General features: G+C 41.2%; 4 protein-coding genes across 14 annotated transcripts in view; 1 reads left to right on the top strand and 3 right to left on the bottom strand.

Annotated features, from left to right (window-relative positions):
* Window positions 1–205: 205 nt before the first annotated feature.
* On the bottom strand, window positions 206–75,965 carry LOC138203197 (microtubule cross-linking factor 1). Of its 11 annotated transcripts, XR_011178702.1 has the most exons (18): window positions 74,502–75,964; window positions 68,180–68,404; window positions 67,312–67,470; window positions 37,932–37,991; window positions 35,595–36,983; window positions 30,893–31,039; window positions 27,949–28,050; window positions 26,915–27,139; window positions 24,542–24,712; window positions 20,975–21,142; window positions 16,188–16,460; window positions 12,738–13,079; window positions 10,828–10,907; window positions 8,757–10,335; window positions 8,527–8,551; window positions 6,497–6,563; window positions 6,196–6,253; window positions 1,588–1,617 (listed from the first exon to the last, which is right to left on the bottom strand). XR_011178702.1 is itself a non-coding variant. In XM_069157921.1 (16 exons), the coding sequence occupies exons 1-15, from the start codon at window positions 75,342–75,344 to the stop codon at window positions 6,215–6,217; spliced, it is 5,802 nt and encodes a 1,933-aa protein (XP_069014022.1). In that variant the 5' UTR covers window positions 75,345–75,964; the 3' UTR covers window positions 1,526–1,617; window positions 6,196–6,214. The 11 variants fall into 11 exon arrangements, 4 of the variants coding, with proteins under 4 accessions (XP_069014021.1, XP_069014022.1, XP_069014025.1 ...); XR_011178700.1 differs by lacking the exon at window positions 6,497–6,563 and having other exon boundaries at window positions 1,587–1,617; window positions 8,472–8,551; XR_011178699.1 differs by having other exon boundaries at window positions 6,497–8,551.
* A 210-nt stretch (window positions 75,966–76,175) lies between these two features.
* Window positions 76,176–86,034, bottom strand: rab12 (RAB12, member RAS oncogene family). The gene is made up of 6 exons (XM_069157925.1): window positions 85,648–86,034; window positions 84,388–84,448; window positions 80,834–80,972; window positions 80,249–80,338; window positions 79,762–79,866; window positions 76,176–78,494 (listed from the first exon to the last, which is right to left on the bottom strand). The coding sequence occupies exons 1-6, from the start codon at window positions 85,874–85,876 to the stop codon at window positions 78,387–78,389; spliced, it is 732 nt and encodes a 243-aa protein (XP_069014026.1). The 5' UTR covers window positions 85,877–86,034; the 3' UTR covers window positions 76,176–78,386.
* A 1,274-nt stretch (window positions 86,035–87,308) lies between these two features.
* Window positions 87,309–92,410, top strand: napgb (N-ethylmaleimide-sensitive factor attachment protein, gamma b). Its single transcript, XM_069157926.1, has 12 exons — window positions 87,309–87,479; window positions 87,721–87,788; window positions 87,940–88,024; window positions 88,382–88,399; window positions 88,493–88,523; window positions 88,626–88,735; window positions 88,879–88,945; window positions 89,044–89,114; window positions 89,393–89,471; window positions 89,877–89,956; window positions 90,188–90,317; window positions 91,440–92,410. Exons 1-12 carry the CDS (start codon window positions 87,424–87,426, stop codon window positions 91,575–91,577), a joined length of 933 nt encoding a protein of 310 aa, XP_069014027.1. The 5' UTR covers window positions 87,309–87,423; the 3' UTR covers window positions 91,578–92,410.
* Window positions 92,411–94,062: 1,652 nt separating this feature from the next.
* The window catches only part of LOC138203200 (piezo-type mechanosensitive ion channel component 2), a 76,318-nt gene continuing 26,201 nt past the window's right edge, over window positions 94,063–144,179 (bottom strand). Inside the window, exons 8-54 of the mRNA XM_069157927.1 lie at window positions 141,707–141,881; window positions 138,067–138,186; window positions 136,748–136,783; window positions 135,961–136,078; window positions 135,131–135,300; window positions 134,369–134,599; window positions 133,578–133,698; window positions 133,043–133,236; window positions 132,423–132,571; window positions 131,727–131,900; window positions 128,158–128,444; window positions 124,924–125,084; window positions 124,181–124,357; window positions 123,778–123,897; window positions 122,779–122,979; window positions 122,490–122,694; window positions 121,342–121,443; window positions 120,598–120,763; window positions 117,079–117,322; window positions 116,715–116,832; window positions 115,780–115,936; window positions 115,193–115,282; window positions 113,833–113,969; window positions 113,526–113,594; window positions 112,231–112,334; window positions 111,459–111,557; window positions 110,875–110,995; window positions 110,691–110,771; window positions 110,055–110,221; window positions 109,760–109,968; window positions 108,864–109,037; window positions 107,256–107,915; window positions 105,863–106,121; window positions 105,287–105,466; window positions 104,013–104,322; window positions 103,544–103,676; window positions 102,718–102,865; window positions 102,410–102,621; window positions 101,847–102,005; window positions 100,921–101,068; window positions 100,250–100,438; window positions 99,761–99,853; window positions 98,686–98,855; window positions 97,827–97,946; window positions 96,983–97,062; window positions 96,547–96,760; window positions 94,063–95,961 (exon numbers count right to left, since the gene is read on the bottom strand). Coding sequence (XP_069014028.1) covers window positions 95,709–95,961; window positions 96,547–96,760; window positions 96,983–97,062; window positions 97,827–97,946; window positions 98,686–98,855; window positions 99,761–99,853; window positions 100,250–100,438; window positions 100,921–101,068; window positions 101,847–102,005; window positions 102,410–102,621; window positions 102,718–102,865; window positions 103,544–103,676; window positions 104,013–104,322; window positions 105,287–105,466; window positions 105,863–106,121; window positions 107,256–107,915; window positions 108,864–109,037; window positions 109,760–109,968; window positions 110,055–110,221; window positions 110,691–110,771; window positions 110,875–110,995; window positions 111,459–111,557; window positions 112,231–112,334; window positions 113,526–113,594; window positions 113,833–113,969; window positions 115,193–115,282; window positions 115,780–115,936; window positions 116,715–116,832; window positions 117,079–117,322; window positions 120,598–120,763; window positions 121,342–121,443; window positions 122,490–122,694; window positions 122,779–122,979; window positions 123,778–123,897; window positions 124,181–124,357; window positions 124,924–125,084; window positions 128,158–128,444; window positions 131,727–131,900; window positions 132,423–132,571; window positions 133,043–133,236; window positions 133,578–133,698; window positions 134,369–134,599; window positions 135,131–135,300; window positions 135,961–136,078; window positions 136,748–136,783; window positions 138,067–138,186; window positions 141,707–141,881 — 8,005 coding nt within the window. The 3' untranslated portion in view covers window positions 94,063–95,708. The remainder of the gene's footprint in view (window positions 95,962–96,546; window positions 96,761–96,982; window positions 97,063–97,826; window positions 97,947–98,685; window positions 98,856–99,760; window positions 99,854–100,249; window positions 100,439–100,920; window positions 101,069–101,846; window positions 102,006–102,409; window positions 102,622–102,717; window positions 102,866–103,543; window positions 103,677–104,012; window positions 104,323–105,286; window positions 105,467–105,862; window positions 106,122–107,255; window positions 107,916–108,863; window positions 109,038–109,759; window positions 109,969–110,054; window positions 110,222–110,690; window positions 110,772–110,874; window positions 110,996–111,458; window positions 111,558–112,230; window positions 112,335–113,525; window positions 113,595–113,832; window positions 113,970–115,192; window positions 115,283–115,779; window positions 115,937–116,714; window positions 116,833–117,078; window positions 117,323–120,597; window positions 120,764–121,341; window positions 121,444–122,489; window positions 122,695–122,778; window positions 122,980–123,777; window positions 123,898–124,180; window positions 124,358–124,923; window positions 125,085–128,157; window positions 128,445–131,726; window positions 131,901–132,422; window positions 132,572–133,042; window positions 133,237–133,577; window positions 133,699–134,368; window positions 134,600–135,130; window positions 135,301–135,960; window positions 136,079–136,747; window positions 136,784–138,066; window positions 138,187–141,706; window positions 141,882–144,179) is intronic.

A 144,179-nucleotide genomic window follows, 5' to 3' on the forward strand; every position in this document is an offset into this window, starting at 1 on the left:
CTGACCCACTGTAATCCTGTGGTCCGCACTGTAATCCCCCCCCCACCCCACCCCACGCACACGCACACGCACACGCACACGCACATACGGTCCAGGATCAGTGTCAGCCAAGAACCCAAACTCAGGTCTAATGAAAGAGATAGATTATCTATCCTTTATCACGGAGAGATAGATACGAAACATGAAACAGCAGAGGAGTAGGAGGTCTTGTAAATACACATTCATGTTTATTTTACCATTTACTATTTACATAAGACTATAGATCATTAGATTTTTTTTTTGACATAGACTTTTCATTTAAAACATTCATTTTTTTTTTTCCCCCCCACAATCCCTTTTTTTTTTCTTGTCAAAAGAAAAAAGTTGTTCATATCCAATAGTAACAACTGTACAAAGACAGCCCGGTAGGTACAATAATTTACTTAAAAACTGGTCTTATTTTAGTCAAAGCAAATCATGTGACAACAACAAAAAAAAAACAACAGCTCAGGAGTTCCCGTCGCGATGACTTTTCTGTTTTCCAACAGCTGAGCCGAGCGACCACAAAAAAAAAAAAGACTAGAGCTCGTATGTACATGCACTAAAGTGCTAGTGTTCAAAAGGCATGCAAATATTTGACCGATATTTGTACAACTGCCTTCCAATTAATGCATAAGGTTATTGTCACCCATCTTTTACACGTCTACAGAGCCAAACATTCATCCCAACGTAAAAATAAATATGGACATTAGCATCAGAAATGACATCATGTGTCTCCGCTTCGGACCCGATGAAGCAGAAGGTTTTGTTGTTGTTGTTTGCTTGTTTTGTCTTTCTTCTCCTTGAAACTAAATAGAAAAAAAGTTACGCTTAAAAGGCTGGTTAAAAAAAAAAAAAAGGACGCTCTCATTAAAAAAAAAAGAAAAGAAATTGGCATGAACCTACACAGGACAGAACAAAGAAGAGAAATCTGTGTAAAAAAAAAAACAACTAAAATAAATGTAAACAGATGAAAAAAAAAAAAAAGGTGTAAACTTCATACAAATGCAGCAGCTGACCAACAGTTTTCACCTGAAAGAAGGTTGAGATTTGTGGCTTAGAGAGATATACATGTATTAAATACATATATATACACACAGGTGGGGTGATCAGGAACTCAAGTGTACAGGCACCTCTTATGGAAATGTAGTTTTTAGGTCTTTTTTTTTTTTTGTATTGGTTTTACAGTACATTCCAGGTTCTTCTAGAAGAGGTTCTGGTTCCTCAATGGTCAGCTGGTGCTACTGGGTGGATCCCATTCCCCCCCCCCCTCGCCCCGGCTCCGTCTTGTTGGAGTCTCTGGATGTGGAGGGGTAGGGAGGGGGGGGAGTTTCTGAGGTACTGGGTCTTTTTTAGGCTGAGGTGGAGGAGGGTGAGAGGAGGTAAAAGACGACCTCACGCCGGCTCCTCGTCCTCCAGGATGGTCCTCCGGTGTCCCGGCGGCGGGAAGGTGAACCTCCTCTTCGATCCCTCGCTCCACTTGGGGGAGGAGGAGGGAGAGCGGGCAGCCCAGCGCGACGGGGGTCGACGGTTGGCCGGGCGGGCCGGTCTCAGGAAGCAGGAGTCCAGGGGCGGAGCCACCGGAGAGCGAGGCAGATCCTGCCAATGACAAGGAGCCGTCAGAGAGAGGGGAGGAGCAGAGAGGCGCGTGAAGCGGTTCACCGCCGAAGAAAACAGGAAGTGGACAGATTCAAGATGAGAAACATGAATGAAAGTGAAAGGAAAGTGAGCAGCGCGCAGATGTACAGATGATGTGCAGAAAAAAACCAACAGTGATGATTGTTGTTTCAGGGCAACAGTTCCCTTTTATGCAAATCTGATTTTAAAATAGAGGAGTGGCAGTTTATTAGGTACGCCTAATTGTATCAGAACAAAAGAGGAAGCAGATTATTCAGCTTGATCTCATTCCCAGAGCGTCAAACACTGATGTTCGTGTCAAACCCGTTAAAGAGATAAAACACAAGGTGGCGTCGGGACCGTTTCGATCTGGGCTGCAGAGGAGGTCATGTGACGCAGCACAAAGATGGATAAAGTCCACGTAAGGATGCGGCTGGGAGCGGTCGCAATAGACGCAGGATTATCATCGTGGAAACCAACGTTTGTGTCCGCGAGAAAGCAAGAGTCAACGTGGATTTCTTTTAAGTCGTGCAAGTAAACTACTTGCGTTAAATTCCTTATTTTAACACAAACCACGTGGTTTTCAGTGCCTAAATGTGAGACACCTTCATATGAGACATTAGCAGGCTGTGATTAAACAACAGTATTTGGCACCCTGGGATGGCAACAGGTTGATTACTTCTTTGTCAACTGCTGTTTCCAAAGTCTTGAATTTCATTGACTATATCACAACATTAGAATTAGGACCTGATTCACAATGTTAAAGTCAATGAAATGCTGTGGACACATTGGTTACAGGAGTTTAGACGTCTTGAGAAACATTAACTTTTCACTGTTAAATAGCCTAATTTGAGTTTACAAGGGCTGCGTCAGAAAAGTGCTGACTCAACTAACTCAACTCTAAAGTTGGGAAACACCTTCAAATCGAAGTTGCACCAACACAACCATATTAAGAGTTGATGAAAGTTGCAACAGCCGTGATTGTTTTTACACCCAATGACCTAAAGATGCACACCTGTTTCCACGATCACTGGTTTGAGTGAACACTGCAAGCCAAACACCACGTTACTTCAAGTGACGCAATCTAAACTGTTTTTCTGTTATTTGTGTAACTTTTACTGGTTAACTCGCAAAAAAACAAGACTAAAATACACGTTATATGTGATATTAGAGCTCCCTGAAAAAGGTTGGGAACAAAAATTAAACCAAATTCTTTTCTGGGAGCCTTTTCAGAGAGCGTTGATATATCTGACTTGGTGCTTAATAATACAGATGTAGCTCGAAAATAGAGAAACATGGATGTCTCAAGTTACACAAAGTCCAGTATTCAAAGTGATTAAATCCAAATTGTTTGGGTGTAATTGTGAATTTGCAATGCACAGTATTTTAAACCTTACACGGGAAGCCTTATATGTGGAAATGTTTACAGCTGAAATATCACTTCTTCTTTTTTTTGCCACTGAGCAGTCAGAGGACACTGGAGATGTCAGATGAAGGACAAAAGTGTTCTCCTTTATGTCCATGACTGAGATGTTTCATGCAGAATAATGCATAGAGGGGTTTATAAATCAATGAATGCATATTTCTTCTGTAGTCCGGGCGATGATTAGCTACAGAGCTTTATGCATTTGTCACCTGGATGAAAACAGGAAGTGAGGGAAAAGAAAAGGGTGATAGGAAGAGAAAAAAAAAAAAGTGAGTGAGTTTGCGTCCCGCCTCATAATGATGTCAAGAGTGTGATTGAGTGCAGGATCACACCACTGGGTTGATTTATAAATAGCTCATCTCCAGGCGTTACAATTTCAGAAGAAGGATGGGGGTCATCAAGACCGCCAAGCAACAATCTAGTTCTGCTAAAAATACAAGGCAGTCAAGCTGCGGTGGTGTGAGAGGATGAACTGGAGGAAAAATAATTCAGATGGATGGGATGGACGGATGCACCGGTGAGAGATGTGTTTCACAATCTGCAAGAAGTCCCGATAAACTGGTCGGAAAAACAAGTCACAAAGATGGACGGGCGGCGGCGGCGTCGAACAGACGTCACCACCGATACATCGTTTGTTAATGAATAAAACGGATGGATCGTCTCCACACAGGAAACACAGCCAAGTCGTTTAATGGACGGCTTGTGGGTTAATACAAGATCTTCTAAGTGAGATCACACAACAGGTCATGCACCAGTAATGTGTACAGGAAGTCAGTGTACAGGAGTGGCTACAGAAAACAGCCACGTGAACAACTTCACATCAACCACGACCTTTCAGTAGAAGCTTCGGCCTTAAAAGGAAAAATCCACCTTAAAACATTTTGACACTGTTGTGAAAAGCAGAGGTAAAAATGACAGTTTTTGCTTATGTGCTTTTGAATTTCTCCGTGGTCTGTTGACGGAGACACGGAGGCTGATTGCATTTCAAAATCCTCCCAAACGTTGTTCACAGTTGTGAAGCTGCTACTGACCGAATTCAAGGATGTTTTTCAGGTGAAAATTTCAAAAAAATGCCAAGAGCTTTGGGTGTGAACCCACCTTGGATTTACAGGAAAATACAGCAATACTTAAGAAAAAGACTAAAATGTCTATTTATTTAAGATTCTCACCACTGTCCAGAAAAATGGTAAATGATGCGCTCACAGGTAAATGGGTTTACTCTAAAGCTTGAATTTAGGCTATTCAACCTGATATCACGCCAAAGTTTGTAATGCACCGTCAGTCCACTAGGGGATATCGTGTCCGTTTCATGTCGCCTAGCAGCGAAAAGTAAAGTGCCTTCAGTTTAGGCACCAAAAAACATGTGGTTAGGTTCAGGAAAAGATCATAGTTTGCATTAAAATAACTCATTTTACATACGTAGCATTAGGTAAGTTAGTTAACGTACATTAAATAAGTTAAATACAGTTTGTTATATATGTAAGTAACTTTTTGTTAGTCCACTTTGACGACTGATTTTTCATGGACGCGTACACCTGTCATCCTGGACTTTTCACGTCCAACGAGGCAAAACAGGGCGCTGACACGGTACCCTCTAGTGGCCTGATGGGTGTATTACACGCTTTGGCGTGATACCGGGCTGGTAGGCTATATATACTTCTGGCAACAAATCCATAACACAAGGTTCTGGCAGATTTTCTAAAAATGTTTCTAATGCAATTTGAGAATCAGAAATTACTCATTGAATTAATAAACCTAATTTCTCTCACTTCTTCGCCAAACACCTCCCGGGATGTTCAGTACGACATGGTGAGAAAATAAACTTTTGAAAGCGTTTAAAAGCGTATCCGAAAGGGGGATTTTTCCTTTAATCATGCAAATGTACCAGAATAATCAGTTAATTTCCACCAAAGATCACAAATGACCAAGAGAGGTGCACAGGAAGTGATGAGTGTTAGCAGCCGTCTTCATCGGTTAATCTTTTGGAGGACTTTGTTAGTGTGACAGGAAATGTGAGGGCGAACTGTAAGAAGAGGAAAGAAAGCACTGTATGGAAAAATAAGTGAAAAAATAAAATAAGTGAAACATCACAAGAAAACAACACAGTCCAGTCGTAAACATGGGAACGTAAAGAGGAGGACCTGGTAGAAACACAGTGTTAGAATAATCCAGGAATGCTGAACGCAACAGACAATCAACCTGTGAATGTGTGAAACGTCCCAAAAGAGTCGTCTTTTTTTTGTGTCATGTTCACTGGTACACATTTTGGTTCAAAATGCAACACAACCAGTGATCAAGACACAATCTGATGAGTAAATTCGCTTTAAAGGACCATACCAGGATTTATCCCATTGATAACAAATTGTACATATTTTAAGTTACCGCCAAACTCGTTCCACTTTTTCCTGTAGGTATGACAATCAACTTATTGAAACTTGCTTTAGATGCATACGTCAGTTAATGTTTAAGTTTTTAGTCACAGTTATGCTGCCACAGGACCTCTTTCTGATTTTAAGTGTTCCCTGCAGTAGTTTTGATTTTGTTTTAAATGAGTGCTAAATTTGACACAAACTTAAGAATCTTTGCTCCATGAAAAGTTATCAAAACAACTACAGCTCTCAGTGGCGATGGATCTCACTGACAGATGTAGCATAATAAATCTCTCACCTCGTGCAAGTCTCTTTGAAGTTGATTTTCACACCGCACAGGTGGAAAACTGAAGTCAAATCGAATAATCTAGAAGTGTCTGGTATGGTTTTGAAAAGTATTTGATGCGATTGATGGTTAATAGCATGCAAAATAAAATACCAGTATGGTCCTTTAAAAAAAAAACAACTAAAAAAAACACAGATGATCTACCAAAAAAACGGAGCATGCACGCATTAACACGAAGAAACAGATGCATGGCCGTCGCACAACTTTCGACATCCACTCCGATGGCTTCACACACTGTCACTCTGCTGTCCTGTGAAGCATGCATTAATGAGGAGGGGGAGGTGGGGGGGGGGGGAGGTCTGCGGGGCGTGAAGTGAGAGGTCCGTGTGGTTGGTGAACCCACCGCCAAAGGTCGTAGAGGAAGAGGAAGAGGAGGAGGAGGAGCAGGAGGAGGAGGAGGAGGAGGAAGAGGAACTTACATCGCGGAGACAAGCAGAGTTAGAGTCCCCAAGGAGTTGTTAGTATGACAGTGTGGTTCTGGATCAGAGCACAGCGGACAGGGAGGAGAGGAGAGGGGGGGAGAGGAGGAGGAGGAGGAGGAGGAAAGATAGAGCGGGAAATGTTAATTGGTCAAATCGAGCAAAGGGGGGGAAAAGTAGATACATGATAAGTTTGGCATATCGAAGGCAGAAATAAGGTCTGTGGACCACACAGACGGCGGCAAACACATCACCCATTCACTTTAGACCCGGACACATCAGAAGGGGAGCGGAAGCTCACCTTCACGTAGGTGCTCACAGGCTGCTCAGGCGGTTTCAGAGACAATCTTAACATTCAATACGAAAGGCTGCAAATACACAGACATCAGTATGATGAAGTACCTTGATCTGACAGGTATATAATCCAATACAGTGCCGAGGAGATCAGCAAAAGATACATCAGCAATAACTTAATCATCAATTACTGCTTATTCAAGAGTCAAATGAAAAGCGATACTTCTCGTATCTGTTTGTTCAGCGTGACCCTGGAGGCAGCAGACGCTTAAGCTTATCTTAGCACAGGCGGGGAGCAGCTCATTCATTTGGCACCATCGTAGCTGCGGTTGCCCGGTAACCATCGGGCCGTCACCCACAATGCAACTTCACCACTCGTAGTGCGGAGATGGCTCTGGGGTAATGCTGCGTTCAAATGGAACTCGTGAGCTTGGCTAAATGAGGCGACGTGGACGTGGGGTGGGTGGGGTGGGTGGGTGGTGGTGGTGGTGGTAACGTAATGCAGGAAATGCAAAGGCACAGAAAGAAAAGATGGCAATTTTGGGGAGATCAACGTTTTCCTCAGACGTAGGCTATTATCTAAGTTATGAAGACAAACTCCACATGACTAAAATAAAAATTCCACCGCAAAATTAATTTGCATAAACGTCAGCCAGCACGTCACGACCCGTGAACTCAAGGCCAACAGAAAATGTTGAGCTCCGTCGCGGCGAATGCCACAAAAGGGAGCCGTTCATATGAACTCTTCTCGTGTACGCGGTAAATACGACCCCATTAAAACGCAGCATTCGTCTGGATCAGTGGGAGTGCCGCTCCGCCTCAGATTGGTTGTTACATTGTGGGCGGGATTCGGTTCGGGAACCAGCTGATTGTTATTTTAACAAGCAATCACAGCAGCGTAAATCTATCATGTAATCTATCCAATTTTAAGACACAAAAGGCTGCACATGACCTTTTTTTTTTTTCTTTTTTTTTTACATGTAGTCGTACTCCCTCACCTGTACGCCGATTTTGATGTGTAAAAGTGGTGCACTTCCCTTTAAAATGCAAATAATCCTCAAGTGTGATACCCATAATACTGTGAATTCGCCTTTAACTGGTATCTTGATTGAATTTCCAGAAAAAGTGGCAAATTAAAATGTTTTTAATGGGGGTCTTCTGTGATATTTCCCCATTCAAAACACACAGAGAAACAGTAAAATGTGAATTATATATCCACTTCGATACTATAATATGCACATATTGTGTGCTTATGTAAGAGATCAACAATCCATTATTTTTGCTTTGTTGAAGCTCCACTAACGGTCATAAAACTCTAATCTTCATCTGTCTGCTCTGAACATCAGCAGCTGGTGAAACCTTGATGTTAGTGGGTAAAATAATCAGCATATGTGGGATTACGTTGCACACTGCAGAGATATAATTTCAACCATACCATTTGTCTGGTGTACATTGTTTTAATGTACATCTTAATTACAGCAAATATCTACTTTTCTGAGGCTTACGGAGAGCCAAGTATGAGGCCTGTCGGTAGTGACAGGTAATTATTTCATTTTTAAACATGACCAGAAGACGGTTTTCTGTCTGTCATTTATTTTTCCCACAGGTCAGCTGAACGGGTGGTGAATAAAACGGTCCGATCGACATGTCAGAAGGCTAATTTCATGTTTTTGGTTTTTTGTTTGGGTATCTGGAAGATCAAATTGCTCCAAAAACTGGAACCACTTCAAATTCTGGTTGAATATTTAATCGGAGGCTGCTGATAATGATTAATGCTGCAACTCTGCAACGGCGATCCCACTTAGATCGTAGCTGCGAGATCATTAATTTCACTTCTCCGGGTTATCAGACACATCAATCAGATTTCAGTCGGGCTTTCAGTGACAGTTAGAGCACAGAAGTAAAAGCCAGACTACAAGGACGTCACCACAGCAGAGAAGAAAATACAGAAGAAGAAGAAACCTTAAGGAGTGTCTACATACAGCAACGGAAGAAAAGTTCAGTACTGCTGAGGAGGGTTGAATTTTTTAACATTACCATCGCATCAGTCAGAGCTTTCGATCTGAGAAAAAAAGCAGGAACATTTTTAGTGATTGTGATCAGATGATTTTTTTTTTTTTTTTTTTTTTTCTCTGATTAAACACAGAAGTTTGTCTTCAACCATTACAACGGAAATCCAATGTCAAAAAATATCAGTGTGTCATAAAACATGGGCCCCGGATCAAATGAGTGATGAAGCGATGAATCCAGTGCGTCTGTGTATTTACCTCGATACATCCAGACTGTCCTCTGTCTGAGTCGGCCTGCCTGCTGCTGTCTCTGCTGTCTCTGCTGTGGCTGCTCTGTCCTCCGGCCTGCAGCCTCCTCTCCTCCCTAAAGTTCTGCTCTTGCAGCTTCTTATTGAGGATGCGCGCTGTGTTTTCGGCCAGCGTGTAGCCCGGCGGGGCTGACAAGTCCTGCCGTGTGCTCACCACCTCCGGGTTTTTGTCCCCCTGCGTCTCCACGATCAGCTGCACGGGGCTGGGCGAGCGCCCGCGAGCGGTCCGCAGGCACTCCTGCGCGTTCCTGGGGTCCGCGGCAAGAGCGCCGTGGGCGGGGCTGGGCTCGGTGGTGGCGGGCGGCGTGGGCCGAGAGCGGCTGGGGGACTTGTTGAACTTCTGCATGGACTCGTGGCCGACGGGGGTGTGGTCGATGATGTTGAAGAGGCTGGAGAGGCCGTCGTTGATGGTGGTGTGGACGGGGCTGTCGCGGGTGGTGGTTGATCGGGCCCACGCCGACTCGCTGTTCCCTTTCTGGGGTGTGGTGGGGGTCGGGGCGCGGCTGTTATTGGGCAGCTCGGTCTTACTGGACGTGGACAGTTTGCGCTGGAGTTTAGGAGAGCCGTACTTCGGTGAACAGCAGGGTCGCTCGAACTTGCTCTGGACCACCGGAGAGTACTGGACCTTCCTCAGGCTGCGTGACGGGGAGGAGATGGGCGTGCCGCCTCCTTTCGGGGTGAGGCAGCGGTGAGGGCTGCTGGTCAGGTTCCTCAGCAGGTCCGTCTGCAGGCCCACGCTGATGGTCTGGGTGGTCTGAGTGCCACGCGTGGTGAACCCGTTGGTCTGGCAGGCGGTGTCCCGGACCACGGGCCCCGGCGGAGAGCGGATGGCGTTCCTCACGGAGATGGCCACCTCCTTCATGTCGTCGCTCATGTTTCTGGAGAGCTGCAGCTCCAGAGAGGAGGCGTAGCCCACCGTGGGGCAGATAGGAGGACTCGGAGAAGTCCTCAGCCCCCCACCCTCCAGAAGGCAGGGCCACCGCGCGCTGTTGAACACCTCGTCCGGCCCGCCGGCTCCCACCCCGCCCTCCCCTCCACCCCTGGCTTTGGTCCCCTTGGCGTACAGAATGTCCGGGTCTTGGGCAGTAGTGAGCTCAGCTGCCCCGGATCGGGTGGGGCTGTGGAGGAGGTGTACCCCGTAGTGTTCCACTCCCACCGCCGCTGCTTCGTTGCCCCTCAGCGGGGACTTGTGGCAGTGCTCGGGGCTGCTGATGGTGCTGGTGGTCAGGGTGGCGCTGGTGGTGAGGAACCAGGAGTTGGCTGGCTGGAATGGACCGGGACCGGGCTCCCCTTCCCGGGCCTCGGTGGGTTTGTCCGTCCACACTTCCCGGACCGGACCAGGGCCGGAGGAGGACGACGGGAAGTCCCAGCCCTTGTTGTTGAACTCCTCGATGTACTTGAGGTCATCCGGGGAAAGTGGAGGGGTGACGTCATCTTGGTCTGGATCGCCGTGACGCGTTTTGTCGGGGAGGAACGGCGAGCTGTCCATCAACCGCTGGAAGTCGCTCATGGAGCACACCGACTTGGCTCTGGACAGGACACACACACACACACACACATACAATGTTATCATTAACCTCACATCACAACTTCCCAACCCGATCATGATCTCGTCTCTTTTGTATTCCCACTGCAGGAAACAGTAATCAAAATTCTGGCTGTATATCTTTTTTTGTAAAACAACTCGATGCTTTTCAATGTTTTAAAACTGTCTGAATTATTCAAGCGAACAGCGAGCTGGATCTCTTCCTTTCCAAAAAAGAAACCCTCACAGTAAAATCACTGTGGGGAAACTCCCTGTCATATCTAGTCACACTTAACAGAATCAACTGTCAATCTCCCGGGTGACCGATGTGTAAGTATGAGCAACAGAAATGCAGCAGGAGGCCGGATAATCTGCAGCTGGTCGGACCGGCTCTCTGCAATAAATTTACTGTTAACATCTATTAAAATGCAGCACCGTTTTTTAATTTTTTTTTTTTTTTAACTCTGTTTGACTTGACACTTTCAGGAGAGGTTACCTGAGAAGACTCCCGCCCTCCCTCATCTCGTCCTCCGGGTACGCAGGATCACCTTCTCTCTCTGAGATCTCGTTCAGAGCCTGAAACACAACAGACAGAATATTAAAACATGGAGATGGGTTCGGTGTAAAAAGAAAGAAATATGTCGCTTATTCTAACCTGAATGTCTGAAAAATAAATGGTGGCATTTTGGCTCACCTCAGCACCACAATGTAGTTGAATAAAGTTACATTTACACACAACATCAGACCATACGGCTTATTTTGGATTTTAAGACACTGATTAATAAATCTGTGCGACCTATTTTTGTGCCTCAGATTTTTATTTACTTTTAAATATATCTCCTTAAATCATCAAATTTCATCAAACGTCAATTTATTCTGGTAATGCAAAAGCAATTGAGACTAAATTAGCCATATATACAGAATACCGCATATACAATCAGCGACGATGATATTTTTCCAGGCTGAAATTAAAACATAAAGTGAGGAGTAAGTACCAAAGGGTTTATTTTTGATTAAAATTTGCATTTAGATGAACTTCCATTAGGAAGAAGAGTATCTATTACTCAGTTTTTCCCCACAGTGGAGCTGTTTGGACACAAACAACACAAGCTCATTTGGAGAAGTTTTATGGTTGTTTTTTATGCTTCTTTGGACCTGTGAGTCCCTTTGGAGTTCGAGTTAGGGAAGGTGAGATGGAAAGAAAAAAAGAGTTTACGGTCCAAACACAGGAGTGCTGAGATGTGTCGGGGTTTAAAACGCTGTTTTTACGTTATGGAGTAGTTTAAAAACCTGCAACAAATGAAACCGCCCTTAGTTATCAACCAATAAATCAATTATTAACTAAAAATTTTTACCACTAATCATCAACAGCCGTGTTAGTAGCTTTGAACTGAAACACGGTGGTCCTCTGAGATAAATACAAACATCAGTGTGCAATCATGCTCACTATGACAACGCATCCATTTTCAACAAGTATATCTTCTTTATATACAGCTGCTATTTTGAGTCCATAAGCGCGTTCACACTGACGAGTTTGGAAACATGCCGTAAACTAGAAGTGCCCGGGATGGTGTTCTCAATTCGGTGAAAAAGTTAAGTGTGAAACGTTGGATGCATTTCACTCTCAGTGAGCCATCGATGCAGCGAAAGTGACTGATTTTCAAACAGCTGAAATTGGCGCCTGATGCAGTTGCAGCCGTTGCAGCGAGTGCAATATACAAACATCTGCACCAAAGTGTTGTATTTTTCACCATCCTTTTGTTCGATAGACGACATCCGTAAATTGGTTGTTTGCAATGACAACACGTTCAGTTTTTGGTCAAACGAGCAAACAAAGCCAGCAGATACTGTATGTCGGCGGGTGATGAAATCAAATGTTGCGATCGTCTTTTCCTGTTTATTTTGAGACAACATTGCCCCCTCGAAAATCCACACACTAAGCCAGTAAGTGTACTGCCGTTGTGTGCTACATGGAAGTGTACGAAAGGAAGTCAATGTTTACCATTTTTAACATCTCAGATTAGAGTGTTAAGCATGCCAACATTTGCGAATTGACACTAAACGTAAAGATGAGACTGATGGAAATGTTAGTTGAATTCACTTATAAATATAAAGTATTAGATCAACTGAGATGTTGATTCACGATAGCTCTAGTTAGTACAATTTCATGTCGAGACGTCCTTTAAAACTAAAACTGTCAGTTTCATGGCGGTGCTTGAGTAACAGTCAGCGCACTAAAATCATTCATCCTCTGGGAACCATGAACATCTGAACATTTCAGCTCTACCCGGAACCAAGTTTGTATTTTGATCACCGTTAAATCTTCATATTGCTGTTCAAAGCTCATATTGTGCTGGCGTCATGTGTTAATTTACAAACGAAGCTGACGTGACTTGAGGGTTTTACCTCCTTCATGCAGGGGAACCTCTTCTCACTCTCCAGTCTGCAGGGCGGGGGGACCTCCAGGCCGCTGAGGGGGTCCAGAGACAGCGCGTCCAGGAACAGGCTCTCCGTCGGGCCTTTCAGCCTCATGGCGGCGCCCTGCTCATCCAGCATGGCCTCCGAGTCGGAGTGGGAGCACGTGGGGTGGTGCGGGACGGGAGCGGACGTACAGGGGGACCGGGGGCCCCGGGGCGACCGCGGGACGCTGCAGGGGCTGTCCTGAGGTGAGAACACTCCTCTGTGGGCCGAGCTGCCGTCGGTGACGTCGACGGTCTCGCCCCGCCGCGTGTTCAGCTCTCTCTGCATCTGAATTAAGAAACACACAAAGAGTCTGAGAGCTTAATGTCTCCCGGAAGAAAGACAGTAAACAAACATAGTAAAACTCTAATCAACAAACCCTTTCAGTCCCGTTGTATTAAAGTTTAGACGGATGACGCATCTGAACAAGGTGAAAGATGTTTATGTCGCCGTCTGAAAGGTTTAAAATGAAAGAAATATGTCTCTTTCATTGAATTTGTGTAACTGCAGCAGATATTTTATGCAATTTTTTTTGACGACTGATGTTATGGGTATATTCATAATTCATAAACTGAATGCTCTGGTCTCATTCATTTAATATCGGACAGTTTTATAATACTTTTTAGATTTTACTTTTTTTTTTTATACTGCACTTAGGAAGTTAGATATCACATCAGGTTATTTCTGGGTGGAATATTTTACACAAATTTTACAGGCAATTCTTTTACGGTTATATCTCGTTGAGTTTTGATCCTGTGACATCTGTTTCATTGTTGTTGCTGCCTGAGTGAGGCAGGACACTGTTAAAAACAAGATCTTTAATTTCAACACAACACTGACGATTAAGTCGAGGTTAAATCAAAAACTAATTTAACGAAATTGCTTGACATGTTGGAGAATAATTTCAAATTTAAACCTATTGAGCTTCCAAATAGCTTAGCTGAGACCTAAGACTGGCAAAACAGGAGAACCAGCTGGTCTAATTTAGCCCGAAGGAAAAAAAAATTAAAAAAAATCATCTGACTTCCAGTCTTTATGCTAAACTAAGCTAATTGGCTTCAGGCATTAGCTTCATATTTACTTTACAGACAAGAGAGTGGTATCAATCATCTCAAAATATTTGACAACTACTTGTATAATTTCTGTGAAAAGACAAGTTTATATATCTATAAATGATTCTCTTTCAGTGAACAAACTGTACATTTGTAAGTTTTAACCTCCTAATTACAAACGGCGTACACGACAAAGCGACTAAATCTACAAACTTTTGGTATCTACCAGTTGAATTTCTAAAATATCAGAGCCTGACTGACTTTTGAGAAAGATAATGGAGAGTTTGCAAAGTCCTGTAATTTACTATTAGCCAATAATAACAGTGATTTTCTTTGAATAAGCACGTTTTTTTTTTTTTTAGCCTTAAAACTAGTTTCCTTATCAGAGTGACCTTCATGTTTGCTGAGTGGGATATTTTAAGATTGAAAAATAAACTAACATCGTTCCTAATTACCTCAAACATACTGAGCGTTTGCATATCTTATAATACTGTAATTGGTTGTTATTTTTTGCACATATTCAGCAGTACCAATATGTTTGCAATGAGCCAAAATTGGCCCCCGTACTGTCGCGGTCACTTCATTAGTGTGACTCTATAAAACATGGAAAACCCCTTATATGGTCCTTTACAGTTAAGGTGCCAATTTCCTGTTAAGAAGGGGAACCTTTTGGCATATATATTAACAGCTTGCTTTCCGTTAATTTATCAGACTTTCAGTGTATCCTTTCACTCAGTAATCCTCATGCAACATTTGGGGTTAATCTCTGTGTTCCAGACTTGAAGGTGAAAGAAAACCGGCCACATTACTCATTAATTTTCACCCTGCAAGCCCGAGCGGGTTCAGCTGATGACCTGCGCTTTACAGTTTGCTGCAACATTGCTGAATAATGCATCTCTGCCTCCTGCTCTGTATCTCCATTCAGCGGTGCATCAGCATTTTTTTTTTTTTTTTTTTCTGAGGCAGAAAACGTGAGCTGTATTCAGAGCTGTATTCCTGCGCCTCCTGCCCTCGTATGATAATACTCTCACACTAGTCTCATACTAATCAACGCCCGGTCCTCCTTCCTGCCCTGAACCTCAGACACAAACGAGGTGCAACGCTGCAACTCTTCTAATTAAATCTCACAAAGGACATCAATTATTCAGTGATGCTCTGTATTTATTGTATCTGGTACCAAAGAATAGAGAAGATAAACATCCTGAGTGTTTTTATCTCCGTTTCTTTCTACTGCATCTATTCAAAAATTGTAAAAACACGACCAGAGGGCAACACTAAAGATCATGTTTTATTATTCTATATTTCGTTAAGTATCTTTGTGATTTAATACTTCACTGTTTGTCTTTAAAACATGAAAATATATCTCCCAGTAACTCCTCATTACTCTCTCGCCTTCACTTCTCTCCGCTGTCCTCGGGTTTCTTTTGCAAGAGACATGTTGAGCTCACAGAATTTACCCGATTAAATAAAGATCATATATTGCTGTTTTTTCCTGGTCTCTCCTGCAAAAGAGGTTTTCAACCGTAATGGGACTTACATAGTTAATAAAAGTTTTAAAAGGTCCTGTCATCTCTCGGTACTCTCATCTATATTAAAGCATTAATTAAAAAACAGTCAAATTACTCAGTTGTCAAAACATTGTGATTGTGGCAATAAAACAATTGTTTTTCCAACAAACATGTGAAAAACCTGTTTCTAGTTCCTCAAATGTGAGGATATGAAGCTTTTCTCTGTTTTATACATTTTATATTTTGGTTATAAATTGAATATTTTGGTTTTCGCACCATCGATCCGATTCAAATTTATTACTATTTCTTGTCTTTTTAAAGCTTTAACAGTTTATTTGTTCATTTAAAAATATAATTAACACAATAACTGACCCCCATATATATCTTTTTTTAGAAGCTGTAACTCAAAATCCTTGGCATTTTAGTTCGATGAATGGCAGAATGATTGCTTGATCATCAACAGTGTTATGAGAGAAACTTCATTCCTGAAACTCAAAAGTAAAATGCCCTCAAGGTTGCATCTAGTAGCTGTTCCTGAGCTTTCAGTGCTATTAAAGGCCTCGATCCTTCTCAAGAGGCGGATTTGTTGTTGTCACGGAAAAAATAAATTCTCAAATTTCGTCTGAGGGCCTCTCGACCTTGTTGGTTTTAAAGTTGAGGTTTAAAGTTTATTCTCAACGTTGGAATAAGATCACAAAGAAAGGATGATGGGAAAACTCCAGAACAGCTCCTAAAAGACCGAAAAGTGTGATATTTTAATTTTTTTTTTATTTTCTTCTACTCCTTCCCTCTCTAATTTTCTACCACGACTCTTCTGTCTCTGTCTCTCCTCTCACCCTCTCCATCTTGCGGTGGAGCTCCCTCATGCTGCCGTCCCACTCCTGTCGCTCCCGGTCGAAGCGGTCCAGGAGCTCGGTCCTCTCGCGGCCCCACCTCCTCTCGCCGTGCTGCAGCTTCCAGCGGAGGTCCAGCGACGTGTTGTGGCTCTCGGACAGCAGACGCCGGTTCTCCTCGCGCTCCTGCTTCTGGGCCCACTCGGGGTCTCCGCCGGGCTCCCCTTCGCCTCCCTGCGCCTCGGCTCGCGCCGTCCCGTGTGCCTCCTCCTCCAGCTGTAAGACACAGGAATGATAGTTGGGCTCAGTCCTTTACGCTGTGTGAAATATTACAAAGGGAAGTAGAATAAATACCAGAGAAGAAGAGGAGGAGGAACGTTTCCTGTTAAATGTTAAAAATGTATAGATCTATATTTCATTTGCCTTTATTATATTGGTGTGAAGGCAAAGCGTATATACAACCAAAGCTAATTGGCATAATGATGAAAGGATGTGATTTCTTTTGTAATTTCAGTGAAACATTGCTTAATGTTACAGACATAAAATGAGCCTCAACCAATTTTATTTTATCAGAATTTTGTTGTTGTTGTCTCCCCCTCCTACAGTTCAATATGTTTTTAAAGTTTAAAAGTGATGAAAGACACGGTTCCACAAAGTTTTGAACAAGTACACAAACAATCTTTTTCCCTTTTTTCTTCATTTTCTTTGTTGAAATCTTAATGTTGATTTTTTTTTTTTTTTTTTTGTATCCGTATTTCTGTGTTTGGGTTCAATAAAAATGAAAACAGAAGTGTAGCCAAGTGCTCAACCGTCACAAAATAATGAATCAGTGTCAAAGCAGACGGGAGAAATGACTAAGACAAATCTGGAGAAGAAAAATAAAACGCTTGTTTGATCAAAATGTTTGAAAGAGACAACGATTAAATGGCTCACTGATCAGTGTCATTTTACTGAATGTCACAGATGCAATCGTTCATTAAAAATAAGCCAGCAGTGTCTCTGATATCATAAGTTTAGGATGAATGAACGAATGACCGATTTTATTTACAAAATGTTCATGTTCACAAAGTGACTTTGGGTCTGGTAATACCGTGCTAAAATTTTTGCAGCACGTTTCAGAAGAGTACAAAAAAACCCCCGAGATATCTTTTTTTTTTATTGGTGAATAGTTGGAATTTTACCGTTTTAAGTTTTTACACTGAGCTAGTTATCAAACACATTTGCTGCACAGATACCAGTCGTCTTCTAGACTAACGCAAGAAAGTGATTAAATGTATTTCTAAAAATGTTCAAACTTTTTCCTTAACGACCTTTAATCTCCTTTCGGGAAAAAAAAAAAAGGGGGAAACTGGATGTTAAGTGGAAATTTCAAACCAAGCCAAACAAACGAGAAGGTATCACAGTGCGCCGGAGGCTGTTTTGCAACCGACAGAGACGGACAGTTAAAACTTGATTGAGGGCTGCTTTTCTGAATTTGTATTTCAAACCGCACGCTGGCGGGAGGGCGTGAACCGAGCATTCAGACGTTCCGCAGAAATCTTCAAAGCTGCGGAGCAACGAGAGGGGAGACACTTTCTCTTCTCTGCAGCACAGAGCTTTGTAATCCTCAGACAGGCTTTGATTTCACAACACAATGGCACAAACCGGAGTCTGCGGGGACTGAAGCGGAGTGAGGAGTGAGGAGCGAGTCAAGTCCGTCATCTAAAGCCAGCTTACAGAACTCTTTCACACATGTTTGTCCTGTGTACGTTTTTATCGGGTTTTTAAGAGGTCTAATTAAACACTAAAGAGGATAACATGTACATTAACGGCTGCTGAGTGAAAGCTGGGAGTCGAGATCCGAGGCTTTCAAAAATATAGACAGTAATTTAGGAGGGAGCCGGTGACCAACCGGAGCATGAAACATGAGGCAGCCTGAGCTAAACGACATTAATATCCGGTAATAGTGACCTGAAATATAATCACTACTTATGTCCACATATAGATACTCAGGTGAGGGTAATTTTCAATTCTGCTCTGCTCCACTGGGCTGAATAATATTCATGAATAAAAATCACAAATCTAAAGTTTTAATCAGGACGAAGCACTGCGGAGCAAGTAAAGAACTCAACATGGTGTTATCGGAGGAAACTAAGTACATTAGTTCTCACTGCAGCCCTCTGCGACCTCTGCTCCGTGGGAGGATTGAACCTTGTTGGAGCTTTACAGATTAAAAGCACGAGAGTTAAAAAAGATAATCTTCCTCCTCTAACTCAGACCTCTTAATTGGTTCCCAAAGTAGTTTCCTTTTTTTTATCAGATGAAGCTGAGAAGAGACGTTGCCGGGTTCAAATTTGATCTCCAAACACAGAAAGGACATTGATTGTAAGTTGAGTTTTTTTTCTACATTTGTCGGCTGCCTGTCTTGATCACAGCAGACAATTAAGCACAAAAGACTCATTAAAACAACTTTAATTCACTATCGCTCCTTCCCACACTGTTGTAGCTTTACAAATGTTTCCTCTCAATGCAGACTTTGGTAATGATCATTCTGTGTGAAATTCAAAAACAAACCAAAAGTCAAGTGCAAGGTAGACTTGGGGTTTCATTTCGCCTACTGTCAGTATAATAAGGATCCTCACAAGTGGCAAGCAGCTGCAATGTCACTTATTGGTTTGCGAACTGACCTTTTACAGCCTTGAGTCTGGAATTTTGATTTTTTTTTTTTGGAGCCACAAGTGACCATATACGGACAAACTCGGGAGGAGCGATGGGTGGATCTGACTGAGAACTCAAGAAGTAATGTTAAAAAAAACCTGACTGCATCCCTGGCATGTCAAATCAAACCAGGCACACCCACAATTAGCACATGGCTCTCTATGAAGCATTATATTTAATTATTAATTTTCAGAAGGACTACCAGAACACTGACCAGAAGCAGTGAATTTAGCGAATGAAATCATAATGACTTGTGGTAAAAGTGTATTGAAATGTATTTTTCACGAGAAAAGTTGATGATTTTTTAATGGATGTTTATTGGGGCCAAATGTTTTTGGAGCCAGACCCTAGTAGCCCTCAGTGGTATTGCACATTATGACCCTTCTGCATTGGCTTCTCGTTTCATACCAGAAAACTACAGCTATTTTTATATGCAATGGTTCATCATAACAAATACTGTTTACCTGCAATGAAATTCATTTAACTTTACCCACTTTTTAAATTTAAACCTGCAATAACTTATAGTTCTGGCCATCAGAGACAAGCCTTGAACACAATATTAACATATAATCACTATTTGAGCAAAAAAAAAACCAGTTATGCAACAGCATTATTGTTCACTTGGAGCCACCGGGCAAATAATAGTCCAATAATCCCTCTTTTACCTCCATTTTTGGTCTCCACCAACTCCTCAAGGGACATAGCTGGCTCATTAGCTGCTAAATGCTCCACTATGTTGGCCAGCTGGTGCGAAGCAGCTTGAGTACAGGAGGTTTAAAAGTTTCCGGCTGCTTTAAAGCCACTAAGTGTAACATAAATATAGTCCGCTTTGATGGCTACATGACTACAAGTCAAAAAGACTGCTGCAGTTGGCAACGGACTCAGGTAACCCCCCCCCCACTCCCAATAAATCCAGCCTCATTCACTCAGGTATAAGGGCTGGAAGCAACACATAAACACTGTTCCAGTTTTCACAGGGATGTCTCATTTTTCCACAAACATAACTTGTGTCATTAGAATAATTTAAAAGACATGTTATACCTTAAGAGTTGTTTCCATTAGTGAATAAATAAGCTGTGATTCTTCACCTTTAAAACCTGCTGAGGTAATCTTCAGACAGACAACACTGCTGCTGCTTTGGCACAGAGCAGCCGTGCTACCACAGAGGCTTCTGGGAAAAGAAGCAGCATCAAATCTGGCACAACTTTCGCTGCAACGTCATCCTTCAAGTGCAAATTCCTGGTAGATTAATTAGTAAAAAAGGGTCGTTTTACCGCTTCACAATTGAAGATTAAACAATTGCTTTACAGAGTTGTAAAATCACATTTAACAGGTTTTTGGTGTCTGATTAGCCTTCAAACTCTTTGATCTTCTACTCAAACAGGCATTTCTGTACTCAGATTTTATTCAGTTCATTTAATTTGTTTTTAACGGTGTGCTGTTTTTGGTATGATTATATTAAAAATATAATTTTTCTGTCCATTTTTGTGTCCCCCAATGTTGTAAATACTATTTTAGAGGCCACAAAACGACTATCAGTTTTCATGTAACCATATCAGTGGAGTGAGAGGTAGTTTGTTCCCAATCTACGATGTATTTACACTCCCATTAGAAACATTAGACAGCGCTTCTTCACTTCAGTAAGAAATGCTCAGAGGCACATCAAACAATGAGGCACAATGCTGAATTAATTAGTTTCCACAATGACAGAACATATCTGTTATTCGGTGGCAAGCAAGTGATTCTTCATTATTTTCTTGGATGCTGTTCTTCCTTTTTAAAATTTCATTGTTGAGGTGATTATGAATTGATTTCTGTCCATTGTTTGTCAGATGTGACGGGGATTAAGACACTATTTAGGGCTGTTATTCATATAATAGCTGCACTTTCAAAACGTCATCTAAAATGACAGGTCTAAAAACAAGAAGATTTGTTTTCCGACTTGTTACCGTTTTGCCCCGAGTGGGATTTCACCCCTGAAAGAGGCAACATGTTTACTGTCGTCTTCCCTGCTTACTGAAAGTCCCACTTGTTTTTCTGCGCCAGATTGTGTCCTGTCCCTTTAAAGGTGGGCGCTGAGACGCCATCTGTACCTGGGCGACCTGGCACTTCATCTCTGCCCACTTGACCTCCCAGGCGGCTTTATCATCGGCGTAGGACTGCTGCAGTTGGCATCGCCGCGTCTCCTCCTCCCGCAGCTCCTCTCGAAACTCCTCCAGCAGCGTCCGCAGGGCCTGCAGCACCCGCCGGTTCTCAGCAAACTGCACACAGAAGGAATCGGACAAAACAATCAGCAAAAAAACCACCAAAAAAAACCACACATACACACACACACACGGAGAAAATGCGATTCAGTTCAACAAGTTTGTTCCTTATCTCGAGAACTGTGATGGGCTTGGCTTTCGTTTTGATCTGCCCGTGTCCTTTGCTTCTCTTTAAAGCACTTCGGGATGAACCTGCTTTGTAAGTGCTTTATAAACCAATTTTACTTGAACGTCTTCATCCCGTTTCCCATCTTGTCTATTGCTCTGCTGTGTTATCGTTGTCCCCCTCACGACCTCTACCTGGAAAGAACTGAAATATGCACACAGAGCTGGGTGTAAATATGAGCTTGAACTCATTACATCATTCATGTTTGATCATTTTAAATTTCTTTGGAACTTTAGAGTCATGCGGTTATTAAAGCTGCAAGAAAAACGTCTATCTTTTCTGGGATCTGGATTTGGATTCGTGAGGTTTAAGACTACATGAGCAGTGAGGCCCGGTCGAGCAGGCAACAGCAGGGTTTTCCAGGAGCTGGCTGCTGCTCAACAGAGGTGCGTGCCGAACTGTTCGCCTCCGGTGGTCCTGCTGTGGAGCGTGTGAAGGTCTTGGAAGAAAGCAGTGAGGCACAGAAGAAGTCTGTGATCACCTCGAGATGTCACCGCAGGACGACCGGCCCTCAGCCGAGAACACGACATGAGCTCAGGTGCTAAAAGGCCAGAGCACGTCGGGCTAGTTTTTAGTATATAATAGAAACATGTGCAACTCGATTGGATTTTTTTTTTTTTTGTTCACGAAGGCATACGCCACCACGAAGATTTTAAAACACCCTGCAAAGATGGAGACTCCCTTTTGAAAGGAATATAAGTAGTGGGCCTTCCAGCTTGACACCATTAATGTAGCTTGGTAGCTACTTAGCATACAAGCGAAATAATATTATTTAAAAGGTAATGTAGAGTTTTCTTGTGAGAAAAGGTACGTTTATATCCTGCGTTTCTCACCAAAACCCTTTCCGCAGCCTAACAAACGTGTTGAATGTCTTTCCTTGCTCCTGAAGCATTTAAAAAGCAATGTTTTTGAATATTTTGAAACCTGCATTGTTTACCTCCATAATTCTTCTTCAGTGTAAAATCTTTGTATATCAGGTAACAGCAGGGATTGTGCACATGAATGGCATTCAAAAAAACACCAGCTCTAGTTTAGAGGCCACAGTGGTAGTATAATAAAACCTGACATGCATGATGTGGGATTTGGAAAGAAACCCGAGTACACGGAGGATCCCACCCATGTTTCAGAGGAAACACTGAAACGCCCTGGTCTGACTCAAACTCCATTTCCACGGCAACTCGTAAATATTTCAAAGAGTGCTGTGATGTCAGCGGGGAAGGTTCCCTCCAGCAAAAGTGATGAAAATTCACACCCGCTGTGAGAAACACATCTCATCTGTATTGACACTACTTATACATACTTAATCACCTCAGCAGTATCATCCATCGGCAGTATCAGACGGCATTAATCAGGATTTCTCCCTCAACAATGTGGCATCCTGCCTGAACTCTTTCCAACTCTTCACTGCAAACTCTGAACAACCTCTTTACAGCTTATTATATTATTTTCTCTTAAAACGTATCACCTGCACTGGCTTTGCTCTGTTGTAGTAGCTGTGTGTACAAATGCTTACTAAAGCAAGTCTGTATTTTCTGCTTTTATGTTTAAAGCTGAAGGCACGTTTTTTCAAACTAGAAAACAGCTCCCAGAGTACAGTAACGATGTCAGATCACGGTACAAACCAGGTTTATGATGTTGGGGGAAAAATCAAAACAAAAGACAAAGTAGAGCACTTAAGGCTGCTTAATAATGCATCCCACCCAAAATGCTTACATACTTCCTTGACTTTAATCGAGGAGGTGAAGTGGTCGACTGAGGCTCTGAAAGCAGGTCTCAATACACAATATGTCCGGATAAAATCCCCAGAAAATGCAGCTCCCGAGTCTCTTTGTTTTTTGTTTGAACAAGAAGCCGAAAACTGGGTGTACTGAAAATAATTACTGCCTCCAACCAGTTATGTGGGTCAAAACTCTCATCTGCATACAGTGCCAACCACCTCCAGTGAATCGCTGCCAAATATTCAGTTGTGCACAATGAAAAAAAAAATGGGGTAAAAAAAAAAAAAAAGGGTTGCAGCGGTAAGTGTCCAAACTCACTTAGTACACCAGTTCACGAGACAAAACATAACTTCCTTTTGTAACCATAGTATACAAGTTTTCCTTTTGCTATTATTAAAGTGTCTTTTCAATGTAGTTGTGATTCTATGCCATTTCTTTTTTTTTTTTTATTGATTTGTCGTTTCTGGAAACTGTTTGGAAAAGGTCGAGCACTTTTAAAAACTCACTTGGCAGACGACGACGATGAGTCATCTAGCATCGGTTCATTGCGACAAATCAGGTCAACAAACCAAATGATGACGTAGGAGAACGCTGACGGACAAGCTGCAGTCTCAGGATAGATATTTCTCTTTCAAACCAGTGACCAGGGTCGGACCAGGGTTGTTTAACCAGAGTTCAACCCGACAACACGACTTAATCTCTGTGTCACCGAGTGGTCACCGACAGTGACATCATCTATTGGTTTGTGAACTGCTTGTCTTGAGTTAAATTTGCATCCTGTATCATTCAACAATGAATCTCAACCTCGTTAGCTACTTAAAGAAAAATATTTCAAAATTATGATTGACTGAGTCCGCTGTTTTGAAGATTTACATGTTAAATATTACTGGTCCTGGGATGTCTGAGGCTCCACCAACACCAGGATTAAAATTTAGAAACTCTACTTTTTTCAACCACAAATCACAGAATTTATAGGTTTTTTTAATTATGTTAAATGTGAGCGAGCCAAAGACTGGGGAAGGAGGTGTAAAACTAAATCCTTGGACCTCCTGGCAATTATGCCACATTTTAAATTTAAGGATTAATTTATGATTTAGAAACTGGTAGCAAAGAAATGAGGCATCTGCTTCTGAAAACCTCTTAAAAATGTGAAGAAGGTGCGGACTGGATTATCCCACAGATCTGGAAATGATCAGTGTTGCTTTTGTGTTTCTTTTTGTAATATTTTATGCAACATTAAAAAAAAAAAAGAATGTATAATTTAATTAACACAATGTAAATGAACCGTTTTAAAGTACAAAAAAAATCCGTACATTTTTAATTGTTGTAAAGTTATATGCAGATTTTCAAGTACAAGTTTCAGGTTCACAGAAATCCGCCTGAAAGTTTCTAAATCCCCACACACCTGATCAATTCAAATCTATTTTTACATTTGCAACTAAAAGTTTTATGTAGCTCAATTAAATTTAAGTCATTTAAAAGCCAGTAAAGGAGCTGTAAATGTTGCAGTACCTGTCTCTGATGCTGCAGGTGTCGGTCAGGTGACAGCAGAGGGATGATGTATCCGGCGTCGGGGACGTCCCCCGGAGCCGGTGGTAAACACAGTCTGTCATCTTGCTCCGACTCCCCCTCCGCCTGCTCCATTATCACTCCCAGCTCTGGGAAGCCCTCCAACTTGTCAAACTTGAACAGATGAAACAGCCATGAAAATCCATGTTTTAATTCATGCACTCATTTTCTTTTTTTTCTTTTCTGTACCAACACTTTCTGTTTCAGGCTCACAGTCACTGAGCCTTTCCCAGCAGTGCATCTGTGAGTCCATAAGGAAGGACATTAAAACGCCACTGTTCACTATTCTCATTTTATTTTCCTATTTCTAAATGTGGGACATGGAAAAAAGGTTCTGTTGGGATTCAAGGTCGAGTCAGAGAAGTGCGGTAAACCTCCAGCGCGGCACAAGCTGGCCTCTCACTGCTGCACCATCTGTATGCATAAACCAGCTCTCACGGTAGAATGCTGCATAAATAAAACTGATGAGTCAGCATAGAGAAATTCAATTCAGCTGAATCTACAGTTGAGATATATATTACAAATATTTATCTCATGATAAAATAAAATCTACAGTGTAAATAAATGTTTTATATTTTGTTATATATTGTGCTACAGGTATCAGGTATTATGTTTATGGCAACCACAAACGTAGTTTTCCTTATTAACGGAAGGAACCTGGTGAACAATGTGACAGTGAATACAGAAACTAAATCTCCGTCAGCAGACAATTCTAACAAGAAGAGTTCCCAGCTGCTCAGTGATCTGTGGGGAATTCAGTAATTGTTTATTATTGGAAGAAAACAAAACTGGAAAAAACACAACGCGCACAAATTCTGAGTTTAATCAACCGGAGGCCTGAGAAGATGAGAAGAATAAATGGAACATCGACAGCTGAATCGACAAGCCAGACAGCAAATGGAGTCGTTCAATCAGGCGGGCGACCAATTAACCGTCCGTCCGGCAGGTAGCCGAGTCCACGAGGGACGAACACACCTGCTCAAAGTGGAACAGGACTGCGGTGACTCAAGATGAGTCACTTGTTTGTTTCCATTTTCATTATTTCATCCTTAATGATCAACTCAAACCACAAATTGCCGCAGCTCACTGGTGGTTCAAAGGCTAATGTATGTGGCGTATCTTCAACTTTCATGTTTTTAAGGCTCATAATTCAGATACTGGGTGTTATTCTGGCATTTTGATTCATAGTCAACACAACCATAATTCTCACTGGGTAATGAGACTATTGGCAAGACCCGAGAAAGATAAAAGATTTTTTTTTTCTCTGTTGGTGAAGTTCTGATGTTCGTTCTCTCTCTGATCTTCAAATTCATACATCATCACATCTGGCCAATCTTCTGTTTGCTCATTGTCTCGAGAAAGATGAGCCAAAAACGTTAAGAACAACACACAGATGAAGTGAATAATATTATCTCTTAACGACACGGCACGTTAAAGAGAGAGAGATGCTGTATTATTAGTTAGATGAGCTCCATGAGGTGTAAAAACCTGAACAACTTTCACAAGGAACAAATCCATTCATCGAAATAAATAGCTTGAAGTATCTCTGAAATGTTGATGCTTCTTGTCGGCAGGAGTTCCTAGCAACAAACCGTGAACTGGAGAAGCTCCATGTGCACCTTACAAGACTTAATGGATCTGCTGCTGACGTATTAGTGCCACAGGACACCTTCAGAGGTCTGAGGTCTGCAGGTCGGAGTTGATTTGGCAGCACATGAAGGTCTAACAGTATATTAGGCAGTGAGTGATCGTAACACTTTGGCTCATTCGTGTGTATATCTCATGTCCTCGTGGACTAATATAGAAATGCTTCTCGAATGATTCTTGTTTCTAAAGTCTTTCTCTGTTGACACCGATGCTTATAAATAATACTATTTTTCATCAACAGCGCTCTCCTTACGGAAATGCTTGTTTTAATTGTTGCGACGTGATTAAAAAGTTACATTTATTCATGCGATGTGACAATATTTTCAGGATCATGTTGCTTTTTAAGTGGTTTTAAGAAAACACCTGTAAGTTCTTCTTTATTTAAAGCTTGTATTCTCTGTCTCGGTATCTGTTCGAGTTTTATAATTGTGTAGAAAGATATCTGATATAAACCAATAACAAAAGTACAATAATTGTAATATGGCCTTTGACATTTAGAAACAAAATTCCAGTGTCTAATCACTATTTCGACATAAAAATCTGAGTATAAGCCAGCTCTGAAGATATTAGTCTCATCTTTCCTACGATACAAAAACTGAAATTAAAAACCTGCAGTATGTCAATAATGACGCGGTAAACACGCCTCTACGACAGACATGTCGGACTCACCTCTGGGTGCGTCGCCTCGTCTCCGCCGTCGTCCTTGCTGCCGAGCCTCCAGTGCATGAGGATCCACCTGAGCTTCATGTAGAAGATGACGGTGTTGCGTCTGAAGAGGCGGACCTCCTGTTGCAGCGTGGCCCTCTCCTGAACCCAGGGCACGTCGTGACTCTGAAGGCCCTGCAGCTCCAGACCTTCACGTTGGGCCTCCAGACGCAGACGCTCGTCCTCCTGCTGCAGAAAAAAAAAGAAAAAAAGATTCACGCAGTCAAAAAAAAAAAAAAAAAAAAAAGGTTTAATTCAAAACTATAATATTGTATTGATCTATTTGCGGCTTGGCTTACAGTAAGTGTGATGTATCAAGTCATTTTTACCTGAATTTTGGATATTCTGCCCCACACAATTTTTGAGTAGGTTTATTGGTTTTATCTATCATAGTTTTAAAAATCAACATTTTTACAAGTTTTTTTGTTTTTTTTATCCAAAAAGGTCAGAAAATTTAAAACAATTTCCACTAGAATATAAAATAGCCAAAGCTGAGATATTCCATGTTCAAAAGTATTTAGTTTAATGAGATATAACGGAGAAAATAATGAAAATATTCACATTAAAAGCACAAACCAGGATCTTTTTCTCATTTTAGATTTAAAAAAAAATGACTTAATCAACCTACTTTTTCAGCTCTAAATGATACTGAATGACAGACAGCTTCGATTTTAAACATCTACTCACGCTCTCATGTTTTTTTACTTTTTAATTTTGATTAGAGGGATTTTGAAAGATCACGTTTACTTCGGTGAAGTCAAGTGGGCATGTTGCAATTACAAAAAAGGGGGTATTTAAGACATTGCAGTTGTCAGATTGAAGACAGCATCACGTCAATCTTCGTCGAAAACTAAATACAGGTAAGAAAGTTCAAACTGAAACTGTCTTCCTTAATTATGTGAAAACTTTAGCAAAGACAGCAGAGCAGCTGAAGTGTGACACAGCTGCTCTTGTTCTCGTGTTCACCATCTGAAAGTGTTCAAACTACGTCACTGTACCTGAGGCAGAGAGACGACGGGCTCTCGTTCCCCCGCCACCGCTCTCATCCTTCGATCGTGATCCAGACGAAACTGGATGTCAGAAGCAGGCGCGTCCCGGAGCTGAACCCACAACAGCACAGCACACAGTTACTCAACCAGCTCCTTGAATAAGCTCACATTCATATCTCAGGATCATTCTGCTTTTTCAAAGCTACATTTGGAAGTCAAACAGGGATTCGTGGGCGAGATTATTCCATTTGATAATATTTGTTCTTTTGGATTTCCACTGCAAAACAAAACAAAACAAAAATCACTGCAGAGAGCAAAAAACAAAACAAAAAAACCTCAAATGAGATCTGAGTTTCACACAAGTAAGAAATATTACAGCTTCTTCTGCACCAACTCGAGAAATGATTATAATTTAATGCTGCACAGTTCAGACTGGGGATCATTTATTTATTTAAGAAGCATCAAACCTCAAAGATCAAATGTTGAACTAATTCATTAACTCATCAGCTACCTTTTCTGAATCACCAAAAAGTTGCTTTAACAGGATTGTGAAGGGAAACCGTGACGCTGTCCCTTTATAAATGCAGTATGAATGGAGCTCCCCTACTTCGATCACCAAAATAAATCTTTGTAAACAAAATGTTCTCTTGTCTTAAATGCACTTAAAGAAAAGTAATACTGAAATCGTATCTGCCAAATAGAGCAGCTGCAACAGGAGCTGTGAGGTTTGTTTTACTACAGGTGGAAGAGAGAATAAATGCTCTTAGGGAAATGAGATGCTCATGTTTATGGTTTTGGATGTAATGATCGGCTTTCAGTCTTTAAATTGTTTTTTTTAAGACCGCCCCTGTTTCTCCTTCTAAAAAAATACCCTAAAAGTGCAGACTCGGACAATTTGGAAATTGCAGGAGTTGATAATGCGATTTCTTTTCCGTCTCCTGTGCCGGGACTTTACTGTATACCATCCAACAGTAAGTTGAGCTGCTCAGTGTGTGCTGACCCTGGATCAACCTCCCTGTCAGCCCAATGTCAAATGCAAATCACCCGGGCTGACGGTGCAGCGCTAATCCTGCCACATCCAGAGCTGTTTTCCCCGTTCGTTCACTTCACCTCGCAGATTACGCAGCGGCAGAAAAGCACAGGGGCAAAAAAAAGAAATCCACACGGATGTGCTATAACTGTAACTGTAATAGTTATGTGTCACATCGGCGCTGCCAGTACTCTGCATTACATAACAGCGGGCAATTTCTCTATGAACACAAGCATGAGGCAGCGATTATGAATCACAGCGATTACACGGCCGGTTTATTAAACAGCCGAGTCACTGAAGGATTTAACAGATCTGAGATGATGTGCGCTGGTGGCACTCGCCTCTCTGATTTTTCTCATTGTGCGTGCGTGTGTGTGTGTGTGTGTGTGTGTGTGTGTGTGTAAAGTGTATTGTGACTCTTCTGCGTGAGCTATGTAAGCATTACATATGTTAAATTTGAGTCGAGTCATGAAAGTCCACCTGGTAGTGATGAACCGGTGCCAGAGGGCACCGCTGTGTGCCGACTCAGCTCTGATGCCGACTCAGCTCTGATGCGCTGAATGCACACATAGATCCGAACAAGTCACGTCAGTGTACCGGCGCTGCACACGGCTGCTGCTACTGCTGCTGCTGCTTCACGCCGTATTAATATGGCAAGAAAACTTCCCACCACCAGCAGATCTCAGGACAAAACATACGGCCGGGATATTTGGTGCGATGAAGGAGCTAAAATATTAGAGCTCCTTTTAACCTTTCAAGCGCAACTACTACTACTTGTTTTCTTCAAAGAAGCAAATCCATCACAAACGGATCCAGGGCCGTATGATACAACTTTAAAAAGGAAATGTTAAATCAAAAGGAGATAAAAAAAATAAAAAATAAAAAAAAAAAAGGAAAAAAAGGAGAAAAAAAAAGAAAGAAAATAAACAGTAGCTGTGAAAGTGGATTTTAGTGTGAAAGTAAAGTGAATGACGTGAAATCGTGTTCATCTCAAAAGTGACTGTGGCTGGAGTGTCACTAGACATGCTGGACTGAGTGAGCAGCCTTCTGATCAGAACAAACTTGATCTCCTGTAATTCAAAATTTAAAGTTACATATTTGTGTGGCAATGGGAGAAGTCATCTCGAGGCACCAACATCATTTTCCGACTTGAAATTTAAACATATATGTGCATGAGAAGTCGATTTATTTGAGACTTTTTTTTGTCTCCACATTTGACCTGTACCGGAAAAGTTGCTTCACGAGTGAGAAACTTTACTCAACTCCAAACCTCAACTCCAGATTACTGATTCATGTCTTTCAACTTCCTGACTGCATTAAAAAAAAAAAAAAAAGAATATTTATATTTTTTATGAGTTGGCATGCTCAGATCATTTCCAATGTGGAGGTTTTGGTTCAGATACTGCCACCGTGAAGCAAATGAGGTTTCACCTGGAGGAAATAGTTCCTTTTTCAGTGTCAAAATTCGAATTAGTTAAGTCCCAAAGAAAATCCTGGCTTCTTTTAAACCTTAACTAAAAACACAGTAAGTATACACATTTTCCCACTAGTGGGAAAAATATGTATGAGCAGATATCTTGAGAATTGGAATTGGTATCTGCAGAGAAAACGACTGGATTGATGCATTCAAATTCATCAATATGTCTCTGCGCTGTTTGCGAGTTGGTTTTCAGAGTGTTTATTCAATCGGCAGAGCTGTATTTAACAGCCGCTCACCCTGAGAGGTAAATGGTTTGTTGCTCTGCACAGAAGAAATCGACTGCATTTATGGTCTGAATCAGTCAGTTAGGGAGGAATTGTATGAAAAACAGTTTCCAGGTTAAAAAAAATAAATAAAATAAAATAAAAAGTCCAGATTTTATGCTTTAAAACTTGTCAGAAGGCCCGTTATCGTGGTGGAAGGGAGATGGAGGAGGCACTGACCTCTGCTCTTAAAGCCAGGGGCCTGTGGTACCTAGTGAGTCCTGTGGCTCCCCTGCTCTGGGCCTGGCCCCCACCCTGGCTCTGGCTCTGGGGCTCCACGCCTCGCTCCTGTCCTAGACGCCACTCCAGCTCATCCCTCTGACCGGACTGTGAGTGACGCGGGGCGGGGGAGGGAGGGGGGAGGGAAAGGAGGGAGGGGGAAGGGAGGGAAAGGGGGTTGTGGACGGTGGGTGTCGGGGATTTAGGAGGGGATGGGTGACAGGTGCAGGGTACAGGGGTGAAGGTGGTGGTGGTGGTGGTAGTTGGTGGCGGTGGGGGTCATATTGGGGAGGAGATGTGTGAGGTGGAATCGGGGACAAAAAAACAGACAGAAGACAACAAACAGGGTGAGGGAATAGGAAAGAAAGCGGGCGGGGGGAGGGGGAGTGGGGTGAGGATGGGGACAAAATTAAAAACATAAAATGGGTAAAGAATAAAAGCAGAGGGGGGGGAAATCAACTAACAAACTACACGGTGTGGAGAAGAACAAACGGACTAGAGTAGGAAGAAAAGCGCAAAGAGGAAGACCAACTTAAAGATGACGGCGTATGAGAGAGATGAGAAGAGAACGAGAATGAGGATGAACAAAATCATGGGCTGAAACATCTGGCGGGAACACAAAGAGGAACAAAGAGAGGGAGTCGGGGGGAGGGAAAAGAATGCAAAACACTTGTTATGAAGCGCATGCAATGAGGGATACATGAGTCCAAACCAACAGCTGAGAGATACCAAAACTGCAGAGCGAGAGCTAGCACGCCGAAGAGTTTCCAACACATGCCCGTGCACAGCCGTGTGTGTTGTAGAAGCAGTAAACTGAGGAAAAGTTGCATCTTAAGGCCTGTACGATGCACATCGTTTTCAGACAACACAGCATTTAAAATACACTGGAGGCATTTCGAGGCTTCTTGTCCAGCTTTAAGGTAGCGACATGCTCGCTGCCCCCCTTCGTAGCAGTGAGCGCTTTTATCTCCGGAAGTGAGGATTGATTCCTAAATAGCAGTTTAGTTTTACTAAAGGACGTGCAGCATTCACCGAAGGAAAACAAATGTGGGATATTTTCTCGTAGTTTTGAGCTCCATTTTGAAAATATGACTCCAAATTATGCCTTTAATTTGTACTTATTTCCATCTCAGTGATCTGTATTTTTTTTTTTTTTTTTAATTTTACCTGTTGATCTGAAATTTTGACCAATAACATCAAAAAGAGTACAAAACAAAACCTCACAAGAATTTAATTTCTTCAAGAGCTAAATTATGAGAAAATGTTGTCATCACAACTAGTAAATATTTCAAAGTAATTATGAGGTGAAAATGTAGAAATAATGCCCAAAAAAACTATCCTATAATTATCATGAGAAGTTATTATTTTGCATTTAAAAAACTTAAATCTCACAATTACAATGTCTGCATCTTTGTATATTGACTGTTTTGCTTTCCGAATAATTGCAGTAATAATATTTCATATTTATAAGTGTTACAGATATTATAAAAATATATATATATATACATATATATATATATATATATATATATATTGTAATTATGCTAAACTACGAGTTTGGGAAATATAATACTAACAAAATATCTCCAATTCTGATTAAAGAAAATGGAGATGCAAATAGAGTTAAAAATTGAAAAAAGAAAAAAAGCACCTCTCGTTTACGACTTATTTGTAGATAAGATGTAAATTTTCTCACTAATTTTGAGTGAGTTTCTTATCAAAATTATGAGATGCAAAACTCTTTGAAGCAAGAAAAAAAGTTTTGGAATTTTTTTTTTACAAAATAATTCACAGAAATAAATTAAATGAAGTAATGTGATAATTTCATGAAAATACCTTTTTTTTCTTCCCTCTGATGAATGCATTTCTGTACGTATCGTGTTTAATTACATCACCTGTATTCCCTGCTTCTTGCTGCTGCAGTCATCATTTCTGCTCTGCTGTCTATTACATTTTAATACCGGGCGATTCTCCAGCTTTCTCGAAGGACGAAGGTTTTTCTTTTTTTTATTCGAGGGTTTTATTGCTTTGAAACACGTGTGAGTTGTTAGTACAGTGGTTAGCTGTGACTAAACCACCCAGCTTCACCCAGACTAACCAGCGAGTCCTACAGGCAAGGAGGAGCAAAGCAGAAACAGGTCATTGGACAGAATGAGCATGGAGGCAGCTTCAGTCTATTATCTCTACAAAGCAGAGTGAGGTCTTCGAGGGAGAAATGTTTGCTTTATTCCATACGACGGTCGGGCTGATTAGAAAAGACATCCGAGATGTCTGTCTGATCATGCGGCGCGGAGATAATGAACCTGCTTTGCAGAGTACACAGTATGTTGACATGTTGACTTAAACTAAGCTGCAATAAAACAAGGACAGAAAGCAGGATGCCAGTTCCTCCACAGGCCGTCCACACAGCGCCATGCAACTCTGTTTCACACTCTTTGTTTTGTTGCACGCAGCTTATTTTAGTCCGTGCACACATTTTTATGCTTCGTCTCCTTGGCAACACCATGGAGTAACCAATCCCACGTGTTATCTGTGTGTGTGTGTGTGTGTGTGTGTGTGTGTGTGTGTGTGTGTGTGTGTGTGTGTGTGTGTGTGTGTCATGGTATGTTGCGCAAACATAACAGCTCCACCGTTTACGTGTCATAGTGAGTCATACAGATGACAGCATGGTGTAGCCGAGCTGCAGAGAGGAGAGTACTGACTGAACTGCATCATGCGATAGTTGACGGCGTCGAGAGAGTCGAGCCAAAATGGAAGAAGCCGCTAGAACACCTGTTGTACTTACTCCATTCATACCAAGCACCCTTTTCAAGCACTCTCTCTTAGGCCAGGCACCCTCCCCGTGGAAGCAGGGCGGCGAGTGCAGGGGAGAGAGGGAGGCAGGCAGGCGGGCGGGGGCTGCTGGCGATGAGGATGTGCATGGAGATGTGGATGTGAAAGGCGGCAGCGGCAGGAAGCGATGGTGGCGGTGGTGGCAGCGGGGTCTGGGGCGTTGGTGCCAGTGTGGTAGAGCTGGGTGGCTTATGGTGGAGTGGGGCGGGGGAGGGGGGCGGGATCCGATACTGCATAGCGCTAAAAGGTCTGGCGGTCTATCAGATCTCCTCCTGAGGCTTCGGGTTCGGATTTATTCAAGTCTATCTAACGTGTTTTATGACAGCGAAGCCCCGGCTGGTTGACCGGTACGGCGCCGGGAAAATTCTGCATCGGAAAAAGTAGCATCGCTATGAACACGTGCGGGAACTCTCCTGACACTAAACGTTTAAAATCCTAAAATTCAGAAGATCGATATAACTGAATATGAAGATGAATCAAGTTTTAGCCCTCTTTCTCCAGACTCTGTCCTCCCCGAGGTCACCTTGGCTCACCTGCGTTACCGTTCATCAGGTGTATCGTCCCCACCTGCTGTCGTGTGACTCCACTGTTAGAAATGGGGGATAAAGCCCACAGTACTCGCTCTGTGCAAAAGTGCATTTTTTGCTGAGTTAATATGACGGTAACACAGTTAGGTTTGTAACTTTGACCTGGAGAAATGTATTACTTCACCGCGTATGAAATAGATCTTAACTTCCAAGAATATGAAGCTGCATATTAGCTTTGCACGGATTTAAAGGCGTCTTCCACGAGTATCTATATTGATGCAGCAGAATCCGAGATTTGGTATCCAACACCTTCTTTCTTTATCTACATGACTCACAATGCAACAACACCTCCAACAGTTCTCTCAGATTCCTGTGTGTTGTATTAGTGGTGCCTAAAGAAGCCTCAAGCAGAGATGAGGAGCAGGCGTAAGAGGCAGTGGTACTCCCCAACACCTGTAAACAGACTTTGAAGTATAAAATCATAAACTGTTTTTTTTTTTGTTTTTTGCACAGAACAAGCAAAAACCTTTTCTAGATTTCTTACAGTGACGTCGCACAACAGCGAGTATAAAAAGGAGGAAGGATTACTTTGACCCACGACTCTCTCAACATGCACATTTGCATGTGAACATTACATAAAGATAGACTTGAAAAAATCCGAACCACGTTTGCCTACAATCAAATGAGTTTGCCATTGACAGGCGCGGCTGTGCAGTGTGTGTTCTGCTAAAGATGTACGGCGCTGCCACTGTCCTTAATTAGAGCTGTTTTAGTTTTTTTTTGCACACGCTGCTGAATTAGGCTCCCGTTTAGTTTATTTAGGCTTTAAATAGTCTGCTAATGACTGCACACGTAGGGACATTCAATTCAAACCTTAATGAATTCTCACATTTACAAATACAGCACCGGGTTTACGCAGGACGATCTTTATGGCTGGACTCTAATTTGGCCTACTGCTGTTTTAAAGTTATGAAGCTAAGATATTTTATTGTTTTCAGCCTTTCCGTGATGCTAAACGATATTGTCCGGACGGGTGCGATGTTTTTAAGGCCTTAGGTAAACATTTTCAGAGAGCACTTTGTTTGCAGTGGTCTTGAGAAATCCTATAAGTTAAGACTTTTCTCTGTCACGGCTAACTGGCAGCCAGATCTTCTCCCTTATAGTACTTTTCTTTTTGCAAAAAAAACCAAACAAACAAAAAAAAAAGCCACAGAAAGAAAACGACTAAATGCACCAAAAGATGTCACCTCACAGCAAACAAAAGGTAGAGAGAAGGTCACAGGAAGTGCGTTTGTTCAACTTACCTGGAAGTCCGTCACCAGGTCTCTTCCAAAGGTGCCAATGGGAGAGTCGCGGGACATGGAGGTGACCGTGGACAGGAAACTGCTGGACTCTGTGAGGTTTGGCATGGGTGATAGATCATCTGTCCTTTCTCTGAGACCCTCCCCTATATGGTCCAGCTTCTCCACAAATATGTGCAGCTCAGTGCGGAAAGCCTTCATGCGAGTGTTGATGGTGTCCAGAACTTGAGTGTCTGGTTTGGATCCGGGCGCCGCGCCGCCTTCCAGGCTCTCTCCCGTCGTCACCAGCAGCCGGCCCTCGAAGATCAGACTGTCGGTGTCCGTGATCAGACGGTCCACCGTCTTCCCGAGTCTCTCTGCCTCTCGCTTCACGTTGGAGAACGATTCCCGCTCTTCCCTCCTGCGGTTGGCGAGTTCGGTGGCGCTGAGCTCGCTGCCGTCCGAGGGTTTGATGCTTCCGAACCCTGAGGTGGTCGTGGTTTTCTCAAACAGGTCTTCGGAGTCACTCTCGCCTCCGATGGGGCCCTCCCTCTTGGGTTGGAGGAGAATAAGTTGCCCAGCCTCCTCTTCCTCGGCGGCTTCTCGCCGGCCTGCGTCGCTCTCGGCGTCGCTGTCTCTTGGGCTGCCGGTGCGGAGGCCGAGGTGTGCGGCCAGGTCGCAGCGCTGGACGTTGGACATGAGGACACGGTTCTCGTACTGCAGCTTCATCACCTTCCCGCTGAGCTCGTTGATTTGCATTCTTGCTGATTTGAGCTCCTCCATCATCATCATCCCGCTGCTGGAGCCGTTACCGCTGCCCCCATTTCCAGGTTTAAACAACCCGCCCTCGCTGCCTTCCTCACCGACAGGCCCGGAGCTGCTCGGCCCAAACTTGAAGCGATTGAGTTCGGACGTCAGCTGCCTGTTGTGGTCCTCGATCTCCGAGATGGAGCGACGCAGCAGCTCGGCCTCCTCTTCGACAAACTGGAGATGGCGACGAAGCTCGCTGGCCGACTCCAGCGCGTCACCTCCGTACGGCGACGAGGGCATGCTGGAGAAAGGTTCCCGCCCGAAGCAGTCCCTTTCGTACTGACAGCGAATATCTTCGTTTTCCGCCCGTAGGCTGCGGTTCTCCACCTCCAACTCCACGATCTTCCTCCCCAGAATATTTGCCTCTTCTTCCACCAGCTTGAGGCGTAGTCGCAGCTCAGCCTCTCGAGTCGTATGAGGGCCGCCACCGGAGCACTCGGTGAGAGGAAGGGGGCTGTCCACGTCCCCGTAAACTGATTTGTACTTCTGCAGCTCCTGCTCCAGCTCGTCCTTCTCCCGGCCCAGCTTCGCCATCTTTTTCCTCATCAGGCCGGACTCCTCCTTGGAAAACTGGAGCTGGCACCTGAGGTCGGCACTGTCCTCCTAGTAAGGCGACATGGAGGAGCATAAATATTTAATATTTTTGTTACTGTCAAAAAAACAAAAGTCAATATCCCAGCACTTTTTAGACTCCACTTGCCTGTGTGTGGCTCTCAGCCCATTTGTCCATATTGAGAACAAGACACTGATACAAAATGTAGTTAAGCTTTTAAAATATCTTCCGGAAACATTTGATCACTCGGTTTTTGAGCAAGTACTCCTCAAACAGGAGGGAACAGTGCATTTGTTGGTGTTGGTGTGTATGGGATTCACTCAAGCAAATCCCATGTCCATTGTAATCAATGAATTGAAGTGCTTCTTACGGTTTTTGGACAACAATAGTAATGCACAGTATACACGAGTAAATCAATCTCTTTAATGCTCCTTTGTGGAAAGCAGAACCTGAAATCAAGGCCCCTTTTCACTGCCATCAATCAAGTAGCCCAGTGAACTTACTTGCGATGTAGTGATTGTGGCGATTCTCTCTGACCAATCAGTGGTCTGCAATGTTTTCGTGTTTTCATATTGGCTCAGTTCGCTGAGAACCTCGACCAAAAATATATCAGGTACCATGAACAACTTTTGTCTGATGGAAAACCAAAAATAGCGAGTTGAAAGAGCCGAGCTGGTAACTGCAGCGGTCAGTCACAATCATGTTTTTATCTACTCATACTTACTGAAAATTCAGTATTATCCAATCACTTGTTAAAATAATAATTTTGAAGAGCTGAAAAAGACAACAAAAACAAAAAAAATCTCTAACAGCTGATGATTTTTTGTTTTTTCCACTTAAAAAATTGCGGTGCATGGCACAAACTAACAATCTGAATCGGTTTCTTTTCATGTGATTATCTTCTAAAAATACAAAACATGACGTAACATCTCATCTCCGGATGCCCGTAACAAAATATACTATGATAATAAGGACAGGGAAATAATATATGTTTTTACCTGACTGGAGGATTTCTTGTCTTTAAACGCTTCCCTGCTTCCTCGTCGCCTCAGCGCAGTCTGTAAAAGAGCAAAGGAGAAGGATGTAAAACAGGCAATCAAAAACAAACTTGGTGAACTATTCTTCATTGCTGCTTCACGGCAGAGCAGCAAAATTAAAACGACCAACTATAATGAAAGCAATAAAAAGGTCTTATATTGAGGATCTCTGCAGTTTGGAGCTGCTATTGATATTTCCATGTATCATGACGATGACAGTGCTTATAATCACAGTAATGATCATAAAATCAGTGCAGGGGAACAAATGTGTTTGCTCACATGTTCGCTAACTCCCGAATGTGAAGCAGACTCTGAAAAAAAAAGGTAGGAAGAACATTAATCTATGTGGATGTCTTACATAACGTCACCAACATCAGGTCAAAGTCTAATAAGAAAATATTTACTGTGAACCAGCCTGCATTTTAATAACTGACATAATAACGGTCAGATTCATGCACACGGTCACGGTAATGGGCTGTATCACAGGCTAACATCTGGTTGCCATGCCGGTCTTAATGCCACTGAATTGACACAATCGAGCTCAGAAAACTTGATGATGAGGATGTTCTGCCGTGTCTTCTGTCGTACGATGCACCAGGGTGCCTCAGATCCCATTCAGAGCTCAGTGCGACAGGCGTCTTATCCCGGCTCAGATTCAGTGACACATGGCGCTTCCACGGCGCTCTGAGGGGAAAAGCATCTGCCCGGCCAGTGGGGAAATCTGTCCTGAGCTAATACCACACTCAGCATCGCACGCAAAGCCTGGATAAAACGGGGGCCTTCTGCACGCCAGCTTAGCCTTACCGACTAATAAAATCATTCATTTTTATCAAGTCTCTTTCTTACATCAGAATGAGATGAGATAGACGAGCACTGAGAGGAAGGAGAGGAGAGAGGAAGAAATCCCCCTCTATAAATGCAGAGTGCAGAGCTTTTTACAGGAACAGATTGCTGCCCCGGCTGAGTTATTTAAAGGTTTTGATGACCAGTGGAGATACAGCCGGCCTCCTTTCTAGGAAGCATTACTTGATATTAATATTCCTGATCTCAGGGTCACAATCAGAGTTCAAGGTACCTCCTGAGGAAGCAACATCCTCCAGTCACTTGTGATAACTGATTATCTTAATAGGGCTGTAACTAATTAATTCAGTCCAATTAATAATTTTTTGATGAGCTGTTTAATTACTGACATACCAAAGAAAGTAAAGAATGCCATACTTTCCAAAAGTCCTTGGTTTCAGCGAACCATTTTAGTTTTCCCCACCAAAACCCCAAGTAACGAACAGAATGAAAAACAAATCCTCAAATCTGAGAAACCAGGACAATATAAATGATAAATGTGTCAGGGTGCTTTCACACCTACCACTTTTTTGTTAAAATATTAAAATAACAGGTGCGAAAGGTGCCTCTGAGCAAAAGACCAGAATTTGGTCAGACCAAAAGGAGGTGGTCTCGATTCTGAAAAAAAACTGAACCATGGTGCAGTTTGTTTGCGGTGTGAAAAGGTTCCGACTTTTCAGACCAAATACAAGAAGTTGAGGAAGGCTGTAGTCACCAATAAAACAATGTAAGAAGAAAATATAATATAATAATAGAGAGGTGTTGAAAAGAATCTGTTCATTCATTCAAGACCGCAGACAAAAATGACATCACACCGGCATCGGACACGCCCATCTACCAACCAATCAATGTCAAGAGACGCAACACACAGATGATGACAGGACGTAAGTATGTCATGCAAACTTCTTCAGTGCGCTCGCAATTACTCCATCATGGATGCAAAACAAAAGATAAATTGTGGATGAATGAAATAAAAAGCACAATCACAATCCCCACTAAATGATCAGGGTTTGATCCCGTCAGTTTGATAACACTTAAAAAGTCTAGAAGAGCCACTAGATTGAGTCATTTTATCCCCAAACCAAGTCACGCACGATAGATGTAAGCTGTAAAAAAAAAACAAATGCAGGGAGTAGTTTGGTTTCCATAAAACTTGTGTATACTGTTTGATAAATGCACTTTTGACATATGCCTTTATGGTTCTAGCCAAGGATGGGTTCTTAAATCTGTTCTTTACATCTTCATATTTTGAATTTTGTGTTTGCTTTAGACAGTTTTATATGTGAATGAACTGCTTGTGTGTTTTTCTCTTCCCTGAAATGGACACTTAAGCGATGAATAAATCCTTTGAATAGAATCTAATTGAATTTTTCTCCAGTGAAGCCCTTCAGTAAGTCGATGAACAGAATATTAATCATTGCTGTTTCAGCTGCTTTTTTTTTTTTTTTTTTTTTTTACTTTGCTGCCATTTTCAATCGGTATGCAGAAAAACTCACTCACTGTATGCACTCTGTTGCCATCCTAAATAGACCAGTAGGACAGTGAATCATTCATAGCCAGACGGATGGAAAGTGTGAGGGGGAACCTGTTTTGCCCGGAGCAGAGACAGACCTTGACTCAGTCGCTGGCTGTGCGACAGGAAGAGAGCGCCCACTTGGAGACGGCACCAAAACATGAACATAACCAAACTGAAGGCCGAGACGCTCACAGAAAAAGACGTCAGACTCATATTTTTAAACTGAACTGAACACTGTACATTGGACATATCTGACTTTACATTTTCTGTTGGTTTTATTTCTTTTAAAACCTGAACTCCTCCTTTCAAAGCTCTCCTCAAAAGTGTGTTTCCTGAATAGTGTTTTCTAACTGTTTCACTCTTTCCTGTCCTCTTCTTGCCTTCACCTTCTCTTTTGAAGTTTCGACCTCCGTGCTGCTGCGCTCAAAAAGAGTAATTTACTCTGAGCTGAATGCAGATTACAATCCTGGTAAACAGAGGGTTTGTTCTGGGCAACCTTGGGCCTTGCTCAGACTGCCAGCCCAAATCCTCTTTTCCAGATTGTATCCAGATTGATTTTTGAAAGTCTGGACGGCAAAACAACACAATGAAATGTGATTTTTGCATATCTTGTATACAATATATATATAATATACTTAATAAGTGAATATATATTCACTTGTGTGAACAAGTGTTTCATGAATAAATGTTGTCATATAAAAAAAAAAATATATGTACAAAACATTTAGAAATATGTCCATACCCCCTCCCCAACACCCTAGTGAACACTGTGAATGTATATCTACTGTATATACTGTATATACTGTGCATTTTATATTTTATATTTATATTTTATAGTTTTTACTGCTATTTTATTGCTTTTCTATTGTTCTATTATTATCTTATTGCTTCTGTATGCTGCTGTAGCGAAAAAATTTCCCCTCGGGGATTAATAAAGTAACTACCTAACCTAACCTAACCTATCAGATACAAAACCACATTTGGAGGCGGTTTGAAATGCGATTCCAGTCAGATGTGTCACTTCAGATCAAATTTTTTTGCGTCACTTCAGATCAAATTTTTTTTCCGTCACACAACGATGATGTCATTTTTTAGAGTAACAGAGTGAGCAGAATCTGTGCTACCACTGGCAGAGCCGGGAGACAACGAGAACAACGGTCCGTGGAGAGACACTGAAATAAGTTATGAGTAAATTAATAAAAATAAGTCTGCTGGCACTTTGCTTCCGCGTTGAAAAGCCGTGTCAGCAGCGTAGCTACGTGTACATCATAACCACAGCAACCCATGCAGATCGGTCGGTGATGTCTGGACACACCAAATCCGATCAGGTCACTTGCAAGTACCAGTGCAGACAGTCTGTCCTTAAGATCTGGTTTGAGAAACAAATCCTGATCAGTTTGAACAAAGCTTCAGACAAGCTTCAGTTACATGATGGGATTGAGACGGATTAGTTCATCCTCAAGTTTAAATGGGAGAATTGAGTGTTTTAGATGTCACAAAAAGTGACAAGTCAGAATGACTGAGGGTGATGACACGCCGTCACTGTTCACGTCATGGGAAACTGCACCTCTGCTCATTTTTTCTATAATCCCTCCATCGACAGTAATTCATACACCCCACTTCAGCCTCACAAACCCTCTCCAGAGATATCTTTCTTTACGAGACACCTCCCACCCTCCGTCTAGCTTCAGCTTTGTGGGTGTGTCAGTATCTTCACCACTTGTGGTTTAATTCCCAGCCGTGGTGACAGAGCTAATCTCTGTGGGGAGACAGTAGATTAAAGAGCATCTTGTGCAAAGCTCCTCACAACTCCAGACTGCCACAGTCAGGGGTCGAGTTTATTGTATGCACAAGTCAATAAGGGAGTCAGAGAAACAACAGCGTGATCAGAGAGAGAGAAATCAGACTCATCCAATTGTTTGTCTGAGGAGTTAACCTGCTAAAACAACTGCAAACACTGACCTTTACGTTCTGGTGACTAGTTATCCAAAAATTCCAGGAAATATCTGTTTGGTGTTCTTCCGATGCTAAAAACGTAGTTAGAGAATTTACAAGAAGCAACTCCTTCGATGTGTTTAAAAATGAAATACAGACTTTTACTGAAAGCTGTTGATCTTTTTCAACCGGAGGCTGAAATTAGTCGATGACGAATATATCCATATCTGTGTGTATGTTGTCAGATATGTGTATCTATATCTATATGAAAAGTTATTTTTATAGAACATAATCCAGAAAAAGATGCTTGCTGTAGTTTGAAAAAAAATTATATTTGCGGGTTGTTTTTATATAAAAGGATAAATCAATAAGTTCAGAGACTGCTCCCGTTGCGCACAAACGATGAACAGCCCCGTGATGTGCGGGGAGCAGGAGAAAGCTATAACCCTAATGAGTAAGTGTTACAATTTCATTGCTTAATTCACCATCAATTCCTGAGTTACACACATTTTTTTATGAGTGCTGGTCTGATGTCATTTCAGACAATAAAGTTGATCGTTAAACTGAAAATATGCACATGTCTCGGGCTCCTGAATGACACTGAAATCCATAAATCACAACATTATGACACCTTTTTCAAAATGGCACGACATCTTCACTGCTGCCAGTCACTCAGCCGCACCGCTGCCACAACTTCGACGTCTTTAACGCCGAGAACATCGTGTCGCCTCCTCATGAACTTCAGAATCAGCTGCTGCCTCACCTCAACACTTTGATTCGAAGGCAGCACGAACCCTGTTGTTACATTTTCAGTTGCTTCAAGGGGGGTAAAACTGTCAGCACTCCTCCTGGGATCGGATCGCTTCGTATAGCGTCAATAGGATTAGCATTTCACAAGGCGAGGTCACGAAGACAGGGCAACAGGAGATACAGAAGAGCAACAAAGAGGTCATAGCTGCAGGATCACAAGTTGGATCTCTAGAACAGATGGTGTGTCTCCTCACTGAAGACCTGTTACACCCACTTAAGGTCAGGTGCAAACAGGGCATGTATTTTTTTTTTTTTGTCCCTTCCTTTATGGTTATTACTGCTTCAGCATGACACTCCTGTAACTCTGATATAAATCTGCAGACAGTTTGGTCTGAGAAGAGAATGAGTTATGTAAATAGCCGCTGATCTAGCCTCGAGCCGTTAGCCTCAAGCTTAGATGAAACACCAGCAACAGAGGTCTGGTAGGCTCACTTCTTTCTAAATTCACACCAACCTGATTGTTTTTTTTTTTATTTTCAAGCTTATAGTCTTCACCCCCCACCGATCGCTGAAGGCAAATTAATCCGATTTCACCCTCTGGAGCCACAAAAGGCTTTATGCAAGTTTCCCTACATATCCACTATGGTACTCCCTGATACCTGTAAACAGACTTTGATGTATAAAATCAATGAAGTTCCTTTTTAAGATTTGCCCGATATTAGGGATCAATATCACAATATAAACACAAATGTTTTGTGAATATATTTTGTACGCGTATAGGCTAAAAAAAAAATAAAACACTACATCCTAAAGCGGATGTTGCCGTCACAATCAAATGTTTCACTGTGTTAGACAAAACTCATTATATAAGCAAAACAAAATAAGTAATTTGATAGGCTTGAATTTAATTTTGCTTGGAGTAGAATCTCAATATGAAATCATTCTGAGCGGCTGTCAATATGGCTGAAACTATTTTTCAATTTACAGTACTTTAATCTACTATATTTTACATATGTTGTTCATTAATTATTACAACAAGTCCACCAACCCATACAGCCATGTAGGTCGTTTACCCTTCAAATACGACCCACACGGGTGTTTTCTAAATTAGCGCCTCCGGTTAGATTTCGGCCCAAAAGTCACGTGGCCAGGGTTATTTTAGTTTAGTTGTGCGTTAAAGTTTGACATCCTTAAAGTTTTGCAACGCTTGTCGTTATGGCAACAGTAAAAACGGTTTAAGAAAAACAAACTGTCCCGACTCAAGATTGGACGCGGGAAGCGAACAGCGATCTTCTGCGCTCAAGTCTGCTGTTGTATCAAACCATCGACCCAAGCTTCCTCCTCCTAACAAGGAAAAACGTATATACATGTCATCCGAGCTGGGTCACCTCTTCTGGACACCAGATTGTAGCTGTGGGTCGTAAAAGCTGCTTGTTTAAAGGCCTGACTCAGTCATTAAGTCCCTTATTAAGGAAAAATGTCAAAGATTCATTCTTCTGACTCTTCAAATACAAGGATTTTCTGCTTTGATTTTATTTTCTATACCTAAAAACTGATTTATCTTTACATTTTGGACTGCTGGTTGGACAACAAAAACGACTTTTTAGATGTCACCTTGATCTCTGAGAAAGTGTGACGGCATTTCCATTACTTTATAGGTCAAATATATGAAAAAAAAAAAATAAAAAAAAAAATCTGATAAATCCAGAAAGAAAATGATGTATTTGCTGTCACCCCGAACACCAGATAGCGTCCATGTAAACTACTCCACATATTGAACCGCAAGGATTATTTTCGCCTCCCGAGCAGCTCTGCCTCACTTCCATGTCCTTTGTGTGATTGGTTTTCTTCCATTTCAACACACATCTGTACTCCTGCACGCCAAAAAGCACAAATAAATACACACACACACACACACACACACACACACACACACACACACACACACACACACACACACACACACACACACACACAGCTCCCTCTTCATCATCATCTAAATGTAGTGCTCTCACAATCCAGTTAGCGTTGGATAGCAGCGGTGGCCGGTCATGCAGCCTTGGCAGGCGGCTCCAGCTGGTGTGGGAGCCGGCTGTGGAACTGGTTTTACTCCAGTGGGCCTCTGCCAGCCGGCGGGTTTAGCAGATTGTAGTCACACAGTCGTTACTCTGCTGGGACTGAGTGAAGCAGATGCTGTGGGCCCTCACCGGCTGACTGACTCTAGCCTTCCCGTGCACCTCCCTCCTGGACCCCCTTCATCCCATGTGTTCCTCAGTCCCTCCTTCACTCCCTCTTCCGTTGCTTCTCTCGTTTCTTTCTCCCACGTTTCCTTCACACACGTCACCCTTGAAGGACATCTGAAACGTATGGGGGCGACTAACATCGTGTGTGTGCGTTCACTAGTGAGTTGTTCGTATCCCTCTGTGAACCAGCTGGGTTTTTTTTTATACCATCAAAGTGAGTTCACTGTGGGCGCGGAAATCATTTTCAAAGGCCTCACTTGAGGTAAGGATTACCGTTGAGGGTTTAAGATGTGACTTCGGATTTGATTAGGTTTTGAAGGCGTTTTGAGGTCGTTTTAAGCTTTGGATTTGATTTCAAGATGAAGTGTCAGTAAAAGGTTGAGGACGGGATATGGAAGTGAAAGAATTCAAAGGTGAACAAATTATGACTAGTTAGGAGTTTGGGTTTCTTTAAAACTAAAATATGTGAAGAGGTCGCCCCGCTGTGTCTGGTTCTAAACCAGTCAGAGACCTTTGCTGTACAGTCTGTCACTGTGCATCTCTCCATCTCTTGTCTCCTGTCATCTCTGTGCTGTCAACTCTAATAAAAAGACATAAAACAACAACAGGCCGGACAATGGAGGCTGGTACTGAAGTTAAAGTCCAATCCAGGAAGTCCAGTTTGATGAGTTTTAAAGTTTATCTGAACAAATTTCTAGACAATACTACCAGACAGGATTTTACAACTCTAGGAAGTCACATCAATTTTCCTATTAATTGAATTTGCTATTAAATGTAATTTGATTGAGCCACATGGTACGCTGCCGGATGCTGAATACAACTTCAGGTGTAATTAAACAACATCATCTTATTTTGGGGTTTCAGATTAAAATCAGAACTAGGATTAGGGTGTAGGCTGCAGAAGAGGTTGACTATAAAGTAAATTCCAGGTAAGGATTCGGCTTTAAGATACGAGGAGCAATCAAACATTTTCGAGACTGTTTCTCTCGTGTACAAATGTACAGTGATGTGCATATAAGCAATGACCTTTGTGAGTAGTTATTCCGAGTCACGTCATCATCAATTTCACTTTGGACATGAGCAGAGAGCGCACATCACATTTTTTTTTGTCAAACTCAGGAAATCACCAACGGAGACCTTTGAAATGTTTCAGAAAGTCTACAGCAATGAAGCAATGAGCCGGGCGAGACGTTTTTTACTGACGTTTGTGTTTCAAGAGAGGCAGAACGTCACAGTCCAAAACCAAAGACGTCGCAGTACAACGAGTACAAGTACAAACACGGTGGGTTTTTATGAATTGGTCCCCGAGGGTCAGACTGTCAACACTGACTTCTAACTGTGACCTTCTGACGGGTTGGAGGGGAAAAACATTCGGCACAAACAACCTGAACTGAGGTGCGATGGAACCAAAACGTGAATTTCTCACCCACAACAACACAATTGTCGCACTCAAAAACCCTGTGACTTCTTTCTGTTCGTCAAAAATTGGACACAAAATTTGATGTTCACTCTCTGCTCGAGTTTCCGATCCGTGGTGACAAATGCACACAAACCAGTGGGGACAAAAACGCGTCTAACTCAGGTACTGATGTCGATCAAGTGATGGAAGTTGCGCTACAATTGCGTGCACGGAAACGGTATTTGAACTTTGCATCTCATATTAGGTGAAGCACAAGACAGTGATTCATGTTTAATGTCAGTGTGAAGGTTCAGATAAGAGTCTGAAGTTAAGGGAAAAAAAGCCCTCACAAATATAGTTACACAAATATGAGTGTGTCTGCAGGTGTGTGTGTGTGTTACAGTGCAGAAGTAAAGCCTTCAGACGTTGACATTAAGCGTGTGCATAATGTGTGTGATGATGTGCTTATGTTCAACAAGTATTTAAAGAATTACTACCCTCTCCACTTTAATTAGTAAAGTCACAGGCCGACTTAATGGTGTGTGGGTGTGGGACAAGTTAATCCAGGTCTCAGGGAAATGTATTCAACAGAAGAGCAAAAAGTACATCATTCAATTGGAGGGAAGAAAAAAAAAAACATGCTGCTGCTGCTGCAATCTCACTACACCATCTTGGATAATGTGGTTTGGTCACGAGGGAAAAGGAGAACACTCTGACACGCCTGTTTGCGTAGGACACTGAGGCATTTTTTTGGAACAAGCGCCGGATGACATCGAACAGTGACATCACCCACAAAACCAAAAAAAAATAACGATGCAGGGAGGAAAAAAAACATTTTGGGGGAGGAGGACGAGTAAGAATGGGAACACAGCGAGTGTATTTTCATCAGCATCTGTACTCAACAGCTTGGCCTATTTATGATTTTTTTTTTTTTTTTGCTGAAAAAGACTAACAGTACAGAGAGCGGCGTCTGGCTCTAGTAATGGGATTTAAACAGGAAGTGTGGTGTGACCAGCAATAAAGGGGGCGGGATGGAGGGATTGGAGGGGGGGGGGGTAGAGTACAAAAGGAGCTGCGACCGCCGCTGGATGCAGATAAAAACCCCTTCTCAGCCCTGACAGAGGCAGCTAAGACTCCAGCACAACAGAATAAATATCGCTCACCCGGCGGGAGAGCTCAGAGAGATAAGTCGCTCTGAAATGTTTAGAGGCAGATTATATTAGAGAGATCTGGATGAATGAGCGCTCAATCTGGACTGTAATCCGTTTCAATAAATTAATTAATACAGCACTCACACTTGACTGAATACATTTAAGTGTCAAACGCCCTCCTTTTGTTGTTTGATTTAATTTAATTTTCTCCCATCCAAGGACACATTCTGATGCACAAGTGTTCGCTGCTAAAGCTGCTGCTACATCGTGATTTACGGCGCAGTGTTATTTTTATACGGACGATCAGTCTCTGGATTGCACCACCTGCAGCGGTCTAAATATACCGCATCTGGATATGCTTCATCAGCCGAACATGCACCGTGCATCCCATTGAAATTTAATTTGCCGTTGAAAATAGTGCACAAACTCCCGTATTGGCTACCGCGAGGCTCCTGCAAACAGCAACAGCAGTGATATTTCAGTAAGTCAAAGCTAAATGAATTAAAGTAATCCAGTGGAGTGCGCTGCTCGGACCACGTGCACGTGTGTTTGTGTGCACACGTGTGCGTATCTGCAGTCATCAGTCTCGTACAGTCTGTGAACGTGCAGCTGCTTTTCTCGGGGTGTCCTAGTGCATGTGTGTGTGTGTGTGTGTTTGTGTTTGTGGGTTTATGAATTACTGCCTTTTTGGCAGAGACAGGCTGGATGCAGCACTCTCAGAGGTTATCCCAATGTCAGGGCATCCCCAGCGGATTTGAGCATCTTGTAAACAGAGTCTGGCGTCTCTACCGGTCCTGCCTCGCCACATCAGTAGCTGTCCAGAGATTGCTCTGCACCTCTGTGGTGAATTAGAAACAGGAGAGTCCTTCTTTCAGATGCTGGGGCTTTGGGAAAGGATGCCTGCATGTGACTGAGCACCTCAGGTTTCACATTAGAAAATTATTTAAATTCAAAATAGGCACATCTCGGCAAAATTAGAATCACATAGGTCTTTAACAAGTGGCCTTGAAGCTTCACTAATGCAGGATTTTGTATGCACGTGTAATGTGAGAGGGATTGCTTGCAGTGACAAACCCATCGAGGTGGATCGAAATCAACTCTTCTGCTTTCTTAACTCTATTTCTAAAACCAATCATATTAACATTTCTCAATGTCAGAATGTGCAGAGAGTTTTTCCAACCGTGGTAAATCTGATTTGTGTGTTTTACTTTACAACAAAAGACTTACAAATTTAGAAAAGTTAATAGATCCTGACTGTAAAGTCCCTTTCCTGGCATTGATTAAACCCCTAAAAACTCATATTTAAAGAAAAGAAATCCCCTAATGCCTTCAAGAGTCTGCTAAGATGGCATGCAACTCTACCCGTTCGCCTTCATTCAGCCTGAGCGGATCTATGAATATATAAATAGTCCCCACTTCTACATCTGCCCACCCATGCGTTTGCTCGCCTGCAGCTCCATGATACGAAAGCTCCACCCTGCAACTTTACAAAATTGGTTCCTCACGTATGTGATTATGAAGCTCCTGTCACTGCAGGTCCAAAGAGGAAATTCTCAGCCATGGTATTGACTGCTAATTACACAATATGTCTTGCAGCAAATTAAAAAAAACACCACAAGGACATGTTGACAAGGTTAAAGCTTGAAAACAGCAAATAGAGCAGCGTCATTATGGTGCAAACCAAACTTTTGGTAATTTTTCAGACCAAAAAAGACAAAACTGTTATTTGGGAATAAAATGTTTTTTAACCATTGGTTTGGGAGTCCTGAATGGCAGATTTTTGTTTTAGTCTGTGAAAGCAGCATAATATTTATGGCTGAAATGTCACAATCATCATAATACTGAAGATCCCCGATGCGTATCGCTGCAAAAATGGAATTAACTGATGATTGGACCGAAGACTTTCTGTCAACCATATTATAAATCAAGAAGTATTGATATCGGACAAAGACGAGTAAAAACATACAGATGACAGACGTGAAAATAAAAACCTGAGAATCTCATCTATGTAGCGATATTCAATACAGGTTCTTACTGCTGTGTGTAACGTGAGGCTATTCCTCGTGGCCCACTGTAGACCTGTAGGTGCCACAGCAGCCTATAGATCCAGAAAACAGTAACTCCCTCAGGGAATGGCCGCTGGTCGCTATAGCAACCTATATGCTGACATGCACAGGTCATATATCATGCTGTAAAGCAGCATGAACACAACACGCCTGCCCATATGTGTGTGTGTGTGTGTGTGTGTGTGTGTGTGTGTGTGTGTGTGTGTGTGTGTGTGTGTGTGTGAGAACGTTTGTGTAGATGTGTGTGTCTGCAGGAGGTCGCGTGTGAGCAGCGGAGGGTCACTCCCGTACGGTACCTCTCCGCTAAGCCGACCCTGACCTCAGTCTGAGACCCGACATGCAGTAAAGAGAAGCACAATGGAGCTTTTATGGGACGTGTCACTCACGCTTTCACTCCCGCTTTGCAAATCTACCCGTACAACCCAACGGCCCGGGCATGCTGCTCGTTGGAAAACACGATGCCATGATGCCAACTGGCGCAAAGCTGACACAAGTTACGGCAGAATATTTTTTTTGTTTTTTGTTTTTTTTTCAAAGGCGCGGGGAGTCTTTTAACTAATCCTGCGTACAGAACAGATGCATGTTGATGCAAAATGAAACAACAGGATGCAGTAATTTAGCTGCTAATAAGAATTAGCAATTGTCTTAATCAGTGCATAAGTGGCGAGCAATTTAACATGAAAGAGTGTGTTACAATAGCAGCGAAGTAAACCAGGTTTACCAGCGTAGCCCAGGGCCGGCCTTGTGATTCGTCATTGTGTGTGTGTGTGTGTGTGTGTGTGTGTGTGTGTGTGTGTGTGTGTGTGTGTGTGTGTGTGTGTGTGCATGAGTGTGTGTTACATGAGGCGTCGTACATCAACTTGCAGGCAAAACTAGTTCTCGAATGCCTCGAGTGCAATGCTGACTCTGCAGATCCCACGGTAAGGAGAGAGAGAGAGAGAGAGAGAGCGAGAGCGAGAGAGAGCGGAGGACACACTTCAACGAGCGCTCCCATTAGCAGCTACAGCTCCTCTCAAATGTATAATTACAATCAGCTCCACCTCGGGGTCCCATCGTGACACACAAGCCAGCCACGTTCATTTTTCTTCTGTCATCATTTTATTTTAGCCGGAGCTCTGAAGAGAGCATAAAGCAGTGAAGCTATATTTATATATCCGCATTAGTGACCAAGAATGAAAACTCCTAGTTCATACTGGTTGTGCTTTTGGAGACGATTAAACAGAGAAAAAAACCAGAGGCAGCGAATATTCTGTTTGTTAAGATAGCAGCATATTAGACCAGCTAGAGACGGATAAGAGTGAAAGCACTCTTATACATGAAACCTGCACACATAACTGATCTAATACGGAAATTAAATGTGTGACAAGCAGCTCCTTTTATGGAAACTATATTGATAATAAAAATGATTAATTCACACAAGATTTTGAGAATGAGTAATATGGACCTGTATTTGAAAAAAATAAAAATGGACTGGGTGAAAATATACTTTTATATAAAGAAAAAGGTTATGTAGTAGTAAAATCACCAGGGAGATATTGTTACAATGCAATGAGTGTAATATCAAACCTTTTTTTTATTAATTTACTTAAGGTATTTTATTTTTTATTATCATCCAACTCCCATCTGTAATAAAAAAATATTTGATCACAGACTAAAAAATAGGTAAATTATCATAATGTCTCTCCTTCCACCTTTTATTTCTTTAGATTTCTTCCCAGAAAATTTTAATAATTATGATTTAAATCTGTCATACCTGAAATTTCTACTTCATATTTGTATGTCAATGAGTCTTTGTAAAAGCACGATGTGCTAAAAGCATTCAGCGTTTCACAAGAAATCAGTAAAGATTTGAAATGTCAGAAAAATACATGGTTTTGTGCATCAGAAGCCTGAGACCCTTCAGGTTTATCTTGTGACCTCTCTGGGGGGTCCCAACCCCCATTTGGGAACCACTAATTTAGCTGAACTGGTTTTGACATTCGCACGTTTGACTGTTGTTTACTTTTCCTTCTTAATTTATGCATCTTCTGCTTGTATATGCATTCGATGTCCCACTGGATGATGCATGGTGTGTAAAATTAAACACTCAAAACACTGAACATTAAATATAAACGCTTCTGAACTTCCAGCAATTAACAGTAAAGATGTCTCTGATGGCTCGCAGTCAGGAGCTACACTGCTCGGTTACCCTGTGAACAGGAGTAAAAGGCAGCAAATCCTCTCAGTAATTAACGACCCATCGCCTGGCTGGGCTGTCCATCACCGGTTGCCACGGTAACTGATGTATCTAGACGGCCAAAATCGAAAACAAGTGACCTGGAAATAAAGAACTGAGGTTTCTTGTAATATTTACACAAACAGTTGCTGCTCCTGATGTTCTGAACACTCACTGACAGACAGATATATTCAAGGATAAAAAAAAAAAAAAAAAAAAAAAATCCTTTTGGTTGTTTTTTTTGTTGTTGTTGTTTTTTTCCCCCTCTCTATTTGTGCATTTCCACCCACCTACTGTTGTGAGCATTTTCAATTTAATCTTCTAAAAAAAATCCTGAGTGGAAATGGAGGATATTTAAAAAAAAAATGTATTAAAAGTTAATATATGGAAACAGGCTTAGAAAATTTGTGTTATAGATAAAGTTTTATTCATCCCTAAAGAGACAAAAAAAAAAATCTGGTGTGGATTGATGAGGAGATTGTAAAGCCATTTTAACACCAATTCTTAATTGGGTCAAACTATGCATTGACTTTCACTTTGTTGTATAATTTTTTTTTTTTTTAATTCTCTCTCTTTCTTAGCCCTATTCTGTCTCAGGTAGAAACACCTGGGTATAAAAGTTTGGTTAACATGAATCTGAGCAATCCAGTCCCAAACAGGGACGCTCTATGGAAGAAGAAACTACAAGCATGATGCCCTCATTCTGTCAATTTGAAATTGCTCTGAGTTTAAGCTGTTTGTGCTAGGTGGTTTTTTTTTAGATACACTGTAAAGGGGAGTTTAAAGAATTACTACTTATTTACTTTTGGCTTAAGTATCCTGAGATTTCTTCTGTAATTTATGGCCTACTGTCTTAGACAATGAGATCTGATACAAGACTACGGCTGTTGTGTCAAACGGTAAGTTGCAAAAACTCGTCGGTCTGAGACGCTGTGAAATTTCTTTGACTTTAAAGGACGAACTGACGGACTGGATGAACCCATGATAAACACTGAGCTGCTGTGGGCCTGATTTCAGCTCCCCTTACTGATGTGGACGGTTGACAAGTGCAGAACTGGCAACCTCCCCCTGTGGCCCTGTGAGAAACTGGTGGTTGAGTCGAACAGGGAGACTGGACCCAGACTGCTTGAGGCCACAAGAGGGAAGTGGTGATTGATATTTCTGTTATAAAAGGGACATGAAGAGACAGTCGGGCAGAATGAAGGTACATTTTGTTCTGAACACATTTCCAGCCCTGAGACAAGTACCATGTTCCAACAGCTCTTATTGTCTTTCTTTAAGTGTATTACAATGGTGGGTTTTTGTATTGTGGCAGATAAACTGATAAAATGTGGATTTTGAACACAATATTATAAATAATATAAATAAATCCATATTTGGGTAAAAATACTTGTTTGCTTTAGTAATGACACTGAGATGAAAAGATTGACACTATCCCCATGCGAGTGTGTAAAATATAATATTAAAATTCTGGAAACGATTAGCCTAGCTCAGCATAAAGACTGACGGCAGGGGGAAACAGCTAGCATGGCTCTGTTCAAACTTAAAAAAGAGATTTCTGAATAACTCCAAAGCTCAATAATTAACCAATTTATCTAATTTGTTATGTTTGTATACAAACAGAAATGCAAAAGCAAAACTTTTGTAGGGATTTATTTTCTGTAACTATTTCTCAGTCAACAAGAGGCGAGAGCAGTGACTTCTTGATAAACTGTCATTTGTAAACTTAATAGTTTCACTTGAGGTGAAGATTTTTTTTTTACCTTCAGGGAAAACCAGGCTAGCAGTTTCCTCTTGTTTCCTGTTTTTATGCTAAGCTAAACTAGCTGCCTTCTGGCTCTGGATGCATCGATAATGAACAGATGTGAGTGGTATCAATTTTCTCATTTAATTCTATTCAAGAAAGCAAATAAGCATATTTCCCAAAATGGGTTGCTATTCTTTTAAAGGGCAAATCTATTTTTTTTTTTGCGAATAATTCATCAGGATCCTGCAAAAATCCCAATACAGACTGACCTTTTACCAAAGGTTTGGTAGTTTAAATTCATTTCACTACAAGCCTCCAAGTCAAATATTATGTCAAAAGCCAAGCGTAGGCGGCAAAAACAGCCCAAATATTAAATATATATTTGCTTGAGATCAACTCTGAATCGAAGGAAACTGAATGAGCAGCCCAGTTTCCTTCCACAGTCATCACATCCCTCAGTGAAGTGACCGTGTTGGGTCGCTCCCAGGTGGGAATGCGTGTAACTGTTTAAATGAGCTGCGGGACGGTGCTTTGAAAGAGCACGCCGAGTCAGCAAACGCCGTCCCAAGGGAGACGCAGGTGACAGAAAGAGGCCAATGTATCTGAAAGACATTCGCTGCTCTGTCTGGAGGTCGTCTAATGCACATCCATACTAACACGCCTGCGCTCTCAAAGATAGCTCCCATTTAAAGTGAAGCTATAAAAATAAACCAGAATTCAATGTGTCACTGGAGTCGCCCCGTTTGTGGAGCAACACTAACAGCTATAAATGACACTGCGGCTCAGACAGGCCAGGAGGAGGGGAGAGCTGCCATGTCATCTGCCTGCAAGCTCCTCGGCAGGTCTGCAGAGTATTCTGGGGACGGCAGACTGGCAGCGAGCCAGCAGTTTGTAATGTGCAGTGAAAAGGGGAGAGAGAAGGAGCGCCATGTGGAGACTGGCCGGGGAGGCGGATGTCACTCTGCACTCGTCATGATCAACAGAGGAGACGGATAAGATCGGAGATTTACACTCGACTGGAGCCCCCGGGCAACATAATGCTGACAAATCACAAATGGAAAGAGATGCCACATTTCCCATGTTGTTCCTGCCACAATAAATATCACCGGCTCAGACATGAAAAGAGCGGCGATCGTGTTTTTGTGTGTGTGTGTGTGTGTGTGTGTGTGTGTGTGTGTGTGTGTGTGTGTAACCTGTCTGGAACCAGTTGAGATTTTATCTCAGTTGAGGCAACATAGAGGGAAGTAAGAAGTAAAATTATAAAGGTAATTTACAGTTTAAAATGATAGAAAGACTGTTGACACTCTTTATACGTGCCGTGTTAAAACTTCAGACATCTCATAAGAAGCAGGTTCGTCAGTGCTTCCTGTAAACTGACAATAACGGTACAATCAAACAGATCAGACAACTCACTGGATCAAATCTTATTCCAGTGGAACTGTGGAAAACACAATAAGCCTATTTAGTCTGCGCTACAGCTGATTGTTTCAGTAAACAACCTTCTCAAGATGGCTGCCGGGCTTTAATTAAACCTTTATCAGCAGCCTATTATCCTGCAGCCCACAATTATCATGTAGCTCAGGGACTGCAGCCACGTCTAAGATCATCTGACATTCACTAATTAGCATGAGCCGAGTTGTGCTTTTCCAAGACTCGGGGTCTTCAGTCTGTGCCGATATCATAATAAGATACAAATACAACCCTGTGATCAGAAACTTGTATCGGTCTATCTGGAGCTTTCCCTCTGGGCTGCAGCCATGTTTGTTCAGCTCGCTAATAGGAGCCAGACAACAGAGCACTATTATCATCTATGACCTGGAGCTTGGACGAGTAGGACGGGGGGGGGGTCAAAAGAAAGGGGTACCAGAGTCCAGCTGGTTGATAATGAGGTCTGCCCCCCCCCCCCCATCCCTCCCACCCCACCCCACCACTCAGTGTTTCACTGTGCCCTTGTGTGCACCAAAAGGTCCACAATAGGTTGGTAATAAGAGGGAGGGGCCTTCGCCTCAGCACACATGCCGTCTTTGTGGCTGGGAAGTGGTCGGATGGGAGCCCATAAAGGAGGAATGAGAGATTTGACATACTGTGCTATTATCAAATCCCAACAGACCGCCGAGCTGCCACAGGACGTTGTAAAAGATAACGAACTCTGAGCTCAGGTGGCAGCAGAGGCCCGAAGTAATCTGCAGGGTCGTTACCTGGATGGGTCGTTCAGCCAGATGGTGGTTCATGTCAGGAGGTTTGTGGCACAGCGACCAGCTGACGACTTTTTAAGTGAAGCTGTGAAGGTTTTCCTCCCTTCGGATGAGCTGGAAGTTCGACTTTTCTTATGATCATTGAGACGAATTGAAGCCACCGATAAATTATGATGTTAAAGGTTTTATTAGGTTCATGAAATGATCTGTGACATTTTCACAGAAAACTTTTCTTTTACTACTCAGGTGTTGTAATCTATATTAGACTGATAGAGCAATTAATTAGTCTGGCAGTGAAACACTATTAGCATTATTATTACCAGTATTAGCTCATTTGAGATACAGTATATTGGCGTTAGTGTAAAGCCAGTTAGTAATAAAACAAAATGCCAAAATCAACTAGAAACAATTTGGAGAAAATGATAATCAAAAAGCACCAACATGCATGGTTCACAGACTACAATATAGTCTCAACTCTAAAAATAGGTGTTTTTAAGGATGCTTTAAAATACCTATGTATTAAATTTTAAAAAAATTCAGTCAATATATGATTATCTATTATTTCAAAAATATCCGAAGTTCATCTCAAAAATCTATTACAGGTCTGTATTTGAGATTTTTGTATCATGTATATGATCATGTAATTTTCTCACTGTAAAGCACTTTGAGCTGCATTTCCTGTATGAAAGGTGCTATACAAATAAAGATGATGATTATTATCATTATTATATCATTATTATTCTTTAGAAGTAGTAAATATAAATTGTAGGCTTTTTTTTAAGGATATTTCTGCTCAATAATTATCATTATTTTTCGGTTAAATTGTGATGATGTTCGACTTAGTGTCAATCAGCACAACAAAAGCTCAGTAGCAGCAAAGAAGAGCCACAACCAAAGCTACACTAAAAGTCCTGTGTGACCCATGAATGATCATTTAAGTGCTGGAACAACAGATTTGATTTGATTTTGTAGGAAGAACAAAAGCTGCCGAGAACAAGTAGAAGACGTAGTTGGAGGAGGGAGAAGCTTCACTAAGACGTCACCGCTTTTGATGAAGTCTTGCCTCGGAGTGTAACGAGCTGTGTAGGCAGGTCTCTGTCTTTATTGCTGAAGTCATCATTTAATCATGACTGTTTGCATGCAGCATCCAGCCCCAGAGAGCCGAGAGTGCCAGCCTCTGTTTGCCTCCAAGGCCTCCCACTTCTTCTCATCTTCAATAGCAAGCACGCCTCACTTCAATCGAATGCACTAACTGATCTATAGGCTTCCACCATGCTCAAACACATGCTGCATGAACCATCTACTTTCTACAGAGAAAACACTCGGGGGATTTTGCTCAAGACGAGCATATAGACTTAAATAGAGCACTTTGAATATGATAAAGGACTCACTTGGATACTGCGAGCTTGACCAGGCCCAGCACTGCACCATTTCAGGGAGTTTAAGTGTTCTTGAGTTGTAAAAAGTTAAATGCTTTGTGAATTTTTTGGGGGAAAAAAAACACAACTTAAAAGCAAGTTCTGCTTGATTTGAATTCTGCACAGTCTTAATGTGCATCAACTTAGCTGTGGATAAGAAAAAATATCGTGTTTGGAGCTGCCCGATATGTATTTTTTCTTATCCATATCTTATAGTGTGACATCTGTGTTGCAAACACCAAAGCAATACTTCTTTCCATACCAGACTTTGAGGGATGTAAACATGTTCCACTACAAAAAAAAGTTTTTCTATTTAAAGCTGCAACCTGCACAAATCCATTTTTCACCCCCCCCCCCCACCCCCCCCAACAATAGAAAAAGAACCTGCATGTAATGAGTAAGATGTTGCTGGAAGCGATGAACTCACAGAATCATGGGATCATCGCTCAACTCTGCACCTTTGAGGTTTTGGTTTTGACTTTACAGCTCACAGTTTACCGTTTTGGTTCACTGCTCTCATCCACCTTGTATGATCTACCAGATACTTCCCTCGGGAGTCTGTCGAGACCAAAACAAGCTAAAGGGAGAGTTAATATTGAATTTACACGCATCCCGTAGGCACAAACTCGACTCCAAATGAATGGTAATGCTGCTTCAGGCCTGCTGGAAATGTTAAAAACCAACTGTTTGCGAACACGTTCAGCTTTACAAGGTGGTGTGAGAGTTATGTTAAGAGCTTGTTGCCCCAAAAGTAGCCACAAAAAAAAAAATCCATTTAATGCAGGTTCAAAATTCCCTAATGCTAAATATTATATAAGAGAAACGAGCTGAATCTGAAATTGGACAAACTTAAGTTTGACTGTCTGATTAAACTGGAGGAGCTGAAAATATGAAAACAATCAATGCTAGCTTTTTCAATGTTAATCAACACCTGGAATAATGTATGTACATAAGTGTGCCTCCTAATGATTGACAGGCTTCACTCATAGATTGCGTAGAGGTGGACGTAGCTTTCGGGTCTGAAAAATCAGGCCGATGGGGGAAGTGCCTTAAACTGCAATACCACAGAAGGCCACTAGGGGTTGGCTCCAACTAGCGTCTGGCTCCACGTGACGCAGCCCTGTTTCACCCCGCCGCAGCAGCTGATCAGAACATGGTGACAACTCTCAGTGACTCAGACAGTCCCTGCCACATCAAATGAACTCTTCTATCCAGATTACAGCGGACCTCACTGACTCTGCACACATCCTGCAGCCTCAACTATTAACAGGCTTTTCACAGCAGGAATATAAGCTTACACCGAACACGTAATGAACACGTAATGAAAAAAATTAAAACTGTTAATTGTGTTGACAAGAAGCTGCTGTTAATGTTGAGGCGCCCTGATGGTTGTCTGGCCCGAAACGATGCATTTACCTCCAATACTTCTCGATAAAAAGGACCACCTGATTAATCATTAATGATAATAATCAATAGTAAAATCAATAAAGTTCCAAGAAAAAAAAGCTTAATTTTTTATTATGTGACCGGAAACTAACTCTATTTGGGATGTGACAAATCATGCAGTTTGCAGATGTTACCTTGGGCTTCAGAAATGTCTGAAAATGTAGACATTTTAAAGAAAACTCAATTAACCAACAGAGTATTTGGTAGGCTTCAAGCTGTATCTGTTCATTTTGTGCCCAGAACGTGACAGAACAGCTTCTCTCATATTTAATGTGTTAGAAAACTATATTTAGCTGGTTAAGCTGCTCAGTGCTCTTTAATATTCATCAGCTTGTTCCCAACTTTGTGTTTATTATTCGGGAGGTGAGCAGATATTGTGTGCAGTTGGTTTATCAGAGTTATTTGTTGCTGGAGGCCGTGTTGGTGAGCTCCAAAAGCCTCAAAACAACGAACAATAAGGAGAATAAAATGATGCCTTGAACTGAGGAGGGGGAGTCTGGTGAGAATTCCAACCAGACGTCCCGCCAAAACATGTAATACACCCTTCAGTCCACAAGAGGATATCGCACCAGTGTCAAGTTTGTCTTTTCAAGACGTGAAAACTAAGGCGCCAGAGGTTTAGCCACCAAAAACCATGAAACGGTTTCTAACCCTGAGAAAAGATCATGTTAAAATAAGTAATTTTATGTAAGTGATTTCACATACATCAAATAAGTTACTTAACATTACACAAGTTCAATACCTTATGTTATGTTTGTAACTTACTTGCATAACATTGACTTTGGCTTCCTCATGGATTTGAACACAGATCGTCCAGGTGAAAGTTCTGTGTTTCACCCGCCTCCTTCCTACTCGGACGTTATCAATCTTTTTAATTTGTCACATAAGCTCCTTCTTCAACCCTTTGACCCTCCTTCATGCATGCGTGTACTTCATACGCCTCGGTGAGGCAAAGCGTGACACTGACACGGCCTCTTCTAGTGGACTGACAAGTTTAAGAAACGCTTTGTGGCTTGATACCGGGCTGAAAACTCGTCAACCAGTGACACACTTTTCATTACATCCAGTCATTATATATATTTTGCTACAGTGAAAAATTACTTCACAATTTTAGTGGAGCTTTAATAGGATTTCCACTTTTTGTTCTTCAGCATAAATCTTCATCGTTTGCAAGCGGTACAAACGTCCCTCTCCTCCTACAGCTCAGCTGCATAACACAGATCAAAACTACATCTCCTCTCTCTCCACAACCTTTGGCGAGGCCAAAAACACTTTTTCTGAAGATATCTCACTCGGAGTGACGGCCTCCAACACATTGCTGGGAGCTGTATTTTTCTGACAGCCTGTCTCTTCCTTGTATTTGGAGGAGAGGTGAGAAACATGATGAATCAGCCTGAGTTACAGCCTGCCAGGCTGCTCTCAACCTCCCTAAATATAACTGCTAATACCATTTGTTACGGTGAAGAAGAGAAGCGTCCATGATACCAACCCCGGATGCCAGTGTGTGTTCTGCTGTCTTCGGATCTAGGTTAAGCTGAGCAGCACAATGTGAGACGACGAGATGATGTTTTTTTTCTTGGACAAAACCTTAAGCCTCCTCTGCATTTTCAGCTGTATTCTTATATACGTTCAACCACATAAGGCCTGTGCCTGTTGCAACATCATGTTTCTACAATGAATGGGACATCTTGCTTACTAAATTCATGTACTTCATCATCCTGCAGCACATTAAATATTCATTCTCCAAAAAAAAATCTATTTAGTCAGGGTCACCTCAGAGATGGTGCTGCTGGAGAAAATTTACCTTCATACAGATTTTTTTTTCTCTTATTTTGAGCTGTAAACATCACAAAGATGCCTAAAAAAAAGGTGTCAACATCTCTCAATTTGCGCAAGTCATGGAACCACTGCCGCAAAGAGAAATGTTTTCGTGTCCCACAGAAACGCAGCTCCCAGGTGCTGCTCGCTTCCATAAACAAGAACTTAATATTCAAATATGTGGACATTATAAACAGTCAATATAAAATCAGTATTTTATCATAATTTACTACTTAAAGATGAATAACCTGACTGGTTTTCTTCAAAAAGCCAAATGGAAGCAGTATTTATCAAGTTTTAATACTGATAGAGGTCCTTCAAATACAAATTAAATGTGAAATATAAGCTTAGAGATTTCTGAAGATTGTGTTTAAGATGACTTCAAAAATATGTTTGAAATGTTCCTTAATGTATCAAAAGACATAAAAATGCTTCAGGATGTTTTATGATTATAAAGTGGCAGCTTTGATAATTCAGAAAATTGAAAAACTCTCTCAACATGTCCGTATGCACAAGATGATAAAAAAAAAAAATTAAAAAAACCATGCACATGGAGGAATTCTTTTTTTCAAGGGTTTTAAACTTCAAAGGACAGCGCTGCAGAATTAAAGCACATTACTCCGGGGTTTCATGCAGAATTGATGATTTCACCCAATTGCTTTGTGTCAGCAGCAGTTTGCCAGTAGAGTAACAATATCATCACTTCCGAAACGCTTTCCAACTGCGTGGTTTATGATTAGCATCTTTAAAATGTCACTGAATTTGAGACCAACACAGACATTATAGTCGTTGAGTTCTACCTCAAAAATGTATTTTCACGAGTCAAAATCGAGCTTATTTTTAGACTGACTTCTATAAGTTTACGGTATTGGTTAAATATTTGCATTATTTGGACAAACTTGTGTCGTAGAATTCTCGACCTGAATACCAGTCGTATTTCAGAACAAACTGCCTTCTCCTTTCCGTTATGCAGACGGCGAATTTCTGCACTCGGAGCAAACCTCACAGCCACTGCGTGACGATAAGCTTTATATGGATGTGTGTCACTGCAGCAGATTTTGACTTACAGCAGAGTCCCTACGCTACTCCTCTCCTCACGCCTGCTCTCCTTCCTATTGGTGGAGTCAGACACAAGATATTAACTAGGTCAATGAGATTCCTTTACACTCCTCCAACAGGGAACGACAGCAGATGAGAGGACAGAGGGAGATACGAAGGAGAGGTGAGGAGCGGAGAGGAGAACGAGAACGAGAGGATCCGAGAGACTTCTACTTCTTCAAAGCCCACGTTTCTTCTGCTGAGGAAGCAGGAAGAGGGGAGCACGAGGCGGCTGCTCAGACATGAAATAAACTATGTCTGCAGTGATTCTCGCTCAAGCATTGTTGACGGGACTTATTAAGAATGCTGGCATTTCCCACTCAAACCTTTGTTGTAGTGAAACACAGCGACAAAACACTCAGAGAGGTTGGAGCGTTCTCTTGGAGACATCCTCAGTTCTTATTTTTAAAAGTGTGAACACGTTTTCTGTATTTCAAAACCTGCAGAGGTGCTGCTGCTGTGAGAGGTGTGGCGCTGCAGTTTTTCCATGATCAAAGTCGGATATGTGATGTACCGTGATTCAGTTCACCACTACTGAAGTTTGATCCATGTGGAAAAGACTCCAGAAAAAAGGGTTAAAAAAAAAAAAAATACAAACAGCTACATAAAAGATAAAAACCTGGGGCATGATGAGGAGCATGCTAAAAAAACTTAATTTCTGTGTCTGTTTTTTCACATTTTAAACATTTTACAGGGTGAGTCAAAAGTCTATAAACAAATATAAGCCTCACAAATTATAATTGATATAGCAATAACTAGCTGAAGCCCTAAAAACCACCCAGATAGACAGTTTTGTTTTACTTGTCCAAGGTTTTTTTTTTTTTTCGTTTTTTTTCAGATATTCACTCTGAGATTTATGGCACTTTCAAATTCAATAACAATGTGGGTTTTTCAGAAAACATTGAAAATCCACAGACCTTTCTATGGACAGTTTTCATTGGACGCCGTTACTCAAGAGAAATAGTCCCTCAAAAATGTCTGCATACTACTGCAGGTGAGCAAGACAATAATCTCTAATAAATGTGATAAATGTACTTTTACACCCACTACAAATAGAAGCAAAGTTGTAATATCATAATCAGAGAGTGGCGTTTACATGAGTTGGCATAATGAAGTATTCCCACACCAGCACAGAGGAAGGGTGCTTTTGAAATTGAGCACTTCCCTCATGAGATCTGATGTCACGTCAGAGGATCTGCATGAGGATATCTGAAATTAGAAATACCTGGCAGTCACTGAGGAGGAAAAGCGCAGCACAAAGGATTATCATTTGGCCTTAATGAAAGATGAGTTTCTCACAGGGGACTGGGAACACCTAATAAATCAGCTGATGCTCATGTCCTGCGTGTTAGCATTTCATTAGTTCCAATTCATTACACGTATCAGTATGCCTTTCTTCAAATGTCAGAGGAGTGAGAAATATCTCAAACACACAAAAGCAGCGGTGGGAAAAAAAAACATTGCAAGAACAGAAAATCCTGTCCAGCAATCCGTTTGATGTGAGGTCTGTTAGCTGTGGAGCTGCTGCAGTCATATCGCAGGCAGACAGGGCCTACAGCCGACTGATTACAGCCCGTCTCTGCCCCTCGGTCTCTTTGTCTTTCCCTCCCCTGCTCTCCCCTCCCGTCAGCGTGTACCGAAACACGCCAGCCTGTTTTATAACAGCCCTTCTTGTTGGATTAATCCGTGCTGGGGTGCCAATCTCTGGGCCGGAGTCCCACACAGCTTCTGATAGCAGAGAACGGGCACAGGGACAAGAGGAGACGGGCTTTAAAGGCCAGAGATGCTCAAACTATCTCAGATTAGATGCCCTTTTACCACTGTGGCGAGAAATTTTAACAGGATCTCTGAATTTACCAGCACGGATAATTTACACGCTCAGCATAAATCTTTCTGGATGCACAAAGGACAGATGGTCTGTTGATGTTTGGTTTGAACTTAAATGATGAACAGCTACAGTGCAGAGCTTTATGTGAAGCACAGATTAACCGGAAATTGAAGATCTCTGTGTGCACAGTTTCATCCAGGCACATTAGCATTAGCTACAGAAATAGGCAAGTTTTTGGTTCCCTCAAAAGGAAAGACTTGTTTGTTCAGAGTATTGTTCATTATATAATGATTTAAGCTCAAGTCTTTTTAAAGGTCCCATATAAATTCAGATTTCCATTTCTTATCTGATTATGAAGCTGGTCTAAGAGCTATAAATACTGTGAAAGTGTCAAAACCCTCAGCCCACGAAGAAATGCATAAAGCCTGTATTCAGGACTTGTGCCGTTTTGGACTTCTGTACGTTTGTGATGTCACAAACTCAAGCTCATGCGTTATGTCCGCCCTCAGCATGGCCAACTGTCCAACCTTTTATGTGGGATAAAACACAGAGCAGTCAATCGGTCGCAGAGCTAACAAACTACAACAGAAGCTGTGATTGCCTCGGGTGTGCGTCACTCAGAAAAGAGCCAGCCAATCAGAGGAGACGGTCACTGATATCAGTGCGCCTTAAAGGCACAGACACAAAACGGCCTGTTCTTGGTAGAGCTCCAGAGAGAAGCTTAAGTTGTGATGTTTTTTGGAGTTTAAACCACAAAAATATCTTCTTAACAATAAAGCATCATAAAAGGCTGAAATATTGGACCTTTAATGCCTAATTTCCGAAGAGTTCTTCCAGAGGGATTATTATTGGAAACCTGAGTTATGTTTTCAGATGGAAACTTTCTATGTGGATGATTTTATTGTATTTGTAGAGCCTGGGACTGTGGTGGTTTGTCATGTAGGAAGTCATGTTCATGTCTGACAAATGTGCAGCTGTATTTTTTTTTATCCTACAAAAAAGTAGCATGGTTTCACTCATTATTTTAAGCGGCTTGTTTGTAGTCCAAATGTTAGTTCTTAATTTTGGTGATAAAGGAGCTGCAAGAGGTAATTTAAGAAAATAAATTTGAAGACGGCAGCGGTGCCTCTGGTGGAATAAAAAAAAAATATATTAAAACCAAAACGGTGTGGAGGATTTTGTGCTTTTTAAATTAAATTAAACCTGGGTCACAGTTTGCAAGGTGTAATTAAAGCTGAGACGGAAAGGAAAGACGTCTCAGTCCAGTTGAACTACATTCTTGTCAGGAACGTGTGCTCCTCCTCTCTCTCTTCTGTGACCGAGATTTATCTCTGTGACTGAGCCACTCTGAGAGCAGTTGAAATTCTTTAAATTGATCTCCAACGAAATGGCTTTAGCATGTTTGTAAATATCCTTATCATTCCCTAAAATGGTTATTATGAATTTCACGGGAATTAAAGACGTTTAAAACAAGTGCATGGTTGTTCATTCCGCACAGAGAAAGTATATTTGAAGATATTGGCTGGGCTGCATTTTAAAAGATCCAGAGAGGGCTTGTGTTTTTCTGGGACAAACCTCAGGGGAAAATCTGCATTCATTTGGAGCAGCCGCTATCTCAGCCTCTCTACGACTCCCCTCCCTTCTTTCTCTGCTCACGAGACTGTCTGTGTCGTCTCATGCTCATACATGTATGCATCATTTTACCACCACCAGGTACCTATGAAGTGAGCTGCACAGAATTGCACTCAGAGCACAATGTGGCCTTCAAAGCAGCTTTTATCGTGGGACCACCCTGAGTGAGCGTGCTCTGCAAATGAAAAAATGTCCTCATGTGCAGCACCCCTGCACTTCAGTCCAACTGTTCCACAAGCATCTCCTTTCAAAAGGTTACCGGTGGCGCAGCAACAACAAAAACTGGAGTTTGCATTTGCTGCATCAGCACATCCAGACAAGACATGGATTTTCTGTCTTCATAAAAGCTGTCTTAGAAAACAGCCATTTTTCACGCACTGGAGAGCAGACAGAGCCATGCAACAGAAGTCATGTGAAGACAATGTGTCAAGAGCTGGGAATCAAACCAAAAGAAACAGTGTCGTTCAGCTGCCAAAAGAAAGCCACGTCTCCGTACTGACTGGTCGGGTATTAGCCTACTTTTTCTTTGTTGGCAGACGGCATGTTACCTGCTGTTGTCAAAATTGATTAGTCTAAGCAGCTGAACTTGAGCAGCACTGAGAATAGCCTCCGCTCATCTTATTACCTGAGAGAAGACCTCACTTCACAGTTGTCAAAGCAAATATTCCCTCCAATGAGCGACACGAGAGGAACAGTGATAACAGAAACTCACAGACAAAAGTCTGGATTATGTTGATGCAGTAGTTAGAGGCACAAATGAAAGACTTTAAGGTGAAGCGAATAAATCCGAAACAAACAGGAAGTGTGTCTGTACGCCGCAGTTACAGTGCAAACAGGGACCGCAAGTAGCTAAAGAAGCACGACTTTCTACGGTGTAAACAAACAGGCTACAAATACAGGGCCCAGATGTACCCCAAAGCTAATGCTGCGTTCAAATGGGGTCGTATTTACTGTTTACACGATAAGAATCCATATAAACGCCTCCCTCGTGGTACCCACAACGTCGGTACTCAAACTTTTCTCGAAGCCCCGCGTTCACAAGTTGTGACATATTTGCTGAGGTTTACAGAAATGGCAAAGGCGATAGAAGTTCATTTTCCATCGAATTTTAAGTTAATATGTTGTAATTTTAGTCATGTAGGGTTTTAGTCTGAGGAAAAATGTGAAATTCCCAACTTCTCATCTTTTCCCTCTGTGCCTTTGCATTTCCTGCATTACCCCCCCCCCCCCCCCCTCCCCCTGTTAGCTTGCTAAATTTCTAGCCTCAAGTTCAAAGGATTTACTGATGCACTAACAGCAGACTACCGGTCAAAAAAGACTTTTAAACTCCGTGACCTCGTTAATTCTGCCGAGCCCCAAATTGAAGAAAGACATGTTGACTAAAAGAAGTTGTTGAAACTCTTTCAGACACATGTTCATGGGAACTGACTTCTGCTTGTAAACACACCTGAGCTTCAGGTGGTGTTTAGTACTGTGGCTCTGTGATTACTGATACTCAGATTCATTTCTTCTGCAATCATTAAGCTTTAAAAGCACAATCAAATAGTATTAACAGATTAAAAGTTACGTGCACATAAACTACAGCTGATGCATCATCGAAACAGAGCACCTGTTTTCAAAGGGCTGCTAGGGAGCAGTCAAAGATGTAATTGACTCCCTGCAGTGACCCTGCTGAATATTGATCTGAAATGGCATCACATTAACTGAGATTTCCCCTTGTCTATGCTTAGAAATCCTTATCTATCTACTGTATATCTATAAACTGTAAATTCATCCTGCGCAGACCAGATTCACATCATGACTGTGATCATTTTATTTTCACTGTTGCACTGATAACCCGCAAATGCTTAATCATCATCCATTTACCAGCGGTATCAGGAAGCTTCCTTCCTTTAGATTTTTTTTTAATGATTTTGTTTCCTGTTTGTTCTCCACAATCTCTGGTTACTGAGATAAAAAACGCAGCTTTGTGTGCATGAAGGCAAACATGCGGTGGTGATCTGAAACATTGTAAATAACCGGCGTCTCGGCGTTATCAACTCACCTCTTTGGTCCTCTCCAGCTCGTTGTGCAGCGCCTGTTTGGAAATCTCCACCTCGATGATCTTTTGTCGGAGCAGCTCGTTCTCATCCTCGGCTCTGCTGCGCTTGTCCTCCACACTCTCCAGCTCGTTGTGCAAACGCACCGACACGTCTTTGGCCACCTGAGATCAAAGCAACCGAAAGGTCAGTTCAGTTCAAACAGATAATACAAAATGGGTGCATTCATAGTTTATAATATCTGCTTTTAACACAAACATGTACAAAAAGATAATGTATGTATTCATATATGGACTTATTTCCAAACACATACACACCCGGGTTAGACCAATATAACAAGGCAATATTTGTTAAAAATCACTAAATCAAAGATCAACAGCTGACTTGAGCACCACAATAAACTTTTTTAATGATTAATCAATTGTTTGAAACTGAATAGCTTGTTTTCCACTTTTTCATCTTTTATATAACATTATTGGCATCTGAATTTCATAAAATCGAATGATTTAATTTGTTGCTTTGTGTGAAGAACTTTGGAATTTGTTATTATTGTTACTATTAATTGAAATTACGGCGGCCACGTTCTCTGAGCTAAAGAGGAGAGGGACCATCCAGTATGTTTTCAGCGCACAGTTCAAAAGCCAGCCTCCATGATGGTACGGAGATGCATTAGTGCACATGACATTGGTACATCTGGTGAGGCACCATCGTCTCATAATAATTTATGGTTGCGTTTAAGGATTTGCCATTGTTGTGGGGGATGATATGCACTAATTTGGCATGAAAAAGGTCCATCTACAAAGTACTTTCTCGTAGTGACTGACTGTGGAAATCGAAACACAAAGACACAAATACGTAGATAAAATGACAGACCTTCAGATCCTGCTCCAGACTCCGCAGCAGCTCTCCGTCCACGTGGCCCGTCTGAGCGACCCGGAGGCTCTTCTGCTCGGCCTTTCGCAGACGGTACTGCAGGATGCGGCAGTTTTTGTTGGAGCGGTCCAGTTCCCTCCGTAGCTCCTGCAGCTGGTAGACCTCCTCCTCCAGGTAGCTGTCTCGCACCTCCTCCATCTCCGCTCGCAGCTCGTCCACTTCATCCTGAGACACAGACAGGGCCAAGCTGTTACCGGGGTTCAATACCACGTCCACATTATAACAGTGAATAACAGTGCTGATATCAAACGCTTGCATAAGTATATGTTTTGTACATATATATTTTTATTTTTTTACCACCATTCTCAGCTGACTTTTAGTGTAACCCTGTGCTGTAACACGTGTAGGGGAGCAGGAAGTAGTTTGTGTGCATGAAAGGTCAAAGGTCATGACTTGGTTTAAGGAAACATCTAAATTAAAATGCTATTTCTCTAAATGAAAATACTTTTGTTGTGAACGGCAGGAGAAACATTCATTACGAGCTCCGAGATTGATGAAGTTACTACCCTTTGTATTTGTGAAGAGGTTTTGAGGCAAAACTGTAAAACTATAATGGCTCTACAATATCAATTAAACCTACAAAATGCTAAGAATAATTCTATGTCTAGATTCAAACCTGAGGGGCTACGTATTTAAGATTTGTCCTTTAGATAGTGTTAAAGTGATGGCCATAGGGATATAAAATAAAATGTAAAATACGCACAAAAAATAAGATTTAGGTTCCTTCTGTACATTTGTATGTTTGTGTTTTCTTGTATTTGTATAGTTTACTAATCAACCACCAAAAGATTTTAGATCTCTTGTGTTTGAAGTGTCACTTTGGCCTGAGGATTGTGCAGCAGAAACACTTAAAGAGTAGAAAAGGGTTCATCCTTTGGGGAGCAAGAATGTGCTCAAGTATGTTAGATTGTAAGAATAAAAAGGTAATATTTTGTTTGAGATGGCACTACAGGACAGACAAAAACAAAAATGATTCATTTTCTAAACACAGTATCCTCTAAAGCAAGATATTAGATTTCACAAGCTCTGAGGATACAAGATATATTTTGTACTGACTGTAATCCGCTTCGAGGCAAACTGTAAAAATAAAACTGATTTGATTCGATGGAGCCGTGTTATAGACAAAGTTTCATACCAGAGAGCTGCACAAGATTAGAGAAGGGTCACCAAGAAGTCACGCCACAAATCTTTCTGTTGACCAAAATCTTGGAGTAAATAGCAAATAAACAGACTAGTGGACAAAACAACTGATGAGAACTAAAGCAGGTGATGACTGTGTCACAGAGACTGAAATATTTTATATACTGGTATTTTCTATTAGTACACTTTTCCCAGGAACTAATGTATGTACTGAATATTCAGACGTTAACTCCTTCAAGAACCAACCTTTTAAGCATGTTTTAAGTGTTTGAGGTAAAACGCTATTATAAAAGGAAAAACAACATAATATACCTTTGTGGATAGATTACGCTAATACTTTGATATGATTGCATGAGTCGCTGTAATGCAAGTACTCTTTGTGCTGATGATGTAACATCACTAGTTGGCTCTAAGCATCTTATCTCTTGGATTGGAAGCATTCGTATTCCCCGTCTCCGATCAGCATGTGACATCCCAGTCTGGAAAAACAGGAGATTTATCTGCAGCACTGAGGTGATATGACGGCAGTGTGTGTGTGTGTGTGTGTGTGTGTGTGTGTGTGTGTGTGTGTGTTGGGGGTGGTATCTGTTTGTCTCCCCCATCCTGAGGAATCAGTTAGCTCTGTAGATTTCCCCCGAGATACATATTCCAAAGGCTCAACTGGCACCTGATGAAAAGACAATTGGACGCGGAACGGGAGGGAGGGAAGAGTGTGTCAATTAATGAAAAGTAAATCTATCCTCATTTGGAAAAGCACAGAGGCCATTGTTATCTGAGGAGGGCCCTCAGGAAGGAGCTAATGACCTCGCGCTGGGTCGACCCAATCGATGGCCGGGTTAAAAGCAGAGGCAGAGTCAGAGCAGCATCCTGGGAGCAGGTACATTTGGAGCATAACACTGATGTTTATGAAGGTGGTGCGTGAGGGGTCACCGCCACTACTTAGTCACTTCTTTAAAGTGTGTTTATCTTTACTCCACAGCTGCTGTAATCAATTAGAGAATTCATATTTTTGCTCAGAGAAAGACCGCAACAAAACGATTTCTACTATTATTTTTTTTTTTATTTCTCACTCAAATGATTAATGTTTTAGCCAAGGGCAAACATTTTTGAAAAATGAATATCAGCGTTTTTCACAGTCCGAGCTGACGTGTTCACACCGGAGGTTTTGTTCGAATCAACAATCAAAAACTCAAATTTCCTGCTGAACACAAGAGAAATCTGCAAATTCTCCCATTCAAGGTGGTTTCAACAAACATTTGGCTTTTTACTTGAAAAATGACCGATCAACGATTCACGTATGATTTCAGCTGAAGAATCAATCTTTTAAAGACGAGTTCAGCTGAAACAATAAGACAGTTCATCAATTACCCAATTCATAGAGCATTCAAATAACGATCAAACTGAAATCAAAATTTAAGGTATTTTTCGAGAAAAATTGGCCAGAATTTACTTCTCTGCGTGTCAACTTGGAAGTTCTTCTACGTTTTTGTTCTACTTGACATAAAATTACATATGTTTGTGTTTAGCGCTGTTTTATGGAACAAAACATGCATTTTGAAGAGTCTTGTGTCTAACCCAAACTACACGTTTTGTTTTCCTAAACCTAACCCTGTAGTTTTTTTTACACCTTGGTGAGACAAAACCGTGACAGACACCCTGTCCTCTAGTGGACTGGTGGGTGTATTATATACTTTGGCGTGATGAAGGTTGCTTATTTTCATTATCGATTAAGATCTGAAAAGAAATTAATTTGAATATATTTCATTTAAATTTTGTATCTGCCCCGCAGTCGAAAATCTAAAGATATGCAGATTAAAATAACATTGCATACGAAGAAAAAGCAGCAAATATTCAGATTTGAGAATCTGACAGTAAACCTTTATCATGTTTTCTTGGACAATGAACTCAAATCATGAATCACTAACCAAAACAGTTGCTGATTCATTTTCTGTTGACCGACTATCTGATTAATCGACTAATCATTGCAGCTCTAAAAATCTATTTCTCGGTGTTGTAAAGTTGCCGTGCATTTGTGTATACATGTACAGTGGGTACAGAAAGTATTCAGAACCCTTTACATTTTTCACTCTTTGTTTCATTGCAGCCATTTGTTAAAATCAAAAAAGTTCATTTTATTTCTCATTAATGTACACTCAGCACCCCATGTTGACAGAAAAAAACAGAAATGTAGAAATTTGTGCAAATTTATTAAAAAAGAAAAACTGAAATATCACATGGTCATAAGTATTCAGACCCTTTGCTGTGACACTCATATTTAACTCACATGCTGTCCATTTCTTCTGATCCTCCTTGAGATGGTTCTACTCCTTCATTGGAGTCCAGCTGTGTTTAATTAAACTGATTGGACTTGATTAGGAAAGGCACACACCTGTCTATATAAGACCTTACAGCTCACAGTGCATGTCAGAGCAAATGAGAATCATGAGGTCGAAGGAACTGTCCAAGAAGCTCAGAGACAGAATTGTGGCAAGGCACAGATCTGGCCAAGGTTACAAAATAATTTCTGCAGCACTCAAGGTTCCTAAGAGCACAGTGGCCTCCATAATCCTTAAATGGAAGAAGTTTGGGACGACCAGAACTCTTCCTAGACCTGGCCGTCCAGCCAAACTGAGCAATCGTGGGAGAAGAGCCTTGGTGAGAGAGGTAAAGAAGAACCCAAAGATCACTGTGGCTGAGCTCCAGAGATGCAGTAGGGAGATGGGAGAAAGTTCCACAAAGTCAACTATCACTGCAGCCTCCACCAGTCGGGGCTTTATGGCCGAGTGGCCCGACGGAAGCCTCTCCTCAGTGCAAGACATATGAAAGCCCGCATAGAGTTTGCCAAAAAACACATGAAGGACTCCCAGACTATGAGAAATAAGATTCTCTGGTCTGATGAGACCAAGATTGAACTTTTTGGCGTTAATTCTAAGCGGTATGTGTGGAGAAAACCAGGCACTGCTCATCACCTGCGCAATACAATCCCAACAGTGAAACATGGTGGTGGCAGCATCATGCTATGGGGTGTTTTTCAGCTGCAGGGACAGGACGACTGGTTGCAATTGAAGGAAAGATGAATGCGGCCAAGTACAGAGATATCCTGGAAGAAAACCTCTTCCAGAGTGCTCTGGACCTCAGACTGGGCCGAAGGTTCACCTTCCAACAAGACAATGACCCTAAGCACACAGCTAAAATAACAAAGGAGTGGCTTCAGAACAACTCTGTGACCATTCTTGACTGGCCCAGCCAGAGCCCTGACCTAAACCCAATTGAGCATCTCTGGAGAGACCTGAAAATGGCTGTCCACCAACATTCACCATCCAACCTGACGGAACTGGAGAGGATCTGCAAGGAAGAATGGCAGAGGATCCCCAAATCCAGGTGTGAAAAGCTTGTTGCATCATTCCCAAGAAGACTCATGGCTGTACTAGCTCAAAAGGGTGCTTCTACTCAATACTGAGCAAAGGGTCTGAATACCTATGACCATGTGATATTTCAGTTTTTCTTTTTTAATAAATTTGCACAAATTTCTACATTTCTGTTTTTTTTTTTCTGTCAAGATGGGGTGCTGAGTGTACATTAATGAGAAATAAAATGAACTTTTTTGATTTTAGCAAATGGCTGCAATGAAACAAAGAGTAAAAAATTTAAAGGGGTCTGAATACTTTCCGTACCCACTGTATATACACACACACACACAACACAGCCTTTGTCAAACACCACTCCTCAAATTTTCTTTAACTCTTCACCTCATGTAAAAAGCCAAACACTTTAGATATCAAATAAAAGAAAACTGAAAGAGCCCACTGAAAACCAAATGTGTTTCCATGAGCATCAGAGGCAGCAGTGGAGGGGACTCCCAGACATTATGAGGGTGGGGTGGGAGGGCTAGGGGGGGTTGTGCAGGAACTCAGAGACCCAGCTGGCAGACTGACAGCCAGGCAGGAGGGTGTTTGAAGCAGACACACATGGGACATCTGACTGTTATCAACTCCTGTGGGATAAAGCCATTACAGCGAGAGACAGTAAAGCTGATTAACTCTCTTGTGTTTCCAGAGAGACACAGACATGCGTGATCAAGTTTGAAATAATACTCTCCATCAGTAACATGCAAATAAACCCCTCTCGCCTCTGAAAAACAACAACAAAAAAAAAACTGCAAGATTGTTTGCCGCATTATCTGTTGTGCCTCCCCTCCGCAACTTATGGGGATAGCCTACTTAAAGAGGGGGGAAGGCCAGGGGGGACGGCGGGGGAAGGGGGGCGGGGAGGGGGTTCCTGCATGAAGCCTTTATGCAAACAACTGATTTAAAAGTGCTCCTCAAAGCATTAAAGTGTTCGACTTATCTCCTTAAAAAAAAAATATATATATATATGTATATTTTGTTGTTGTTGTTGTTGTTGTTGTCTGGGTCACAAGTCAGCACACATATAGGTTTGTTTGTATGGGATCTCAATAAGTTGAATGTCCTGTGCACATCCTGAAAACAGTTAAAAAAACAGAAAAAAATACTGACTATAATTGTCCTCTGCCAGGCATCTGAGTGTAATCTGCTCACATCATTAAAACGGACAGATGTAATTCTCTGTGTCCCAAATGCAACGTGAAGAGAGCGCAACATGATGTTTTGGGGCTTTCTGTGACTTGACAGCAACAATGTGAAGAAAAAAAAAACAACTAAACATGTAAAGGGAACACCAGGATGAAGCCACTATCAATAAAAGTCCCATCAATAAAAGGTCACATCCGCAGGGGAAGGAGGAAAAGATGACATGATGGATGGTGAGCAGACTGGGGGACTACATGGGAGGGGGGGGGGGGGGGGACGACGACAGCTGGGCATCACGGGAAATGTGTTTAGATTATAAAATATATACATTTACATGAAGCTTTTCGTTAGTGAACAAGAGGAAGTTCAAGGACAGTCAAGCACTGTCCTTAAAGAGACCCTGTTGGTGTTTTTGTTTGGAAAGCTGCTCAAAATTAAATATTTTTTTTTAAAGGCAAATTTGAACTACGTGTTATATAAAACACGTGCAGCATAAAAGCCACGGATTCTCCTGTAACTTGTTGAGATTAAAAAATTAAAAAAAAAAAATTAAAAAAAAAAAATCGCCATACCTTGAGGTAGTCGTTTTCAGATCTCAAATCTTCAATCTCCCGCAGCAGGTCGTCCTCGGTTACATCCTTGGTGCCTGGCAGTTTGAATTGTGCGCTTGTGGAGGGTCTCTCCTGCTTGTGTTTGTCTCCGTGCGACCCCAGAGCGGGCAGAGCCTGAGACATGCTTCCCTTGGCGGCGGAAGCCTCGGTTGTGCGCAGCGGAGTGGCAGCTGCCGTTTCTGCCCGCAGAGGATTATCTGCTCCCAGCTGATCCCGGTCACTGGAGCCGGTACCGGACTCGGCGTCGCTGCTCGCGGCCGGTGCCAGCTTCTGCTCGTCCGACAGCGGCTCGGACGGGCAGTCTGACAGGTCCGAGCTGCTGTCGGTCTGGCTGACCCGGGCGAGAGACGCTGCGGTCGGTACCCGGATCGGGGATCCATGGCTGAGAGGGCCCGGGGACCCCGAGGCTAGTCTCCCCTTCTTGCCTTTGGCGAGGATCGGACTGCTGATGCTGTCCGGTTTGATGCCGGCGGCTTTGGGCTCGGCTGCTGCATGCTGGGGCACCTTTGTGGGCTTTTTCGCGACAGTGGACTTGGTGTGACTTTTTGCCGAGGCTAGTTTCTCTTTCGCCCCGGTTGCGTTGCGTCTGGAGCTGCGGTTCGGATGGGCTAAGGGCACTGAGGCAGACTGCTGCTGCTTGTGGAGTTTGGGGGATTTGGGTACGATGGCAGGTGGTTTGGTGGAGCGGGAGTGCACGTCTTTGAGGAAAGGTCTGGCCGGGGAAGGCGCTCGGTTCAGTCTCTTCTTCTCCAACTGGTGGTTCTGCGGTTTGGTGTCGCTGCCAGAGCCATTGGAGCTCTCCATTATACACCGACACCGGCAGCAGGAGGGTGATGAAGGAAACGATCAATCCACAGCGCCGCGGAAAACCTTTGACATACGACACCAGAAAAACAGCCAGGTTTCTCTACCTTCTTCCTTGTCGGGCTGGAGATGCGCATCCTGCGTTGTGCTGGATGGTTTTTTTTTTTTACTCCATCCTGACTGCATTCACCAGGTTGTCATTGTAGTCCCCTCTGTGGAGAAAACGCTGCAATAAAAAAAAAAAAAAACCGGTCTTACTGGGACGGATGGGATGACGGACAGGTTGCATCTGCAGACAGGGCTAATGAGGCTCAAGTTAGAAAAGAAAAGGGAGTCAGTCGGAGTCACATCAGCCTTCTTCTTTCCGCCTACCGGGTCTCCATCCCTCTCTTCCACCGGGCTGTGTGCGTTGGACCCCCGCGTCTCGTACCCCCTTTCCTACTCCCTCCTATCTGACTTGTAAGATCTGCAATCGCTGCGGCGTGAGGCTCGACGCCCGTGATTTTCTGCGGGGCGCATGCGCTGCTACTCCACAAGCACCCGAGCACACCCCTTGTTTTCTCTGGGACCAGGCGGGACCAGGTCTGACACGCTCTGCTGCGCATGTCCCGATGGCACGCACACAATTGGCTATTGAACACCTTCACACGAGGTGCAAGGATGCACTCAAGAGGAACCAAATACTAACCTCCTGAAATCGATTGCTTTCTAGATTTCTAATCCGTGCCGTTAAGTAAAACGTCACTTTTAAACCGTTTTTGGAGACTGCAGACACAGACTGCACTTTTTAGAAGATGTACACACAGTTGGATTAAAAATAAAAGACCATAATCTGGTAATAAATATAGACATCTTTAATAGCATTTCATTAGTTTTAAGAATGCCGCAAGTTATAAATACCCCAAATCCGCTTTAAACATGCCAAAACCTTTCAAATACTTGTAACAGGTTTCATACAAAGTACAGTCTTCCATCTTTAAAGGATACACATTTCAAATAAAAGCAGTTTTAAACACCGAGTAGTATAAGAGTTGGCTATTAAAACAAAGACCACAGGGTTAGTGCCAAATGCTAAAAAGTCCAGGAGGGGACAAATGAAAGGTTTCATTCCCAAAAAAAAAACAACCCAACATGTGAAGAAATGCTCACGTTTCAAAAACAGAAGTGATAACAACTCCAGATAATTTGTATGCAAAGGTCGCTTTGCTGGTTGATAATCTTATTGCAAAATGTGTCTGGGTGACAGAAAGTGTTTTGTTACCGAAGGCGTCACATTTCTTTCCTGTGGTATGAAACGATTCATTTGTTAGAGTACATAATGTTTAATTTTTAACATAAAACTTCAATAAACAAAACAAAACGGATGGATGGAAAGTCAGTTTGAGTAATTTCAGATCAGGTCCTTTGAAGGGGCTCGTCCTTCTTCACCCTCGGACTCGAGACACAACAGAAACACTCAGAGCTACGCTGCTAATACTGCATGAATTTCAAAACCAAGACTGTTAATGTCTATAAACACAGCAGGGTTAACATTACAAGCATAGGCTAGGTTTTTTTTTCTTGTTTTTTTTTAATGTGCAAGTAATGGGATATCCACAAACTGGTCCATAACAAAACGCCAAATCAAATACTCAAATCTGCTGACCACCTCTAAAAAAAAAAAACACAAACGTGCCCTTTCAGCAGGTTATTTAAGGTGTTTCTTCATTAATTTAAACTCCAAGCGAATTGAGTCTGTTCAAAAAGAAAAAAGAAAAAAAAGTGTGACAAAGTGAGCCAACGGAGGTTTCCTGAGTCCTTCAAATACTAAACAAACCATCCTGCACTTTTCTCTCTGCTGCGTCTGAATTCAGAGGAAAAACATCAAAACAAAACACTTGGAAATATTAGTAACGGAAACGAAACGAGGGCTAAAAACCACGTGTGTGTGTGTGTGTGTGTGTGTGTGTGTGGTTGTGTACGAGCTTCTCACTGTCTATTCCCTCTGAAAAGCCAGTAGCACACGCACACACACACACACACACACACACACAGATAATTTCCCCCATACGAACACAGATCCCTCAAAGACTGCATTACCCATCTCTCCTTGCGTGTCCGTCCCACTCGGGGTCGTGGAAGAGTTCAGAGCGGCCGCCGCTGAGGCGACATTGATCTTTATTAGTGCTAAACTACAAGTCGTGTACTTTTCCTTTTCCCTGCGTGTCAGCTCACCTAGGGAAGATGGATTGTAGTGCAAAACATTACAACTTATACACATCTGAAAAACGGGCCGCCGCAGCCTCTTTAAGGCAAAGCAATATAAACTGATATGATCGCCGCCACACACAACCACCTCCTGCTGGCCACAAACATCCTGCACCCTGTCCAGTCTGTAACAGCAACACACCAGATTTACACCGTGTGCTTTTCTTTACCTCGAGTCACTTGGTAATAATTAATAAGTCTATAAAACTAGTGTACCGACAGAGCCAGAGTGTAAATGGAGCTAGCGAGACGTGAGATGTTGTTATCCCTTCTGTGTAATAGAAAAAAAAATGCACAGATAACAGACCGGTGGGCCGACTCGGACAGTGTTAGTGTAAAGTGTGTGTGATGACCAAAGGAAACAAGAGAACAAGCTGTCAGGCACCTCTGTAATCCCCGCCTCCTCCCCCTCCTTAGAAAATGTGCAACTGCTACCAGAGGGCTCTCTACCTGGAAGGCACCTGCAAGGCACAGCCAGCCTAACCGTCCGAGCAATGAGGTAGTCTGGGTCAAGTGCAGACAGAGAGGTGGTAGGAGAGTGGGTGATTCACCAGGCCTTTAAGTGTTAGTGGGGTGCAGGTCATAGTGTATAAATCAGGAGAAGGGACAGAGGGAAGATAATACTGGTTGTTTGAGAGAGTCCGTGTACCCCAACAGCAGCAGTAAAATACTTCCAAACTGCTGCTGTGTGCTGCCCCCTGGTGGCCACATAAGTGTTCTGCGCGCGCGCGTGTGTGTGTGTGTGTGTGTGTGTGTGTGTGTGTGTGTGTGTAGGATAGGGGACCACTCTGGCTCTCAGCAACAGCGCATGCGGGGAGGGAGCAGCTCTGGTGGCACTTCCGGTTCGGGCTGCAGAGACAGGATGCTGTTGGAGAGGTCCTTGTTGGGAACCTCTAGAGGCATCTGTCGGGTCAGAGACACATTCACGTCAGCAGAGACTCAATGAGCGAAACTGTTTAAAGCATCAGTTCAAAGATAACGGAGGAAGTAAATGAAGCAAAGGTATCGTAGCTCACTGATCGTTTTTCTATGACTACATGAGATTTTCTAAAAACAGAGAAGTGTTCACAAAGAAAATAAAAACCCTTAAAAGGAAAGAGAGAGAACAGCGGAAGGAAACTTTTTAAATAGAGTCTGAAAAAAAACAACAACAACAACAACAGAAGAACAAGAGTCACAAATGTAAACTGTGTTGGACAAGTAAACTAATTAAGTGCATTTTGGCAGCAGTAGCTGTGCTGTCACGCATCATCTATTTAGCTGAAAAAAAAAAATCTATTTGCTTTTTTGGTGCATTTGGTTTGCAGCGTTTTTGAAAGCAAAACAGATAAACAGGAACATCTGACAGTAGATATGATTATAAGATGATTTTTTTTATTTTTTAAAAGGTGAACTACAATCAAATCCACCTGCGTCCCGATAATCCAAAGGTTGGTGGTTCAGTCCTGTCAACATACTGAAGTGTCCCAGGTGGCAGATGAGCACCTATGAGAGCAGCTCTGTCACCACCGGGATGTGAATGGGAGGTAAATTGTAAAGAGACCGCTAAGGTAAAAAAAAAAAAAAAAACGAAAAAATATCCCAATATAAATCCAGACCATTTACTTAGAACTGATCTATACGAGACTAAGTATAAAGTATGTTTAATATATCTGTGCAACTAATTTGGAAACGATGGTAAAAAGACATGCTTGTTTTCATGTGAATCCAGATATTTATCTGGTGCTACAGAGAGAAAAAAAAAGCACCTAAAATATACATGTGTTGCGTGTGAACTGAGTGACCTCACAATAATTATATCCACCCAGAATTATTTGTTTTTCTTTTCGTCCCGTTTCCAGTTGTTGACCGTGATTTGTGACAGTAGAGAAAACAATACAAACAAAAGGAGCATTTAATTGCGACGTGACCTGCGATCAGTCACTGGAACCTGATTTCACATTTGGTCTTATTATGCTGCAGAATGACGCCATTAAAACTGCCCAGTCAATGCGGTAACTGACAATCTGTATGACTTCAGATGGTATTGAATTTATCATTTGGACAGATTGTATAAAATGTTATTATATTAATGAAACAAGTAGAGCAGGATTTTTCTACCAGTGGCAGCTGGAATAATCAATCAAAACACGATTTGATTGAGAAACGCCGGAAATTAAAACCCACCAACCTTGCTAAGAATATCATCCACAAGCTTCAGGAAGATCTCATCCACATTAAAGTTATCCTTGGCACTGGCTTCGCAGAAGCGCATTCCACTTATTCGAGAGGCAAACTGTAAAAAAGAAAAAGTTAAATGGACTCATTGTCTGTGAACAACACTTGAATTCATCCGCAATAACAGAAATAACAGCACAAACGGCATGAAAAAGTCTCCCCTCTAGAATGAATGGAGGTTTTGGATTAGCATGCTGCTATGCTACACATGTCATCAGTATTATCAGTGTGCGTTTGAAGCCTAAAGTTCATGATCAAGTTTAATCCACCAGTACATCAGAATGAAAGAAAGCTTGCGTGCTCATAATACATATTAATATATCTATTGTTTCTTCTACTGCATCCTCTGTTAGATACTTTTATGCGGTCAAATTAATACCAAACTAAAGATGTGGTTCTGCGATATGATAGCGAATGGCAGGATGTGCGTTGACCCTCACCCTCTCTCCTTGTTGTCTGGTGATGATGCGATCAGTCTCGCAGTCCAGCTTGTTCCCGACCAGCAGAAGTTCTGCTTCCTCTGAGGCGTACTGACGCAAAAACAGAGAGCAGACAGGATGCACGTCAGGAAATCACCAGCATCCCATTTCAGAGAAGTCGAAACACGTCATGGCAGTTAAATCCGTTCAGCGTAAAGTCACATTGTCTACTACGTACAGTACAAAAACTAGAAAAAAGAAATTGGCCTTACATTTTTCTCTATATACATTTTTGACAATCGATAAGCGTGTTATTTGGCACTGGATGTGAAAACTGAATGTTAAAGTGAACAATAAAATAGTAGGAGTGAATAAATGAAAGACTTCTGGGCACGTAGGACTGCAGCATCGGCCAATCAAAAGGAAAAACAGCATAAGCTCATATACCTGCTGTGCAGTGATAAAATTAAAGACAATAGGAGAACTGCAGGAGGAGTATCATGGGATGTTACTGGATTTCAATTGTATTCAAACAATATATGTAGTTGGTTTTATGAGAGAAACGAGTGGAGACACACCGGCTGACATGTCGGGACTGTTGTTTACCTTGTCTATCATCTTCATCCACTTGGGGAGGTCCTCAAAGGTCTCTTGTTTTGTGATGTCATACACGAGCACTATTCCCTTGGCTCCTCTGTAGTAGGCTGATGTGATGCTGTTGAACCTCTCCTGGCCAGCAGTGTCCCTGGAAGAAATACGTTTAAAGGGACAGTTAGTTGTTGTTGTTGTTGTTGTTGTTGTTGTTTTAAGTGGATCTGTATGAGCTACTTATCTGTGGTCAGTTGAACTTGCAGTAGATGGGGGGGTCGACAGTTCGGAGAAGCAGAAGGCTCCACGTGGTCAATAACAAAATGTATTTTGGCCACCAAAAAAAAAGTGTATAAGTTTGATTGTAATATAATATAGCGATATTATGAATATTTCACCAGGTTTACCCTGCTGCCAGACAGCTTCTCCCTCTCTCTTCAAAGGCACCAGACTCCTTCAACAAAAACAGTAATTTTACCTCACAGAACCCAACAGTTGCTGGTCTACCGCTGCCTCCATCGGTCTCTTCGTTTTTGTTAATGTGTGACTTTGGTGTTAGTTTAGATCCAAGTTAAAACACCAACAACCACCAAAGTCACACAATAACACAATCTACAAATCGAGACAGTGGTAAACCAGCAACTCCTGTGTTCCGCGAGGTAAAATGACAGTTCTTGTTTTGTTTTTTAAAGGAGTCTGGTGGATTTGAAGAGACGACAGATAACACCTTTACTTCCACATCAGAAAAAGCTGCGTGACAAAAAAAGTAAAGAGGTGAAAATATTCTAAACATTGCAAATATTAATACTGATTTTTTTTTTTTAGGTGGCTAAAATACATTTTGTTGTATTCTACCTTAACATCAGGACATTGTTTAGTTTTCATGCTGATGCAGCCGCCTGCTTCTCCAATCTGAGGACACGCAGACCTCCATGATAAGTACTTCATATAAACCCATTTCAAACAATGAGAACTATTTTTTTAATCAAATATAATCAAGTCAGTCATGTGATAGCAGACAGTCATCAATTCTTCTTAGATAACTACTTAGATAACAAATAGCTGATTTATGGTGTGTTTTTGATTCTTAAAAAAAAAAATCTCTGATTAATTAAACAACTATATTCAATCAACAAAAAGGAGAACAAAGAATCATTTCTTTGGCATCTAACCAGAAATTTGACGTCATAAATTCACACTGATGATAATAATACATTGGAAGAGTTTCTAGTTTCTACAGTTAGTATATATGCCGTGTATTTGACACCAGTGAATCACTATTTGTGTTCACATCATTATCTTTAATCTCACAAAAAGAAACAACAAGTGAAGAGCTTTGTTCCAAAATGAGACTTTTACATTTTGAAGGAAGATCGGATACAGTTATGAAACTATTGCTGGGTCAAAATTCAAATTGTAGTCATTCTTAAAGCACTATCAGCAGTTACAGGCTTACTGAATATTCATATATACCTTTTAAATTTAAACAAATGCTTTCAAAATGTATGTGTGGCATCGTGGAAATAAACACTTCGGTTTGAATTTTCGATTTTGAATCCATGACTCATCTGATCGTCTGAGTCTGGACTAGCAGCCCGACACGCGGTTTGAGCTACACTCACAGTGAAGTGTTACTGTACCTGCAGCCAGCTAGTTTCCCCCCTGTGAGTCACAGTCAGGCTTATGAGCAGAAGAGCAGACAGAGACAGCAGCAACAATGGCAGGGTTAGGTAAGGCTGGGCGCGGCAGCGGTGGAGCTTGATGTGAGCAGTTCGACATGAGACATAACAAACAGTGTTGACAGCAATCCTGACGGGACGGGTCAAGGGTCGGGCAGGGGAGCGGGGTCAACACGGGATGTGGTAAAAGGGTGGGTGTGATGGGGTGAAGGGAGGGTGGATGGGGTGGTAGTGAGCAGGACAGATGTGTTAGTGAAACAAGCGAAAGGAGGTCCCATGTTTTAACCGAGCACACAAACATCCAGTCGGTCCAAAAGCTTTTCCAAACTGTAGCATGTTAATCAGTTTTTCAATCATCATGGACGAAATGTTTTCAAAATGCAATTATGGCCTAGTTAAAGTCACAAGACCGTAAAGGCATCACAGAAATAAGATCCTCCTCTTCACTGGTGGCCGGTTTGAGCAGGAAAACAAGCCTGGTTCAAGGCCTCTGAATCTGCTGCACACATCTGATTTATGCAGCAATTCAAATCGCAAATTAGATTAATGACGTGAAAAAAAGGCCATTTAATCTGATTATCAAGCTGCAATAACACTGAATATCTCCAGTGACCATTTGCTATGCAGCCATTTGATATGACATATGCATCACAAACTGATTGGCAAGGATACAGTAATGAAAGATGGATGTTATTCTTGTAAAAAGTACTACGGCAAAATCATGTTTCAGAGAAATTCAATAACTGTACAGCCAAAATGAAAGTACTACTATTTATTAGTACTTCAAAGACACTCTTTGAGGGATGTTAGTCAATCAATTCTGCAGCTATGTTTGATACGTGCAGATGGAAAAAGCAAAGATCTTCTTTGATCTTTGCTGGCTTTAATGTATGTATGCAGTAGTTTAAAAATTCATGTCAGCAAGAAGCTTCATCAGGAGGACATCTCGCATGCAGAGGTTCATGCTGTCCTGACAAGTCAGGAACAGCTGCCAGTGAAGCGACAAGGACATGTAACCTCGGTGATGCCCTCCTCTTAAACGAGACCAATAACTGCACTGATTGAAACACACAGTCGAGGTTTGAATCTGCTCTCTGCAGCGCGAAGACATGTGTTTTTCTGTTCTGCTTTGGTTTCTCTTTAAACCATATAACTGTGTCATAAACCTTGAAATCAGGGGAGGGTATGGTTATTGTGGATTTGATAAACAGTAGGGGTGAGTGACGTGGCCCTAAAGTAATATCACAATATTTCAGGGTATTTCTGCGCTAACATTGTAACATCTTAAAAAATATGACAACAATACTAAAAAAATATGTGTAAGTAAATATGTGTTATAGTTTGACATGTCAACACAAACTATTCAGTAAAAAGTATTATATTAGTGTGGTTTGTTGCACATTTGGTCTTTTGTAGAGAATATCAACATTAACGCATGATAAACCTTCTATATGATATTATAAATCATACCGATATTATCATGAACAACATGATATGGCACATCCCTAATCAACAGTGTAAAAATATTATGTTTATCATGTATGTTCTCAAATAATGTGTGTAGGTTGTAGGTCATTAATACAAATTAGGGAGCAAAAGCTACATTTAATGGTAAGAACAGTAATATCTGATGAAAGCAAGAACAAACCAATTGAAGCAGTAACATTAGACAACATGATGGGTATGTTAAAAGTTAAAAAGTTAAGATTCCCACTGGAGTAGCTGGCTTTTAATAGGGGAGTTTGAATGAAACTATGTATTAGTGTAAAATGCTGAGACACACCAAGTAAATGTAGTTTTTGTTCGAGCTGCCTGTAGAATGACAGGACAGACGAGGGGAAAAGCTTCATACAGAAGAATAAAGGAACTGAAGACCTCGGCCCAGTTACTCACCATATCTGTAGTCTGATCTTCCTCCCTCGCAGCTCGACTGTCTTGATTTTGAAGTCAACTCCTGTGAGGGAAATCAGAACAAACATGTGGACAAATACCAGCACTTCCTGTGTTGTTTTGCGGGCATAATTTCAGTAAACTGTCCGGTTGGTTTTTTACAACAAAATGTTCATGAAAGGGTGTTGTCTGGAGAAAGTTTATTTTCTTTAGTTCCATAATTGGGCTACAAATACGAGGTTTACTATGTTTCCCAGCTGCAACACTTTCAGTGTGGAAGATATCCGTGTCGTACTTCTTAAAATTTGTATTCTATTATAACAAAGAAATGACTTTTTTTTTTTTTTAGACGGACTCGACTGGCCGTCAAAATACTCACACAATACTAGTGAGGCACGGCTCACAGGAATGACTGGACACCAAATGGAGCTGTGACTGCCACCAGCTGCTTGTGTGTGTGACTATTTTGGGACTGGACACTATGGGCCGGCGGCTGCGCAGGTCACAGGACTGTTTACCCAATTCCACATGTAAACAGATCTCGTGTATTTTTAAATCTATACGGCATTGGCACAGCAATTTATCACTGGTGTCTTCAATTAGTCAAGATGCCACTGGTTAAATAATTAAAAGGAAGTATGTGTACATGTAGGAACATGTCAGGTGGCAGTTCTTTATGTACGAATATGAAAAATGGCCGTTTCTAAATTAATATGGCAATCGATGAGACAAGACTGTACCCTCATTTGAATAAATAAGACATACTGTCCAGGAGTAAATTAAGTTATTCTGACTGGTACTACTGAAGGAGCAAGTCTTCTTCCTTTAAACTGAGCTTTGCATACCTGCAGGACCTCCCTTGGGACAACACGAAATACACAACAACCACATCAAACACCGGTCCGAGGCACAAACACGAGATCGAGACGGAAGAAATGACTTCTGTAAATACTTCACAGCCAAAAGGGATCAACGAGCAAAGACCGGGATAGAACAATGTTATGGTTAAAGTTAGCTCGAGTTAGCCAGCTACAGCCAGCAGTGTCACATCCGTTCAGTGCCATTGAACAGTAAAGTAGGAGACAGTGTGTGTGTGTGTGTGTGTGTGTGTGTGTGTGTGTGTGTGTGTGTGTGTATTACGTCCGTCCCGTGGTAGTTTAAAGCATTTTCCCTCCAGTAAGTAGCCGGCGCCCTGCTACACGCTCGAGCTAGATAAATAAAAAGTTGACAAAAACAAGACTCGTAAACACCTCCCGTCCTCACCTACGGTCGACTTGCAGGCTTCGCAGAAAGTGTCGTCGGTAAATCTCTCCATGATGCTGGTTTTACCGACACCGCGGGAGCCAATAATAATAATCTGAAGTTTGAAATCAGCGGGTCTGGGAGGCATCTTCCTGCGGCGCGACTGAGACCCCAGAGCGGGGGACGAGTTCGCGGAGCCCCCGCCGCCGCCACCGGCGGCCCTCCGCGGTATGTCATATCTCGGATCCATCAGTAATTCCACATTTGTGATTAACAGAAGAACAGACAAACGCGCCTAAACGGATATACGACCGAAACAAGCAGCTATTTCCAACTTTCTTTCGTCTCTGAAGAAGTTTGGGAAAGTTTGTCAGTCGCCGACAGTTGTTGTTGTTCAGCCATTAGAGACACCGACTGACCTGACGTCATTTCCGCTTCCGGTGCTTCTCTTTTATTCCGACATCGGCTATTAAATCATTTCTATTACATAATAATAACATTTTAATCATCGAGGCAGGTTGCTGACTTTTTTTTTTTTTTTTTTTTTTTTTTTAATGTTTTTACAAGACAGCCACCAGAATTAATCCATCAGTGTTTCAGACACTATCAGGACTTTAGAAATAAAGTCTCATATTTAATTTTTTTTTTTTTTTTTAATTAGTTGGATTTTTCACCATAACCTTTTTAGTTGTTGTTGTTGTTGTTGTTGTTTTAATCTGCGGGCTCTTCCACTTTTTGAACAATCAGTGAGTGGTTGTTTCAAAGAAATCTGACCGCAACCCTGTCATGACAGGTCACAAATAGACATTGCCGTATTTAAGAGACTCCTGAGGTTGTTGTTTTTTTCATTCTTTTCCATTAAATGATTTCTTTGGGGGAATTTTCCTTTAGTCAAGTTGAAGATCTGTGGACTGAGGGGGCTGTGTGCTGTACCGCTTTTAAAGCCTCTTGAGGCAAATGTGTGATTTGTGATATTTGGTTTTATATATATATTGATTTACGGTTGATTGATTTCAGGTGTCAGGCCAAAGTTAAAGGCCTCCAGAGAAAAAAAAATACAGCTGCTGTGTGTAATGTGTGCAATGCTTCTAGGTTGGCACGAGGAATATGCAACATGTATGCAGAAAGAAATGAAATGATTTTATTGAGACCATATTTTGACACAGTAAAGCTTCTTCAAGACAAGTCCAAATAATTAAATGTGGACCCCCTTTAGTACCTAAAAAGCTGTGTTTTTTTTTTCCTGTGATAGATGTTGTGCTCATACGTATGGTTTGGTTTGTTGCACGTACACCTGCGATGTCACAGTTTCCTGTTAGACAGATCAGGAAAAAAAAAAAAAAAAAAATCCAGTCTTCATGGGGGGTTTATTCCTTAAGGCCATTGTGAAAGAAGAAGAAAGAAAATACGTATAAATATTTTTGAAAACACATAATAGACTATAATGAAGAGAATAAGCATTGTATGAACAAAGAAAAAAAACATTGCAATAATTTTTTTTTTGACATATACATACACACTGGCAGTAGAAGTTGATTTTTTGTTTGTTTTTAGAGTTAAACGGTGTACTATATTATTTATAATGGGCTCGTTTCACACCACTTGCGCTGCACCAGCCGGTGTTCCCGCTTTATTTTGTCCTCGGCGGCACCCGTAGCCTGCGACAGCGGATGACGTTGCGAGCCCGAAGGAGGAGTTTCCTGTTAATCCAAAACATCGACGAAACATCGTCCACAGCGATTTATCAAAAGCAAAAAAAAAATTTGTGTCGTCTACCCGGTCGTCTTAATCAACAACATGGCCGCTCAGAAGATAAACGAAGCTCACGAGCACATGGCTAAAGCGGATAAATGGTGAGTCGCGTGAAAAAAAAATACAAATAAAAACTCTTTTTATTTCCTGTTTTACTACGACTGTTAGCTCGCTGTAAGGCCACTGGTATTTGATCAAGAGATGTTAACGCTGTGTCATCGGGCCGGTATGTTTAGATTTAATACACGACATTGTTAACCACCGCGTATCTTGGCCCTGTGAGTGAGAATAAACTGATCGCTTGAGCCGTTTGTGATTTTGCTCATCGTCGTGTTTTTGAAGCTTGAAGACGAGTATGACCAAGTGGAAGCCGGATTTTGACAGTGCTGCGTCGGAATACGCCAAAGCAGGTAAACAACAACACCACCAACAACAAACAACAACAACAAAAATCAATATCAGTTGATCTAATTGGAGTGGTGCCTTCACAATAAACCACATCTTAACTGTAAACTCATCTGTGTCCTGTTTTTTTTTTTTTTTTTAATTATTTTTTTTTAGCTGTGTGCTTCAAGAATGCCAAACAGTATGAGCAAGCCAAGGATGCTTACCTGAAGGAAGCCGAGTACCACACAGAAAACAAGACGTATCCTCTCTGTTATTCAGAGCTGCAAGTCGATTAATCGATCAAAAGAAAGTCATTTTAATGTATAGGCCCTTTGTACTCCATAAAAGTCAAACATTCGCTGGTTTTAGCTTCTTAAATGTGAGAATTTTGGAGATAAGATAGTTTATGATATACGAGGGGAAATCCCAAAATTTCAGAGATGCTCCTTGGTGAGCACAAAGCAGGAGGAAGCTATAATATTTACGAATAAATTACATCGCTTGATCAAAATCGGCTCCTAAATTACACGTGCTTTTGTGACCATTGGTACGTGCACGTTTGCAAAGTTGTTCTATGTCACATTACTGTTGACTGTTTCCTCAACTCATCTTTCAGACTTTTTCATGCTGCAAAGTAAGTATCTGGTTTTATAACCTTAATATTGAATCAGCTGCAAACATGAAAACCTTCCTGTTTTATTCTAACTCCCCTCCTCTTCTCCCTCAGGGCTATTGAACAGGCTGGTATGATGATGAAGGTGAGCCGCCAGCCACGGCGTACACTGTGAAGTCATTGTGAGGAGGCAGAGACGAGGTGTCTGCCGCACATTTGTAACTTTGCTGTGTTGGCGCTTCAACAGGAGCAAAAGAAAATGCCAGAGGCCATCCAGTACATAGAGAAAGCCTGCATGATGTACATGGAGAACGGGACTCCTGACACCGCCGCCATGGCTCTGGACCGGGCTGGAAAGTAAAAAAAACAACCACATTATATTTCACTGACAGAACGACGTTACATTGCATGCCAGCTGCTATTCAGTTTTGATGACAGTCCTGTAACTGTCCAGCAGCCTCTTCTCCTCCAAACTAAAACATGTTTTTTTTCCCCCTCAGACTGATCGAGCCTATAAACCTGGAGAAAGCTGTGGACCTGTATCAGAAGGCTGCAGGAGTATTTGAGGTAAGAATGCCAACAAAAGCTGAATAATTTACCTTTTTTCATTTATTTATTTATTTATTATTGCATTTAGCTGATTCATCTTTGTTTTTCATCTGCAGAATGAGGACCGCCTCCGTCAGGCAGTAGAGCTGCTGGGCAAAGCCTCCAGACTCCTGGTCAGGTTAAGAAGGTAAAGGAAGGATGAATGGGATGGAAACACTGATCTATAATATGAGTAATGTTTTATATTCTCAGGTATTCCTGTTTGTTTCGCAGTTGAGGTGAAGAGCAACGTGTCAAATTTTCAGATACTGTTTCGTCACATAATGAAACACGTTTCACATGATATATTATTTCTGTTTTAAATTCTCTCTGCTAGTTTGACATAATTAATAACTGTAGTTTAATCATGTTGAAACAGTACCGGCTCCTCATCAGCCCTCTCTCTGGTCTCGTATTTCTTACCAGGCTGGATGACGCAGCCGTCGCCCTGCAGAAAGAGAAGAACATGTACAAAGAGATCGAGAACTTCCCCATGTGCTTCAAGGTGGGTCAGCTTGTTCGCTTTTTTTTTAATTTTTTTTTAATTTTTTTAAAAGCTGATTAACATTAATTACAAGTTAACTCAGCATCACGGTTAGTCACACGGTGAGTTTCCGGTGCAGGCCGTGCTGCCTGGTGAGTTCATTCCCCTGAGCTCGATATACCACAGCAGTGGAGACGCAGAACCGTGTCCGTGAGCACCGACATCCCACTCGACACCGAGCTGCTTATCAGAGATTGAAACATGTTTGCTGTCATGAAATAGCTGTTGGCCGATTACCGAGTTCTCTGGAGTTTTTGGTCTCTTCAGGAAAGCTGTTAATAAAAGTAAAAAGACCAATAAGGCAAAAGAAAACAAGACACATCAACTACTGAACTAAACTCTTATGTTGCTCCTCTCATTTCTTAGAAAACAACTGCTCAAGTGCTGATACATCTCCACAGAGGCGACTTCGTAGCAGCTGATAAATGTGTCAGAGAAAGTTACAGGTATGAGAATTTAAATATGGTTCATTGTCATGTGAAATCACAGGGAGCCAAAGTCTCTTTGAGTAAATCTTACAGTAAAACCTCCTGCTTCCCAGTAGAAACATTGATCCAAAACCCAAACAAAAACTCTTGGCTCTCTTGTGACTCTGTGTTGCCTTTGACGTGACCTCACGTTCATGCTGCCATTTAAACTGAGGATCGTTACATGAAGTGCTGCTCGTTCTCCACCAGTCTGCCCGGCTACAGTGGAAGTGAAGATTCTGTCGCCATGGAGACGCTACTGCAGGGCTTCGACGAGCAGGACGAGGACCAGGTCTATCGCGTGTGCAACTCGCCTTTACTGAAGTACATGGACAACGACGTGAGTGCTTTTGATGCATAATTACTAATAAACAAGGTCTTTTTTTTTTTTTTTAGTCTCTCTTATTAAGCTTTGGGCTTCACTTTGATAATAATACTTAAAAAAAAAAAAAAAAAAAAACTTTCAGACAAAATTAACTTTTAAATGGGACGTGGAAAATAAAATACTGGATGTGCTCGGTAGTTTAAAGTGGAGCTACTATGCTTTTCTGATATATATATATATATATATATGTGTGTGTGTGTGTGTGTTGTGTGTGTGTGTGTGTGTGTGTGTGTATTATGTTACAGTGTCGGATGTTCATGTCAAATTTGTCCAAATAATGAAGTAAACGTACATGAAAGTAATTTCATCAACATAAAGGCTCCGGCTTCAGACTGCTCTGAACACTTGGTTTTCATACAGCTGATGTCAGATCGCCACGGATGTCTTTTCACGGTCATCTGCTTCATGCGCAGCGCGCCACAAAGCGCTCAGTCCGTGTATAATACCAAAAGCAGAAATGCTCAAGCGAAGATATTTCGAGCCGAAAGCCTCGAACATGTACGGATGGATTTGAGAAGTTGCCATTGTCCTAATCTGATGGCTTCACGTTTTTTTCTACTGATTTAATTAGTTCCCAGATGGGCCGACTGTTTATGTTTGAGTTAAGACGTTTCAATCGATCAGATTACCAAAAACATTTTTGACATCTCATACTTCGGACAAAAGTCAAATTTGGACATCCACTTTAAAAGCCAAGACAGGACAGGATTTAAGATCCAGGAGGACCAACCTATTGGCTGAAAATGCAGTACTTAATTGGGGCTGTCCAGGAGGGATTAAAACCACTGACCTGGTCAGGTGATGTTAAAATCACCCCACTGTCTTTAAAGAAAGGAATCCTGTCTGAATGGGGCTTTTGTTATTTTATTCTTACAGTTTCAGAGTCGGCTAATCTGCTTCATCAAGACTGTGTGGGTTTAGTTTGAGCAGATTTGATCCACAGTGGCCGAGCAGCCACTAAATTTGACTTCTGACTTGATTGGTTCAAAGAAATAAAAATAGAAATGCAGAAATCTCTGATATGAAATTAGCAAAATTTCAATCTGAGAACTAACAACGCATTTTTTTTTGCCTCAGTACGCCAAACTGGCCATTTCCCTGAGGGTACCTGGAGGAGGAGGAAAGAAGAAGAAGGCTGCTGCTCCACAAGGTGGCGCTGGTGGGGCGCAGGCCGCTGCCAACGAGGACGATGACTATGAGGGCGGGCTGTGTTAGCCTCTTCAGCTTCGGGAGTGCCGCCAGCTGCCACCAATGCATCCCCCTGCGTGTGAGTTAACAACCCTCTCAGCTCTGAAGCTCCGACCGGCGGCTGTTTGATTTTAACTGTGCAAAGAAATAAGAAGAAAAAGCAAAAAGCAAACAAAAAAAACAACAGTTACAGTAGGTGTTGCAGAAGAGTCGACCCGAGTTTAAACAGCCTTTTTTAATTTGTTATGTTCTCGAGGTGGATCCTCAGCCTGTTTTATGTACATGTTCTATTATTTCTGGTCTCTGTGAAGCTGTAAATTCTGCTGTTAGTGTTTGTGGGTGGAGTGTAAGATTACTCCAGATATATTCAAATCATATGATACTCTCAATATGTCTGCTGACTTGATCCGTGTATAGGTGTTTATTTGTACAGAGTTAATTTATTCAGTATTCCTGGCTGAAGCCTGTTGAAAAAGTTCCTGGCGCAAAATGCAATCAGATTGTTAACGCATGTTTGCTATAATCAAATGGTTGAATGAAAATCAAAGCGATAATAAACTTGTCAATATTGATGCTTAAGAATGATTGACACGCATATAGAAGTCATTTCGAGAAAATGAAAAACAGCTTGTAGCCAAACGTGGACTGTTTTATGTGTCTACCTCGAGGTGTGTGTTCCCTTGAAATAAATAATAATCCTGGTTGTGTCTTTATTTCCAATTTCCACAGTGGAATACTCAAATTAAAGTGACTAAAATACTAAGAGGGACCATGCAGTGAGGTTTTCTCATCATAGCATGAGGACACTAAAATTTTAATTCCAGTTCAAAAGATTCTAATAAAGGGATTTGTTTACATGGTTTTACTTGTGCTGTTGCCCACTTCTTGTATATTCCTCAAAAGCATATCTCCAGACGTTGCACATGCATCAATAAACATTTCCGTCGTGTGGCATTTTACGGTCTCTGTACATTTTCTTAAACGAGTTAGCGGACAGATTTTTCCACATCTGCGAGTCCGACAGCGGCCGTAGATGTCTGCACCAGAATGGCCTCCGACAGACGTGTAATGACTGCGTTGAGACCTATTTATCTTTGACGAGGCTTAATGCTTTCTCCCTGTTAAGCGATATTTAATGCGCAGACATCCATGTTACTTTTGTGATGCCTCCCGTTCTGAGAGACTCTGCAGTGTATCGGTGCATTAGAGAGATCACAACTGGACTTGGAGTGGACATAAATGATGGGATTCGTGGAAACAAAAATGCTGACGTGCTTTTTGTAGGAGTTATTAATCTAAAATATAGTGTAAAGGCGAGTGTAATGTACAAAATACTTCATTAGATTGAGCATCAAATCAAGAAATTAAGAATTATTTAAGGTTTTTAAACAAAACGTGACTCCTTTAATGAATTTAGAGCTTCATTTTAGAGCTACTTTATAATGTTTTACAATAAATAGGTTTTCATATAGTGATAGAATAGAGCCGGGGTGTCCTTTTTTGTTTTGTTTTTTCAATCGTTTAACATCTATGCAAACCCATTTCCTACAACACATGGCTTCAAAAAGTATGGGAACATAACGAGATGAAGCAAAAGACCAAATTACCTGTAATAGACCTTTTTTTTTTTTTTTATTTTACAGCAGACAGTTTGACTTGTTATTATAGGGAAAGCACGAGTGTATCTCGTGTCCCAGTAAACCATGACAGTGAACTCGCATGTACAAAAGAAAGAGCTCCTCTAAGTGGAATTCAGAAGCCATTAATACTCCGGTGCTTTCCCAACCACAAGTCACAAAAAAACATACTATAGCATGTCGTCCAAATTATGAAAAAGAAGTGATACTGTAGTAAAAAGTGACCCAAAAAATATTTTTGCTATAGTATGACTTTTTTTTTTATCACATTTTGGACGACATGCTATAGCATGACTTTTGGGTCACTTTTTGGCCGCCACACCACGGGCACACCAATCAACGAAAACAAATTCTTTTGATAACTTTTAATTCCAAACATGTTAAGAGTGCACAGACTAAATTTCAAGTCGGTCCGACAAAATCTGTAGGAAGAGTTGGTTAAAGTAAAACGTGTGAATCGCCAAAAATGGTAACTAAATTTAAAATTGCAGACTTCCTGTTGATTTGGCGTGACGGTGCGTTGGAACGTTTTTGTACATCTCGGTGTGATACACAATGTCCACCTGATTTCGTGCATGTAGGTAAATGTAGCCGCCGGGGCATCTGTGCAGAGGGCGCCAGCGAGTCATTAGGCCACGCCCACTTGCGACGGGAGAGACTCGTGTACCAACTTTCATTACTTTTTGAGTGTGATAAAGCCGCCAAAAATGCAGTTGTTTACGGAGAATAATAATAATCGCTTGAATAACAATAGGGCTTTCGCAACATCGGTGCCCGGGCCCTAATAAACTGTTATCAAACATAAAAGGAGAACGACTGATACAAATTAAAAAAATACCAGTAGGTTTGTGTTGGAGGCCATCTTCACCCCACAGGCTCCGAGGTTTGGTCAGCTGCAGCTGTTTTCCATCACAATCCTGTTAAGACACTGTCGGCGGACACAGAGACTCTCCGCCCGCTCACTCACAATCCTTCTCCACATGCAAACAGCATCTGAGGACAGAAACTCCATACCTTTCCAGACATTTTATTTGCAGATCTCCGGACATCCATCACACCACACTGCCCTTAACATACAGGTACAATTTCACATTTCATTCCTCCGTGTCCTGTCCCCCTTAATCTAACCCCTATGTACATGTACTGAAAATTAAGTCATGGCAATAATGAAGTTTTTCACTCATGCTACAATGTCCTCTAATGCATAGTTTGGACCAAAGGGCTCCGTGTTTCAGCCCTTGGTGTGAGGAATCTTTTTTTTTTTTTTTTGTGTGTCTGCTCGTTGATGACTGGATGGATGCACAGCTGCGGGCGCCACAGTGTTCGTAAGAATGAACGTTTAAAAACCAGCGAGGTCCACAAGTGACGAAGTGCAAGAGTCTACCACCTAATTACCCTGATTCAGAAACAGCCCTCTGCTGGTCTCGACTCTAGCCAACCTGTGGGTGATTCAGAACGTGGATGATTGGCAATGATGTCACTCTGAGGAAAGAAAAAAAAAAAAAGTCCACGACGATGAATTTCCTTCCATTAACACAGCCTTTAAACTGTGTCCCTGTGCAGTAGACAAACTCAGCATCAGTCCATTTGAACAATATCCACGTTAAATTTCATGCCATATAAATAGTTCTCGTGTTTTGTACGATCCCTTTTTCTTTTAGATCCATCAAAGCCTACATATTGTAACATACAACTCATACCATGAATATCTGTGAAAACAGCTCTTCCTGAGAAAGATATGTAGTTCATAAGAGTTCTTCTCATACAAATGAAATAAGGCAAGTAAAGATTGTCCGATAATGGTTTTTTTTCGCATTTTGTCTCGGACGTAAAAAAAAAAAGAAGAAAAGTTGTCTTTACTGTATGTTCATGTTTGTTGGTCGGAAATGGCCTTTTCCTTTTCCTCCACGTCCTTCGAAAACTTGGAGGAATGGGAGCTCGGTATTGCACAGTCCCACGATCCAAAGGTTCCAGTTAAAGGAAAAGATGAGATTGTGCTCGTGTGGTTATTATTGTGTACTTATTTGTCGGTGGGAAGCCCTTTAAGAGTAAAGTTGCAGCCAGGTTGTGTTTCTCCCTACCTGCCATGCGATTGTGAAAAGGTTGGAGGCAGGTGTGAAGAGCAATGAGGGGTGTTTAAAAATCTCCTTTTTGTATTTAGTAAGAACTTGAGGAAAATTGTCCTAAAACGTCTCCGACTGAACACCAGCTGCTTATTTTGGAGGTCAAACTTTTGCGAGATAATTACAGCACCTACAAATTTGTGCTCAATTTTTAATACCGTGACTGTCACTGTTCTTGTTTGTCATCACTAAATAGTACAAAAACACCAGTTTACAACTCCAAAAAAATTGTTTCTGTGTGGAGCCAACACTGTATCACTGCCATCCGAGCTCAGCTGAAGAGGATAAAGGTTGGTACTCGGTTGCTTTGTAGGCTGAAGTAGCTGCTCCCACCAGCGGGGTGACCACGCAGTGTCTCCGAACAAGCTCTGACTCATCCTCATTCATTAACGTCCCCCTCACTGAGTTTTCTCCCGAGTCCACTTGATCATAGTCTCTGGCGAGCGGTATAGGAAAATGAGTTTGGCGTACATGTCCTCCTCCAGGTCCAGCTCGCCCGTCTCCCGGACCAGGAAGATGTCAGTGCACAGCTTGAGGATGCGGTCCACGTTGGGCAGCTCCTCAAACATGATGGTGTGGGAAATGCCGCTGAAGAACTCGCGCACAAACTTGCCGATGACCAGAACCACTGAGGCGTACAGGCCCATGATACTTGAGGGGAAAGAGAGAAAGTAATGTTCAGTTTTTCAATTTCTAAACAGCTTATTTCAATCATGGCCATAGCTTTTTTTTTTTTTTTTTTTTTTTTTTGGTGGAAAAATGCAGAATAGTTCAAACTTAGGTTAAAAACCCCAGAAAGAAACCGGTTCAAATCATTTTAGACTGGTCAATCATGTTAAATCAGTCTAAAATTGTCTGGAAGGTTACTCAAATCCAAGTTTCACACAAATAAAGACAAGACTTATTCAGAAGTTAGAAGAGATAGCCACCTGCAAATTTGCCCATCAATCAAACAGACATGCCCCCAAACATATGCATATGTCCACACGGTTCACCTGAAGATACAAATCTTTTTTTTTTTTTTTTTAAATATGTTAAATGTTTTACAAAATATGTAAAGCTGTCCAGTCATCATAACATATTAAAAAAAAACAAGGGTAGGAAAGAATCTCAGAACCCTGCAGATTTACCTTACTGCTCTTTTAGATACCAATCTGCTGTTAGTTCACCGACTGCACAACTTTGGATAACCATATTTCATTAAAACTACAATGCAAAATTCAGTTCTTCACGTACCCGTATCCAGCCAGGAAGCCCAAACTGGGCGGGCTGACTTGGTCGCTGAACACGTAGACCTCCAGGCCGGCTTCAGACCTGTTGTTTGAACCGGGCCTGTTTGAACTGTTGATGGAGCCGGGCTTCGTCTGTTTGACAATCCACCACTCTTGGATCTGATACGCGGAATAAGTATTTCGCTTCAAGGTCAGGTTTATATCAAGCATTTTTTCACCTGCAGAGAGAACGAAATGAGATAATTTAATCAGAGCAAAAATAATGTCAGACTTTTGTTAACTTGGAAAAAAAGTGTTGTTCACATTTACAAAAACTAAACAACTAAATATTAGTGACACATTTGAGAGATACATAAAAACAATTAAATGAATGCAATAACTATTTCTTTGAAGCTTCTTTGTGTAGGATTTTATTTGGATGCTCAACAGGTTTCCTTCACCTTCAAGAAGCTGCTCGACGGGCGTCGCGTCAGAGTCACTGGGGGCTCGGATGTAACGAGGGAAGATGTCTGTTAGGGTCCTGCGGAGAAAGACGAGCTGTGAGTGCACAGTGTGTGTTTCTTCAATTTCTCAATACGCTGGAGCAAAACTGGGAAAAATACCAACAATTACTAATGTATACCTGTAATGTTGTTTTCATTTTAATAGTTTGTTCTGTTCAATGGTGTAGAAAATCCACTTTATCAGAATACAGTTTGTAGATCCACTGCGAGAACATTTTTCCGTGATATGTCTTCTAAATGGATATTGGATTGATAGCATTCATGTCCTTGCAATAAATTTATAGCTAGAGCCTGGAGGTGTTCAGCTTAGCTTAGTCTAACGACTGGAGGCAGGAGGTTCTCTGTCCTTTAAGTTTAAAAATAACCTTTTTATATACTAGCAAAACTCAACACCCTCTAAAACCGGGAGATACACCCTAATATTCGGTAAACTTTAAAAGATGCTGGTGGGTGTATTTTCAAATGCTGAACAAAGTCCACGTTAGCTGATTCTAGTCACTATGCTGAACATACATACGGATTTACTTGCAGACTTTATCTGTTAACTGAGGGAAGTGTTTTGTAGTGTTATGAAGTTCATTGTCTATGATATCGCTAATAATATACACACACTTTACTACTGCCTCAACATTTTTTTATCTACCATAAAATTAATACTAAAATCCTAAATTAAAGTTTGAATTAAGACTTAAAAATTGGGAACATTGGGACAATTGAGCTCCAGGCTATCGCTGAACAGTGACAAAGCTTAAAGAAGAGGCAGAGCAGCTGATATACTCACACTGGTGTGTCGGTTCCGTTCCCATTCAGGACCATTATGAGTTCCTGCTTTGTTTTTCGGTCGAGATTTGTCACTCGTTTTCCAGATGCTGTTTCAGCCTTAGCACCAAGACTGAAGTTCCTGAGAAAAAGAAAATCATACTGAAAATATGTTTAAGGACTCTATAACTCATAAACCTGTAGCTGTCTGTAAGTGGTCTGGATTTCTATTTTAAATCCCTTCTTTTTATTCATATGTATAATACGGATTTAACTTTATTCAAGGTTATGGCTAACAGGCATGGGGCTCTATGTGACCTCTGGCGCAAAGTGGCCTCAAGCGCAATGCAATTCTCTTGTTTCATATTCCTTCCTACTACTTGGCAAATTTGCCGTTACAACAGCAATACACCAAGGTGCGAGCACACCTGGCTTTTACAGAGAATGGGAGGTGACACTATGATTGGTTTATTTCATGTTACTCCCAAGACACACCTAAAATATGGTCACAGTCTCCTGTATGCTGTTCGATATAAAAAGCTATCACTTCCCCATTTTGGCGACATTTGTGTGACATAATAAGCATATTCGTGAGTTACGGCCACAAAGGTGCTTTTAGAGGTAACAGTGACCTTTAACCTCTGACCACCAAAATTAAATCACTTCATCCTCGAGTCCAAGTGAACGTTTGTGCCAAATTTGAAGAAATTCCCTCCTGCTGTTTTTGAGGTATCGCGTTTATAAAAATGGTACGACGTAAGGTTGCCTCGATTTTTTTCCTTTGGCCCCGAAAATCAAATCAGTTCATCCACAAGTCCAAGTGAACATTTGTGCCAAATTTACAATGGAGGTGTATTTGGTAACATTTAACCATTGCGTACCTTTGCACAGACCAAGACACAGTGATTGGGAACTCCTCTTTGGAGTCCAACATTTCTATCAGGTTGGTCCTGCTGGGAGGACTGATGGTCCACAGAGAGTTGGAGCTGCCTTTCAGCTCAGCGATGATCAGGTCTTCAGGCATGTAGCTCTCCAGCCACTGCATGGCTTCCTAATCACACCGCAAAAATCAAACGGTCGGAGTCGATAGAGTACAGTCTCAGTGACCAAATTAGCATTCATCTATTATTTAAACCTATCCAAACTAAAGTCAATATGTGTCAAATTTATAGTGTGGCCATGAAATATCTCAACAGTTAGTGGTTAACCAAGAAAATTTGACACTTAAGGTCTCCGGCGGATGAATGCTAATGACTTTGGTGATTCTTTGACCTGTCCTCAGGCACCACCATGAGGTTTGAGGTTTCCCAACAAATATCAAATGGATGGCCATTAAATTTGAGACACATATTTGTGTCCCCTTCAGGAAAAATTGAATTTAACTGTTGTTAACCCCTGACTTTTCCTCTCGCTCCACCAGTGTCAAATTTTCAATTTGCCCTATACTTTGGTTAACAGCCAAATACTTGCAAAAATAATAACCTTTTTTCAGTCTCAGATGTGTTTATAGCTAATAAACACGCCTCTAGGCTGAATTAAGATGGTGAGCATGGTAAACATGACACCTGATAAACATTAGCATTGTAGCATTGTCATCCCTGAACCCAAGTACAGCCTCACACAGCTGCTGGCATGGCTGTGTACTGTTTATAATGTCTGCACGCAGAATCTTTAAAATGAAAATAAGAGTTTAAAAACAAATGTAAGTAAATGCCTACACAAATGATATGTTATGGGGATTACAACTTACCGCCTGGACTAAAGCCTTAGAAAACGAGCAACCTGCATTATCTGGGAGCGACATCACTTCAACACATCTCATGTCTAACACTATCAATGTTATCTAGACTCCTCTTTTTTAACTACACTTACACATTGTACATTTATCACAGAGGAGGGTTTGAGCTTGTAAAATACAACAACCGACATGTTTGTATTAAAAGTTATTGTACTTACGTCATCCTTCAAATACCTATTCTTAAATTTCTGAAATTCCTCTGCTGAGACACTATGCAGTTGTTTCTGCTGAGCGCTCATGGTGAAGATGGGCTGTTAAAAGAGGAAACATGTTTTAATCAAGCAAAGACTGAATAAATTTCAACTGTTGGTTAATTTAGGAAAATTGCATTTGATTTTGTTTCTGCAGGAAGAGGTCTAATAATTTCCCTGAACACACACAAAAAACATTAAACTCTGCAGACAAAAAAAACGTACAAAAATATGATCAGACTTCTCGGTCCACTCGGAACAAAAGAAACACAAAATCATGGAGAAAAAGTGCTACTGGAGACATGCACATAAAAACATGGCCTGTCTCTACATTGAATCAGGGACTCTTTTTTTATTTTTATACTTCATGTTGAAAAGATTCAGCTTTGGCAGAACATCTCTTTGGTCTCCTGCTATTTCTGTTTGGTGACTTGATAAAAGAAACAGCGTCCGCACCTGAAAACCGGCCAGGGTGATTTCGAGTGAGACGTCCAGCGGAGTGTTGACGACTCCGGCTACAGATTTTACAAGGGACATGAAGAGCAGCGGGAACCAGACGATACAGATCAGCAGCATCACAATCATTCCTCCCATCCCGTACTTCACCACCTTCTTCTTCTTCTGGCCTCGCGGCTGGGGGTACCTCTGCAGAGCGATGACATAAAGGGCAGGGAGATGAGTTACTCGTCCTGGATGCAGAATGTACTGGAGCATTATAGTGCCTGTGAAACTTTCTTCGTCTGGACTATTCTTGCAAAACCATGAGGGAAAAGTTAGAAAAGTAAAAATACAAAAAAAAAAAAAAAAAAAAAAAAAAAAGAGTGCAATATTTACACTAGTGAAGCATAGAATAAAGATATTTTTGTACACTTTTAGGAATATTGAGCACAAAATTATCTTTATTTGAAATAGAACACATTTACAAAAGTGAGAACCTATAAAATATTCTCCCTGCCATCAGCCAGCAAAAGCGGATCCAATGTTAATGTTTAAAAGTAATGAAGCAACAATAGCATAAAGGATAAATCACAAAAGTAAATTTCAGATTGAATTCCAACATGACAGACTCTGGCTCTGAACATAGGTTTTTTTTTTTTTTTTTAAACGAGCGCCACAATGATAAACACCTTCTCCGACTCTCTCCAGCACTTGAGGATGAAGATGTGAGCGTAGATGTCCTCCACGCAGATCCAGCTGGACAGAGACAGCGAGGTGTCGGTCCAAACCCAGTCCATCACGGCCCGCAGCTCCGTCAGGAACGGTACCAGACGGAAACTGAAAACCACAGAGCTGTTTTAGTTCATCTGCACAGACTGAAAACAGATTTGGTAACATAAACATCAAAAATAGGAACATTTTAATTATTTTTTCATAAAAGAAAAGCTAAGTTTTCCTTCAATTTAGTAAAATTGAATAACTAGACCATCTTTTTAGTTCAAGCAAGGAATTGAGATATTAAAAATGGCAGGAAACACACAGATCAAAGGAATCTGAGTTATTCATGAAGCTAAAATAATATATGATAGTCTACACTAAAACTTATCAGATAATAATACCTAATAAACTTAATAATGGAGGTGTAATTTCTAAGTGTTTTCCCAAAAATATTTCAGAGAATACACTCGTCTAAATTACCTTAATAATTAATCTGGAGAAAGATTTCAATTTGTAAACTTGACAGCACTGTGGTTTGATTAAACTCCTACAAACTATAAATCCCAGTCAGGAAATTAATTCAGAATATTACAGAGCAGAAATACAATATGGCAAAAACTGCAACTAATTAATATTCTAAATTCATGTATAAATATTACAATTTCAAGTTTAAAATTAGTGAAAGTTTCCAAATCTGTCAGAGACGTTTACAGATTAAAACATGCACAAATGAAGAAGCCTTAAAGGAATAACACTACAACTATGAACATATTTAAAATATCTTAAAGAGATCCAAGTGTGATCTCCTATGTCTCCTTCCACCCGTCCTCCAACGCGTCCCGGGCCTTGGACCTGTTTGTCCAGCTGGAAGAGATGAAACTTTCCCAGCATAACTCACCCCTGAAACAGGAAGAGGTTGACATAATTGTAGCTCTTGGTGAGGAAGTTTCCCAGAATACGGGTGGGATAACCGCAGCGGATCTGATAGGCTGACAGCCCGAAGTAGATGCACTTGACGAAATACCACATCTGAGCGACCGTGTTCTCATTGAAGCGCCTACGAGGGGAAGACAAAAGAAAAGACAGGCTTAAAACTGGAGAAAGATTGTAGTAGGTTATTTAAACAGGAATGTAGACAGCAAAATAACCAGTTACAGCTTTCAAATATATTGGAAGGTTTTGAAAATAAAATTAATCTCAAGGCATACGAGGACTAACTGTCATCAATACCATTTTGGAGATGGAGGGCTTAAAAGAAACATTTTGGGCTTGTTTTTCCTTCTTTTATCAGTAACAGAGACAAAAGAGAGAAATAAAAAAGAGGAATAATACCCATCAACGATCCCATCAGTCCGTATTTGAAACCTGGGACGCCGTTATGTGCATTTCATTACCTTAAATTAATCAGGATGCTGACTGACAGCTGAATTAATATACTGGGAGGTAAGATGAAGCTCTTACTTTGCTGTGACGCTTGGCAGGATAAAGAACATCCAGAAGTGGATGCCAAACACCAGCATGACCTGAAAGATGACTTTTCCCATGACAGTTTTTCTGAGGTAGAGGGCCCGGTCCACCACCATGGTCCCGAACTGGATCAGGACCATGACCAGGAAGGGTCCCGGAACCTGATCTTCCGACAGGGACGAAGTGATGTCTGCAGCTGAGTGTTTCTACCGAGGGGATAAAATACACATAAAGGTTAGTTTTGTTGAGTCATGTGAGACCAGTTCAGGTAAAAGGTGTAATTTTCTAAATTTAAAACATACACCAAACGCCCAGAATCCAAACACGATGATGATGAAGTCGACGGTGTCGGCGAGGAACATCATCACATAGACGTCGGTGACCGCACTGTACTCCGGATGGACCAGGTTGTAGAAGAACTGCCTGATGGGAAGGTAGATCTCCATAAACCTACACAGAGCGGAGCAGATGTTATTCATGAGCAATGAAAGTCGTTATTGTCATTCCAAAAAAAAACTACTATAAAAATAATTAACATTGTTTTTATTGTTTGTCTTCTTATCCGGTGTCAAGTTAAAAGTAAGTATGTAAGTATGCATGCTACTTATAGTTTGTTTTATTTTGATATAACTTTATATTTCTTTATCTTAACACGTCCTAGCCCTATGCTGAAGTGTGTTTATAACATAATACAAATCACACAAAATCATTAAAAAAAAACACGCAAAAAAGATAAATTACAGGACATGTTATCTGTCAGAAAACCACTGGACTTATTTTGAGAAAAACTTTGGGTTCCAGTTGCTGTTCTCGATGCAATATCTCAGAAACCACTCGTTCCACTGTGATTAAATTTAGAACAACAGCATGTTTTGATCGTCTGTTGCAGCACTTACAAAAGTGACACTGAACGGCCTGACGGGAACGCTGTAATTAAAGGCCTTTGAAAGGTTTTCGCTGATATGATTTTCCACAGCGCGCCATTCATCCAGAATCCTTGCTGAGCACACTTCTTGTCAGTGACCTCATTATGTTACACACTTTCTAATACAAAGGCATTTTGAAGTGTCTGTCAGTGAGCAGCGGCCGTGGGTGGTCTTTTTTAAACCGGCTGTGTTTTAATCGTACCGCTTCATGATGAAAGCTTTGGCTTTGAAGAGCTGCTCCCTCAGTTTCTCTATAATCATCTCTTTGCGGGTCTTCTGGTGAACGCCGGCCTCGCTGCCGTCCTTGTGGCTGCTGTTGTGGGAAGTGGTACTTCCTGTGGAAACAATTTACATTTTGAGCCGTAAATGAACCGTGAAGAGGCGTTGAGTCACTGATAGAGTCACAAACACAGGACTAATCCATGGGTCAAGTCTGGAGACCACGAGGAAGAGTGTTTGTGATACAAGCTCATAGATTTTCTACTATTTATTGCTGCGGTTGTGGAAAAAATAATGGTTGTGCTTCCCAGAAAATTATTTGTTTTAGGAAAGTTGTCAATTTATGACTTTCCCCATTTTTTTTCTAATGTTTTGGACCATCTGTCTTCCATTTGTCGATCATCCAACTACCATTAATTAGCAAGAAGCATCCAACAGAAAAGAGCCTTCACCTCTATTGGACCTTGCAGAGGAGTGCAGAGATCGATGAGAGATCGAGTGCGAGCCTGCGCTGGAGCTCTTGCGCCGCTGGTAGGTCTGCTGCTGCGGGTAGTGCACCTGGACGTGTCCTGAATCTATGGAGGTGCCGAAGTTGGTGGACCTCAAGGTGTGAGTGGAGCCTCTCCTCTCGCCGATCAGTGACGAGGCGGGCTCAGACTCCTTCTCGCTCTCCTCCCTGTCCTTTCCCTCGTCCTCGGACTCGCTCTGACGAGGCGCCTCTTTCTTCTCTTTGGGGTCGTCCTCGTCCCACAGGCCGTGGCACTGGAAATGAAAAGAAGAGGCGAGGTCATATCTAATACACCTAAATGAAATGAACGTCTGCTGCAGGGACCAGCGTGTAGTGGTATTTGTTTAAGTACCCGTGATGTGTTAAAAGGCAAATTGTTCCTACGGTACTCATTTTACACACAACATTCAATAATATTTATTTCCATTGCGTTAATTGTTTTAATGATCATGCTATTTTTTACGGTTGATTTATTTAATATTTAAGTTCCTCCCATTAAAATGGAATAAAATGTGTCATCACATCTCATGAAAACACAATCAGATGCAGTGTTTGCCCCACAAAAGGGCAAATATTGCACACAACACACCTTTCACTTTTTGAGAGAGAAGGGAAACTGTGAAGAGCAAGATTTTTAATCAAATGTTTGTAGAGACAGATTTTTTTTTTATTGTATCTTAGTAAAGAGCTAAAAATAGTGTAGTTAGGTTTCAGACGGACGTTTAGAATGAGGCTAGCAAATATATTATACTTTTCTTAATGCCAACAAAACCGGTGAAAAACACACAATAAATTGATCTGTCTCTCTGTACTTTCCTTTTCTGTCTTTGGCCCGCTAGCTCCTATTGAAGATCTAAATCATTAACAAATATTCACTCACTGAGCACTTCATTGAAAACATCTGCACAATCTAATGCAATCCAACAGGTACACCCTGCCATTAAAAACAAAAATGCAGTTATTTCCTAAAACATCTGCACAATGTGGGTTTTAGCAAAAGTCACTCTGACAGGAATAAACAGCGTATTTCTTTCAGAATTGTAACTCACAAAAGCATGTGTGACTCAATGCCAGTGCAACTGTGACTCATTTTTGGACAACAATGGAGGTCTGCAGTGTGTTACTCTGCATAAAATCTGTTGGCAATAAGAATTAAAGAATTGAATATCCTTCATTATATATGAGGACAATATCTATACATTTTGTATATGTGCACACCTTCAGGATGGACCTGTGGAAGAAGAGGGCCAGTAACTGGACCAGGTCGTAGTGGACGTAACCATCTTTCTTCTCCACGCCGATGATGTTGGGAGGGTGATAAGGTTTATTCTTATCCATCTTGTTCTGGTTAAAGTTGAAGAAGCCAAACTGGAAGAAGTACTTGATGACGATGGTGACCTGCAGGGGAAAAGACATCAATGTCAGAGAAGCTTCCTGAACTATAGACCAAGATAAACCTGAGAGAAACTGTTGTATGAATATCAATAATTTATATGATCCAACTGTTTCATTAAAATACGATTATCTGTCTCTTTTGTTGCTATTTGCTCAATCTGTGCATTAAATTGATACAGCAGTGCAACACATTATTTTTTGTACTTCTATCTGATGGATGTTATTGTCAAAACATTTTTAAAGTATAAGAAATTCATCCTTAAAATCTGTGGTTGTCTTGACTTTCTGGATAACAGCAACACGATTTATTCCCAAATGAGACATCCAATAATTCGAAAGTATTGACACTGATAATTTCAAATAAATACATAATTTCTATCTGATTTTGTGTGACTGTACCTCAGTGTAGACGATGGCAGTCATCCAGTAGCGCTTGCTGGGCCGCGGCACAGACAGCATGGCCCAGAGGAAGATGGTGATGGGAAGGACCAGGGTGACGCACGAGGCCGATACCATGTGGTTGATGATGATGACCAGGTAGCACACAAACTCTGAGTGGGCCACCAGCATGTTGTAGAGGGCGTAGCAGAGCTGCAGGATCAGAGGCTGACTTTGGTAGAATCTATCCGACTGCGCCAGCTGCTCGTCATAAAACATCCTGGACAGACAGACGGACGGACGGACGGACGGAGGGATCGATGAGGGTTGCGATACTAAACAGATTTTGGTATTTGATCTTTTTATTGATTCTAAAACATTATAGAAATGTTGAAATAAGTGTGGCATCACTATTTAATCCCGAAATTGCCGTGGAGGGTTTTAAGCAAACTTTTTCATATATGAAACTGTTCCGACTGTAACGGTGCACAGTACTGTGACGTGCACCTGAGTTACACATGCTTTTGTGGGCAGTTTCTGGATGGATCTGCGATTTTGAAAGCAGAGAGTGCAAATTAAAAGTTTGTGACGAATTTTCGGGAAACAGAAAGCAGCAGCAGGGAGACAAACCCGGCAAGAAGGAGTGATGCTTGTGTTGTTGTGGGCGAGAAACTTGTGTCTTTTCAATGCGCTGTAAGCAGGCGCATTGTCATGTTGGAGAACCAAGTCGTAATCCCGCCACAGTTCAGGTGGTTTGCACCAAATGTTTTCCCTCAGAACATCACAGCAGAACTCTGTTGACAGTCTGTCACTGGGGGGAGAGTTTAGGTGCACAACCCTACAAATGTCAAGGAAAACCCACCCGGTTGAGCTCCCGACTTGATGCATCTTTTTCAGTTTTGGACAGGGACGTTCTGCCCCTCGGAAACACGAGGGCCACTCAAAAGACTTCACCCGGCTCATCGCTTCATTGCCCCAGCCTTCCTGAAGCATTTTAAGGATCTTTGCTGCTAATTTCAAGAGTTTGACCTCAAATTTGCCCTCTGCTCATGCCAACAGAGAAATCAGACGCACCAGACCAGTGGTTACAAAAACATGTGTGACTCAGGAGCTGATTTTTATCAAGCGACTAAACTTGGAGTATTTACTCATGAAGGTTACAGCTTCTCTGTGCTTCATGCGCATCACGATGCTGCGCTCCAATTGCATGCAACTGGAGCGGTCTCTCAACTTTTTATTATACCCCCTCGTATGCAGTAGTACTCCCCAAGACCCATAAAAATACTTTTCTTTAAGTATAATTGGTGGAATTTCCCTTTTTTTGACTGTAAATGTTAAGATGAATACTCAGATCTGTGGACAGGACCAACTACCTCCACACAGTTTTGAGGCTGCAGTATTTTTTTGGACTTACTTGTTGAGCAGCAGTTCGCTGGCGGTCAGGTCGGTGGTCATTGAGGGCAACATGATGTCGGATCTGCTGTCAGAGCGGCTGTCAGACGTCATCACCATGTGCCTCTTCCTGTCCATGTCGCTCTCGTCGTCGCTCACTTCCAGACGGTCGAAGCTGACCGCCTTGCTGTAGCTGGGAGGCACGTCGGCGTCAAACGTTTTGGAGGCATCCGTGTCGGGGGTGTAGAGCGGTCCGGCCTGACGCTCTGTCGGCATGAAGTCCTGCTGTCCTCCCCTGTCCTCACTGTCAGTGATGAAGTCATTCTCCTGGGCAGAAGAGGCCGACTCCGCCTCCTCCAGCCTCACAGAGGAGGGGCCCTCATCTGGGTCAAAGGACTCCCAGGGACCCCCGTCTCTTTCCTGGTCCTCTGGCACCTGCGATCCCTGCAGTCCTTCACCCTCCAATTCCTCCTGCCCTTCCACTTCCTCCTTCTCCTTCTTTTCCTCCCTGGGTTCTCCATCGCTCCAGGGCCCACCCTCTGCCCCCTGACTCTCATCCAACTTTTGGGATTCCCAGGGGACCTGCTGCTTGTCTTCCCCTTGATCCTGCTCGTCCTCCACTTCGTCTATGGTGTCTGTGGTTCCTTGTCTGGAGTAGATCATGACGGACTGGGTCGCTTCACTGCAGAGGACAGAGAGAAGCAGGGAGTCTGTCAGTCTACATTCACATGTACTTTATAGAATGATCAAACTAAATGTATGAAACTGGATCGGTTCCTCAGTTTATACAGACCAAATAAAAAACTACCATCCTGGGGAAGGAAAGTGTGTAGATAAGCACTGATGTACTTTAATAACATATCATCCCAAATTTACTGGAGGCTTTTTATTTCTAACTGTCCACTTGGTGACATTGGATAAAGACATTTATTTCACTTTTGAGAAATAACTAACAATTTTCTTGAATCCCCCTATTTCACATTTATACTTAATGTTAACATTAAATAAATAGTTTAACAATACACTCTAATATAGTTAGACACAAAGGCATTTTTAAGTATTTACTATTTATATGTACAGCATTTGTCAACTAGGCTAACTTAATATACACATTTTAGATTATTATCACTGTGTTTTACAGTAGTTTCATTCATTATCAGTTTATAAACAAGCCTCTAATTACGGTTCCCCTCAGGAAGAGTAAATGTTGTTGATAAATACATTAATAGACACTTATATCTGCAAACAACAACATTATAGTGTTATAATCCATCTATTAATTTACTGCTTGTAAATTCGAAATAGAGGACGTTAAAGTGAAATGTTATAAATAAACAACTCTTTCTGAAATATGCATGAATTTAACATGTTTCATATGTTCCAACCTTAAATACCAGAGAAGCAAATGCTGAGCAGGAAGAAATCATACATTACAAAACCGCTTTTCATATCAAACCTGTATGTCAAAATGAAAATATATATATATATATATATATATTACAGGAAACAGTGTGATATACAAGTCATGCAATGATTGAGCTGAAGTTAAAAATCAACAAAAACAAGATGAGGTGATATTATTCATGTGGGTGAAACAGGTGTGAATACAGGCGGTGCAGAGGCCAGGCACCTGGATATGAGGCTGCTGCCGCTGTCCATGGACGAGTTGGACATGTCCAGGCCGTACATCTTACGCAGTTTGGGCCTGGCTCGCTCGCTGGTTTTGGGAATGAAATCTGGCATCGCATCCATGTCTTCCAAAGTGGATTGGCGAGAGAACAGTGTGGTGGCCTCAGTAAGGCCACTAAGAGGTGGTGAGGGTGAGAGATGGGATGAGAAGTGGTGAGAATGATGAGATGGGATCGATGATGTGTTAAAATGGAAGCATTTAACCAAACTTTAGCATTAAATATGACCTTTTAAGATGACTGTAAAAATGCAGTGAAGAATTTGGATGAAATGGCTCAGAGGGATGATAATGCCAAAATACAACCGAACAGCCTCACCTCCCTCCCTGGCTGCCATATACACAATAAACGGTTGTTTCACTCAAATGGCAAAAAAAAACCAAAAAACTACTTTTTTCATTTACCTCTGGAGCTGCTTAGTGATGCAGAGCTTCAAAAAAACAAAAAACTTGATTGCAACATCTCTTTCCAGAAACACTGGGCACATTTTGTCCCAAATTTTGTTACGAATTGGTGCATTAAGATAAACAGTTAGTGGCGCTAATTCTGCAGTCAGGTGCCATTAAATCACAGCAGAGGAAGAAAATGTAAGAGAGATGAGGTATTTAAAAGAGCTCCAGTCAAACATCAAAAGATGGAAAACTATGTGAAAAACGGGATGGAAATATGTGATTTATTCTTGCTTTATATGTTGATTTGTAAATATGACAGTTGCTTTATTGCTCCGCAGATCGACAAATCACACGTCTACTCCTGGTGCTACTTTACTTTGAGTCTTGAGACTCATTTAGTCTCGCGTGTTTTATTGCTGATCCGTCCACCATCAGGCTCTGTGTACCTGGATATGCTGTCTCTGGAGGCCGTGGAGTCCTGGCTCTCCATCTGGTAGCCTCCTCGCCTTATCCGGACTCTGGTGGAGCCCGAAGCCGACTCGTCCTCGCTGAGCTGATCCATGCTGAGCTGATCCATGCTGGCCTGCCGGGACATGTTGAGCCTCATGGCCTTCTGGTAGTAGACGTGGATGCTCTCTCTATTCGGCACATTGCCCTAGGTAGGATTGGAGTAAACCATTTGTTAGTTATCTTAATCGCACTCAGGCACACTTTGGTTAACTCGTGTGGACGATGGCGCACCTTTTTGACCTCTCGTGTGAGCATGCAGCGCTCTATACGCAGCACAGTGGAGATGTCGATGTACTCCCTGCACATGTCATTCATCCACTTGGTGAAGCTTTCGACCGTCGTCTGGAAGAGCACCCAGGTGAACTTTATGATGTTGAACACTCGCTTGATGATGTTGTCTGAGGGAGAGAAAACAACACAAAAGATGTTCCAGTACAGGCTGACTTCAAAACTACAACAAAGTCAAAATTATAAATCCTATCACCAAAGGATATCAACAGGGAAAGAATGACAAATGATCTGTATCAAGTCTCCTCTGGATGGGGAAATTGGTCACTGTTGATTGGAAGAATTGGTAGTTACCTCAAAAAATTGTAAGTCACAACTTCCTTTAAGCGTCTGTATTTTAGATAAGAATTTAATTTGGATTAGTGGGTCTTCTTTTGGGAAAACAGGAAGCGCTTTAAATCTTTAAACTATTACAAGTCCTCATGCACTTTTTTTTATCCAAGATCCTGAAGATTCAGTATTTTTAGTGGAGTGTCTTGAACATGTTCTGATTCAGGGGGAGAAACTTCAACGACACAAAATCATGTCAGTCTTTTCTTTCACGATCTCATTAAACCACTTTCTTGAGGAGAAACCAACCTGGACTTTTAGACTTCTTCTTCTCGTCTCCTTTTTCTTGCCCATCAGACAGCTCTCCGACCTCGATGGTCACATGACCTGCTGAAGTACAGAAAACTCACCTCACTGTGGTTGAAAACAGTAGAAAAGAACTCGGTTTGTTTCATGCGAGATTTTTTTTTTTTTATCTCTATAACTTGCTTACCATTCTTTTTGCTTTTCCTGTGCCGGACTCCTTTGGTGTATTTCTTCCAAAATTTGCGTTTATCTTTGCCCCGAGCCCTCATAGCTGCTTTGGGGTCTGTGATCCAGGCGTGGTACATAAACTGGAGAACAGAGGGCAGCAGTTTTGTTTCAATAAGAGGATGTATGAGCAACAAGCAAAAAAATAAATAAATAAGATTCACATATTTAAAGACTCCTTTCAGAGAAAATATAGTTTTTAACATTCTTAACTTGTTTGTCTTTTAAATCTGCTACAAGACATAACTGAGCGAAATAAGCAGTCAATGCCGGAGCTGATTTCTGTTGTGGGGATGTATAGCAACAGCTAAAACCATTCAGTAAGACATCCAAAATAAATGACAGAAAAGCGTTTCAATTCCAGGTCAAATTTAATGATTTGTCCCTGATCACTGTTCTCTTACTTCATAAAAAAAACACCACATCAATTAATTTACATTTACATCAAACATGAGCTGCAGAAGAAAGTTTGCTGCGGTGTTAGTTGTTATTTGAGCTGGCAGATGTTCACACAGAGAGCAAGCGGTGTTAAATGGTGGTGAGTACCTTGCCTGCCTTGACTACATACTGCAGTATAGTTTTAGGCAGCTTAATGATAGACTTGGGTAAAGCCACAACAGCGGAGAAAAACTTCCCAATCGCTCGCTGAAGAGAGGAAACAGAGCGGGAGAGCGTTAGTGGAAGAAGATTTAATTCTGTTAGATACAACAGACGTTAACTGTGTTAGGAGACAGTGAACAAGGGAAGCATTCAGAGCCCAAATACATTTCATTACATACAGTTTATCTAAACTGGCTGAATGTTATACTTCTTCCATTGCTGGTGTTTACACATCAGTGGGTGTGGTGGTATAATTGGGAGGGTTTTGGAGATGCGATGAAGAACAGGTCAGAGAAACAGTCTGTAGTTGTGGTTACATGATAAAAAATAAGGTGTTTTGCACTGTATTATAAAGTGTTATGTCACCCTGTGGGTGTGAAAACTCATCAGAAAAACATTTACTTACTTGTCAAATGTAGTCCCTTTATGTATTTTCTATTTGAAAAGCAATGCATCCTATTCTTGAGTTTTACATGTTTAGCACAGAGCACATAAACGGCTTCAATTAAATACAGTAATCATACTGGAGTATATAGAGCAATGTTTCCCACTAAAGATTTATGAAGTCATGCAAAATAGAAAATATCCAAGCAAAGTGCGAGCTGTTCAAACTGTACAGAGCTTCGTTATTCTTCAACAATGAAAGCTTACAACCCAGTGAAAGTAAAATCACAGCGACAGAGAAAGACTCGAAGAGCACAAAGGAAAAATGAGGCACCTGAAACGCCGACTTCTTTGGCGGCTCCTCGTCTTTTTTCTCCTCCTCCTCCTCTTCCTCCTCACTGTCAGTTTCAAACAAGTAATAGTCTCCACTTCTGACCACTGAGGGGCAGAAGGTAAAGCGCTGTTACATTAAGTCAAACAGGCTGAAGTCATTCATTGTTTTCATGACATTACAATAAGAATCAGAGAAAGTTCTCTTGCTGAAAGGAAGATGAAGGGAAATCAAACCACTTACCTTTAAATTCTATATAACCAACTACATATTAAACCTTAATATTTATCGACAGTTAATAATGATAAAGACACACACCAGAGCTATGAAAGGATGAAACGGAAAATTCAGAAAACACAGCACATCAGAAATGTTAGTAAAACTGATTAAACTATGAGCACAAAGTTTAAAGTTCTCACTTCGCAGTCGCCATTAAGTTACTGGACTCCAGTCTACAGTAGTTAAATGTTAGAAGCAATGGGATAGAAGAGGCTGACTTATGTCCTTGAACAGAACTGCGGTGGGCAGGAGATTAGGGAGGATGCTGGGAAAATGGTGATGAAACATCAAATGACAAAGAGATAAAAATGAGGAAATAATTTGAAAATGTCATGTGGGGTGGAGTACGAAATGAGACATGAGCTCGAACCAAACAGGCAACCGCTGCATCGAGTCATAGAAGAGCTAGTTTTTTTTTGTTGTTTTTTTACCACAACATGACCGTAAAGGCCTTCACTTGTTTTGTTTTTTTTTACATATTTGATCACTTGTAGAGCTGCTGTTTGATTTTCACCTGTTTAGCGATCATGTCTGCAGGCAAAGAATGAACAAACCCTTCTTCCTTTATTCCAGTACTGAGAATAAAGGTGGGCCGACTTCATGTCTTTGCTTGAATATGTTTTACAACAGAGAGATTCTCTACTGTGGGCTCTTTAGGTGAGACCAATGACAAAGTTAATGTTTTAAACAACGTCAAGAAACAAACCCTCCAGTCATTTTCTTTTTCTTCATCGTGTCTATTTAAGGCAACCCTGCTCTGCAGATACTGACACTGGTTTATGGGTCATCTTTAAACTGAAGTGGCTGAACTGTAAAGTTTTCTCGAGAGCTTCAGGTAAGAAGGATCCTTAAATAGGCAGAAAAAGGATTAAAGACTGGAGTGTGGAAAGCTGCTTTATGTTGGTGCCTTCAGAGCCCAGGAGCAGTATGGGAATCCTCAGCGTTCTGGTCAAGGACACAAGGGCCAATCAGAGTGGAGGAAGAGAAAAAAAGGGAGTTTGTTGGGGGGGTCAACCTACTGGAAGCATGGTCAACCCACGGCCTCCACCACTGCTTTTTTTTGGTCTTGGCTTTCGTTCGATGTGCTCCTAAAATTCCACAAATACATCAAGGCAGCATTTAATAAGAAAATCAATTCTTTGCAAACTTCAAGGCACATTATAACGACATGAAGCTGCTCTGATACTAATGGAAGAGACATTATTACACAACATGGCTGCATTCTGTCATCAAATTACACTCACGTCCAGCTTCCTTGAGCTCTACTAGCAATCATATACTTCTACATCACAATGTGAGGCCCGGCGCCGGCACGCTTTTTCATACCATCATCATCATCCTCCTCCTCCTCCTCCTCCTCGGGCTGGACGATCGTCTGTCCGTCTGCATTCTCCTGCGTCAGGCTGAGCATCTTCTCTTTGCCTCTCTTAAACTTTTGCTGTCTCACCTTAATGCGCTCCATCCTGATTAGATCAGAGAGACGGTGAAGAGACGCAAAGTATCGACACGGAGGAACATCACAACAAACATCTCCAGGCTTCATATGGAAGTTACTGTATTTTATGTATCCGTGGTCATTAGAGAGGATGAGTGGATATTAGCAGAGGTCATGAGTGACTCTTGAGGTAACTATAAGTGGAGGAAATGCTTTGCCTTTATGTAGTACGATAATATTAAGACAATAAAGACTGAGCCAGCAGATGCTTTTAAGTTTTTTTGAATCATGTTTACTTAATTATTACTTAAGTTAGACCTGATGAAACCCATCAAACATAATCAAAATCCTGAAAGAGATGTAAGCATACTGTTTTAGTTTAACTCACAGTCTGGTGATATTCTTTATGTACTTATTGTCAGCAAATCCCATTAAATAAACAACAATAAATTGACCTGACAAGAAGTGCATCCGAAGCCTTGATTCCTCTGAGCTCAGTTATTGTCTAAAAACCTATTAAACACACATCAGCGTGAAAATAGTCAAAAAATAGTCCCAAAGATGGTCCCTAATTATTCCTGTTTGAGTTTTTAACGTTATTAAAAATGGAAAGATATGTTTGCAACATATCACAAACAATTTTTAATTTGAAAAAAAAAAAAAAAAATTAAAGCAGGGAAAAAAAAAGATAGTCCTGTAATAGAGACACTTTAAAAATACCTGCGCGGTGAAGGGATAAAACAGAAAATGCAGAAAACAAACAGAAATGTTAATATAACTGACATAACTATGAGAACAAAAGAATAAAATGAAAAAAAGATAAAGAACAGGAAGTATTGAGAAACAAACTTTTAGTTGATCTTTTCATGGGATTTGTTGACAGTGACATTAGGAAAAATATCAAATAGCACCTTTTAATTTAGGATAAAAGGAAAACAGCCAATCATAGCATCTAATGGGCAACTTGGAAAAATGTCAATAAAATATAAATATCCCACTACCAGAAAGACAGATGAAAAGTATATTAGAAATACCATAGAAATTTATATTTCCATGATAAATATAAATTCTTGCCCATGCTCTTTGGCCTCTGTCCTGGAGTAGATCTAAATAAATGTGCTTATGTCATTTAAAGTTATTCGTACTAAAAACGTAACCTAAATGTTGTGTCAAATCACGTGTTGTACACACACCAAAACCACAGACTCAGCGTTACGTAATAACACAAAGGTTAAACATTTAGAGTCTCACTGTCTCTTCAGCTGCTCCACAGATTTGTGCTCCTCCTCCAGTCGGGCTTTCACCGCCTTCACGATGGTGGCCTGAAAAAGCTCCGCCCCTCTGAAACACACACACACACACACACACACACACACACACACACACACACACACACACACACACACACACACAGATAAAAATCAAAGCTGATTATCAAGAACATGAGCAGCATGTTGTTTGTATGCATGTTTCTCATGACTCTCCGTTATGCAATGAAAGTTAAATTTTACTCAAACTTCCAGAGTTTTTTTTTTTAAATACTTTAGGATCAGAGCACAATTGTTTCTGAAATGTTCTCTAATTAATCAAATTTATAATTATTTTTCCAGCAAACCTTTGAAGTTACCGCAGGAAAAGCACAGATGGAACCAGTAACATAATCATGGTGTCTTTCTAGCAGTGATTGCAATTCAACACAGGAGCGAACATTGTTTGTTACACCTGTTAAAATGAATCTGGGGTCTGATTACGGGAGCTGCGGCCTTGAATAAAAAGGTTCCAGAATCAAATCAGTGACCTTCCCATTTACAGCGTTTATGTCGGGCTCAGTCGAGTACCTGCACGCGAGGATCTGTGACGCTCTGATATCGGCCACCACGTGGAGGAAGTAGTAGCTCATGAAGACTCGTCTCTGCAGCAGCAGGAAGGCGAAGCAGATACTGTCCCAGATGATCCCGGCGTCATCTTTGGGCAGCTCACAGTACTCTTCGGCGGCTGGAATACACATCCAACACAGGCGTTCACATCAAAAATTCATCCCGTAAAATCAATGTCTATACACCACAATAAATGGTAAAGTGATTGACATTCTCAATGGACGGAAATTAATTTCAATCCCTCTCTTAGAGCAGCTGTGCGGCTGATGTAAAATAACTCATTAACAAAATGACAATATTTGAAGTAGTGAAGATGACAGTGATAAGTTCTAATCACAGACTGAAGTCAGGACATTTATGAGAGTAAATTACACAGACTCTCAACAAAGTTATTTTTTGATCGTGCATGATACTTATTACGATTTCACGGAGTATTAATATAGCATATTAACTCACTGTGTATCAGTGTCTCTGAAGGAAGAAGATAAATACACTAAACTAATTTGACATATTTCACGCCAAATATTTTTACTTGAAGCGAAAGCACAGGTGTATTAATGACAGCTGAGTTCCATTAAGTGTTATTTAATTAAAGCAGGACGCAGCCATCATCAGTAAACCAGTGCTTTTTCCTACAATGACGACATTTTGACAAATGTCTGCTGTGAAAAAAGCTCTATTGGCCTGAAAAATTGGACAAAAAAAAAAAAAAAATGAAATAAAATAAACAAGGGTGTGGGTTTAATTTCAACTTCTGAGGAAAGACACTGTTGGACACACAACCTGCAGCAATAAATCACACTGACAGGCCACCAGTGGAAGCTCTTAAAAAAGACTGAGACGAACAACTCACCACGTATGTAAAACAGTAACAGTAAAATGCTGAGTCCACTCACGTCGGTTTTTCTGGTCCGTGTTAATGTTGTATTCCTTGATGGTGCACGCCAGACTGAGCAGCTGGATCACCCAGCACTGGTTAAGAATCAGGGTGTTGATGTAGCCACAAGCCAGGATCTACGAACAAGACATAACATTTAATTTTATAGAAAGATTACCAAAATTAAACATAAAGAATGAAACGCTAGTAAGCCTGAATTCATAAATATGTGCCATCATTTTAAAACGTGTACTCTTTATCATTTATTATTTAGAATAAAAGATTTTGTTGTGTGATTTTTTTTTTCACACATTTATGCAGACGGATGTGAGTACGAGGATTCTTTTTCTATCCTCACAATCACTTCGTCACAGATTACTCACAGAGAAAATGTTCTTCATGGTGATCACGAAGATGTTGTAGGCGATCAGGAAGTCCCAGTAGTGGAGGATCTTTTTGATTGGCTTGAGCAGCAGCTTGCCCCCAAACAGCAGGAAGTAGAAGCAGGCCACCAGGTAACCCATGCAGAAGATGCTGATCCGTGTGGTGCCAGTGATGAAGATGATGGTGAGGACAAACCAGAACAGGTAGCTGAACATGATGACCTTCAGCATGTCCAGGTAGGACCTAGAGATGACGAGAGCAGCGTGTGAATGGAAACCAGTAACCAGTAGGTGATGTTCTTCAATAAGGAAATTTAAATTTAGATCTTTCAACGTCCATACATACTGTTATCGTGAATGCAAATATATCTCAGGAACATCTTGTGGAAATGTCTTCAGATTTGGCACAGATTTTCATTTGAACTCAAAGATGAAACTGATTCAGGTGTCTTGGTCAATGGTCAAATGTCAGCATCACTCTGTCCACATCACAAAACATGTTTGTGGCCATAATTCACAAATTTATACTGTAATTATAGCAAAATTTGACACTAATGTCTAAAAGGGTTAAAAGGTGAAATGGTGACTTGTTATTTCCAAAAGGTCAAAGGTCAATTTCATTGTGACATCAAAATGTTTTGCAAAAAAATATTTTTCTGGCCATTTTTCAAGATCATAACTCAAGAACAATTCATATATTTTATGAGTCAAGAGATATGGATGCAAACTACAACTTTCTTCTAATTTATTTTACGTTGAAAAGTCATTCGTGGTCATTTTAACCTTTCTGAGGTTCACAAATTCCCTGATATTACAACTAGGAGTCAGGTTGTTGTTTTTTTGGTAAATATTATACATTAAGCACATTTTAATTCATTTGACACAATAATACTAACTGAAGGTTGACTTGATAGCTTTGACCACAGTTTTCAGCCATCTCTCTACAATCCATACTTCCATACAGCCAACCCCACGAACACACACACGATTTACCATTAGATGCTGTTGAAAAGCTTGTGATTGGACCTTTAGATAAAATCCTTTAGTCAAAATGTTTGCTCCTAAACTCAAGAATAAACATATATCCTCACATCTCCATTGACAGGAGATGGACAAAGTTCATGAGCTGATTGTAGTCCCGTGACGCTGGAAGCAGACAAGTGGACCCCCGCCAGCTACTGAGACAGGTGAGGATGCATGTTTACCACATAATAAAAGTCAAAACAACATTTCAGTTCCTTCTGTTGCTGTGTGCCTAATCACCTTATCAATCACACTTAGTGTAGGACTTGGCGTCAGGGCACGGGTAAGAGTCTGATCAATGACGGTGAAACAGAGCTGTAACCCGATCCTGTCGCTCCGCACAGGTACACTCCTGCATGTCCTCTGGGTGTCTCCAACATGTTAAAAGCATGTGCACGGATCCTGTGCATGGCCCATTATCATGGTGTGTGGAGTGAAAACATAGGATGCAGCGTGCGCATTCGTTTGATGGACATGGGACCACAACAGCACTGTTTAGGAAGCAGCTCTGATGAAGTGGGTTTGGACGGACGCGTTGAAGGGGCCGGAACAGCTGAGTGAGTGTCCTTCTTCATCAGGGGGGAGAAAATACCTTTTCCATACTTAAAAGCTATTTATTGAGTTAGAGTACAGGGCAAAAGCGTCTGAGTCGCGGAGTGACGGACAGAGTGTTTTTGAGGATTATGGATTCCCACTCCCAACCCCCTCTCCCCCACCCCCACCCCGTATCCGTAATTCGATCCTGGAGGGAAACGATGGAATAAGTGCAGAGCTGCTGCGGCGCGGACAGACGGGCTTTGCAGCTCTCTCTTTCCCCACCAACGCTTGTTGATGGACACAGAGTGCGTTAATAAAAGACTTGTCCACTTTGCGCATCAAAACAGTGGAATGTGAAGAGCACATAATCAATGAGTACGGACAGGTCAGGATGCTCTCGCTGTTTTTTTTAAATCCTCTGTTCACTCTTTTCTATGAGCAAAGTCAGTATCTAGCTCTGGATCTGCACATAATGTACACAGTGGGTATTTAGTGACATCTCTCACTACACGTCTGATATGAGCAACTGTCAGTGTTTTTCCCACTTTTATTTATCTAGGATAGAGGATTCGCTGAGAGAGCTTCTTATTCAGCACCACCCCACTTAAGATTTCTACAGTTACACAGTTAGCTGCCAAGTACAACAGTTTTCTACTCAGTGGGCCTCTGAGCCGGAGAAAGAAATGGAGTGAACAGAAAGGATTTTCAGTCGGCACCTTTATATGTTATTGAAATTTGGGGAGAAAGATCAATATTGTTTTCTGTAATCCACATGAACCTGACTGTGAGTGGATTTGAATGTGCAACCATTTGTTACGAGGCCCTCCAGTATGTGATAAGTTTCAATTATCAAAATGTACAACTTCAGTTTTAGCACAGTCGAATGAGAAACAGTAAAAATGTTATTCACATAATTTCTGGCCCTTATAAACAGCATCATGGGTTAAAAGTTAGAGTTAGAGAAAACTATCCTAATGAACATCGTACGCATTACACACTGAAAAAAAACCTTCTCGTAGATTACTTTTCTCTGGAAAATGTATCCTCCTGCCAGTCAAGATTTCTGCAACAGAACCTCACTCCGTTTGGTCATCTCGTTATTTTACTTTTGTTTGCTAGTGCATTGTCTTTTGTATTGCAATTAATACAAAATTGAGAAGAAAAAAAGGTGGCGTTCACAGCCTGAATCATTCGGAGGGTCGTTGCAAGTCCTGTAAAAGTCCTTTTCACTTCACACCGTTTTAAAGTGCATTTACAGAGTGTAAAATTCATCTCTCATTCACACTCTTGCACACAGGTGGCAGCGAGCCAACATGGAAGATGTCTACCTGTCCACCAGGAGCACCTTGGTGTTTAATGTCTTGCTTAAAGACACTTCAGCAGCCATCATGCTTTTTAACTTTAAGATATTTCTTTGTCTTTATCTGACAGACAGCAGAGATGCAGACAGAGAGAGAGATATGGAGGAAAGGTCCAGGTAAAATAAAACCAAGACGAATGGAACAAAATTATATTTCTTCATTGTTAAAACCTTTAGGTCATAAAGTTATATTTAATATTTCACTATAAAATGCTTTAAAAAGCATTGAATATACCCAGACATTCAAGATCCTCAAATGAATAGTTTTTAATAGCACCACTTGCGTGGAACAGTTTTCAGTTTTGACTTTATTGTCAGCATCCGAACATCATTAAGCATCAATTAAGCTGGCTGCTTCACTTCCTTTCCATTTCAGCCTGGTGTCGTCTGTGTTAATGGTGGCTAAGCCAACCAATGGCACCCAAATGCTGACAACAGTTTCAAGTGAATCTAATAAAAAAATCGAATTTGAAGGTCGAAAATCATTTGAAAGTGCGACTATTGCAATATACTGTGTCCATTTATCCCTAATACAAATGAAAAAGGCTACTTCCTGCTGCAGTGGGAATATAACAATGAGTCAGTGTGAGTGTCTGTACCTGCAGTGGATGAAGTCGGGGACGGGGTTGTGGACGCTGAAGGAGGCCGCGTCCAGATCTCTGCAGATCTCAACGTTGTCACCGGCCATGAGGCGAACCGCCGCCTTGTTCTCGTCGTCAAAGACCTGCCTCTGGAGAGAGGCACAGAGCAGCAATATGAAGTCATCTGAGAGGAGAGGAGAGGAGACCAGAGGAGAATAGATTTGTAATTGTTATATCAGATAAAAAAAACAGTAAACATAATTGAAATTAGCTCAAAATAGCATTAAATCATCATCATAAAGATGGTTTATTTACTGTGTGGCATATTCACAGTATTTTACCGTACTTGAGTCACAAATTTAAGATATTTTATTTCCTACAATTTGGATGCAGCTATTGCACTGTTTTAATCTACTACATGTATTTGACAGGTTTAGTTACTGAACTTTTCAGATTCCAGTAATATATACAAAACTTGTAAAATATGATGCATTGTTGCAGTTAAAACTACCCTGAAGTATATAAAATAGAGCAGGAAAATGCTTCTTACTCAATAATGCTACAGTAATAATAATCCACGAATATGATATATAAGAGTTTTCACAGTTTTACTTGAGTGACATGTTCAATATGGGACTTTTAAATGACTTATAATGGAGGAATTTCATTGCACAGTATTGCTGCTTTTACTTTAAAGATCGGAATATATCCTCCACCAAAGATAGAGGTTTTTTTTAACTCCTGCTTAACTGGAAAACGTACAGATAAGAAATATTGGATCCGGCTTGGTGTGGAAATCTGGAACATAGAGCCACTTGACCACGTTGGAGTCTGTCATGGATTTTGGGAACCTCCAGGGATAGTCTGGAAGGAAAACATTATCATCAGACAAACGTATATACACAACATAAAAATGTCAGGTTTATTTGTGGCGAACTTTAAGAAGACAGGACTGGCAATAAAAGACCTGACATGCTGACAAATAACACAAGAAAAAAGTACATCACTAAGACAGAAGAACTGCAGTTTTAATGTGATGTGCTGTTGTTCTTTGAGGATGCAGTTTTGTGATTACGTGAAACAAATGGAGGCCTTAAAACAAGTCTGGACAACGATACCTACGTTTTACACACTGGTATATTGTGAATCAACTCATTTTGATCTTACAATGTCATAAGAATATAATTACAAAGTAATATGGAGCCAACTTCAAGATCCAGGTGAGATCACTTTGAAACAACATGGACAGTTTCAGCTAAGTCATCAACGACAGTAAAGCTTAATGTTACTGTTATATATATATATATATACTGTTATAGTAATATATATATGTATATATATTACTATATAATACTTTATTTATAAAGCAAAAATGCCAAAAATGTTGTTGTTGACAGCTTCTCAAATGTCAGAAATAAGCAAATTTTCACTGAATTTTGACATTTGATAAATTAAGTGATTATTACAATGACTAAAAAAAGAAATTTCTGGATTTAACTGTAATTAAAATAATAATACAATTTCTCATCAAATCAAAACAATTTCACTTGTCCAGCTTCATGCTACAAAAGACAATAAATAATCAACAAGAAATACAACTTCACACGTCATAAAAGGCTCATCATAAGACAAGTGGGAAAGATTATTCTTTTTAATAGATATTTTTCTTTGCACAGATGACTGTGTGTAATCTCCCTAATGCATCAGGGGATGAATCATCGAGGATTTTGTCTTCATAAAAAATGCTTTGTCATGGTGAAAAGACAGCAGGAGTTGTTTACAGCTTGATATTGCGCTGCCCAGTCTGCCTATTCTAGAGAGTTTGACCTGTCAGGTATCCACACCAGGACTCAATGTTAACTTTCTATGAGTTACTGTGAGTACAATCTGGCCTATTGGACCACACAAACCTTTACAGGCTGCAGGTGGGAACCCGATGCACACAAAGTACTGGAAAGTCAGCATGCTGGCCAGGAAGCAGCAGTACTTGGGCCAGATCTCAGCGATGGCTTTCCTTCTGCGTCTAAACATGACCCCGATCAGGGCGAAGGCATGAAGCATGGCGTAGAAGTCCATTCGCTGTCCGACGACATTGACCACCAGCAGCAGGCAAGTCTGAGGGAAAGACACGAGAGGAGAAGACACATGAAGCGACAGGAGCACGGTGCTCGGCTACTTCTACTTCAGTACGCTCTCTACCTCAAGTCCGAACTTGTAGAAGAAGTAGTTGATGAAGTATTTGATGAAGCAGATGATGCCGATGTCCAGGTGTTGCCGTGTGATGTTGTGGAAGATGATCCTGGCGGCCGGAGTTGACAGTTTGTTCCTCAGTCTGAAGTATTGCTGATGGCGGTAGATGGTCACCTCAAAGGCGAGCAGGGCCAGCATCAACAGGTTGTTCTGCACACATGGTTAGAGGGGAAATTACGTAACCCTGTTTTAAATGAAACGGTGCATTCACAACACGTTTTTAAAGATTTATATATTGAATGGGAATAAATTGGCTGGCTGAGGGTTATAGAGGAAGACCTGGGAGTATTAATAGTTTTGGTCTTATTGTGAGATTTGTTGAAAGTAATAAAAAGCCCTCTGCATCAAGTCACTTCAACCAGTGAACGTGTAAAGTGACGTTTTTCTGATATGCTGTGATGTGAGCTCAAGAAAATTAAATCCAATTCATAAAATTATGAATAAGTAACTCCTTATGGTACTTTTAATGTTTATAACCAAGCGGCAACCAACAATATTGTCACCCAATACTCTGTAAACTCTGATTGGGAACCTGATGACACGATGCTCCGCCTACCCATAGCCGCAACCTGACTGGCCTGTCAATCAAACAGACACACCCCCAAAAATACAGCTTTTGAGGCCTAATACCCAATTAATGATAAGATTATTTTCAGATGGACCGCCAGAAAACTAACAAGAAGGAAGGACTTTAGCTAATAACATTGTTATGACTTGTGGAATAAATGTACTGACTTTGTATTTCATGATAGAAATTGAATGGGAGTCTATGGAGCCGGAGTTTTTTGGGGCCAACCCCTATTGGCACTCTGTGGTATTGCAGTTCATGGCACTTCCGCATCGGCCTCATTTTGTAGACCCGGAAACTATATCAACTTTTATTTAAAAACTCATTGTATTAAGGACTCCCTGTGTGTGGTGCCCTCTTTAAGGTGATGAACTACTCACCCTGAGGTAGCTCAGCAGGTCGTCAGATTTCCTCAAGCCCACCCAGTTGGCCGGATCCACAGGTGCCTTATACAGCAGAGAGTCCTTCATCTCTTCACTCTCCGCTATTGTGTAGTTTGGCTGTGGACAGAAGCAGAACATGTTATTGGCTCTGATGAATGTTTGTGCTACATTTGTACTTAAAATCTCACTAAATTCTTGATGTAGTCATTTATATGAATCGAAATGATTGTGAATACGAGGTATGTCGTGCAATAAATGCACAATGTACACCAAGTTTTAGAGAAGAATCTTTCAAAAGGACATATTTAGTTTGATTGTCATTAAGGATAATATGGAAGGTGCTAAACAGTGTATAACGTAAACAACTTGGTTTTGAGAAGGATTAACTGATAATATTTACCATAACGCAGATCTTGGAGTAGGATTTGGGGTCTATAGACTTCAGCTGGTACAACATTTTACAAACGATGATGACACACGTCCAGACAGTGCAAACACTAGAGGCAAGGGGCCGGTACTGGCTGTAGGGCAACGCGAAGGCCCAGGATGCCAGGAACACAAAGTTCAACAAAGACACCTGCACAACAGACAATACAGGTGATGAGGACAAAAAAACCTGCTCACATAAAGCCATTTTCCACTGACATTCTCCTTCTGCTCGTCCTGATATAACTACTAACATCAATATTCTTTAGTACTATGAGTTTCAAAACACTTTTACACAGGACTTTATATGAAAAACAAGTCCTGTGTCAAATAAAAAATAAAAATGCACAGATAAAACTAAAAAAGCTTCAGTCCTGGTTAATTTTGAATTGGTTGAAGTTTGTTCATTGTTGCAAGAAGTCAACTTTATTTATATATCTGAGAAATAAAATCACCATAAAACCGCAGTAGTACAAGAAGATACTGGATGCTGCGACGTGCCATAAAAGGTAAAAAGAAGATGAGTAGCAAGCAAATAGGAATGAAAAATTCTGAATACTGAAAACCCAGCTTTACAATTTTGTTTTATGAGGAAGGAAATGCATTTAACAAATTTATTGGGGGTAAAGTTCATGGTAAAGCAGACCAGTAAAATCAAATTAAATCCGAATGCCACGCAGGCCTGACTCCCTATTGAGGAATCACAAGCTTTCATACCTCGTTGACGGAAACCAGAACGATGTAGCAGGACACGATCTTGATGATGTGGATCTCCAGCAGCCACCAAATGAACAGTTGCAGCTTGTGGAAATACTCCAGGAATTTGAGGAAGAGCACCGTCAGACGGTCGACCACCAGGTGCCATTTATTCTTCAGATCTGAAGAACACCAGATAAAAACCAGATACACTCAGACGGAGCCACAACAAGAAGAAAGAAGAGGAGTAAATGGAACGTGTTTCCAGGTTTCAGCTCTTAATTACAGCAGTGTGTCCCCTGTTCAAACACCATTATATCTTTTATTCTTTTTAGCTTTTGTGTTTTCAAATTTATCTTTCAGATGGAGGGGATACGTACTATAATCCTTACTTTTCAAGGACAAATGCCCAAAAATCTGTGGTTACAGCTTTGCAAATGTATATTTTTCTGGTTTCCCTCGTCTGAATTTGAAAGCACAAAAATGTCACCTGGGGCTCTGAGTTGTTGTTTTTTTACTATTTCCCAACATTTTATAGACCAAATGATTTGACTGCTAATCAAGGAAAAATCCTGAATAAATCATTTAAATTATCACAAGCACTAACCATGTAAATCATCTGCAGTTTACAAAAGGTTTGTAACGGAAAAAAAGTATCAGGGAGAAATTCAGCTTTTTTTGTGTGTTTAACGATTTAAACCTCATGAGTGGAACTATCTGTGTGACTTCCTGCATTTTAGTGAGAAAAGACAAATTTGCAACAAAATCTTAAATTGACGAGCAACATGGTGCATTTAAGGTTTTACATGTATTATCAAGCTGCTAAAGGTTTGCGTATGTATTTTTTTCAATATGCAGCGCATCAAGATTGATCTAAACACTTAAAATATGGATTAACAAGCAAATTCCAAACTGCTGCTTTAACTAGCTGTGAATGAGGACTTAATATTTGGTTTTATATTCCCATACAGGATATAAAAACTCCAGCCACAGTGTGGTAGTGGGCGTATGCCTTTACAAAAGCCATATTATCACAGGTTTTAATAGAGGCCTCATTGTTTGGATAAGAAACTCTGAGAGAGCATATAGCGCGTATAGCCTACAGCTCATTATAAACGTAGAGGTCCTGCAGGGTTATTTTATCACCTATTTTATTTTCTGTGTATATAAAATACAATTTAATTTAAGACCAGCTCGACTGTCTGCGTAAATATGCTAATGGTGCAGCTTTGGTTGGCCTTACAGAAAGATGTAGTGGGTGAAAGTGAGCACTTGAGCTACGTGGCGTGTCAGAACAGAAAAACTGGAGATAAATCTGCTGAACCCAAAATCTGCAATACAACTGATTTTTACAACATCTCTCACGGTGATAAACGACTGGCTGCTGGGAGGGCAGGCGGCAGATAGTTGGGCAGCAGCTCAGAGCGGTTGGCTTTTAATAATTGGATGCTACAAACGTCTGAGGAGAGCTACAGGCTGAGAGGGATCTGAGAGAAAAAGGGTCTCTACGCTCAAACAGAAAGTGCTGAGTGCGGCTACATCACAGCCCATGTGAATCTCAGCTGTAAACACAGTGAGCAGTGAGTAATGCAGGAAGCTATTATTTACTTTGGAGAGAAAAACAACAGACTCGGTATCACAAAATCTCACATGAGATGCTGAAGCTTTTAAATACAAATCTGCGATGTGCTCAGCCTCTTAAAAAAAAAAAAACCGGTCTGATGATAATTTCAACTAGTTTATGACATAAATATGTTTGGATATTGGTTTCTGTCTCAGATATAATTGAGGAAAATTGGAAAAGACAGTACCGACATGCAACATCTATATGTTTGCGTGATTATATGATATTGAGTACATGCCAAGTAAAACTTAAGCGTGTCTCTATGATGCATCTACAGTCGGTATAAAGAGGAATGTACATTCTTTAAACTGATTATGAGGTAGTGATTTGTGGACGGTGCAACTGGTGCGATGCACCGCAGCCCAAAGGTTTATGGGGGTTCACTTCAGACGAGCTAATATACAGTTTCAGTCTTCAAAGCTTGATTAAAATATTAACAAAGAAGCATCCATGGGTTGAAATAGCTGTATATACTTCCCACCTTGTGCACTTGGTTTGGACTCATTTTGTCTATCTTTACCTGTCTATATTTAAATGTTCCAAAACTGCATGTTTTATCAAAAGTAAATATTTTAACCGGAACGATCAAACTTGGTTGTTTTATTCTCACAAGTTACGAAGGAAGACAGCATCCTGGGAAATGCTCATATGTTTCTCTAGCAACGTTGCTATGTCGTATGTGGGGCATTTGGGGTGAGAAGACGGGCCCAAGAAAAGAAATTTGCACCCGGGCCAATCACAATCATGTCACGCTGTGAGGTAGCAGTGAGGTGTTTTTATTAAGTGTTTAACAACTGCACAATTGTATGTTTTTTCAAACCCTGTGCTTCTTGGAAACTTCCTTGAGGGTCATTGTGCTTTTTTGTTAGTTTACACACCAGAATTCTTTGTGAAAAACATATAAAAAATTTTTTAAAAAACCAGCAGCAAAGCATGAAGCACATCAAAAACCTGATGAAAACCCCAATACGGAGGAGCTGCCAACTGGTTGCGTTTACCATCTGCTTTTTCATCAGCATGAGTGAATGGTGAGAGTGTTGGAGGGGAGGAGGCTGGGACGAGGAAGTTAAGTTATTAGCATAGTTAAATATTCTGGCTTTAAATCTCATTTCCCATTTATAAAAGCGTAGCTTCTAGATAAGTTGTTATTAATCAAACGGATTTCTTTCTTTGAGTTGTCTTCTCCCTGCGGTCGCATTGTTGTGTATCGTCCACTCCACTGTATTTAATTTATTACTGCACTGAATCGTTTTTTTTTTTATGTAAGTAAACCCTCACTATTTTGATCACACCTTTGATCTTGTTCTGATATACCGCATAGAAACTGAACCTTTAACAGTATTTCCTATCTTATCCGACTATTTTTAATAACATTTCTTTTTACAATAATGGACTTAACTTAAATTTTCACAACAGTAGATGTTTGTCTGATAATGCTGTCACCAAATTTAAGATTTCATGATTGTTTACTTTTTGGGCAAATTAAATGGAGGGCAGCTTCCTTAACTTTGATTCGTTTGGCCAATCAAGAAAGTAGTCAACAATAAAGGACAATAATAATAATTTGTTGCAGGCCTAAAATGTTTATCTTTACTCGCGTGTTGAGGTTTGTTGACCTGCTATCGTTCTACCTGAGCTCTGCTCGGTGCTCGGCTCTGGCTCGGTCCCCACACTGCAGTGGTGGCTCTCCTCCGTGCTGGACAGCCGCGGGTCGGAGAAGCTCCTGGGCTTCACGCCAGTCAGGTCAGCCTCATCCATCACCACCACCAGGGCCTGCTGCTTCTCTTTCTCCGACCCCCACTCACCCTGCTCCTCCTGCTTCTCACGAGGCTCCTCCTCCTCTCTGGGCAGCGCTGCGTCCACCGAGCTGGCGCTGAGCATGGTGAGGTCCGCCAGGCTGCCATCCGGGTGCACCAGTCTGAAGACACGTGAGAAGTAATTCACAAAAAAGACACATATGAGCTCATATACTCTCACACACATCTGTATTTATATACTTATGAGGACCTTTAGTAACTTCTGGATTTTTTTTTTTTTTTGACCCCATAATGTGAATCGAAGCATTTTCGTTTTTTCTTTTGTTTTTTCAGGGGCAGGTTTTGAAAACAGTTTACAGAGTTGCGATTCACACTTTTGTCCCAAAAGTAAGTAACACGTCTGCATTGCATCAAAATTCGACGAACAATTTGTTACGATAAAAACTGTTGTAGCTACTTGTTGACTTGCCTGATATAGGGAACATTATGTGAGTTTGTGCACAGCACTAAAGTTGCTCATCACTCAAATTAGCTGCTTTCTTGGTGCTTCAACATCAGTGACTCCTCTGCTGCTAGAGCAACACTGTTTCCTACTGCAGCCCCCTTTTACTGGCCCGACCTCCTGATGTGCTCTTAGTATTGTTGATTCTACTGAGATCTAATGTTTTTAAAAGGTATTCATTATGAGATTAGTTCTCCCAGCAGAATCGTTTCAAGAGCTGCCAAATCTATAAATGGTAAATAGTTATAAATGATCAATTCCGTCGCATAAGTTTCTGTTGTTTGTTATGACAGTTGTTTGATGTTTTGCTAATTTTGCAAACCATAATATTGTAAGGTTGTGACCTAACTATGTGCATACAGATGCATATGTGCCCTGAGATGTTGGGATTTGGAGCTATATAAATTACATTGAAAAATGCAGTGTTGGGTAATGGGAACCTTTTTCTGCCTATTGGAAGATAAAAGAAGAAAAAGTGGCTCTGCTTTGATTAAATGTGTTATTAGACGTGCTCCAACATAGAGCCTTTTTGACCATTCATTCCTAAATTTCTGAGGGCATTATTGTTTTAAAATATATATATATATACTCAATCTCTGCCAGACTTTTTTTCCACTATCACTTGGGTTTTTTAGGCTTTTGGCAGAGACAGTGAAGATACAACAACAGAGATGTGATGTTGCGGTTCATGTTTTTTTGTCACAGCCCTCGAGGTCATTTCTATATGCGGAAAAGTAACCTTATTATTTATCATTCTGACTTAAAACACATGTCCTACCACTAACTACACTTACTAGAAAAAAAAAATCTGAATCTGATCTTAAAGCTTTTAACCGGAACGCAGCAATTTGAAGAAATTGGCAGAGAAAATAAATTCACATATTTAAGGGTTTTCTTCACATTCTCATCATTCTCAGTGCATTCGTTCCTCATAAGTACATAAATACAACACAAACTCATACACATGATCCAGAAGATGGTCAAAAGGCGCTGATGCAAATGTAAGGATGGGACTCATCAGCTCTGTCTGCTACCTGAACAGCAGAGCAGCATTGCATCAGGCATTGTAATGGAAAAGCAGTGCACATTCCTTTCTGCATTCTTTAAAACAAACCATGTTGTTTTTTTATGGTGTCTGAGGGATTTTCTTCTTGCAGCAGATAAATAGTAACCGAAGGGAGGCACGAAAAGACTTTACAGTCTTCTCAGGCAATTGGAGTACGGTTTAAGTTCGGGTTTGTCTTGCATGAACCGGCTGCATATCAAAGGCAAGCATTTCACACTCCAGTGGTCACACTTACTTGCTCTGTTGAGTGGGAATTTTTTCTTTGATGCTGCTCAGGACAATAAAGTTACACAGAAGTCAAGATGAACAGTGAGGGGAGAAATTGACAAAAAGCAGGCTGAAACTTAAAATCCCTTATAAATATCCATGTAGATTTATAAAAATGCATGAATGCCGCAGGGCTCCAGTGGTTTTGGGGGAAGAGGAAAGGGGTAATTTTCTGGGGGTTCGGAGCAGACGGGGTGATTGGATCACTGGAAAGATACTAGAAGGGAAGATGGAGTTGTTGCAGATTCAGACATGCTTGAGAAAGAAGTTGTCTGTCAGAAGGAAACAAATTTTGAATTGAGTTTTATTTGAAAAGGCACGGGGTTCAGAGAGGGGGTCCAGAAAGCTAACAAGAGAGGGCTACAAGCAAAACAAAGAAAAAAACCTGAAAAAGAATCTCAATCCTGTCATGTAAAATAACATAACTCTGGGATATTTCAGAAGATTATTAATGTACAGTACCATCATTTCAAAAACAAAAAAACAGGAATAAGTTAGTGGGAAACGACGTTTTGCAACAGGAGCGAGGAACTGAGATTCAGAGGTTGGAACTGGGATGGTGATTGATGCCACAGAAAGCGAGCAGATACCCACCTATTCATGATCAAATAGACACGCCCACTGACTTTAGCGTGGCTGTGAGAAAAAAAAAGGGCGGCAGAGGAGAGATGGCAGCGAGTCACAGAGAGAAGCAGATGGGGAAAAAAACCGAGCCGAGCGAACGGCAGCAAAAAAACAATGAAAAAAACCCACAATAACAACACAACAATAAACACCTCACGCCACAGACTGTGAAATGTGCGTGTTATGACACAGAGCTGCACGACACGGCACACGATGACAGAGGCGTGTTGAGGTTGTAACGGGCCTTTATTAGGGTGTGTAAGTGGGATTTGTCCAGAACTGTGTGATGAAAAGGGAGGAATGTTTTCAGCTCACGCCCATCTAAAGTCTGTCGGGTTGAACGTGCAGACGTGTTTTTTTGTTTTTTTTTAAAGCCGTCTCAACTTTTTGTGGAATCATGAGGTGATATATTTGGAGACCAGAAGTAGGAGTGGGATCTGACAGCAGACAGTGAGAGAACAACTTTGAAATGCACAACAATAGCCTCTGACTTACAGAGAGAGGCTCAATCTGCGATGACTTTACTCGTCAGTTATGAAGCACGAGGTCACCGCAGAAACTCTCACGACCAAAGTTTCTAATATTTGTCTGTGAACAGCCTCCGCATAGAGGCATTTACTTTTGTTCGAGGTACAATCAAAAAGTTCAGAGATTGCTGCTGTTACGTGAGAACAAAGTGAAACACAGTAATTCACACAGCGGAGGGGGGAGCTATAACCTTGATGAGTAAGTATGTTGCACGTTGGTTAACATCCGCAGCTGAGTTACACGCGTTTTTTTTTGCTCTCGGCTCAAGTTTGAGGTTGGTGATCGAGGAACACAACTTGGAATACTTTCTCACGGAGGTAATTGCTTTCTCCTGCTCCGTTCACATCGCCGTGCTCCACAACACTCATCCCATACGAACCATTTTGTACAAAAGGACAAACAGTCACCCTTTCAATCACGGCTGTGATCAAAGAAAACAAACAGTAAGACCCTCACCTGTAGATAGTGCTCGCCTCTTTAGCCACCACAGCCTGCAGGTCGGTGAGCTGGAGAAAGTGGTCGTGGAAGTAGTGCAGGTGGAGAATACACACCAGCAGGAAGGAAGTGGGAATGAAAATCCTGGTGAACAGCCTGGAAACATGCACCCGCTCCAGGCCCAGGTCCTTTAAGCTGCATCAATGAAATAAAAAAAAAAATAAAAAACAATTAGAGGTCACCTTCTTTCTGAGTGAGTAATGAGAATGAGTAAAACCCAAGTCCGAATTATTTAAATATATTCAGGTTAAAAAGGGAAGCAACTGTCTTCACTGGATGGTTTACAGTTACAGAAGATCGTCTCTAAGCACAAGTTGCCTGATTTAGTTAAAAAAAAACAAAAAAACATCCAGAAATCATAGAAAAGGACTTCACAACCCGCCAGAGAGTCATCATATTTTTTACGTTTTCCTCAGTATCAAATAAATCCAGAGATTGTCATCCGTTCATCCATCAGTACACTGAAAACAAGAGATGCTAATCGCTAACTCTGTGTACTTTTAATGGTGCAAACTGACTAAAATGTAAACAAATGTTGGGCTCAAGGCAAACGGGTGGTTTGCCGATTATATTGTTTGCTGTCCCCGTCCAGAAAAGTGAAGCGAGCATCATCCGTTTCCTGCTTCTCAGGACCTGTAGTTGCTCCGTGGATCTCACCTCTCATCTTCCATCCCCGTCATATTGTACCAGGTTTCTTTCGACCCGTCAAACTGGAAGGTGTAGACCAGCGTGAGGACAAACATGGTGTAAACTACCACCGACATCCAGAAGTACTTCAGGATCCAGCGCCACCGCTCGTAGTGCACCTAGATCAGAGTAAATGTAATAATTGTATGACCTTCTTTGGAATATGGAAACTTTACAGCAACCTACACATATGCTAATTTTGAAATATAGACAAACATTAATACACAGTAAACAGCCCTATTTCAACTGTGGAGAACGGATTTTTTTTTAAATGAAATTTGCCCTTAAAAGCTTTAAAGAATAATTAAAAAGATAATATATAAAATATTCCTCAAATACTTAAAATAGTGATTTTTATGTAAATATGTACAGGTATGTCAAATCAAAACAAAAACAAAAGTGGTATTTAGGGTTTCAGTCAACATTACCCGTGTTTGAACAAGAAAACACAGAATATATTTGAATAATGTGGAAAAATATCAGTTTAAAATTGAAGAAACTGAGGGGAAATATAAGAAAATGTCTAATTTATGTTAAGACATCTGAATACGACGATCACTCCACTCTCAGTCACCGGTGGGTTTCGGTACCTGGTAGAGCGCCACGCAGGAGAGGAACATCATCATGTAGATGATCTTGTACATGACCATGGTTCCCTCGAAGCTGACGAAGAAGAACATGCCACCGCAGATGTAGATCCAGTATTTGATCAGCAGAGCCATCACCATGCCGCCGAGAACCTGCATGACGTCCGGCTCCCCGCCCTCCTCCGACTCTTCGTCCTCTATAAAAATGTCGGTGCATTTTGCCATCCATTCAATTCGATTATTTTTAAACACATTTGACCAAAGAATGAAGGCCTATTTTTTTCCCTCTTTAAAATCGGATCTTTTCGCTGAAGGGGAAGCTTTTCTGTCTTTAATCTTTATCATCATCCAACCATCCACATATGCTAATCAGTGCTAAAGCTCTCCAGCCGCTCTCACAATTTAATTAGCCGTATTATGTTGTTAGTTCAGCAACTAATAGCTGGTCAGTTTCTTCCATTGTGGCTGAATTTTCTAACAAAAATAACATTTTGCTGAAGTTACTGTTATCTGATGAAAATAAGAGCAGAGGGCTTACCCTTCTTCTTCTGATCCTCCACATGAACGTCTGAGAGACTGGCGCTGTCCTCCTTTTGTTTTTCTTGTCTCTCTGTGAGCGTTTGTCTCAGCAGCAACCAGAAGCTCAGCATACACAGGATCTACACACAATAAATAAAATGTTTATAGACAGACCAGCGAGCAATACGAATACATCATTTAACGTTTACTTTAACTCGCTGAGAGGTCAAATCAACACCAGGAGACACGGTGTATATACAGTAAATCAGAAATGACTTTGTAAACTTGAAATGGGAATGTCTAAACTTTCAAGCATGTATTGCATTTATCTGGGGGCTTAAAATATACACAAAAACATTAGTTTGACCCAGGTGTGAAGTAGAATTGCTTCTACTCTCTCTGAAAGACTAAACACACACACAGTGTTTAATAAAACAGAAGTATGGGCAATAAAAAAAAATTAAAAAAAAGCTGAATAACTGGTATAAAATCTCATTCTCGACATAATTAGGTCAAGTTCAGTGGCGGCCAACATGAAAGTCTCAGTGCTGTTCCAAAACATGTCCAAACACTACAAAGCTGAACTTCTTCAGTAACACATTGCATGACTGCACCGTCTTATTTTATTAATTGACGATTGGACAGACAGTTTGTAAAATACTGCATACAGAGTACATGAGTTGAACTAGAAAATTTACACAGATTGAATCGTGTTTGTGTTTTCAGATCTTAGATTGTAACCAGATGTACAGTCGGCAGAAATACACGTCAAAATCCATAAATTTTTACTTTCAATTTGAACTCACAAACCTTGGAGGAAAGCGAGTGAAACGGGTTGTTTTTGTGAACGAAGAACCCCGGGACAGGTTTCATGATCTCAAAACTCCAGATGTACTGCAGGACTATCAGCAGGTTACCATAGGCCACCATGAAGGGAGAGGAGAGCATGGCGTAACGCCTCCGGTCCCTCACCATCCACAGCATGCAGGACCAGATGAGGAAGACGAACGTCAGCCAGCTGACGTAGGTGATGCTCCACGCCTGGAGAGAACACACAGCAGGACATTTTAAAAGCAATTCTGCCGCTCTGCTGTTGATGAACGACCAATGAATGCCATAAGTATTTGGACAGTTGCACTTTTTTTTTCTTCCTTCGGGCATTTGTGTTTCAGGGGATTCCATTTAAAATAAAATAAAGAATACTAGATAAAAGTGTTAAATCTCTGCTTTTACATCACTATAGAAATACCAGTGTGTGAAATGTAGTCCTTATAACACACAGTGGCCAAAGTTTAGCGGTACAAAAGTAATTGGACAGACACGCATAAAGTCCAATTAAACAATAAATATAAACAACAAGCTTACCGTCCCTGAAAAGGTAGGAAGGGCAAAGTACGGTGTAACTAATCACAAGAGAGTCAATTTTTTTTTTTTTGTGGTCAATTATAAATTCACAACTAAAAAAATTCAACATGTTTTTTTTCCTAACACCAAAATAATTGACACAAATCCAGCCAGTCAGCTTCTGTACTGTACTGCTCTGGCAGACCACCTGTGGGCTGCGCTGCTCACCATCATGGCTATGAGAGCACAGATGTAGCTCTGTTTCATGATGAAGTGGAAGACTTTGACCATCGCGCCCACTCCTCTTTTCTTGATCTCATTCTCTTCACCCTCAGACTCCTTCAACGCCGAATCCTCGGGGGGCAAGCACACCTCATACACGCCTTCGTCTTTCTTCTCTGTTTGGACACAGAGACAAAACTCATTGTTAGAATATCTAAGTTGATTTTAGAAAAAATAATAGAAATTGATGCAGTGGCGACTTAAGATATTTTGACTTTTAGGCCTGGGAAAAGCTCTAAAAACACAGGATCTTAGACCATAAAGTGACTCAACAGCATCTTATATTAGATCCTCCCTGCCTGGCAGACTCCACACACTTTTTGCTAAAGTGTTGTAGTCACAAAACAAGATCACTCATGCGATGTAATTCAATCGTTTTCTCAGACTTTATAATGTTCACCCAGACCTGCAGACATTAAACAGAAGAACACCCCCAACCCGCTATTACTGGTATATTGACTGTGACATGTAAAATCATTGAAGTGCCCTTTTGAGACAACTCAAGTGCAAAAGAAACAAAAAAAAAACTGCAGGCTGAAACACAAAGACAGAGATCTACTTTAGAGACTTTGAATCCTTTCCAAAATTCAATTTATGACAACATGAATTCAACATAAACCTGCATCACAACTTCGAGGTTAAACCACCTGTAAACTAAAAGTTCTTGAATTTATTTGTTTTATTTTGGTGATTCGTACTGATTCATGACTTTATTTCATTTGAGCTTCTCAAGTTCAGACAAAAAGAAATGTCATGGTGGAGGATGAGCAGCTCACCTGTAGCGTCACTGGGCAGCTCCAGTTTATACTGAGGAGTGGCGTACAGGCCAAGACAGACGGGTCCGTTCTCATTTGCGACGAAGTCAAAGGACGTCCCGTTAGGGGTGGGCACAGCCTGCGGACCATCATCAGAAACTATGAATAAACTTCTGTGACTGAGGAACACATTTGTTATGGGATCGCACGACTGAGCAGATTTCTGCCCCACAAAGACAAACAGGAGTAACTAATGTTGTGAGATTAAATAATACACCAACTAGATTTAAGCACTAAATCCAGTTCAATTTTCCTGTTAGTTTTAGAAACCACTAGTTAACACATTTTGGCTTTGCAGGACAAAAGAAGGAAAGTTTTTCAACTTTTCACACTGCACATTATTTGATTTGAGGCAATACAATCTGGTTGACCCCGGTCTAATAGGCATTTCATTAAACAAACTTTTTTACTAAAACACTTTGAAAGTTTAACCAGATTTTTATTTCAGTGTTATTAAAAAAATGAAAAGGCAAGAACATTTCTTATGATAATGCAGAAAAACTTTTTTTTTTCATCTTCCCGACATTCACAAATTTTTAAGCTCAGAAATGCCTGGACAGCTCGACAACTGAGCATAATGAGAAATAAATGCTATATTTCCATGTACATATAGATAAATACAAGTTTAAGATAAGCTCGTTTTATGAGGGTAACAGTGTGAAAAGCACTTTGGAGTGATTCCCTTTCTTGCAGCAAGACTGAAGGGTGAAGATGCACAGATTAAAGACATATCCAGAGCAGCCCGCACCTCAGTTGTACCGATGCCGTCCTGCGTGGAGAGGAGCTAGGAGGAAAGAAAGAGCATACAAGGCCAGGTGTGTTATCGATGAGCTGCTGAAGTCAAAGGCCTCCTGGTTCTTTACAGTCGCTGATAAGCAGGAACAAAGCCGAGCAGCACTACTCTGTAAATCGAGCCCATCACTCATCTGTGTCTGCACGCTCTAAAAGCTTTTAAACCTCAGGAGGTGGCCGGTGGAGACAGACTACGGACCTTGATATAGGAACAAAGTCAGAATGTGTGCGGGAGAGAGAGAGAGAGACGGTGTGTGTGTGTGTGTGTGTGTGTGTGTGTGTGTGTGTGTGTGTGTGTGTGTGTGTGTGTGTGTGTGTGTGTGTGTGTGTGTGTGTGTGTGTGCATCTCAAGCTGAAACCTTTCCAGGGATGAGCCTGTTAGAAAGATGCAAGCTTGTGAAAACAATCAACACCTGCAGTTTGAGTTTAGAGTTTAACAATGACTTGGTTTTCTGTTGATTTCCTTTGCTATGGACTGAACCTTCTTCGTCTGCCAAGTAACAAGTGATTACAGCTGTTATTTAACCCTCTGAACCCCATAACTTGAAAGTGGATTAGAATTGCACGGGTTTTCTTTGCCAAAATTAAACCATTTATCATCCAAAAACTGTAAAACTGGAAACTATTGTTGGGTTTTCAAATTTCCAACAGTCCTTAAACTAATCAGGTGCAGCGAACTGAGCTTAAAATAGTGGTATATTATCAAAATCTCTTTATTCTTCATGTCTCCTTTATAACTTTGTGTTAAAATGAAGCGTCTGCACAATCAAGATTCTGTGGAACACAAATTTCTTCACTCTTCAGCACCACAAGGAAGCCTTGAATGACTCGGCTGAGACCAAAAATCAAGGGACAAAAATTCAGAAAATCTTTGACCTGTAGCTGGAGCACAGATGAGGTAAGACGGAGAGCACAGACAGGTTTGTAGAGATTGTAAAGCTAATTCATTGCTGTTTTTTTATGTTCCACTCTTATTCTTTCATAGTTAAACTTGAATTAAACTGTTCCGGGCCAACGTTGGTTATCAGCTGTAAACACTGGTACAAATAAATACATAATTTGGGTTTTTAGCAGCTAAATGAAAAATATTCAGATCTTTTCAAGGCTGTTTGTTTTTTCTACAATCTTCCACAATCTACTCCTTAAGCTTCCACCACATGTTTTTATAGTGAGACCTCACATTATACAATGGTATGCCAACTAGATAATAATAACTTCAGGACCTGTCCAGTAATTAATACTCTGTTTTCCATGTGTGCATTGACCCTGACGTACGTTTTTCTCGTCAGTGCCCTGGCGTGATTCCCACCACAGCTGCCTCTTCCTGTTGGCCGAGTTGTTCGCTCTGTTTCCGGCCTGCTCCTCCTCCTCGCACATATCGTCGTCCTTGTCCTCCTGAAAAAACAGAGATAGACAGGATTCGTGTTTGATGTGGACCTTGAGCTCAGAGATGACACTCAAGAGTTTTAATCAGCTGCTATTGAACACTGTTGCGCAGTGTGGGAGTGCAGAATCTGAGGAGGAGTTGGGTGACCTTTTAAGAGAGGAAACGATGACACACGATCATCTTGGCAGTGACTGTACAAAAGTAATTCACTCGCAGGTTCTTCAGCTGTAAGGACATATTTTCTTCTTCAGTTCACATTTGTAAGGAAATTCCTCCGGTTTCAGTGCAGTTTGTCATTTTCAGGAATGTCTGAATGTTTGTCAGTGCTGTACGAGAAAACGAAACCTGATAGAAAAAACATTCTAAAACAGCTTAAATTGTAAAATATTAAAGCTCATTAACAGATCGTGTGAGAATTTTATGTATAAATGAACATCCGTTACATTCAAGCTCTCTTTAAACAAGTTCACAGGATGTTAAGTAAACCTATCTACATAAATCTCTCTGTATTTGACAGTATATGACGTTTTTACATCTGATGTTTGATGTGATATTCCAGCACTGAATGGATGGATGGATGCAAACTGGGCATGCTCGATGGACAGGCTAACTTCTGGTTTAGCCCCATGGTAACTTGATAAAATAATTCTACACGTGTCTTCTAGACTTTCCAAATATTATTGGACCAAATGGATAAAATTTCATAGAGATTGTGAAGCCTTTAATTTCATTTTTCCGCCATTTATTCAGCCGCAACAGTATCAAGGGAGTAGGCTGCTGCAGAGCCTGTGACGTAAGCACGAGTCAACATGGGTTTTGGGATTACTCTCACTGGAAAAAAGAGGGACGTTTAAGGGTCTCACTTTTCAGTATAATCTGAATTTGACTTCCATTCATTCCCGGAAAGTTCATGTTGCAGCGATCAATGCGTGAATAATTAATTATAGTTTTCATTATTGGTTCCTGGTTGGGTTCTAGTTATTTTTATGGTGCCGGTTAGGATGCTAAACAGGTTTTTCTTAGAGATTAAAAAAAAGCAATCACACATTTGTGGATTCAGCACAAAAATTCGTAATCAAGTTAACATGAAGCTCAAGATTTCTATGTTTTCAGCTTCAGAAATAGATTCCTCACGTGTCACCTACTTATTTTCCTTTCATAATTTATATTGCTTGGTGAACTGCTGCTGAATAAACACATGATGAGCTCCAAATTAATAATTTAAATAATAGAGAAATGGTCGTAGTGCATCCAGTCTGTCTCGTCTTTTTGGCAAAGATGAGGTCCATCATAATCTGGCACCTCCACCATCGAACAAACCTGTCAGCTGCTGATTTAAGTCGCAATCATCTTTTATTATTAGCGTCATCTAAAGTGTAAGAGTAGTTGAAACACACACACACACACACACACACACACACACACACACACACGCACGCACGCACACACACAACCCTTTGTGGAGAGATCAATAACGTATACAGCCCCGCAGGTTTACAGGGAAGTATTGACCCCTCTATAAAAACACTAATCTATAACTCCATTACAGGACAGAGAAGCTGAGCCTCGAGCTCTGATGAGGAGGAGACGTGCCGAATTCAGGAGTTGCTTAATGTGACATTTCACTGAAAACAGCAGGAGTTTGAATTTAGATGTAGAAGCTGAGTTTTTAAATCGTAAAAAAGGAGAACAATTAGATCCCATTCGATTTCAATCAGTCAGGGTCAGTTCCTCCAAACTACAAAACAATAATTATATCCGTCGCTGCAGATCGTCTGAGTTTCACGTGTCCATATATGAGACGTGTAGCTCTGATTTCTGCCGCCGAGTCGATACAATACATGTGAATGGAATTTAATTTAGTAACAATGACGTGTTTACATGAAAAAATAAATAAATGTGAAAAATTACTTATCGGCCACTCTGGGGCTTCATAAGCTAGTTGGCAAACACAACAATGACTAATTATGTGATTTATATGTTTACTGTGTCAGTGAATAGTGGTCTATTTACCTTCCCAACAGATACATTCAATTCAGGCATTTGGAGTTGTGTTTGTGTCCAACTTATGGGTTTACGCAAGTTCAAGATGAACTCTTTTGTTTGCTGTATTTTGTGCTCCGAGACCTCCTAAATGTCTGGCTCTGATGCTGCACTGTTTTTACCAACTATTGGCTGGCTTTTAGGGCTTTTTTTGGTGAAAACAGCTGCCCGCTTTGGTCCGAGATAAAAGCAATACAGTAGAGTGTCGGTCGCAGAACCAAAACAATGAGCTAAAACATGCTCTATCACTCAACACAGCTGAGGACTAAAAACATCTTAATAATCGTGTTAATAATCAAAATAATCAAAAACATCATATTTGGTAAATCATATAGTTCAGGCTGCTACATTTTTTTTTTATTTTTTTTTTTAAGCAATATTTAGTGTGGCTGTTTATTATTTTATTTACATGCTGCATGTTCTTTTTGTAATTGTAAAGTGTTTTAAAGCCATGTTGCATGGTGACTCTAAACTTTAAATAAAACAGAATTGAATTAAAGTGAGTACAAGTGATCGATTTCTGGTGTGAAACTCTGCAGCAGCTGTCCACAGTTCTAATTTAAATTAGAGATAATTTACAGACTGCATCACCAGTGCATTTCATATGTAAACATTAGTGTAGTAACCCCCACAATAATTCAACAAATGCGTACCAGTGGTTTCTGTTGAGCTGTTATGTAACAGCCACTTTACACGGTAACACATGAACATGACGTGTGCTGCCTTCATGCTCTGTCAGGATTAGGCCAACAGTGTCTCAGATAACACCTAAGCTACGCGCAGCGGACAGATCCAGCCGGCGATCGATCGTCCTGAAATCTTCCATCGATGCAGGTTCTCTGATCACGAGGCCACCTGGCTGCTCATTTAATTCAATCTGGATCTATTTCAGTTCACTGTCTGGAATTTACTGAGGAGCCGTTACACAGCCGTCGTGGACTGAATTCAGCAAAACATCTCCGACACCGATCAGCTGGTCCAAAATCAGTGTTTCTCGCAGCAGGATCTCGTTCAAGTTTAAAGTATGAATAATAGTTGAATCACAGGCTGTTTATATCTGGAGGTTCTCTCTCTGCACATTCAGTTATCGTACTATTAGCTCTGGTCTCTTAAAATGGTTTACACCATTTGAATTGTAAGGCTTTGTTCTTTCAAACAATGTTAATTCAAAATGGACTGATGCCATTCAAAATGCAGCAGGAGAGCTGAGACATAGCTGAAACATGTTCTCATTATAACGCTTTAGCCATTTATGTATGACATTAAATAAAGATGTCATCAAACAACAAATAATCCAAATAATTCACATTTCATCACAAATAAGCATGTTTTCAACATCAAGATTAACAAAAAAAGAATTTCTTTTCAATCAGAAACACAGAATATCATGAACCTGGTGACCAAATTATTGATATATCTGACAGAAAATGACACAATGTTGTGAACTATATGTGCTGTCATTGCATTTGCGTCTGCGGTCCTCACCATCAGCTGGTCGATGGGCTCTTGCAGCCAGAGGCGGATGAGCGTGGCCAGCGTGTAATAGAGAATCAGCAGCATGATGGGGCTGACAAAGTGGTACCACTTACGATTCGGGCTCACAATGAGCTTCCATGTGTAGGAGCAGTCGGTCTGAACAATGGGGGAGATGCCAAATACACTGCAGAGACAGACAGACAAGTATAAGAACAATTTACTTTAATTTTACAGTTTACCTTTAAACCCAATAAACACAAATATCGGTCACAGCCTCAGTGCGTGAGCGAGTGAATGAAAGAGTTTCTCGCAATTCCTGTTTCCATTTAAAATTAAAAGCCCTTGTTTCTAATTAAAAGCCCTCCAGTGTTTTTATACACCGTCCAGCCATACTAGATCTTGTTAAACCTACAGTCAATGGAAAAAAACAAAACATTGGTTTCCTTGATTTGTGTTTCAAAAATGTATCTGAGTGGACGGCGTGAGTCATTTCGTGGTAATTTAAGATTCTAAATCTAAGATAAAATTTCAGAATAATTCAAACTCATTCATCTGCGGAATAGTAACTTTATTATTTTGCAGTGCAATTAGGAGTGTCATGTATACAGTTTGATTGATTTTGGCAACGATTTTCTCAAATAATTGGTGTGTTCCTATGATTAAACTGTACAGTGGGAATATCAGCGAAGAAAAATACAATGTAAAGCAGCTAAACAAGTGTCAAACGTTACGCCAATGAAAACAGTGTTAAAATCTCTCCCAGTTAATTTCCCCTGATTTAAACAGCTTTGGAGATTAAGTGTAGTCGCTGACTTCAGGAGTGACTCTGTTAGATGTCATTCCTGCCGAGAAAATGTCCCTTTTGACCTTGGAATCCGGACAACACAGTAAGACTAACTTCTTGTTTGTAAAACAAAGGATGTCATGTGATTCCCTCCTTTTCCTCCTGAGCACAAAGGTCATCCACTCAGGAACTGCGCTGACGTATTCCGGTGACATCCACTCAGATTTAGACGCCTCCCGAGTCTTTTCTTTCATGCCATGTGGAGGGGTGAACACCCCAGCACACTTCCTGAACAGCTTCATCTTACAGCTGGGGAAGGCCCGCTGGTCACATGACTGGGGACTTCCATTGTAAGGCGGGGAGCCAGGAAGTAGCGTGGAAGCCAGGCCTCTCAACGGCCTCACTCAGCATCCGACCCACGGCAAGGCCGAGTCACTGTCAACAAGGACAATTAAAGCCGGCACTGAGGTGGCCTATTGTCCAATGGTGGCTGTACATATTTATGGCCTCAGAGTCCCCCCCCCTCCCCTCATGACTGGCCGAGGGTGTGCATGGAGGAAACAGGCCAGCAGAGAGAACGTGTTGCTTTTATCTTGGGCCTCAGTTTTTCACGCCGCGGCAGACAGAAATACCTTTAGCGCTGTGGAAAGTCAACATGAACGCGTGACGAGACGGCAGGTCATGAAATAGTCGGCCTCCTTGTGTAAAGAGCATTCAAGTAAGAATCAGAGCCGGGGAAAACTTTCCAAACGTAGACACCAAGGAAAAGCCTCTTTCCAAAATAAAAACTCCCCTGTTTAAAAAATTTTAACAACTCCTTCACTTTCACTGCCAGAAACAAAACAAAAAATCTAAAATCTACAAGTTCACATTTCTTCTTGTATTTTGGCTAAGCTTTTTTTGCAGTGTATCAGTGCAACCGATTTTTTTTTTCTTAATCCTGTTAATCGTCTGATGACCCTTCAAATGTATCATAGGGGCCTCCTGAGGGGGGTGCTGAGCCTCACTTTGGGAACCCCTCCCTCACTGCAATGGTCAGTAGAGCAGCACAGGTTGAACGGACCGTTACTGATGGTGTGAGAAGGCTCCATTCATTCCAGTGAGTTTGTTTTCGAGTGAAAAAGCTGCCGATGCAACGCTGTAATCACGCTTTTATCTGAGGCCGCAGAGGGATGGGGAGGACACGGGGCTTGTTCAAGGCAGCTTCAGCTATACATAGCTGTAAATAGTCTGGGTCCTGACTCGCAGCTTTCAAACGAGAAAATGTGAGATCAATAAAACCCTGCAACACCAAGGGCACCGAGACATCGGCTACAGCTGTGGTGATACTGTTGAGGTCTGACAGACACAACATCATTAGAGCAAGTTAATGGAAAAGCAAAGTAACAGTTATTCGTTTTTTTAGAGTGTTTCTATTTTATATTCAAGGGCTTTAAATGTTTGTGGTTCTGCTGCATCCCTGTTTGGTTTTTCAGTGTGATTTTACTCGTAGAATATGTCTTGTTTGTTTTAATGCATTATATATGCAGTTTGATTGTTTTTACCATTGAGTTAAAGGAATAAACTATAAATTTGGGGGGGGGGGGTGTTGTATTATGTTTCACATATAAAACTAATTTTACAGAAAATGTACAAGTTTTTCAACTATTAAATAATGGACACGCTGGTAGATCAGCGGTTAAAAATACATCTCATTTA

This window comes from Embiotoca jacksoni, unplaced genomic scaffold, assembly GCF_022577435.1.
Source record: "Embiotoca jacksoni isolate LCO1_2020_lvr unplaced genomic scaffold, fEmbJac1.0.p SCAF_22, whole genome shotgun sequence".
In the NCBI taxonomy this organism is placed as follows: domain Eukaryota; kingdom Metazoa; phylum Chordata; class Actinopteri; family Embiotocidae; genus Embiotoca; species Embiotoca jacksoni.

Coding starts and splice junctions, on each gene's coding strand:
- LOC138203197 (XM_069157920.1), bottom strand. CDS start 75,344: ATGGAGAGCTCCAATGGCTCTGGCAGCGACACCAAACCGCAGAACCAC. Junction 67,471..68,179: donor GTCTGGAGCAGGATCTGAAG/GTCTGTCATTTT, acceptor CTTTGATCTCAG/GTGGCCAAAGACGTGTCGGT. Junction 21,143..24,541: donor ACCTGCAGCATCAGAGACAG/GTACTGCAACAT, acceptor TTCTGTGTGCAG/TTTGCTGAGAACCGGCGGGT.
- rab12 (XM_069157925.1), bottom strand. CDS start 85,876: ATGGATCCGAGATATGACATACCGCGGAGGGCCGCCGGTGGCGGCGGC. Junction 84,449..85,647: donor AGCCTGCAAGTCGACCGTAG/GTGAGGACGGGA, acceptor TTTCCCTCACAG/GAGTTGACTTCAAAATCAAG. Junction 80,973..84,387: donor AAGATCAGACTACAGATATG/GTGAGTAACTGG, acceptor TATTTCTTCCAG/GGACACTGCTGGCCAGGAGA.
- napgb (XM_069157926.1), top strand. CDS start 87,424: ATGGCCGCTCAGAAGATAAACGAAGCTCACGAGCACATGGCTAAAGCG. Junction 88,524..88,625: donor AGGCTGGTATGATGATGAAG/GTGAGCCGCCAG, acceptor GCGCTTCAACAG/GAGCAAAAGAAAATGCCAGA. Junction 90,318..91,439: donor TGAAGTACATGGACAACGAC/GTGAGTGCTTTT, acceptor TTTTTGCCTCAG/TACGCCAAACTGGCCATTTC.